Here is a 143,847-nt window from a genome sequence, read left to right as displayed (position 1 = left end):
GGTTCTCTGCCCGTGGGAGAATCTTGATTTCAGTGGCTCAAGAACAGGCAGAAGCAGGATTAAAGGATTTAAAAAAAAAAAAAAAAAACTTTTAGTTTATTTAGCTTCTAGGCAATCCAGAAATCTCCAAGGGGGCTTCTCATACAAAAGGAATTCTTGCTTATAAATGTGGAAACATCATTAATTTTGAGGGAAGCCCATTTCTGTACAACAGAAGATAGTATGAAAAAGAGGCAGACCCAGCCTCTCTTATTATAACTAAGTCACTTGGATGTACTCTGACAAATAAATTTAGCTCAGTTTTAAATTCTATTTTAAAATATTGGTTTTTGAAGGATTTACAATAAGCAGCCAGAACGGTTGTTTTAAGATTGGTGGTGAAATGGATTGTTTAGTTCTGCATTGGATATGTGCTGTCTTATCCTTCTAGAATTGCTAAAATTCTCATGATTACTGCTGCGTGAAGCAGGGTCACATCGTGGCTTCCAGTCCTTGGTCAGGGAACTAGATCCCATATGCCGCAACTAAGACCTGGCACAGCCAACTAAATAAATATTTTTAAAAAATAATATATAACATTTTAAAAATGTTAAAACATTTTCTTTAACCTTTAAAATTCATTCTTTTTCCTTCTGAAAAGAAGCCAAAACATTTTTGTGGACTCCCTTGTTAGTTTCCTACGGCTGCTATAACAAATGACCACAGATTTAGCAGCATCAAGTAACACAAATTTATTATCTTATGGTTCTGGAGGTGAGAAGTCCAGAGTCTGTCTCATTGGGCTGAAGTCAAGGCGTTGGCAGGTCTGGTTCCTCCTGGAACCTCTAGGAGAGAAAGTCGTGTTGAGATTCTAGAGGCTGTGTACAGCTCCTTGCTTGTGCCTCTTCTGTCTTCAAAGTCAGCAGATGACCATCTTCAAACCTCTCTCTGAGTCTCTGAACTCTGCTTCCATCATTCCATCTCCTTCGCTAACCCTTCCCCTCCTGCTTCCCTCTTATAAGAGCCTCTGTGATTATTTGGGGCCCACCCAGTTAATCCAGATCATCTCTCCATCGCAAGCTTCTTAGTGTAATCACGTCTGCGCAGTCCTTTTTGCCATGTCATGTCCATGGGTTCTGGGAATTAGGATGTGGTCCTCTTGGGGGAGGAGGACATTATTCAGCCTACCAGAGTCCCTAAAAGTGTTTGGGGGCCAAAGCACTATGCCTACAGTGTTTTTGTTCAGTCGCCTAAGTCGTGTCCGACTCTTCACGACCCCCTGGACTGCAGCACTAATGGTCCTGACTCAAAGCACAGATTTAAGAACTGTTTGCACCAGAATGTAAAATGCACTGCTTCCTTCATTGAGAAAGTCTTGCTCTGAAAGAATTGTGCTCAGTGACACAGTCTGTTTCTCTCTGTGCAAACTCCTCATCTCCTAGCAGCCCAGCAATGGACAGTGAGGGGACTAGCAGAACTGCAGTAAGTCGATGAGGTGTGCGTTAAATTGCTGCAGGAATCTTTCCATTATTTGACTTGTTCTCTGATTTATGTTGGCTCGGGCTATTCTTGGGTGCTCCTAGGAGCTTGGTCTGTCTTCTCCAAAGCGGATTGTGTTGGTGATAATTTAGAAGGCTGAGGAGCCAGCCTGATCTCTCGGCAGCACTGGGCACTCCGGTGGTGGGGGCATCTACAGGGGTTGGTCCAGTGGATGAATGGATGCATGAATTCATTCAGATGAACTGACTTCAAATATTGAATGACTCTGGCTCCAACAAGTAAGTGGTCTGTTTATAGGTTGGTCCACAATGGTCTTAGAAGAGAGTACACAAATAAAAAACTGGGAGCAAAGGCCGTAGGAGCCCTGTGTGGTGGGAGAGGGGGATCTTGGTGGTCTGGTGGTTCAGAGGCCTCCATGGGGTGGTGCCGAGGCCAGGATCCGAGCTCCTGGGTTGTTTCTCCATGTGCATGGAAGGGGCACCCCAGATTCTCTGAGGTGCGCGGTGGCGGCCAGGGAGCCAGCGGAGAGCCGGGAGCAGCTGGCTCTGCGGCGGTGGCGGCGGCAACACAGGGCTAAGGAAGGAACGCATGATTTTCTTCTCACTTCACTGATGCCTCTCCATCTGACGTGGCAGGTGTGCGGAGAAGGAACGGTGTGTGAATCGATTTGGAGAGGATCAGTGACACGGCAGCGAGCTGGGCTGCGCCCCTAGCCATCGATCGCCTCCGAATCAATTTGCACGCGGCTCCCCCGTAGGTCACCTGCCAGTTCAGACGGGAAAGGGAACAGTGAAGTGAGAAGGAAATTATGCTGGCAAGTCTGGGGACCCTCTCTCAAGAACGTAGGGGTCAGCCTTCAGCTGCCTTGCATCTGCAGCCTTCGGAGGGGTCTCAACTCCCAGCCCAGCCCAGCCCAGGACCCTGTCTGTCTCGCTCACCTTCAGGGAGGCTGAGCAAAATGGGGCCACTCAAAAATCTATCAGCCTTGAGCTCACCTCTGGGGTTTGGGCTGCCACAGTCATAATCCTAAGAGCTATTTCAGAAAACCCAAATTGCCAACAGTAATAATCTCTCCGCCGCGGGACTGGTTTTCATTTGTGCCTCTCAATGCACTTTACAATTAATTCTCACCAACCTTGGCCTCCCACGAGCCAGGAGCCCAGGGGGAGCCCAGAGGAAGCCTTTGAAGGTTCCTGGCTCCCCCATGGAGAGGACAAAGGGCTTCCCCACCTGGAAGACAGGCACTGGGGCCCACGTCTTCCTCAAGGAGCCAACAGCAACAGTCTTCTCTCCTGAGAGCAGACAGGAAGGCTGCATGGAGTGCTTAGGTGCTGGAGGACGTCTCTGACTCCTGACATGGTCCATCAGCTTCGATTCAGGCAAGAGGCATCTTAAGCACTTACCAAGACAGAAAACATGACTAGTGAGTGGTTTCCCAAGATTGTGTCCATCCAAACACTGATGGCGCTGTGGAAATGCTGTCTTCTCTGGAGCTGTGGAGAGAGTGGGGTCCACTGCCACCCTCCTTAGGTCACAGTGAAAGTGTCAGTTGCTCAGTTTTCTGTCCATGGGGTTCTCCAGGCAAGAATACTGGAGTGGGTTGCCATTTCCTTCTCCAAGGGATCTGACCGACCCAGGGATTGAACCGGGGTTTCCTGTGTTGCAGGCAGATTCTTTACTGTCTGAGCCACCGGGGAAGCCCCTAGGTCACAAGAGATCCCAACAAAACAAACGAAAGAGCACGCCTGCCGGCAGTGGGTGCTCAGAACGTGGATCTGGCTCAGAAGCCCCTGTGTGTGGAACTGGCCCTTTTCCCAAGGGAAGGGTTTTTATTATAAGTGCATTCCAGTTTGTTGGGCAGATTTTCTAAGCAGTGGGCCCCTTACTGTTACTGATTTCTTTGGTCTACCCCACTGGAAGCAGGGCAAAGCAGACCTGGGAAGGACACACCCACCTTGAGTTCTAAAGAGAAAACAGGAAAACCAGCTTGTCCACCCCCCACCTTGTGCATTTCTTAGACACGCCCAGAACGCCCTCCCTCACTGTGGAGGAAATGCTGATCAAGTTCTTGCTGTCCTTTCAAGTTTCCCCTCCCCACCTCCCTCCCGTGTTTAAGAGATTTCTGAGTCCAGTGGCACTAGTGGTAAAGAATCTGCTTGTCAGTGTAGGAGACATAAGAGACACGAATTTGATCCCTGGGTCGGGAAGATCCCCTGGAGGAGGGCATGGCAACCCACACCAGTTATTCTGCCTGGAGAATCTCAAGGACTGTGGAGCCTGGCGGGCTACAGTCCATAGGACAGCAAAGAGTCGGCCATGACTGAAGCAACTTATACGCATGCATGCACGACAGTGAGTCAAGAAGTTCTTACTCACCTGCTCCTCAGATTAGCCCATCTGCTCCAAGCAGGCAGGCGTAGCAGGGCTCCTGAGTGCTCACTGTCCAGACCCAACCGCACACGTATGCCCATGCCCCCACACACGTGTACACATGTGTACACACATACCCCCCTCTACTATCCCTGGGAGAGTACACACATACTCTCCCTGGGAGAGCTGGATTCTCTCCCAGGTGAGGTCCTCCTGGCCCTGCTCTCCCTGCTCTCAGGACTCTAGCTGTCCCCATTTACCATGCAGTTTAAGTCTTCCTTATGATCTTTCAGGCTCTAAAGCCAGTCCTGTTGCCCACACTTCTTCCATCCCAACTGCAAGGATGACAATTAGTTTGCCTCATCATTTTCCGAGACCCCACAGAACACTTCCAGGTCAATAAAGAACCAGCTTAGAGTTTGGTTCAACAAAATTGAACCTGACCCTGATTCACCAAGAGGGTAATGATGTGGTTCTTGCCTGGGGGAGTTCCAGGCCTGGTGCACATGTGGAGTTCCTTGGCTGGATTTAATGCTCTCAGGAGCCCATTAAGTGACTGGGGCCATCTCCTAAGGCCCACGTCTGCAAGTATGTCACAGAATCAAGGCTTCGGAGAGTGGAAGGAGCTTAAGTATAACCAGTTCTAACTTGATGTGTGTGTGTGTGTGCTCAGTTGTGTCCAATTCTTTTGGCCCCCATGGACTCTAGCCCACCAGGCTCCTCTGTCCATTGGATTTCCCAAGCAAGAATATTGGAGTGGGTTGCCATTTCCTCCTCCAGTGAATCTTCCTGACCCAGGGATCGATCCCACATCTCTTGGGTCTCCTGCATTGGCAGATGGATTCTTTACCACCACGCTACCTGGGAAGCTCTCTAACTTGTTAAGTGGCCTCATAGGTTAAATTTGTTGGAATCCATGCTGGAAAGTGGGGTTAGATGGTTAGAAGATTGGGTTGGAGGGAGATACACTATCATTTCTGAGAGCTTCAACTCTACTCCAGCCTTCTAAAATAAGTCAGTGGGGTGGTCTGTGGTTAGGGTTCCAAACTTAGGCCCTGGGATTTAATCCCTTGGTCAGGAACTAAGATCCCCCAAGCCATGTGGTGTCACCAAAACGAAAACAAAAAACAAATTAAAAACATAAAATAAGCCAGAGGGTAACTACTCCTTTTCTGCTAATCTCCCCCAGTGAGCCTTTTCTGAGACAAAAGCTATGTGAGAGGAGTTTAGTCAATAAAGAGACAAGACACATTTTGCATCCCCACTAAGACTACAAGAGACTCACATGTTGAACAGGGTCATTCAAGATGAGAAAACCTGTACTTGACCACACTTCATAGAAAATGATGGTTAATTCCATTTCTGGCACTTGATGAGTTGTCCCTGGAGACCCAGGGTCCCCAGAGAGCAGTACCTGGAATGTTTAATGACTGTATTTACTTCTCTTTGGCTCCGCATTTGCACATGGTACACACCACAGACACATGCTATCCACCATATCTTTATATTATTAAATGCTTTAGTTTCATACAGGAAATACATGCACATCCTATAAAAGTCCAGAGAATCAGGAACCACCCTCTCATAATCATCCCCTAGACACACGAGTCCCTTCGGTCACCAGGGCAAAGTACTGTAACCATTTCTTTTGTGATATTCCGGAGATATTCCATTCCATGCATATGCAAGCAACTATATTAACAAATATTAGTGATCATAGCTATTGGGTATTTTTAATCGTTGTACATAGACAACTGTGTCCACTTTCCTCTACCTTTTCTGCTGGCAATGGGTCAGCTACCTTTATCAAGAGTGGTCATGTGTTCCCTAACACACAGCATGTCTAATAGAACGCGTCATAGCGGGTCTAGCAGTCGCCTCCGCGATCACACCGCGGTCCTCACGAGGATTCCGGCCAAGCTTGGTGGTTCCAGCCGTGCGAGGGTCGCGCCGCGCCTCCGGGGGCGCAGTGCCAGACTCCGGCCGCACGATGGCGCGCGCTTCCTGCGGACCCGGCCCTCGGCGCGGCGCAGACAAAGGCGGGCGTCCGGCCTCCCTCGCGGGGCCGCGGAGGCGGCGGGCGCCCCGGGTGGCCGCGGCCGCCCCTGCGCGCCGAACCTGGCAGCTGCCGCCTGCCTGAGCCTTTGTCCTGCGCTGCCCGCCCTCGTGCTAAAGGACACGGCGGGAGGCTGCTGGGCGCATGCGGCGCCAGCCGGGCATCCACCCGCGTCCTGGGCCCTCACAGCCCCCACAGCTCGGCCCCACCTGAGCTTGGGTCATGGTCAAGAAGCTGGAAGCGCGGGAGTGTGAACCGCCCCCGAATGCCTGCCCAGGAAGCTTCTTTTCCCTTCCACCCGTTAGCAAAGAATTTGCCCCAGAATTCTGTACCGTGGAGGTTTTTCACCACTGCGCTAACCTCCACTTCCCACTTCCCATTGAAATTCTATAGGGCCTGGGTGTCACGTCTGCAGAGGAGATGCTGGCATTTAGATTTGAGTGGATTTGAGTGAAAACCACGAGCTCGAGCATGGGGCCTGGCTTCCCCAAGCTCGTCTCTGCAGGCTCCGAGAAAACTTCCCTCTCCTGTCCTCACATCCTCTAGTCCCACAGTCCAGTAGAAGTTTCCGTGATGTTGGAAGTGTTCGGCCACTTCCCTGTCCAGTATTTGGTAGCTGTTCGGAGAAGGCAATGGTACCCCACTCCAGTACTCTTGCCTGGAAAATCCCATGGAGGAGCCTGGTAGGCTGCAGTCCATGGGGTCGCGAAGAGTCAGACACGACTGAGCGACTTCACTTTCACTTTTCACTTTTATGCATTGGAGAAAGAAATGGCAACCCACTCCGGTGTTCTTGCCTGGAGAATCCCAGGGATGGGGTCGCACAGAGTCGGACACGACTGAAGTGACTTAGTAGCAGCAGCCACATGTAACGATTGCGTGCCTGAAGTGTGGCTGAAGAACTGAATTTTTCATTGTATTTAATCTTAATGAACCTATATTTCCAAAGCCACCTGTGCTCATGTGTATGTAGGTCCATTACTAGCCTCTTGGACATGCAGCTTTAAGAGCTCAAGTGGATCCGGGCAGTTGAATATGCAGTTATGTTGTTAAGAACACAATTTTATAAAAATTCAAATGAAGCATGGAGTGTATGCCTGTTGCACCTGAAAAGATGCCTGGGAGTAGCTGATGGAGAGACAGTGGTGTCAGCTGAGTTTGTTTTGGCAGCTTAGGGAGATGCCTAGAGGATGCACTGTCTGTGGAAGGTGACATGGGAAAGAAGGCAAAGAGGAAATGGGTCCTTTAATATCTTGCTACTGTTGCAAATGGGACAAGGTGGTCTCAGCCTTGGGCTATGTTTACAGAAAACTGGGGGTCATAATCACCATCCTGTATTAAATGGCTAAGTATACACATCCTACACTCTGGGCTTCCTGGGACAAGATGATCAGATGCAGAAGTAACCTTGACAGAGTTTGGGTTCTGCGGTCCTGTCTGCTTGTGAGGAGGTACAGAGGAGGGCCTGCATCTGCTTCACCAGCCAGTGACGGCTGGGGCGATGGTGCTGCCGTCTTCCTTGGATATGTGATGACTATGGAGCAAAGACAGTGCCTTGTGGGTCCCCAGAGCATGTATCCGTGGGATGCAGGACAATCCCACAGGAAAACTGGAGGGTTAGAAGTGCTTTTTCATGAGCAGGATGTCTTGGGTTGCATACCATCTTCTCACTCATCATCAGAGCATAGTTCAGTGTAAAACTCACACGTTTACCTGCAGCAGCAATCAGAAGGGTTCTGGTACCTTGAGACTGCCTAACCACCTGTGTTCTCCAAGAGTGTTAACCAACCAACAACTTCATTTATTTTTACTGAACATAAACATTTACACCTGTGTAGGTGCCTTGGTCTAGTTCCTTGAATGTTTCCAATAAGCAATCCAGTTAGATGACTATTTTTTCTAAAATCTGAGGTGGTTCGGGATTGGGAATACATGTAAATCCATGGCTGATTCATATCAATGTATGACAAAACCCACTGGAAAAAAAAAATAATAATAAAAAAAATAAAATAAAATAAAATCTGAGGTGGAAGCTCCCTTTGAATTTTTTTTTTTTTTTTTGCTGCACTGGGTCTTTGTTGCTCTTCGCAGACTTTCTCTAGTTGTGGTGAGCGGGGGCTACTCTTCATTGCGGTGTGCAGGCTTCACATTGCTGTGGCTTCCTTTGTTGCAGAGCATGAGCTCTAGAGCATGTGGGCTTCAGTAGTTGTGACTTGCAGGCTCTAGAGCGGGCTCAGTAGCTGTGGCGCACTGGCTTAGTTGCCCCATGGCTTGTGGGATCTTTTTGGACCAGGGTTCGAATCTGTGTCTGTTGCTTTGGCAGGCAGATTCTTAACCATTGGACCACTGGGGAAGCCCTTAATCTTCTAAATATTTTCATGTGTGTGCATATGTCTGTGTGTATGTGTGTGGGTGGGTGGGGAATGGAGACAAATGGAGGGAAGGGGGCAAAAATCGATCAATAAATTGTGTATTATCTTTTGAGGATTCAGTGTGCTCTTTCACCTATGGTATCCAGAAATAGACCCGTGAACACTGACGTTTTGTTTGAACTAAAGCTGACGGAGGTGTCCTGGCAGAGCTCCTTACCCACAGTAGGCACAGAATAAATATTTGGTGAATTTTTAGTGAGAAGGGAAAATGGGTCATAATTCCATATCCAAATGATCTTTGTGGGTTGTCCATCCCTTTTTATTTTGTTCTGGTTTTTTTTCTCCTGGAGATGTTCCCGACCACAAATAAAGGACAAGGGGAAAATAGTTAAGCACACCTAGAGCTGCGTCCAAACAAAAGAGGAAAGAGACTAAACAAACCCAAGGTTTTCTATTTCTCCCTGAGCCAAGTAATCCCTTTGATTACATCTAATACCTGCCAAAACCCAGATGGTGTGCCCACCCATCTCCCGTGTGATAATGCCACATTGTAAAATCTACCCATTAATATTAATTGTCAGCTAGAGAATCTGTCTGAACTACTAAAGCTTGAGATTGCCTAGAGAAAGCAGGCCCTGCTTTAGCAGGGATTTTAAGATAATTCTCATTCTTTCATTCTGGATCTCACATATGTAGAATGTTAAATAATGGCCCGAGAATGCTCGTCTAATTTCGGCACATGTCTGCCTCTCACAATCCAGGTCTTAAACCACTGCTCATTTGGGGTCTACACCTGCTGACCAAAATATTGCCTTAAACTGCTGTGGGCTTGCCAGCGGCGCATAGGCACCCACTGTTCACCCTGAAAGAGAATTGTAACTCCCCAGGAGCTGTTTGAATTGAATGTCCCCTAGCATGTGACGCTCAACTCTTTCCCTTTTATTTTTCTCCTTCTCAGTAATTGACTTGGTGATCCTTGAAAAGTCTTTCAAAATCTCGGTTTTTCAATGACTGTGCAGGCCTTCCTGAGCAAGGAAGGCAGAGGCAGAAGAGAAGGCCTGGGAAGAGAACCTGAGGTCCAGGTAGGTCTGGGGGCATTGCTCCTGCCTTATAATCCCATGGGCATTTGATTTGAGCCCTGATCATGAACAGACATCCAGGTCAGCTCCACAACTCTATCTTTGCTTCTACATCTCCACATTGAAATGTCTCCGCATTGCAGCCTCCACTGTGTTCACTGAACTTTTATTATTTTTTTTCTTAAGCCACAAAATTTTAGAATCCATTTATGCCTGAAATAGATATGAAAATTTAGTAGGTGTGAGATTGAGTTTTTCCTCTGGAGTCGCCCCCCCTTATCCTCACGGGTTATGGTACCATCGCCTTCTGACAGTTTTTCTTAAAGCCAACACCTTAAACTTTATGGGTAAATGCAGAATCCAGCCCACGCCTTGTTTTTGTTTTTGCGGGGAGCATACAGAGCTGGTAAAAACGAATGAATTCAATATTTTATGTCCCGTATTTCAGGAGGGCGCTCTCTGTCACCCTGAGCTTGATGTCCAACTCCGGCCAGACCTGTGGCCACACAGGGTGGCTGACTGGGGCAGAGGGATACCACACAAATGAAAATTGGAAAGTCTGTTCTTTTGGGTACATGAATGTTTACTTCACAGTCCTGACAGTTCTTTTATTAGCAAATATTAATTTCAACTGAACAAAACTGGAAGACCTTCCTGGAGCAGCATGTCTAAATAGGCATTGAGATAATTTTAAAAACACCTATTGGTATGTAAAGCAACCTTCCTCATGAAAAGAAGTAACTACACAAGTGGCAGAAGCCAGTTTACACAGCTAAATATTTTGATTATTTAATTTATTACCATTATTTTACAAAATGGAAAAAAAAGCCATTGAATTGCAATTTTGTTCCCATTTCTGGCCAACTTTGCAATTCTGTTATGTGAATGCTGCTTTTGGGAAGAGATGAGGAATGAGACAGCAAATGGCTTTTTCCCCCGAACGAGTCCTCTCCTCTTCTTAGCCGGTGTGTAGAGGGCTGGTGAAGGTGCGTTCAGGCCCCAGTGCGTGAGGAGACAGGCCATGCTGGGTGTTCCGTCAGAAGGGATTGTTGACCAGCAGTGCGTCTGCACTTCTGTGTCGCCTGCAGATTGTTCTTCTCTGCCTCCCTCTTGGACAGCGTCCGGGGAGAGGGGTGCTCACAGGGTGAGCCAAAGCTGCTTTCTGATGTCACAGATTGGGACAAGTTGTTATAAAGGCACCGAGAAGCAGAAATTAGTGCTTTTAAACTGAAGGTGAATCACAAGGCCTATTTCTGCCTTAGGCGCTTCTGTTCAGCCATTTAAAAGGACCAATATTAACTTTTAAACACATCCATTCTTTACACAAATAAAAGTGGGAGGTGTCTCCAGTCACTTTGTAAAACTGAAATGCTGTCTTGGAGAGTTTATTTCACATGCGTGTGTGTGTGTATATATATATATATTTATCTACATTTTATTTATTTATTTATTTTTAAATTGTTGGCTGTGCGGGGTCTTCACTGCTCTGCAGGCTTTTCTCTAGTGTGGTGTGCGGGCTCCTTGTTGTGGTGGTTTCTCTGTGGAGCATGGGCTCTAGGATGTGCAGGCTTCGGGAGTTGCAGCACATGGGCTCAGCAGTTGCAGCTCCTGGGCTCTAGGGCACAGGCTCAGTAGTTGTGGCTCATGGGCTTAGTTTCTCCAAGGCGTCTGGGATCCTAGGTCTCCTGCATTGGCCGGCGGATTCTTTACCACTGAGCTCCCAGGGAAGCCCTTATGTACATATTTCTAAATGACCAAAATTCAGGTTATTATGGTGTTTAAAAGAATTTGCTGGTAGGATCAGACCCGAACATTCCACGCTTAGCTCTGAGCAGATTTTTATGACCTGCTTAGAGACCTTTGAAAAATACACTTAATTATTACAAGGCAGCATTGTGCAAACATGCCTGCATGATGTTTACACTACCCTATTCTTATCAGTTAGAAGCAACACAACAAAAATATTAAAGAGCAAACAAACCAAAATCAATGAGAAGAGAGATGAAAGCATGCCTAATTGAAAAAGGGAATGTATATGAAAATACTATAAAAACTATGAAGTGTCACCACATATAAAGTAATATCCTATCAGCAGAACTCCAAGTCTTCAAAGGTGGTGCAGCCTTCCCAGTGTGCTGGGCTGTCTCATGGTCTGTATATTTAGGTATTTGAGTTGTGGTATGATGAGCCATTTCCACCTCTTTGTAAACCAGTTTGTACCTTCCTTTTATACTGTGCCTCTTCAGAGGAATTTCTAGAAACCTTAGAACATTTCAGATGTGCCTAAAGAGAACTCTGGATGGTAAACTCAAAATTGAAGCATAAGCAGTTCCAACTATATTTGCTATTTTTAGGAAACAGCACCTCTTGAGATGGGAAGGTCAGTTTGAAATGACTGAGTCTATGGAGATCATTTAAAACCCCCACATCACTCACAGACCAGTCCGATTTCTTTTCTGGTGGGCATTTACCAAGGGACTATGCTACACACTGCCTTTGCCAACTCACTGTCCAGAAGCCAGAGCCCAAAAGGCAAAATTCCAATGTCCTGGAGGCCTTGGGTCTTTATATGCGTGCAATTCCTACTCTAGAACAGAATCCACTGGAGGTCTTCTGAGTTGACCCTCTAGGACTTCCAGGGGCTCCTCCTCACTGGCATGGAGCTGCAGACATGGTCTTAGAAACACAAATGGAAAGGAACCTCTTTGGTGCGGAATCTGTAGTATCTAAAATCCAGTTTCCTTTTGCCTGAATAAATTGAGGGATAAAAACTTTGAAAAAACTTAACGTCCTCCCAAATCAGAAAAACAGACATGGAATAGACATCAATATCTCATTGCCCAGGACGTTGAAAATTTTAATTGGCTAGCAGAAAGTTATTTAAAAATAATGGGCAGGGCAAAATAAATATGTAATTTGATAGTCTGTTAGCAACTCCTTTTATCGCATATGGAGCATTTTCTAATTTTCTCTTTGATTGTAAATAGAAATCTAGTTTATTAAGCAGAAACATAGATTATTAATAAATAAACCACTTGATGCCCATAAAGCACTTTGAGGGTGAAAAGCCTCTACTAAGTGGCAAATATTATTATTTTTATTGCAAACTAACGGGAAGAAGCTAAGCTAATGAATGCTTACAGAGCTCCAAGTAGTCATCAGACCCAAATTGCCACACACTGTAAACTATTCAACTTGTTTCTTAGATAGAGATGCGTTTAAATTTTAAGCTGATACTTTTTAATTTTTGCCAATGATGAAAGGCAACGCTTATGGGTCTGTAATTTAAATAAGAATAACTCAAGGGATTAATCAGTTTTTACATTTAAATAGAAGTTGCCTAAAATATATAACACTTTTGAAAGTGCAGCTAGCAAAAAAGAAAAAGACAAGACCAAGACTAATTTTCTGAGTTAAATCGTTGCCAAGGGATGTAGCTTTTTATAAGTATCACTTCTTTTGAATGATGTCGTAGCCGTAACTGATCTACATTAAAATCATACCCTAAACAGATAGAGTGAAACCTGATGTTTTAGGGTTCAGGCTGAATGCTTTCTTATGCTATACTCTTCTGCATTTGGCCTTGACACTGTGGTATATATGATATGTAAGATGAATGAATTCTTTTACTATCTGATATTTGAAATGAAATATAAAAATAATGCCATGCCACAATGGAATAGTTAAAAATGAAATTATGGATGTAAGTCTGATTTTTCCAGGCATTTTTCTGAAGTCAGATCATAAGTGTTCACTTCTACTGTTAGTTAAAGTAGATGCACCGTACACTTCTATATATTATATTAAATTTGCTGATGTACATACAAATATGTGTTACATAACTGGGGTCGACACTTTTTGCTCGTTCTCAATGAGAGTAGATTTAATTTAAACTAAACAAATAGTTTAACAGACAAACAGATAATCACTGTAAATGTTACAATAGAAACTACCTTGTTTAAATCTCCAGTAAATATACATTTTGGCAAAATCCTGTCCGAAAAATCCATATGGGTTACTTGAGATTTTCGTCACTAAAAATGTCAAGGCAGTCCTCATTCTCAAGAGAACTAGGTTCTGATCTGGGATCAGAGCTAAGGTGTGCTGAAAGGAAAGCATTTAAAGACAATTTTCTTGTCGTTCCCCCTACCTCTGCGCGTGCACGCGTGCGCGCGCACACACACACACACACACACACACACACACTCCAGGCATTTTAAAATGACACCATTATGCTCCATGTCCAGGACTGGAAAACAAAGTCTCCTCCTGTTTGACAAGATTCAGCCTGCAGTGTTTTTAGCAGCCAAGATACGAGATTTTTAAATTAGGGCCTTCAGAATGGAATATTAGCAGACCCATATTAAAACAAGGCTGGCGGCCCTCATGATGATATGGGGTAATTTTCTAATTAGCAGAAGGCTATTTGAAATGCAGCATGGTGTCCCATTTTTCATACTGTTACTTTCTACTGGGTAGAGCTAGAGAAGTAAAACAAAAGCCATGAAACCTCATAGTCAGATTTCTATAAATTGGTCTCTCCAGCCCTGTAAAGACCGAATCTAATTTTAAAGGGTTTTTAATTTACAGAACTTAGCTTTGCTGCACTAGGAGCATTGTGCTAAAAACCAGATCACCATCCAACCAGTTAACAGAGCACAATTGCTACTCTTCAGTTATTTGATTTTAAGGTGGTTTTTTTTATTTTGAAATTTATTATAGTATATATTATTTATCCTTGTTTTCTTAATGTTTGGGTTTGGGTTCAGGTTTTTGAAAGAGGATTCAGCAAAGGTATGTGCATACAGCAGCTGCTGGATAATATGAGGTTTAAATATCTTCAAACATTTATTCTTAAGAGGTAGAAAAGAGGGGTTTCTTTCATGAGTTTGGGTCTTAACTTTTGGCATACTGGGTTAAGAGAAGAGGTAAGGGTTGGAGGTGAGAATGTTTGGAGCGCATCCAGGGAAAGACAAATTAGATTCTTAGACATAAAGCTTTCAAATATAGAAGCATTCAATGAAGATATTTATAGAAGCATTCAATGAAGACATTTTTTATATGTGAAGATTCCAAAAGTCAGTTATCCTGTGCATACAAATAGAAACCCTTGTTGGGAGCATGGTCTTCAGTTTTAGAGGTGGAAGAGATGAATATCGCATCCCTAGTAAGGTTCGAGTCACATCATTGTTTATACTGATCGCTTCTACAGATTGATGGACAGAAAAATCAGTTGATTGGCAGAGGACAACTTGCTTCAAGCCATCCTCCAAACTGTCTCCAGGATTCATTTTTCTGAAAAGTGTCACATGCCCTATCCAGAAACCTCAAATGGTTTTCCATGGCTTGCAGAATTTGGTCAGAACTCTGAAGCCTGACCTTGGAGGCCCTTCCCAAATCTACCCAACCTCTCTTTCCAGGGGCATCTTCCTGCCACTCCACTCTATGCTTTAGCTGCACCAGGACTTGTGGCCCCCAAGCCCCACAAGCCCGCTGATGTGCCAGGTCAGGTAATCCTTTCCACCCTGAGTGCTCCTCCTGCATCTTCCCACCCAGAAAAGCCCAGCGCATCCTTCTAAAGCAGTTGAGCAATCTCCTGCTTTGGAGGGGACTCCCTGATCTCTTCTTTTTTTCCTGTCCCCAGTCTGATTGGTAGCCAGGTGTGTGTAAGCTCCTCCTCTGGACTGTGAACTACTTGAGAACAAGGAGACATAGAACTTGATTTTTTTAAGTCCCTCCCATACCTGGTACAGGTCCCTGGGTATAGTAGACACTCAAAAGGACCCGGCATTACATTGACTCTAAATAAGACGCCTGTCACCTTCACATTATGCATGGCAGTCAATATTCTGTAAATCAGACTGGCTATGAGTCAAAAGCAAAACAAAAAAAAACAACAGCTACCATGTTCAAGGAACTACACTTGGAGTAGAAAAATAGTGAGAGAAGCTTATGTCTTGGATCATCTCGAGGAATTTTTCAGCCATTTCTTGTTTCCTTTCTGTCCCATTCCAACATGGTGAAAGCAATGTCCACATCCTTGCCAGGGCCTGGGGAGTCACTCTCTAAGTCTTACCTGCACTGGAATGGACAGGGAACGTGGTGGGCCTGAGAGCATGGCATGATTGGGCCCACTCGTCCCTTCCCCTGACATCTGCTCATCAATGCAGACGTGATCTGCGAAGATTCAGTTTTTTAATAAGGTTGTAAATGTTTCTCTACCAAAAAAAAAAAAGCAAGGCACTTCTTTCCTTGAAGTGATTAGGCATTTTAAAAAAAGAAAGAAAAAAAGGAAAGAACAAATGTGTTACATTACTTTATGGGATTTTTTTAATTCTCAAGATGATTAAAAAACAGCATACTTCTCTCTCATGTCTAAGCCTAAGGTATAGTTTATAAAGCAGTCTGTCCAACTCTGTATTGGATCTCTTGTTAGACTTCTTGCACTGATGACTCCTGGCTTATTCCGTTCCTTCCTTGAATGCCAACAAATTGGTACATCCTAGGTGACTTTTCACTGTTTCTGCTGGTGACATCATAAATTCCACTGGGTTCTGTTTGCCAGGCCATCAATAAGTGTTTTAAATAGCCATGGATGAAAGATTTGCCTACCCATTTTCTTTCCCACAAATGATAAGCTAAACTGTTTATCATATTTTTTGTACCTAGGTATCTATCTGATGGGTTGTGCTTTTTCCTCCAAATCTGGGTTCATAGGAATTGAAAAAAAAATTTTTTTCCCCACTCCCAGAGAATACTCTGAGTGTGAGTGTTCTCACAGGTCTCTGACATATGACCAGGTCAGAGTTATTGCACATTGCAGTCTACTTTTTCATATCAACCCAAGGGCTTATAGTCTAGTAGATAGAACTAAACAGATTTGCACAATCACAGGAAAAGCACTAGAACCTGCATCTTCTGATAGAACATGTGTAAGTAATTAAGAAAAAAAATAATTACACGTTTGAGAAGGTGGACTCACCAAGCAGTTGTTGAACTATAAAAATGCATTAAGTGTAGTCAGTTTCTTTTTTTAATTATTCAGGAATGTTGTTTATGTTATCATGAAAAAAAGAGGTGAGAAAATATATTCGGCAATTTTTGGTTTTCCCCCATTTGAGCAGATGGCGATTTGTAGTTCAAAATTTGTAACTCAAATTATTTCACATTTTTATTAATCAGTACAATATGTTTTTAAAACAACAAACTGCACTTAGAAATATCAGTGTAAGTTCCCCAATTTGCCTAGTTCCATCAGAGAGCAGTTTAAGAATTAGAGATTTTATTAGCAATATTGGGAAGCAGAGTATTCTAGTTCAGTATTTTGATTGTTATTATTTTTATTCCGGTGTTCAAAGTACCTCATGTGAGGGAGGGGGCAGTTGAAAATAGTACAGAAAATTGCAGTGGGGAGCTGTAAAAAGCTGGGGAGAATCTGTTTCAAGATGTTTGCTTTTTTGGTAGAACAAAAAGTGCATTTTGTTAGAGACAAATATTTTTTTGTGATAAAAAACATTTTATGTGAAATGTAGATTGGACTTTTAATATAAAAAAGAAATGTTAAGCCATTCTATTTTAGGAAGGTTTGGCGTCTTAGAATGAAAGCTGTTAGAACTGCATATATTGGAATGTTCTCACAACTGTTGTCATCCTATGTTCCTCTGCAAACCTGTTAAATTACATGAGTGTAGAAATAAGGGAGCTTTTTTATTATTATTAATTGACACTCATTTTTAGCTGGCATGTACTGGCAGGTCTTTCCAGACAAACCTCAGGCCGTACAAGGCAGCGCTTCAATCTGAAAGTTTGGGGAGTATTCTAAAGCTCTGTAATATGGAAGCTAGGAAGTGTAATATTAAAGTGATAAACATCTTATATTCAGTGTAATTCACAGTTTCTTTCATTCTTTTTACTATCTATAGATCTAAATCAAAACAAATTCCATAAAAGAGGGGGTTATTTTCAAGCACATTTTCCTTCAGAGAACTCTTGAATATTTTATCATATCTATTTCTATACATATGCTATACATTTCTAGATCCCTGTTGAACAAAATCCAAGGTGATGATAAAAAAAAAAAAAAACAACTATGACATTAGAATTCCTAGGAGATATAAAGTTAGCCCTCGTAAATGAAACGAACTTTGTTTTTGGCAATTAAAGAATTCACAGAGAGATTAAGTCAGAGAACATTATGTTTAAACTATTAAATTGTTTTTATCCAGTAGGTTATTAAAAATGTATTTCAAATCACCAGAGTGGCAGAAAAAATAAAAAATAATAACTTAAATAGGGTTACATTTTCCTATGCTCTTGTGAAGAAACATTGGATTTCATACGATGTGATTGCCAAGTAGAATTTTGCAGGCACCAAATATTCACTTTAGGACATGTGAGGTTCACCCCCCACCCCCATTCCCATAGTAAGACCTTTTGAGCTGTCACTGCAACAAACTGTGAATGGGTGGACACTTCGACTGTCATCTGGTAACAGGCATCTATGGATTTTCTGGGTGTCCCTCGATTTGTGCAGAACCCCGGGATTTAGACAAGCTCTTCACAAGGTCAAACAAAAAACCAGATCCGGATCACAGTGCCGCCCAGGATCAAAAGGGGCAGGAAGTATATTTAAGCTTATAGTGTGAGGTGGGAATCACTGGTGTCTGAACAGCCTCTGCGTCCTCAAATGGTTAATTCCCCCAGGCTGTCATATTGCATAAACAGATCCTCCTTTAATAAAATTAATTAGGTTCTGAGCTTTATAGGGTGATGCCCACTGACCCTTTACATGCCTATTGTTCCCAGATCCAAGCGAAAGAAAAAAGAGAGGCTGCCCAGTCGACAAGAGAGAGAGACCCAAGTTGGAAGATTAGAAATCTCAAGAAGGAGCAGGGAGAGGGGATGGAGGAAGCTAGGTGATGTTTGCGTCTGCACGGAACTTAAAAGCAAAAACAAAAATCCAGCCGCGCGGTGATCGGGTTTTGTTAATTTCGCTTTTTTGCACGCGCCACAAAATTCAGGCTGCGTGGGGCTCCTGAGAAACATCCAGAGTCTTTGCAGATTTCAGGGACGCGCGGCTTTAGTTTAAAAAAAGAAGAAGACCCGAGGCAAAGGAGCAGGTTTAGGGGGAGGATCTGCAAAAGAAAAACAAGACCCCTGGCAAACCCGTTTAGATGCCCACTACGTCCCTCCCTTTTCTCTGGCTATCCACCCAGCGCTGTCCCGGGCATTTCCTAACACGAGTTGCTTCTGATATTCTTTTAAGTTTGCTAAGCGAACTCCTCGAGGGTGGCAGCGGGAGCAGGGATGGGGAGAGGTGAAATGTGGACCGCAGTCTTTTTCTTTTTTCTTCATCAAAAGGGGCTTGAGTTCCTCGGTCCTGAGGATTAAGTGAGCGCATCTCCGCGCCTCTGGTCGGAGGAAATCCGAGGCACGACAGCAAACGCTGCCCGATTTTGTAAGAAAAAAAATTTAAAGGGAAAGAAAAGAAAAGAATCCCTCTCGACCGGATGTTTCCAATTACAGGGGAGCCAGAGAACAGAAAGGGGGGTGGCGTTTGACGAGGATGGGGCCAGATTTGGAGAGGGTGGGGGCTGGAGGTGGGAAGAGACGCAGCAGGGTAAAAGGCAAGAAATAAGGCTTCTGTAAGGAGAAGAGGAAAATAGGAAAATGAAGCAGAACTAGAAAAATGACAAAGTGTTGAGTGCTGATTTATTGCAGAAGCCTCTGGTCATTTCCATATATTGAAATGCGCCCAAGCGGCCAGTCAGTCAATTTCTTTTGAGCTGCTGCTGCCGCTGCCCACGGGCTGCCCACGTGACTCCCCCCTCAGTCAGCCTCTACCACTCAGCCCCAGAAACAGATAGAAGAGGAAAGAAAGAGTGTGAGGCAGAAAAGGCATCTGTGCACTGTAGTGGGTGATTTGGAGAAGGAGACATTTGTGTGGGTCTTTGGGAAAGAAGGAATGTGGCCTGGGGAGGGGAGAGGTAGGTTTCAAGCTCCATTCAAGTGTTACATCCAGTTACTCTCTCTGGCACCTTTCCATCTTCCCCTCCTCTCTCTCTCTTTTCCCCCACTCTCCTCTTTTCCTCTCTCTCTCTCCTCCTCTAAGCAGTTAAGAAAGGGGACAGAAGACAGAGATAGAAAAGTCTATCTATCTACAAATATATAATGGGGATGGTGTGGAGATATAGGAGATTCAAGTCAGATTTTATTTTGGTTTTATTTTGGTGTCCATTGCTTTGGTAGATTTTTCTTAAAGGAAGGCGCACACACACACACACACACACACACACACACATACATACACACACACACAAATCCTAGATAAAAGCCAGTGAGTTGTTAAAAATGAATTTGCAGCATTAGAGCTGTTAGCATCATTCAGCAAGCAGCAAGCTTGATAATTTCCAGGTGTTGGGGAAAGCCGTTGTCCGGGAGCTCTTACAGAGCTTATAAATCCCTGTTGGGAGAGAGAAAAAAATCTTTGGAGGTGAATGAAATATCAAATCACAAGACTCCTATGTAGATTTATGATTGCATAAGAAGCTTGATCATTTCCATATACTGAAATGTGCTGTCCTCCTGAGCCTGCCCAGCCCTTCCAGGAGACGAGGCGCTCCGTTCTGCCTTGATCAATGTTGACTATGAAGCAAGAAAGGGGGGGTTGGTGGTGGAAAGCAGGCTGGCACCAGATGGAGCGGGGTCTCGGGAAAGGTCAAGGTTAGCCCAGGCTGCTATTGAGCCGGTAGCAGCCTCACAGATAGATCTCTGCCTCGAAGGCACCCACTGGGGCTTCTCAAAATCAAATCTAATAGAAAAGGCAGTCACAGAATGAAATCGCTTCATCTGAATGCTAAAATTGTTATTAGGCTACATTAGAGAGATATCAGGCACGTGGTTACCAAAAAAGGGAGCATGCCTAGCAGTTTGTGTCTGAAAGAAAGGCTATGAATATGTTGATAACATCAGTAATGGGCAAGTAGAGGAGATGGATATCTTTTTTTTTTGTCTAAAGACCAGATTAACATATTAAATGAGCATATTTTTCTCTTTTTAGCAGGTCTACCTTATATTTTGATGTGCTTGGAATTCTTCTTTGGTGGGGGGAATGAAAAAAAAATCACTCAGTCCAGAAATAGGTGATCTTTATTGATCGAGAAGTTTGACTCACTTGAGGAATTTTGTTAGCATCTTTCACTAGGTATGTGCCTCTGGAAATTCATCCCTCAGGCGTTACATCGGGGGTTGACATTGCCTTGGAAATCAGTCTTTCTGGCTCTGGACCACTGGAAATCCATCAGAGGCCTTGCCTTCTTCCCTCTTTTCCCCCCTCCTCTTTTTCTTTTTGCATTCTTTTTAGACACAGAAGTGTTTTTGGGATAAATTTCATCCCACAGGCAAATGCCAGCCTAGGAGAGTGCCTGGGACCAGACATACATACATTGCCTGTTAGGGTAGTCACACTAGCATTTTTCAGGCAGTCTCCCCCCCAATTATCATAATGAAACCCACATTAGCTGTTTTTAACCTACAGCACTGCCATATCTTAAAGAAGGATTTAGTCTTGTAAAATAAATGCGGGCTACACTAGATTAAACATGATGACTGCACTCCAAGGGTTAATAAATTTAGAATTAACAGATCATCTCAGCTTGATACAGCTACTATAGATGATTTAATATGCAGCCTAAGCAGGTTGACAGTCAGCTCACAGATGCAGATAAGATCAAACAGTCTCTTGATTCAATAGATTGAATGATTGTGCTGAGTGTCTAGAAGGTGAGTGACAGAACATATATGGCAGGGGTTCTGGTAAAACGGAGCTTCAATTCCCAACTGCTGTTTTGTGTACCGGTTTTCTTTTTCTACCAGTTCACCTTCTGTGGCAAGAAAATCCAAAGTGGTGGTGGGGGTTAAAAATTCTCTTCATCGTATAGAGTAGTGGGAGCTTAAGTTTTGAGTAAGGAAAAGATGGATACCTTTAATATCAAGATCTATTTCTAATTAGTTCTCCCTGGTAACTAATACCCACCATTCCCCTTTCCTCTCTCTCCTCACAGGCTCTTAGGTCAGGGCTCTACAGACAGGATGCAAGATTCCTGGATGATGCAGATAAAGGCAGCCTCAATACTGAAATTATATAGGTAATTTCCTCAGTCCTCTGCTTTGCTCCAACTGCGAAGATCTGAATATGGAGATGAGGTGTGAAGAGGAGTTGAAATTCAAAATCTAGTATGTAGTCACTGTGAGGTGTTTATGCTGGGAGAGAGCTTACATTTCTATAACTGATGTTAAAAACTGGCAAAACTAGGGGGCTTGGGGAAGATTGGGGAGGGTCCAACAGAAAAAGTTAATAGTAGCTGTGTTATCAGGCCTTGCTTTTGGCGCCCTAACTGGAGTTTCTAATACCTAACTTAGCTATTTTTTAAAAAAGATTTAATTTCCTTTATCTATTCATACTCTAGTAGTATTTAAACAGGTAGACAAAAACAATTTTAATAGAAGTGTATGTGATCTGATATGATAGACAAGTTTATAACAGTTTTTATGATTTGATCAAGAACAAGGGCTTCTCCTAAACCCATTAGATTCTGTCATGTGAATATATATTCAGGCAATTTAAAAATGCATATTATGCATTCACTAGACCGGCACGGTCTGAATTGTATCATGTTATTCTGTCCTATTACCCCCCTCCCCAAGTCTGAATGTGGAAATCTATAATAGAGTGACTTTAGAGCTGCAGTAATCAGTTTTCCAATGTTTGTAACTTGGTGGTTTCATTTATTTATTTTATTTCATTTTCTTTTTTAATATCAAAATGTCCAGTCCACACCATGAACTAATGGCCCACAAAATTTTCCTTTATTAAATAAAGTCATTTAAAACTGAGTAATAGCCCTACATGCTGTTAACACTTTAACTTTTCCCTTCCTGCTCTAATGTCCTAGTGGGTAACTTGATATGCTTATAACTCAGATTTTATTATTGTTGGGTAACCTCTAAAAATGTCTTAGAATATTCAACTCTTTTAAAGTGCTATTCTGGGTCTTGATATGCTGTGTTTTGTTTTTTTGAGAAATAAAATTTATGTAACCTGCATATTTAAAGGTTTTGAGCTAAAAGCAGATCGTCCCAATTTTAGGCTGAGTAAAGTGTTTCAAGTGAAATCTGTGATGGGCAGGAGGAACTTTGAACTGGGTATGGCTGTTCCTGGGGCAGAGGTAGTGGGCATTTATTTCACATATTAACCATATCTAAATGCTTCCGAATTTTATTCTCCCTTTCTTGGACAACCTGTGATTGCAGCAGGGGGCACTCCAACATACGAATTACTTGGAAGTAGGAGGCCAGGCTCTCCTGTTTCCCCATCTACTTGGAGGCATAACCACTGAAAACAGTTATCTCTCAGAAATTTGCATATTTATGGTGCCTCCTGCAGGTTCCTGTGATTGCTTTACAGTCAGGAAAGGTAACAGAAAAATATATATCCTCCTTTAAAACGTGAAAAAGGATCATATAGGAACAGTGACTCTAATAGGAGACTAATCCTTGCAAAGTCGGTAGCATGAAATTTGTTTCTGGAGTATCTTTGTTTTGGTGTTGTTTTAGGATTTGAAGGGAATATTTTGGAAGTTGTAGCACTAAGTCTCTGATCCCTTGAAGATAGATATCAGAAAATACTTCACATTTTGAGAGAAAAAAAATTAGCCTAGACTTATTTATTGAGTGAATACCTCTAAAGAATAGAAAATTCCTTACAGACGTGGAAAAGCCACCCAATGGATCACTTAAAAGCCTAGTTCCATGGCACATATATTTTTTTAGTCCTAGTCATAAGCAATGAACAATTGTGCAGTGTAGCTTTGGATATAAAAGTTAATTAGGTCTCAGAAGAGAATAGTTTCATTTTTATTGGCTCTGAGTTCCAAGGATACCTTTGATACACCTTTCCTCTCAGCCCCTTTTGACCTTCTTTGTGGAAACGGTACAGGGGCTAGACACGCAGGCTTGTTTGGTTCTGGATGCCAGATTTTTGTTACTCTGCTCACTCTCTTGAAAAGCATTCTACCAGAGAAAGCATCATCATTGAAATTACACCCAGAAAAAATCTAATCTTATCTCCACTTCAGGACCAAGGTGTAGTTAATGTGATATTTTTCAGGGGTTTTAGTTCAGGGAGAGAGTTCATATACTCTGGCAACTGGCAGCACCTGAATGCAGAAATGGGGGTAGGGGGTGGGCTGAAGCTTTAATTCTAAGTGGTCCAGTTTCCTTGTGTCTTCGTCAGAACCTCACCCTTATTTTATCACAGGTCTGTCGTACTTCATTTCCTTCCCTCCTAAAAGGCCAGTATACAGGGCTCATAGAGCTGACATCAGTAATCATCAGCAAACATCCTGAGTAATGGTGGAATTCTGCAATACACAGCCTTTTCTGTATCCCATCTTTTCTATGGAAATGCCTATCAAAATCAAGGGGATGAAAATAATTTTTCCTGCAATTAGACTTTACATAATAAAGACACAGGGTAGTAAAAATAATATGTGCTATCAATAATACGTGGTGACATAAATGCCCAAACTGTGAGCAGAAGGATTCTCTTACCACACATTAGTCACCACAGCAGTATGTGTGCTGTGCACTACCTTTCAGTGTAACATTAGGCGATATATCTGTTTGTTATTCTGGCTAGGGAGATTCTCATTAAAATAATTACTGCCATCATCTGATTATTTCAGTGCAAGTTTATTCACAACGTTTAGGCCTTTGGTTTCATGCTGGAAAAAATATATACTTCAGGATTAATGTTTATTTCCTTGCTGCTGGTCAGTCCCTTGTCCCTAAAAGAAAATGAAGAAAAGATGCTACCTGAAATCAGGGGCTCTTTTGCTCCTTTCAACTCCCATAACGAGAAGCTTCTTCCTTCTAGAATGTTTAAAAATTGATAGTAATGAGTCACAACTTCTCAGCATTGTCAGAGATATATTAATTTTCAACTGTTCTACCAAAACCAGCTATTATGTTGGTCTTACTGAGGGTAACATCTGAAAACATAGGTCTGGGCTGAGCATTTCACATTAATTTTGAGAGATCCAAACCCTTAAATGTGAAGATCAGTGGAAATATAACAATGTAGCTCAGAATTCTAAAGATGTTACTAAAACTAAAGTCTTATCAATTGAAAAAGAAAACAAACTAGTTCCATTTTGGTTTGAGGTTGCTTTTCAGTTTGATTTATTTATGCTAAAGTAAAAGAAAAAAAATGAGAGTTGCAAGTTCCCATTAAGGGGAGTTTACTTCCTGTAAAACATATATTTTAAAATGAGCCTATTTTAAATTTTTTAGAATCTTTAAATCAACACATGCAAAACATCTATAATCTTAGCAAAACCCCTTTATATGTTTAATATTCAAATAATTAACATATTTGCCTTACCCCCCTCATATGTTTACTTTCAGAAACTGAATTTATTTTGAAAATCTACGAATCTTGTGTTTTCTCCTACTGACTAAGCTCGGAGTTCAAAATTCGATCTTTTGAGAAGAGAGGATCGGGATTCTCATTCTATCGTATCTGCTATTTCTCTTGTTTCCTGAGCAAGGCCACAGAAATCACCAAGTACAGATGGGTGGGAAAGTGGGTGCCATTATAAGGCTCTGTGGGACTTGCTTCTTTCAAATGAGAACCAGCTAGAATAGGCCTTGATATTTAAAGAAAGTAGTATCTGGAGAATCAGGCTCCAGAATTAATCTCTCAGAGTTATTCTGTGTTGCAATGTACTTGGATTTTGGTTGTTTGCATATTTTATTGCATTTCAAAATCTGAGAATTGAGAACAATAAAAAGAACATTTTACCTATGGTAGAAAGGATTTTGAAGTTCTCAGGAATCTAAGTGGTCTACTTCATCTTTTTTTCATGTACAAAACATTTCCTTAGGTCCTACTCTGTGCTGAGGGGTAAAAAGATGAAAAGGACAGAGGCTCCTATAAGTATGTGACAACCCAGGACTTGTCAGGTGATAGCTTTTATGACATAAGTTATTATATGAAATATACACAGACAGACATGCAATTGTTTCCTCCTGACACAAATGGGCTTGCCATTTATTCTGTGTAGGTTAGATAGCCATGCAAATGGCCCATACTTCTTAACTATTTAAAAAGTGAAATCATGTAATTTTCCACTATATGCATATTTAATGTATTATGGAGCAGACACGAATACTTGTATCTTTTTCACCTGCTGAAACAACAGAAAATGCATTTTTGCAATTCATTCCTTGATTTAGTGTGAGTTCAATGCCTACTATGTGTTACGGAAGTGAAACAATGTCATTAAAAAAAATGATACATTCACTAATGGTGTTAGAAATAGTCTCTGAAATTGCCTACAAAACAAATGTAATACAGAAAGCTTATTTCTCGAATATTTAAGCTATTTAATGTCATAAAAATGGAAAACGATAGATTATCATAGATATATTCATGACCAAACCTCATTATTTACCATTTTTATTTCTGAGAAACCAAGTTCTTTCTCCAACTAGTGTCAGAAGTAACCAGAGCTGTGTCCCCTCAAATTAGTCCTTGCTAAAGGCTTAGAATTCTTCAAATCAGCAATGTGAAACCAGGGCTACCCAAATCAAGGAAAATAGTATGTATCTGTATGGCTTTGGCATGTGTGACTTGTGAACTTTATATGATGTGCTTGTGCCTGTGTATGTGTATCTTAGTGCCTTAAAAATGAAAGCCATCCAAGAACAGAAACCACAACTCATGTCTGTTCAGGGCCGTACTACATAAAGAAAGAAAGAATAACAGTTCTTAGGACCAGATTCTTCATTTTATAGGAATCTGGAGGTTTAGATAACTGACCTTGTGCAAGAGATTTTTTTTTTTTTTAAGAAAAAAATGAAAACAGGCAAATTGTATACAACCAGGAATGGGAGACCAAAGAGATTTATCTTCACCAAGCTGACAAAAATGATGAAATAGGCTTTTTCTACCACAAAAGTTTCCTTTGCTGAATTTGGCAGGAAAAAGTAAAATATGGATGATTAACTACTGGGGGGAAAAAAAGATGTCTTAATTTCTAGAAAAGGGACCAGAAGAGCCAGAACTCTTCAGTAATCTCTGGGAATGATTGGTATACATCTGGAATGGTTGTGGGACTAGGCAGGCGTTTGTGGGGTTCATAAGAAGCTGACAGAAAAGGAACTTGAGCCTGGTAACATGTTTTGATAACTGCTTCTCTTTTAGCTAATTTGAGCGAAGACCAACTAAAGCTATTGTGAAATTAGAATGATCAAGGCCCTGTGGTCCTTGATGGCCTGATTTGGTGGTCTGATTTCAGTCAGAGAGAACAGAGAAAAGGAACTGCTCTTCTTCTGGAAGTGAAAAGGTTTCTAAATGCAGATATGGTGACTGTAGTTCTTGCTGGCTCTTTCTCTGTATGAGGTTAGTGAACTTAGGGCTTGCCCAAAACACCCACCCAGGGCTACTTCTTGGTGTGCAGGGGAGGGAAACAGAGCAGCATGCATTTGAAAACTTTCATTTGAACTCATCTACCACCTCATCTTTGTGCAATGGCTTTTCTGATGGAACAAGAGTTGGAGAAGCAAAAGTTGGAGCTTTTTAGCTACATCTTTCATCCTATTTCTACTGCCCTCTGATGGACACATTAACTAGGGAAACTACTCCCACTCTCTTCTCCAACCCCTTCCATCTCTACCACTGTGACCTTATCACCACTATTACCATCATCATGATCACCACCACCATCTTTGTTTTCCTTAGAATTAGCATCAACCACATCATCACTAACAAACGTTACATATTATGGTGATGGTGTACCAAGTTAATAGAACATATTTCAAAATTCTGGTCCATTAGATAATTCAAGATAAATTCTTCATCAATCTGTCAAGAACCAAAATCAAGTAGAGACATTTACAGTGTTTGTGTAGAGTCCTTGGATAGTCCACTGCTGACTATACAGTTCTGGTTGTTGCTTTCTGAACGAACCAAATGATATCAGGAAAGCTACAAAATTTTGAAATAAGATGGCAGTTCCTCTATTGTTTTTACTACATAGATAAGACAAAAACATTTCAGATACTTTATTTCTTCTCTTCAGTCAATTTATACTTTTTCATCAGAATGTAACATAGCATGTATACCTCTGTGTATGTGTATGAGGTTGCATTCCTTGACATAGCGTTGGTTTTTTTTAGTTTGTATGTGTGTGTGTTTCTCTGTATGTGTGTCCATGTTGTGTGTATGTACTCCAGAGTAATAAAATAGTAAAAAATTATAATAATGGCAAGCAGTACTTGTCCAGATAAAGGACTAACTGCCTATAAAATTTCCTTTTAGACAGTGAAGTCATAGCTAGAAGTTGGCAAGAAGACCATCTGAAACCAGTAAAAATCATTTCTGTAATGTTGTGTAAGGAACAGAGGGAAGAAGGGAAGGGGGGAGGGAGGGGGAAAGGTGGGGGGGTGGAGTGAGAGAGAGAGAATATTTTCAAAAGCTCTTCTTCCACTGAGTTATTCTTCTATAAAACAACTTCACATCTGGACTGATAGGTTGAATTCCACCCAGTGCCATTTAAATAGCCCAAGTTATAAACCTCTTAAACTTGGGGTTTATAATAGAAACACTGACAGACCCTTAACTATAGTGCCTCTATAGTAATGAAAGCACAACTATTTCATTATAGCAGTGTCTGGCAGGGCTGCTATAATTAAGAGTCTGTCAGCGTTTCCATTATAAACCCAAATTTTAAGAGGTTTTTAACTCACATTGTTTTAAATCACATTGGGCTGAAATTTGCTGTACAAAATGTCAGACCAGATGTGTGTGTGCGCTGTTTTGTTTTTCGTTCTATTTACCCACTTGGGCAAAAAAAAAAAAAGAGAGAGAGAGAGCAGGAGAATAGGTGAAGCTTGTTTTAAGACTGGGTGTGAAAAAACATGTATAGAAAAAATTATTCCTCTACTAAAAGCAAAAGATTTATTGGGGGATGGGTGGGCACACAGAAAATGAAGTTTAAGGTATCTTTCATTTTTGGTTTTTCTGATTGTATTGTTTTCTTTTAGAAGTGCTCTCATTTGGGAAACCAGATCTGAACATGTCCAAAAAGTAACATTAAAACAATGAATTTTCTGATAGTAGGTTCTTTTGTTGCTGTTGTTCAGTCGCTAAGTCATGTCCGACTCTTTGCGACCCCATGGACTGCAGCCCTGGGTTCTTGACACTGGTTTATTTGGAAGATATTTAATTATGTAGACTGTTGGAGGTGATGAAAATATCTTGCATTGTATTCTTGCAAGATTCAATTGTTCAGCTGTTCTGAGCTTTGGGATAATCCTTCTAAGCTCACCATCCTTGGTGGGAATCACTTTTAGGCTAAAATGTACTCTTACAAAAGAGTTATCTGATCAAAGCCTTACTGGTTCTGGGGGAAACTAATAGAATTTGAATGGTTATGTTGGTTTTATTTATGTGGTGATAGGATTTATTCACTTAATTCACTCAAAAACTATTTGTTGAGAAGCTACTGTGTGCTAAGTATTGTATTTGGACATCTGGACATTTCTAATGTGGTCCACTGAACTGGCTTCACTGCCCACCATCTATGGGTCTTTGATGTCAATGTTAGGGAGCTAAATTGGGTATTCTAGTGTTCCAGCCAGAACACCTTGCTGTCTTCACAGGAGCCTCTTACTTAACGTGGTGAGACTTACCACCAGCCTCAACACATTGTTGACTCGCACACAGCAACCCAGTCTAGAGGTAAGTGTAGGTTTATTTAGAGCAGATCCAGCTTTTTACTTCCTACTTTGCTCCCTTCCTTCTTTCCTTCCTTCTTTCTTTTCCTGGGGTGGTCCCGGGAGGTGGGGGGCGCAGGGTGGGGGCAGACAGAGCCATCCAGGTATGTGAAGTAGTCTGCCAGTCAGCTAAATGCTTTCATCCCATTTTTACTGCCCCCTGATGGAGGAGTTAACTAGGGAAAACAACCCTCACCCTCATCTCCAACCCCTACCATCTCTACTATCTCAGCTAAATGTCCAGGGAGCCTCTGGAGAAATGCCATACTGTTTCCCCAAGAGCCTCCCAGGGGAAGTCTGTCTCTTTGCAGGTGTAGACACTGCCCTCCAGGGGCCTCCTTAGGTCCCAGACTCTGAATCATGCTGGGAACAGAGAAGGAAGAAATGTTACAGTGGGTGGGGGCTGAGGGAGGCTTGGAAGAAGAGGTGACTGTGGCTCTAATGCTCACCTTTCAGTTTGCAGCGCCCACACAAAGCCCACCCCCTTCCTCAAGCACAACCTCTTTTCCTTTTTAACATTAATTTTACCTTTGTCTTAACACCCTAGCACTCCCACTCTTAGAACCCCAAAACCTATGCCAAGTGATGCATCCAAACCTAAGTTTTATTTTTTATTGAGATGACTGTCCATTCTCTATTTTCTGAACTTCCATTAGGAAGAAGGCAAAAACAAAACCAAAAACAAACCAGAAGTAAAACGCAAGGTGGGAGTGATTATATTAACCATTCATTCATTTATCTTTAAGTCTGTAAAGGTGTTCCCTGCTAAAGGCAGACAGTGACTATTTTATTTTAATCTTGTAGCTTCTAGCGAGACAGACCTTTTAACCCTTAGTTCTCCAGCTCAACCTGAGTCCCCCACACCAGGCGATCCTCCGCAAGAGGGCTGGGACCGTTTTAAGCCTCCCTCTTGGAGCTGTTTGTTGACCACATTCACGTTCAGAGCCCTGGAGCTAAAAGCACTTTACACCATAAAATAAAAGCACTGTCTTTTTTTCTAAAAGGTTACGTCTGGAGGCCACGCGGCTCATACTTCATACCGAAAACTACTGAAAGGACTATGAAATCCTCTATGATTTACACTCTCTCACTGCATTAGGGTATAGATCTACTCGACTCTAAAAATACGGTGGGTTTCTAACCGACGTGAATATATGTGCATTATTTCAGAAAGTCTGTTAGAAAACTTGTCAACACATTATAAAGCATAAACCAGGACTTGGCTATTAAGTACGGAGATCAGAGGCAGAATATATACTGCAGGAAGTCCTGGGGAGTCTCCTCCGCGGGCAAGATAGAGAGGGGGAGGAGGAGAGGGGAGGGGTAGCCTGTTGGCCTGGAGTTTACATGCAGTGTTGTCACCGAAGGTTTGGGATAGAGCCCACCGAGCGTAATTAGCCCTTCCGTGGAATCAGCAAAGGTTCTACAGCTCCACATGAAGTTAACTGAAACGCCAGAAAATAATTTTAACGTTGTCATAATTTATTACTTTCTAAAAGCTACTTTTGGAAAGTAAATATACTGACTGTGTATCCAAGTGTGAGCGTTTAAAGTGACCTTTCACCCCTCTACAAACCCACCTGCATCATTAATCAATACTTACGTAATATTTTCAAAGCTCTTAAAACAACACGTTTTTATTTCTTTAAACACACTGACACACCTTCCCCCTCCCCCACTTTTGGGCGCTTTAGCGAGCATCCTGCAGCAATGAGGGAGGGGGCGTCACTCGTAGAGGCAAGCAGGAGGGACCGGAGTGGGGGTCCGCGACCAGGAGGGAATCGAATGCCAACACTGAGCCCTGGTTTTCTGGACTGGGTGAAATCAGGCTGGGGGAGGGGCGGGAGTGGAGGGTAGTTCCTATTTCACTCTGGGCATTTTATGATGGTGAAATTAAATATATGTTAATGGTGGAAACGTCGCTACTTACCTCTCCACGGGCACCCAGGGAAGGCAGCTGCAAAATTGGGTTTTAAAGGTATGTTTTAAGATGTGGTTTCGGAAGGAACCCCCTGGAATCTGAAACAAGTGCAATAACATAGCAGACCTACTTGTAACTAAGTGCTTAATTTCCTATGATTTTTTTAAAAAGAAAATCAATAAAATGTTGCCAGTTATTTATTGGAAATAACCACAGATAGCGGCCCTGATAGGGTGCCGGTTTTAGAGAGCATACAATTGTGTAATGAATTGTAATTCAGAAGACTGTTAAATGTAAACCACAGAACCTTTCAGAGGTAATAAAGTCATTACTTTTTACACTACAGCCAACCCTGAAAAGCTTTATACACACCATTATATATAAATCATACATATATATTTCCACAACACACATTTGCTCATTTATATACCTTCTCTATATATGGACTTTTATGGATGGATGGGAAAAATATTTAAATTTGAAAAGCTCGGTTCCGGAAAGAATCGGACTCACTATTGTTACCTGAAGGGGCTTTTATTTTTTTTTTTTATTTTTCAAAGGCCTTCCAGTTGTACTTTTTTCTTCCCTCTCCTCACCTTCCCTCCAAACATTCTCCTCCACGTCCGGCTCCCCCCACCCCTCCCCTGCAATGATATTCTTTTGGTCGCTCTAAGGCTAGTTGAACAAGATTTAAAAAAAAAAAAAAAAAGACAGTAGTGGAAAAGAGATGCTGACCTGCTCTGAAGAACTCGTGAAAAGGGGGAAATGGTATAACGCACACGCTACAGAGCTTTACTGCAAGTGAATCTTCCTGCTTCTTAAACAGGATTTGAGTCCCCCCCCCCCCAACCCCCACCAAACTGGAGGGAAACAATAACAGCAAACCACGTTTACACAAACTCGGTCCAGCCCACATTTCTCCCACTGTTGAGCATCAAAACCTCCTTTTCTTCCTCAGAGGGGCCCGAAGCTTCGCCGAGCAAGGCAAACCAGTTATTTTCTAATGGGTTTGAAACTTTACTAAGAAAACACAGGAATAAACAGCCGCTGGCCGGCGCGGCTGGGAGATGGGTGCGCGCCTGCGAGCGGGGGGCCCTCGCTTAAGACAATAAAGCACCCCGCCCAGGAGGTGCATTTACGAAAGCGACGTCCCTCAGACTAAGGAGGGGGAAGAGAAGACACGAGGGTTCGTGGAGCCGCTTGGAGGAGAGGGAAAGAAGGCTCCTCGCTTGGCAGACCCACACTTGTACACGTCCACCTGCAGCTCGCAGTCTCGCGGGCCGCGGCCACCCGTACCCCCCGCTGCACCCTCCGCGCCTCCCTTGGACCTGAGTCCATTTTCTTCTCCCCCCTGCCCTTCCGGATTTGGAATCGCAGCGCGGTCTCTCGGCGGCGGCGTCGGCTGAGGCTACAGGGTGGCGCAGGCAGGCGGGGAGACTGGGAGGCGGGAGGCGCCGGGGGACTTTGCAGGCACGTTTCTGAATAAACTTTCCAATCGCAGGGGGTGCTGTTGCTGTACATTTTACGTAAAACAAAGTATCCCACGCCAGAGTGAAGCCCGCTTTTTGACAGCAGCAGCGCGCGCGCGCGCGCGCGTGTGTGTGCATTAAAGAGACAGGGGTTTATTTCCAACAGGTCTTCCCTAATTTCCCGGGAACGTCTGCAGAAAGGCCAGACCTGGGCTGCGGGCTCCGGCGGGTGCGGCTCCGCCCGGGGCGCCCAGGGAGCGTGGCGCTGACCCGGGGCGGTCACCCCACCACTGTGGCCTCCCCGCTGCTCCCGCGAGCCAGTCGCTCTTTCTTCATTCCCCATTTTCTTTCCCTGGGTAACAGCACTGGACTAGTTGTGCTCTTCCCGTAAGAAACATTTTCTTGCCGTTCCTCGGTGCTTTAGCAGTAGCTCTGGAGTGGGAGGGGGTGTGTCTTTCTCTGGGACCCAGCTTAGGGACCTCCCGCGGCGCCGGGAGCCCGTTCCCAGGGACTGGCACTCCCCGGGCTTTGTCCTCTGGCCGGCGGCGGCCCCGTGAGGTGGACGCCTCTGCGCCTCCCTCGCCCTGGGTCCGGGCACTCCACTCCTGGGGCCGGAACGTTCCCTGAGTCCCGCTCCCTGTTCTTTCTTCCTCCGCGACCGTTGAGAGCCTGACTCCTTGCTCCCAGTGGCATTCAGACCCGATCGTTTGGGCGTTCAGATCCCCGGCCCCCCAGCTCGGCCTGGGGGGCGCCCTCCCCGCCAGCCGGCCCGGGGCCTGCACCTCCTCTCTCGCCCTTGCCCTTTCTCTCTCTCTCTCCTGACCGCCCCGGCTCCCGGAGGCCCCCGCGCTGCCTTTCCGGACCCGCAAGCCTCCAAACTTGAGCTGGACTCTGCTTGGCCGGGCGCTCCTTCCCGCCTCCCCTCGCCCGCGGCGTAGCTGTAACTTGGAGGCTCAGCTCCCAACTTCGGGTGATTTTTCTTGGCTATCCTCTCCTCGAGCAAAGTTTCCCGAGCGCAGCCGCGGGCTCTGGGCTTTCGGCCCCCGGCGTCCGCACACGAGGCGCGAGCTCCGCGGCGGCGGCGAAGGGAAGTGGGTGTGCGCACGCAGGAGGGTGTCCGGGAGCAACTCTACCTGGCTTCCCTCCGCCCGCGCTTCCCCGGCCCCTGCAGCCTCCAGACACTCTTGTTTTTTTTTTTTTTTTTTTTATTTAAAATAATCTTTCATTTTAGGGTCCGCGTGCCGGGGTTGGGGGGAGCAGGGCGCACGTCTGGCTCTCCCCCTCCCCCGCCGCCCCTTCCCTCTCTCCCCGCCAAGCCGCTGCCTCGGCACTCGCTGCGGCCACTGGTGAGCCCGAGGCCCCAGCGCCCCCTCCCCTCCGCCCGCCCCTCCCACGGGGGCCGCGTCTGGCGTCTGCGGAGCCCCCAGCCCGGCACCTCCCCCGCCCCGCACTGGCCATTGGCTTGTCCTGGTCTCTTTTTCATGTCCAGCCCCTGATGTGTGTCCATTGGTGTGAGCTTCCCCTTCCCTCCTCCCCTTCTCTCCTGCTCGCCCTGCCCATGTTTTGTGTGTCTCTGTCCATCCAGACTCCTGACGTTCAAGTTCGCAGGGACGTCACGTCCGCACTTGAACTTGCAGCTCAGGGGGGCTTTTGCCATTTTTTTCATCTCTCTCTCTCTCTCTCCCCCTCTATCTCTCCTCTCTCTCTCTCTCTTTTTTTTTTTTTGGTTAAAAAAAAAAAAAAGCCATGACGGCTCTCCCACAATTCATCTTCCCTGCGCCATCTTTGTATTATTTCTAATTTATTTTGGATGTCAAAAGGCACTGATGAAGATATTTTCTCTGGAGTCTCCTTCTTTCTAACCCGGCTCTCCCGATGTGAACCGAGCCGTCGTCCGCCCGCCGCCGCCGCCGCCGCCTCCCGCCCGCCCCGCAGCCCACCATGTCTCGCCGCAAGCAAGGCAAACCCCAGCACTTAAGCAAACGGGAATTCTCGCGTAAGTAACCCAATAATAGTAATAATAATTATTAATAATCACGAGAGCGCGCAGGACGAGAAGCAAGAGAAAGGGGGAGAGAGGGGTGTGTGTATGCATTAAAAAAATTTTTTTTCCACGAGAAAAACCTCCGAGAGTCGGGATAAAAGAGATTAAAGGGGGGGGGGGGAACCAACCTCATCCCATCCCGAGTCGTAGCCGTATGTACACTTTTGGGATAGCACGAATCTTTTAATTTTATTTAATTTTTACAAAAATTTGACTCCTCCTCTTTCCTGCTTTCCTCTGCTTTATTTCGCTTTTCGGAAAGGAATGCAATGATTTCGCCTCCAGTTTTGCAAAATAATGAACAATGCTGTGGATGCTAACAACTCTCCTGCAAACCTAAGGGAGGGAACTGGAGGGGAAAAGGGGGTTACTTCCACTTACCGTAGGAAGAAAAACGGGGGGTGGGGAGCCCAAGTTAAAAAAAAAAAAAAAAACAATTCCCGGGGAGAAAAGAGGTGAGACTGGCCCTTGGACACCAGCGCGCTCACGGTCAAGTGTGCACTGGGAGGAAAGTAGTCATCTCCACAATAGTGAGAAAGTGGGATTGTGGGAGGGGGCCCCGGACGCTCTTGAGTCCGCCGAGTCTGGAGAGGGGCCGCGGCGGCCGGGAGAGCTTGGGCGGCCGGGAAGGACCGGAGCCGCGGCCGGCGCTGCAGCCTTTTGTTCCGGCCCGAGGTGGGTGTTTGCCCCGTTGCCTTTTGTGCCGGCTCCTCGCGCTTGCCCTCCCGCGCCGCCGCCGCCGAAGGGCAGGAGCGAGGGCCGGGGGCCAGTCGAAGAGGGAGGGAGGGCGCTGTGGCTGCTGCCGCCCGGGTTGCCGCTGCCCGCCCCTCCCGGCCGAACCTCAGCGGCGGCGAAAATAGGTGAAAAATAAAATAAAATACATAAAATAAAACAAGGCAACGTTTTCTTTTTGCCCCCAGACAGACGGCAAACGCTCCGCCAGCCGTTTTCAGCAACGCTCTCCTCTTTGACTCCCCCTCCGCCACCACCGCCCCCCCCCCGCTACAAAAATCTCACAATCTCTAATAGAGGGGAAAAATACAATTACCCCCTTCACCAAAACCTCTTTAGTTGCAAACTTAGAGCGCCGGCGGCACAGAGAGGGAGCGAGGAACTCCCTCCTCTTACTATTTTTTGGAAGATTTTCAAAAAAAGTGGAAGTGGATTTTGATTGGGAAAAATCTCGTGTCTGAATGTTTACAAGCACCGCGTGTGCGGGAGCCTCCTGCCAACAAACAGACAGAGGACCGAGCGCGGCGCGGCAGGCCGGGAGCGGGCGGCGGCTGCGGCCGGGCCTCGCCGGGGCCTCGCCCGGCCTCGCCGCGCCCCCGCCCCGCCCGGGATCGCCCACCCGGCGCCCGCCGCCCGCCCGCTGGCCCAGCGGCAGGCGGTGCAGCGACTCAGCGCCAGAGGGTCCAGGGTCCTCTCTGGCCCCCTAGTACAATGCTCAGACCTCCTCTTGGCCAGCCCCACTGCGAAATCGGCTGGGGAGAAACTCGTCTTTGCAAAGCATTTTTATTTTGCAAAGCAACCCTAAAAGCGAGTCCTGTCCGTCCCCTACCCGCGACGCCTCTTGCCCCCAGCTCGGGGCGGCGAGGAGATCACCACGTGCCTTCCCTGCCCCCCTTCCACAGGGACAAGCCTATAGCCCCCAGCTCCCGAGCTCGGCCAAGCAAGGTGGGGGTGGGGGTGGGGGGTGAGGGGTGGGTGGTAGGCGGTAGGGGAGTAGTTGCTTTTGGGGAGTATTCGACTCCGGGACTCCACGCATCCCTCCCTTGAATTCCTGCTCTCTACCTCGGGCCTGGCTCGGTCTGGGGGCCCTTCTGAGTCTGTATAAGGGAGGTGGGGTGGTTAAGTGGGTGGCTGTCTCCAGGCTAACAGAATGCGCCTGGAAAGGCAGGCGGTGGGCGCTTAGGAAAGTTTGGCTGCAAGGGAAAGAAAGGCATGAGAGAGCCCACTTCCCTCCCCCATCTCATATATGACCCTTATTTTAGTTTTTGCTGCAATTTTAAAGGACCACCCCATATCCAGTTCTGTATTTCTTAAAGGTGTGTGTGTGGGGTGCGCATAGGGAATTGAATTTTTCACTGGGCCCTGGAACTTGTCACACACTTCGAAAGCTCCCCCGCCCGGGCACGTTGCGGGGCCCTCCCTCTCCCCACCCCCGCGCATCCCTCCCTCACCGCTCTCCCCCGCCCCCACTCCCCCGGCCGCGCCGGATGCGGAGCAGACGCGGCGCGCGGCGGTGTGAAGTTACAGCCCGGCCAGGTACCGGCGGGAAGGAAGGGCAGTGTTCGCAGCACTCGGGAAAGCCGGGCCCTTCTTCGGAAGGATGCACTGGGGGCTCAAAGGACGGACTGTGGCTTGCAGTCCAGGCTGCTCCCCCGTCCCCCACTCTCTCGGGGCCCATCCCGAGACTCCAGGCTGGGTGGGTTAGCCCCTTGGAATCCCCGAGTCTCAGGGCGGGTTTTGGGTTAAGGGGCCAGTTTAAAGTGGGTGCGGTGGTCGCTCCTTTCTAATTTTCTGGGTGCGCAGAGGGGGCGGGAGCCATTCTCGTCTTCAGGACCCCTTTCCCTCCCCCCTGCCCCCATCCCCCGCTTCTAGGGCTGAATGAGCCGTTCGGTCGCTAGGAGGCAGAACAAGATCAAGAAAGCTCAGCGAACTTGAACCTGTACCAGGGCCTCCCCCACCCCCCTCTGCATTTCTCGACCCGGAGGGAAGAGCTTTGCGAGGATGGGGGTGGGGGAAACGGACGGTTAGGCAGAATTCCCTTTCTCTCCCCCCCCCCCCCCCACCCCATCACCCCTTCTGTCTTTGTTCTTCGTTTTGACTTTAAAAATGCTTCTGGCCAGGGCTGCGGAGAAGCGCCCGGGCGCGCGGCCGACTCCCCAGTGCACCGGGAGTGGAGCGGGGTGCAGTTTTCGTTCTTTCGGGCAGGCGTTTTTGGTTGGGAGGAAAGGGGAGTGCGCGCTCTACGGCTTTGGGGCAAGGCCGAAGGCGGGATCCGGCAAGTTTGCACTTAGTCTCCAGGTTCACTTCTCCCAGCCCCTCATCCCCGTGCAAAGCGCGGACCTAGGCAGCCGCGGCAGGCTTGCCGGGCGCCTCTGCAGCCCCGCCCCCCCCCCCCCCCCCGCCAGCTCCCCCGCCTCCTGCAGCTCTCGCCTCCGAGCCCGAAATCACAACAATAGTAATAGTTATCATCATAATGATGCGGGCAAACGGCGTCATTAATAATGAATAACCGCAGCCGCCGCCGCGCTGTGCACACCGGTGCCGGGGATTGCGGGAGAAACGTATTTGCAGAGATCCCTCAAAGTAAAAAGTGTGAGCCAGTGGACACAGAATGAGTTTCAGGACCCGCGCCTGAGGTGTGTGTGCGGTGATCCCCAGACAGCGCCAGGTTAACCTGCCGAGTTTTCCAAGCCTCACTTCCCGTGTCTCCACCTGGTGGGCCTGGGGAACCGTCGTCAGCCCGCGGCCGGGCAGGACGGGCGTGGAGGCAGCAGTCGGGGCCCGGGGCTGCCCGCCGCCTCCCGCCCCCAGCCCCCGACTCCCGGCTCCGGGCCCCGCGGCCGTCGCTGCACGTGTTCGCAGCGAGCGCGGCCGGAGCTTGCGGACCGCACGCTACTCGCTTTGTGCCCGAGTCCCGGCGCCCAACTTCACTTTCCGCGCAGCCCACCCCCGCCGGGCCCCCTGCCCCGGCCCTGTCGCCCCTGCCTTCGCTTTTGGTTTTTTGCTTTTTCTCTCCGCATTTCAGTCTCGATGTGCTTCCTTACTCCGTTAAGACAATCAAAGGGAAGGACTTGGAAAGCAAACTTGAAGACAGAGCGCCTTTCCCCCTCCCCCTCCCCAGCAGCCCTTGTTTCCCTTGCTCCTTCCCTACATTTCTTATAAGGCTTTTTTTTTTTTTTTTTAAATTTATTCCTTTGCAACTGCTGAGAGAGGAAAGAGATCCCAGTTCAGCGGCTGGGGCATTGAGACGTTTCAGTCAGTCTTGCTGTTTGAACGCAGAAGGATTTTATTTTGTATTTTTCCCCTTGTAGAGAATTCGCGGCTAATTATTATGATTATTTGCCCACTCCCTTCCACTTCAATCCTGGACTCCCTGCTTTGTAGCCAGCGCTTAGGCCGGAGCTTAGAAACGCCGGTTTTGTGGGGGTGAAGGAGGATGGAATTGAATTGAGGGAGGGGGTAAAATGGCTGAGGTTAGGAATGTTTTTAGGGAAAGGGGAATTTGCATTAAAATACAGAGAAATTATCAGAGCCCAGAAAGGAAATGTTGATTGCCACTGAGAAAAGATGTCAATGCAAATCAGTAGATTACACCAAGAGAATTGTATTTTCATATTTTCTTTGTGCCCCACTTCGTCTGATTTTTAATAATGTAGCAGCAACGATAAGAACACATTTTGGTATTTCTCTGAACATCACCAGCCAAATGTTTAGCAGAGAGCCTGATGTTAAAGGTATTTCATACATTAGGATATAATTCTTGTTAATTAGCAATAATTTACGTTAAGAGCATAGAAAATGTTGAGGTTATAGGTTTTATATCTGTACATTTGATCATCTTGTTATTTTCAAGAACTTTGCCTCCTATAAAATTAATTAGGTGAAATGTGGAGGTGTAATCAGCAACCTCTGAATTACCACTTCATTTCCTGGTTTTGATTGTAAATCAGTTCAGTCACTACATTTAGAAGACTTTAACCAAGTCTGTTTTGTACCGCGTTACCTTTAACTATTTGATACCTAGGAGAATATCTTCTTTTGCTCCCAAATAATATTTCCATTTTCAGAAATGTGTGTCAGGGCTTGGGGATAAAGAACAAATCCTAACGATGGAGTTTAAAAAAAATTTTTTTTTTTTTTGGCCAAGGTTCTATGTACTACTAACTTTTAAAAAATGAGGTATTTCCCCTCAGTCTTTCTTCAGTCTGTAAACCTCTGAACTTGTAGTTAATGCTGAACAACAACCAAAAAAGCCACTTTTGTTAATGTGTACTTAAAATCCTTAATTCAAATAGGAGGTATCTTGGTGAATAACTTCCTTATTCAGTTCCTCCCTTGTCACAATGAAAGCAAGCAGGGGAAAGATGACATAGACGCATAATGCAAAAGCACTTCTGTTTGTCTCCTTTTATTTGGAAAGTATGCATGTGTATCTATCTTTCGGTCAGTATGTTGGGCAAAGAATTGTAAGTGCTTACTTTTCTGTCTTTATTAGTAGGACTATAACCTTCATATTCCTGTGGTGACCTTATGTTAAATTAGGAGGAGTACCAGAGGCTAGAAATTATGACATGTCCTAGTTGAGCACAGGTGCAGCTAGACAGGGCTCTCTCAATATTATTTCACCCAGCACATCTGGGAGTTACTCCAGATCTTCCCCCTCAGTATTCAGCCTGGGTAGGGTTGAAATAAATTTAACCTGAGTTCACTGGATTTTTGCACTTTATCAAAATCTGTTCCAATATTCTACACTCAAATTAAAATCTATTTTTTGATTCTCTGTGGCTTTAAGTTCATTAAATGTGAAATTGGCAGCTTGCTAAAGAAGGTCAGACTGATTAACTGTTTAAGACTTGTACATTTTCTGCTTCAGTTTTATTAACTGGCAGCATCCTAGATGTATTTTGTGTTTTGTAAATTTTTTTTTTTGGTGATGGAGTAAGCGTAAGGTTTCAGGAGCAGAGACTTACTCTCATTTCCCCTTTGGAAGTTTAAAAAATGATAGAAGCTGTTCAAATACATGCTTGAGTATTTTGGTGCAAAGTTTTTTTTTTTTTTTTTTAAAGAAACAGGAATGAAAGACATATCTACCTTGTTATACCATCCACTGATGGTCATGTGTGCAGAAATAGTCCCATAATGAAGCATTTTGGAGCTCATTCAGAAAATTAGTCAACTTTGACAACATTAGGCAAAGTATTTCAAGTCTTAAGAAAGGACTTCTCAGCCTTGATCTGAAATGTGGCATTTGCTTGACCATTCTGATTTTTATGTGATGGGGGCCACCAAGTGCAAACATGTTTAGAATATTTTAGGCATTCCTTTCTTCAGAATGAAAAAATGACTAATTGGCTTATTTTCTTAAGTACTCAAAAGTATCCCATTTAGCTAATGTGTCTGAGAAGAATTGCCAGTGAATTTGGTATTTGTTTGATTTTGTGGCACTGCTGAGAGTGAGATCAGAAAGGTTTTTGGCAGTGTGGGTTACACTGCGTTATGATTATTTAGATTCGTTTCACAGGTGAATGCAGTCTTTTTCTTATTACAGCAGTGTAAATATGGCACGTTTTCTGTGTGATGTAGTAGCTTTCTAATTTAGGAAGCCATGTCTCTGTATATTTTGAGTGTATATGTTCACACACAAAGAGGGTGTGTGTGTGTGTTTATTCACCTCTCCTTTTATTCTTGGGCACAATAGACAACTTACTGTGCAGGAAAAAAGAAAGAAATTTGGTTTCAATCCATGTTTTTGCCAGTTCTTTGGGGGTGGTTATTACTGAAGCTTACGTTATGTTTCTGTGCTAACTATTTATTTAAATAACAGTCACATTCTTTCTAAACTCACAAACTGGACACTGGTGTGTGTGTGTGTGTGTGTTATGTATATATGTGTGTGTAGTAGTAATCCATGGAAGTATGCAAGTCAGGCAGTTTTCTTTATATGATGGTTTGCCTCTATGATAAATTTGCTTTCTTGTTGTCAGTTTCCACACCCGTGTATGTTTCAGGTGCTCACATGTTTTTCTGAGAATTAAATGGAGGAGCCTAGAAACCCTTTACATAATGTGCTGGGGTGGGATGGGGTTGAGAATGTATTTCCCCCTTTCCTCTCCTTTCTGGCCCTCTAATAATTGTGCTTTTGTTTCTTCAACCACAGCCGAGCCTCTTGAAGCCATTCTTACAGATGATGAACCGGACCACGGACCTTTGGGAGCCCCAGAAGGGGACCACGACCTCCTCACGTGTGGGCAGTGCCAGATGAACTTCCCGTTGGGGGACATTCTCATTTTTATCGAGCACAAACGGAAACAATGCAATGGCAGCCTCTGCTTAGAAAAAGCTGTGGATAAGCCACCTTCCCCTTCACCAATCGAGATGAAAAAAGCATCCAATCCCGTGGAGGTTGGCATCCAGGTCACGCCAGAGGATGACGATTGTTTATCAACGTCATCTAGAGGAATTTGCCCCAAACAGGAACACATAGCAGGTAAATGAGAAGCAAGGAGAAAAGCTGTTTGCATGTTTTCTTTTCATTTTCAGAGGCACTGTAGCCACGCATAAGGAGTGGTGAAGTGCTTTCTGTGTTTCTCCATGTGACTGTCCATGACAGCCCTGTAACGTTAAAGTAATCATTCCTATGGCTTATGTCCAGAACACACAAAAATAAATATTTTCTACTTCACTTGAGTCAGATGTAGGCAGGATAGGTTACACACACCTGATATCCTCTCTTTGCATCTACTGATTCTGAATTTCTTTCCTTTTCTCTCCCCTTCTCATTTTGAATTGTCGAGCCTTACTACACCTAGCCCAGTTTCCAAGGCCCATCTCCAGCCCTGGTGATAAGTCAGAGGCAGAGGGGCTGTATGGGCGTTTGTAGTTCGGCCAGTGACATGTTTGGGTCAGAATACCTGATCAGGCCTCCCCAGGGGTGCAGTTTGTTCTCGAGGCTTCCGTAACGTTGGGTGGGCTGGAGGGGCATTTTGGAGGGACTGGAAAGAGTTAACTGAGCTTCGGGGCTAGCCTTGGATCCATATTGGCTGTCAGCCCGTATGGGGCTGTAATTAAACACAGCCCCGTGGTGGGATGACACCGTGACCTTGACTTTAAGATGCCATTTTCGACTGGCCAGGCCAGAGTAGAGAGGGCAGTTGCTGAAGCGCACAGACATGCTTACTCGAAAAGTTTAAGGGCATGTTGGAAATTTCAAAAGGTTGGTTTGACAGGAACGGCTGCTCCCTGCAGCCTGCCTCCTCAGCTAAATGATAAATGCTTCTTTGTGCTCTCCCTTGTCTCTGATGTGGTTTTGACAGATGTATCTTGATTTTGTTTGTGGTTTACACAACCACATGTCACCCTTACAAATGTCCAGTCCAGACTTCACTGTTTCTGCTGTAACACAATGTTAAAATTCTCTTGGAAAAATACATACACACATTCAACAGCCCTGCTTCCTCTGGTTAATTTTAGCAGAAAGGTAACTAGAGGTATGGGTTTCTCAGCAGTGCAAGGGAAAGGAATTAACCTCTAACAGAGGGACTTAAATCCCTACTCTGAATGATGATCAACAACATTGTATAGTGACCCTTAAAACATTTAAAAAAATGAAACAACAGTGATTTAATGTACAAGATGAAGTGAATGCGGATTCTGTAGTGACAAAACCGGCATGTCCAAATCACTTTCCTCTATTTCCCTTGCCCCTGCCCCCCAAAAGCAGAAGGTTTGTTTAGATTTAGGAAGGGTAGTGCATAGAATCAGTTGATGCCCTGGAGCTTGTCCCTCCGACTGAGTTTGACCAGAGGGTTGAACTGTAGTGGGTCAGTGGTCCAGAGGGGATTAAATGTTGTATCATTTCTCCTCCCCTCTCTGGAATTTGCTCATTAAAATCAAATGTGGCATTTTCTTTCTTTTTTAACGCTTCCTGCAATAGCACCCAGATACTTTACCTTTAGTAAAAGGAGAAAGCTGCTGCCAGGGAAGCTGCGTTTACAAACTGTTTTCTTGAATCCATCCCATGTAGCTTATATGCCATGCAGATTACAATTTGATCTGTCCCCCCAGCCCCCCAGTAGGATATGGTGGTGACCATTTCCATGTGCTGTCTTGTGACTGGAAGGAAAATGAACAGAAGTGTAAGGCATGATTAATGAAGCTAGAGCAAGCGGAAGGAGATTTGGTCTTCGGAGATCCAAAGCCTTTCTAAATCGCCAAATATGGAGTAACACTTGCGTGATGTAACATCGTATTTACATATCGAGCTGCTCGTTTAAAAAGACAAAACACAGTGTCTGTCAAGCAAGAATTAAAACCACACTTCTTACTGAGGTCCCAAGTAGGTTATTCAGTCTCCGATTAACCAGCTTGAAAATTCTGTGCCTCTGTACTTAGAGGAGAAATCTAAAAGCTGGTGGGGGGAGGCCCTATAGTGAAGGCTTTCCACTGTCACAGTTGTAAATCTACATAGGGAAAGAAGAGATTTTCCTGAACTCTCTGATTGTCATAAAGATTCTTTTTTTTTTTTTTTTAAAGATGTAGTACTGTAAGAGAGCTCAAAGAAGGACCCCCTCCACATAAAAAAGCACATTTAAGATATGTTTTATAGGGCTAATGCTAAGCAATTTCGCTGAGATGAAAAGCTACCTAAGCTATCTAAGATATTCAATGGGTGCACCAGTGCTGCGACCCAGGTGAGGTAAACCTTTCATGCACGAATAATTACAAAGTCTTGATTCCTTTCATTGTGTTTAATCACCTGTTCCCACCCTGGAATTGGCTGAACATAAATAGCGTGGTCACATCTCAAGGCGAGATGTCAGTAACTAGAATCACGACTTCTCATAATTCACGGTAATGAATTAAGAGTTTCCTATGGTGAAATTAACATTCTGCCATTGCACGTAAATTAAGATGCCCTGGCTCTCAGGTGCCTCTGAAGTGAAGTTCTGGAAGACGGCTGTGTACTCGCAGCCCATTTCTCTCAAGCACATCTTCACGGTTCCAAGTCTGCTTTTCTTTTTATGGTGAGGAAGGAAACAATAAGAGTAATCATTCAGTAGATATTTGAATTGTGTCACACACAAAAAAGAGAAGCAATGCTCTGTATTAGGAAAGAGATATATTGATGAATCTCTAGAAGAATATATTTGGCAACTGTATAAAAGGTAGTTATTTAAATGTGCTGTGCAGGAAAGGCTTTATTAAAGTGGTGTAAGTTGGATATGAGCTTACTGTGTGTTTTCTGCCGTCTTTTAGTCAGGAAGCTGGAATCAAACAGCGACAGATCTTCTTCCTGAGATAAATAAAGCTTAGAATTTGGGCTTTCACACAGGAGGCTGAGTGGAGTTCTTTAAATCTTCAGTAAGATGCCATGCGTTTGGCTGTACATAGGCCTCTCAAAGCTGAGTATTTTTTAGTGAGGATAATTCTTACCAGGTTGAATGTACACATATATGTTGTTCAGGTTGTTTTTTTTTCATTTTATTCAAATATTCAAAATATTGTAGGATTACGATCCACTGAGACCCCTGAAGTCGTGTTGGTTTAACTGGCAACCAGCAGGTTGTAATCTGCAGGGCCCAGTTCTTCAGTGCGTGTGTCAAATATCCACAATTGGGTATCAGCAGTCTTTGACTGGCAGTCAGGGCTTTTAATTGGGGTTTTGTTTTGTTTCCTAGTCTCATGTCTTATGAGGGGGGCAAGTATTCATTGAAGATTAGTGACTGTGGAACTGCTGTTCCCTTATAGAAAAGGCCAAAAAATATTATCCTACAGTGTCAGCTTTGAGGTTTTGGCTTATTGCACATAGAAATCTTTAAATTAGGATTGAGCTGTCATAAAGTTAGCTTTTTGAGAGAGTGGCAGAAAATATGATGAGTCCTGTGAACTGTCAAGCAGTCTGTTGCTGTCTAACATTTTTTCTCTTTAAAATCAAGAACGTAGGCATTGATATCAGGGTATTTAAAAATTATTTGCCTGGAAAATACACCTCATACCTAGGTAATAATATGTAAGGCAGAAGCTCTGTGGAAGAAAAAGTACCAATTTAATCCAGAAATATATAAGCATGTTACTTAAAGGTAAATCAAGTATAACATACTCATGCTTTTTAGAATTTAAAAACTCAACTTGCCTTTTCTTTTTGTACCCATTTGAATTCTTTCCTATCTCAGACTGAACTGGAGGATGTACTTTATGATATAATTGTAAAGAAGGCTATAAATTATAGTATCCTATTATAACCTATTTTTCATTTCTCTTTATTTGTGTGATTCTGAATAAAAATCACTGACTTCTGAAGTGAATTTTTAGTGTGACAGCTACAAAAAATGACAAGCAAACAAAAAAATCCCCAGTATACTGGTGAACATTTTATTTAACCTTCACACCCAGAGAATAAAGAATATTGTTTCTTAATAAATACCTAGGATTTTCACTGGGAGCCCGTGTTTGCGAGGCCATTACCCAAAGCCTCATGTTCGTGAGACTGGGAGTCCTATATACAAGATGTATTTGTAAATAAGACAGAGAAAGGTTGTGAACTGGCAGCTTGGATGTTTTGTCAAAGTACAATGTCAGAGAAACTCTTTCTAAGACAAATTGTAAATAGAACTGTCACAGCGATTGCATGATTGAGCCGCAGAAGTGTCTTGCAATTGTTGGCATTGTCAGAGGACTTTTGAAAGCTTAATTAAACACAGTGGCCCGCATGGCTGCTAAATTTACTTGGGCAAGCCAAAAAGAAAAAAAATCTAAAATGTGGAAGATCCCAAAGATCCCAAAGTTCTTGTGACGTTACCCTTTTGGTGACACAGAAAAGATGCATTGTGCGTTTTCCTAGTTGTCTTTTATAAATACTAGTTTTGAGAACAGGGCCACGTGATATGAAGATCATCCTGTGTGTGATGTGGAGATTGTGTTAGTTTTTCTGTCTCCTGCTGTTACAGACAGTTAATGTAAAAATGGCCTTTTATTGGAAACACAAATATGTATTCACTTCAAGAACAGGAGCAGGGGGGAGGTTTCCCTCCCATTCTCCGTGTTTATTCTGTGAAGGCTTAAAAAAAAAAACAGTGCTGTAATTTCTCAAATCACCCCATTCCTAGTTTTGTTGCAAGTTGTGCCTTTTACTTTTAAAGGATCTGAAATCTATTTTGCACACCTTCCTCCTGGTGTATGTGGCATTTAATTGTGGAGCTGCTCATGAGTTGGAAAATGCAACTGGGTATAGACACGTGCAGGTAGAGTTAGAACAGAGTTAGAACAGCAAACCTCAGGGAAGAGGTGAGTTGGATGCATATTAATGGCACATTGTACAATCCTGGAAAATCATTATTTTCACACTGCTGTCTCAGCTTGGCTAATGTGGGGGACTGAATTGGAATATATAACAGATGTGCAAAACCTAAGCAGGCATTTTTCAGAATTTTGTGATTTCTTAGCGAAAGTGTTTCAAAAAGAAGAATAGGTGAGTGGTGGCCTTGCATACTAGTCAGTGAGAAAGGAGGAAAGTTTTGGCTTTCGTTTGGGAGAAAATGTGAAATTTAACTGAAGTAGCACAGTTAGGGCGATGCACCAAGATTGCGTCACTCGTTGTTAATTTAATCTACTCTGGTTGGTCTGTTCACACCCTTTATTGCACAAAGAAATCATTTGACAAAATTTACCCCAAGCCCAAGTCTGTTTTTACATACAGTAGTACCAGCTTTGTGCAATAAAAGGCACTTAGCATCAAATCGGACCCAGCCTGGCACCTTGCCACTTTTTTAGCAAGAGATTTAATCACCAAGGATCTTTAGTACCTTTCTGCTTGTTCAGATTTCATTTGGGTCATGGTTATGTCAGCAGTGTTATTATTACAAGGATTAAAAAAAAAAATTTAAACTTAGGGTCCATTTTTAACACTATCTCAAATCAAGCAGGTTTTTATTTTATGTGTCAATTTGGAAGACATTAATAAATTCATAAAGTATATTCAGACTATATAATTTAATGGATAATGACTAGTATTTTCATTTGTAATACCAATGGGAGATTGGCCATTGTCTCTCTCCCCTCTCTGTTGTCTCCTCCTACCCAGGTAAATAAGAGTTCTTAAAATGCTTTTCCCCTTTCCTTCCAGGGGATAGAACTCTGGCCAATATCAGTAAATTTACCTTTGTAATTTGTCGTGTAGGTTTTACAAAAATGACCTAATTAATTTGAGCATGGACCATATTACTGCTACTAGAGTATCATTTTGTGTCACAAACTTAATTTCTAGGAAATGTAACCTGGCGAATAAGAATGCTTTAGCTCTCCACATGTGCTCCTAGGAACCAAAGGCAGATTTAAAATAATAATAAAAAAAAATGCCAGCATTATGAAAGCCAGTATGCTTGATGCCAAACTCAATTTGAAGCCAGTAAACATCAGACTGGATTTCTAATCAGTTTTAGAATGTAACGTATTCCATATTGGGTTCACTGGAATTTGTCTCTCTGCTTTTTACTGGCCAGCTGCACTCCCTATGCATTTTTAAAACATTTCAGCAATGGCTTTTGCTGTTCTTAGCAGGGTTAGTAACTTAGGGTCTGTTTCTGAGCTCATTCGTCATTCTGCGATGGCATCGCGTTAGGTTGGCAAGGGAAGGATTTGAGGCTTGGGGGGTGGTGAGGTCACTTCTGACCCCAGCAGGGAATAGGTGAGCTTCATTTGCCTTTACAATAGGCGCACAGCTACTGCACCTTGGAAGATCTCTCAGGTGCCGCTCAGATGGGCGCATGTAAATGCCCTGTCAGTTGCGGAGCCGGAATATTAATGCTTCTTCCACCAGCGCACCATAATAAAGCTGTACACAGCAAGCTTAATATGCAGCCAGTCTGGGGAATTGTGTAAACTTAGATAGCCCAGTGTGAAAGACAGCGATGTAAAAATGCTGTCTCTGCCACAGTTTCCATTCTTGTTCTCCTTTGATCTAGAGCAAAATGAAAACATCATCCTTGCCTCCTCTTGGAGTTGTCTCCCCGACTCTGCCACCTCCCAATCCCCCACCCGAATTTCTTTGCATGTGCTGGTATGGAGAAAAGCGACATAATTTGTTTCATATGGTTAATTACAGGCGTTTGAATATTTAAAATTTTAAATAGCCACAGTTCCAGCTTTTCCTGTTAAAAGTATGTGATTTGAACAAAGGGAGTACAGTGTAAATATTTGTGGTGATTTGCAACACCCCTCTTTCCCCATTAAACACACGCACACACATGCACACATGCACACGTGCTTATACATTCAGTTTAAATCTAGCTCTGACTTAAAGGACTTCTGTACTTTCATTTGTACTTTTTTTTTTTTTTTAAACCAACTCTCAACTGGAACTCCATTAAAATATTTTACCATTATTTTTAAGTCCACTGTTGCTTGAGGTTTTAAAGAGGATTTTTATAATGTGTTCATTTAACAGAATCAACAGCTGTCAGAGCCAGTTGTGGGAAATCCACAAAACGTACAAAGAAAAATACACACGTTTCCTGAAACAAAACACTTGGAAAAATAAGCTGCCAAGAACTGGAGAATGAGGAGTTTGCAGACAGGGCACCAGAGTGTTTCACCTCTCCATTCACCTTGGAGACTGATGTGAGCCGGTCTGATGCAATGCCGCTGGAAGGCTTACCTGCACAGGTTACTGCTCTGAGCTAGAGCCCTGCTAGGGGCTAGGCCAGGCCACAGCTCGCTCTCTCTCTCTGCCTTCCTTTTTTCTTTTTGATCTCTTTAGATAGATAAAAGACCAAGTTCTTGCAGCTCTAGACAACAAATTATAGCCACTAAAGTTGAGATGATCAGGTTTAAACTTCCTGTAAAAGAGGCAAGAAGACGGTGTGCACACCCTTTTCCACTTTTCCAGATAGGGTTGGCAGCGTGTTTATTCCCAGTGGGGACCTGGAGCAGGCCTATTGATGAAGGGGATACCCGGGGACCTGTGGTCACTCACAATGAGTTTCTGTTTGTATCTTCGCTGTTGTTAGCATGGGTGATGAACAATTACACCTACAATTTGATCTCAGTTTTAGATAGAGGTGAATCCACTGGTTAAAAACTCCCATTAAAATGAAGAATGGAATTATTGTGAAATCTGCAGAGGTGCTTTCAGAAAGAACACAGGTGCTATGGTGTTCCTCCCCTTCTCTGCTTTCTAGTTTATTTTGGAACTTTCTTTAAAAAAATGGGGAAACTTCCTGCTAAGCATTGGGGCATTTACATTTATATTCATCAGTTGTTCATTTTCTTGATATGTAATGATGCATAAAGAAGTGCAGAAAAAAAAATCACATCTGTCAGTTTTTAGGAAAATAAAGTATAGCTTGGATTCCTGCCTTAGCTGGAGCATGAGGCACTATGTGCCATATCTGCTTTTTAGGTTTTAAATATGGAGTTTCTCTTTGGGTCACAAAAAATATCTGAAGCATTTCCTTCTACTGACTCAGGGGATACCATGATGTCATGATTTATTTACATTTAGGGGCAACTTGCAATAAGCCATTTACTGCCCATTTTGCCCCCACCCCTATCTTTGAGTTCATAGTTAAAACAATGCCTTAACCAGTGTTAAATTTTAAATCTCATGAGTTTTTCTCTCCTACTCAATCCCATCCTAAGATTTAAAAAACTTATTCTTTTACATTTAAAAGTGAACATTGGCTACTGAAGAGTGATTTAAAGGCTGAGAAAAATTTTAATAATAAATCTTAACCTTCTCATGTTATGTTTTTGTTATGTTAAGGAGAAAAAATCAATAAGGAAAAATTTAATTCTGATAAAGATACTCTTGGATCTTTGAAAACAACTGCTGTCCTTTTAACTAAAACATTTGAGCAGCTTCAAAGACTATGTATTTCTTCTGATCTTGGAGTTGTGTGACTGGTAGCAAGAAAGAAAAAAAAATCTTATTCTACATACAAGTGGATTGCTTAACAAGTCTGCACAGACACGTACTTGTTTGTACAATAGAGATAAAAATTCCTGTATAAAAATAATTCAGCTGCTGACAGCAGGCATTGTTGTTGGACCTGTCTTTTGTGCTTGTCCCAGCTCCAGGCCCCTCCCCCACTATCTGCTTGGGGCAGCTTGCTGCCTGCAGACTCCTGACCAGAAGTTAATTGCTATATATTAAATATATAGGTATTGTATCTAAAGAGGAATATCTCAGGCCTTCCTATATGCATTCCACTCTGCTTTCTGATGGGATTGTGGCACTACCAGCAGGGGGGTGGCGGGCAAACACGCTAATAGGGAAAATGACTTGAAGGCAGTTAGGGGAAATTTGGCCTTCAACTCCCATTTGCTCTGCAGTGTAGCATCGGTTTCTAAACTTTTGTTTTTAATCTAATTCTGATTTACTCTGTCACATCCCATATCAACCCTCATTGAACTCTGCTCATGTAGAGTAACATTAGTGTCAAACAGAATTGGTCAGGACTGCGGACCTGTGGTTCATACAGATGGTCGTGAATGCAGGTCCCATGAAGCTCTTGCCTCCTATTCTTTCTAATAAATGTTAAAATGTGGCGTGTTCCTGAGCAGGGCCCTGGGTTAGAGAGTCGAGGAAATCGGAGATAGTGCCTGAGGGTTTCTCCCTTCTCTCTCCACCTCTTTTCCCACTTCCTTGACATAACCTACATTCCAGGTAAGATCAACTTCAGGAAAGCATCTGCGGCTGGGGGTTGGGGGTGGGGAGGGGGAGAAGGGTGGCAGAGAGAAGCCACTGGAATATTTTCAGTAGGGGTTCAAAGACAATCACCAAAGCAGAGGGCCCTTTGGGTCTAGCTTTGGAGCGGTAAGCACAGGCACGTGGTCCTTTCAAAGCTGTTATTCCCAGTCTTACTTGTCCACCAGCTGAGGGAGGATTCTCAGACTTCTGTGCTTTTCACCTGGATGGAGTGTTTGGGATGGCAGTGGGGGAGGCCTGCAGTGGGAATTCTGTCGCTAGAATTTCTTAAATGTCATGAGGTTAGTTAGAGTGGGAGTCAGCATTCAAGGTGTGAGTTAGATTCTTCTGCGCACTGGTAATTGGGAAGCTTGAAAGTCCAAATTCCCACGATGCTCTCTAATAACTGGGGTGGGGTGGTGGTGGGTGGACACCCTAACTTTCTGAATGTCAGCCGATGTCAGCCTGGCCTGTTCCTCTTGGATTAAATGCTGCCATTGCGAGATGGGGCGGGGGGAACCCCCAGGAAGATAAATACCCAACGACAAGATTTTCACTCCTCAGAAGTAAACCAGATCACGCTCCTCTCTGCCTCTACCCTCTCCTTCCGTGCTCTGTTCCCTTTGGAAGCAGAAACTTCTAAAATGAATGCCACTCCAAGCCGATGAAAAAGCTGTTTTTATACCATAGTGGATGTTTACACAGGAGACTCAACTTGAGGGGAAAAAGGCTTTTTGGGAGGGTGGTGGGACTCCCGTTAATCTGTTTTGTTGGAGGACTGTGCAGTATTGCCTATGAGCAACTCTGGGCTGTTTTTGATAAATTACCATGTTTAGAGATAGGTTTGGCTCTTAAGGGCTTAGTTTTATGAACAAAGTCCGTAACGATGTTTGCAGCCTCCGTTTGTCTCTTAGCCCCTTGGCTTCACTTCTAGCTCAATGTTTAGTTTAAGCTCAGTCTGGAAGATATAACAATTTTGCATTAAAAAAATGAGGAAATCATAGGAAGAAAAACCCTTTGCTTTTTGGATGAATCTTACTGATAATTTGCTAAAGCTCATTTGAATTTTAAGCACTTCTTTAATCTTCAAAGGCTAAATTGCTTTATGAATATGCATGGTGTGGGCAGACTTCAGTTCATTACCTAGTTGTAAATTCTAATGACCATTAGGTCCTTCCAGTAATTGCGAATTGTTTTGCATTTTTGATTGGCCTATTAACATGTACATTCGGTGCACATCAGGCTGGCCTGTCAGCCTGCTGAAGGAGAAAAAAAAGGTGAAAATTGTTTATAGCACCAAGATTCTTAGATTTTCAATCTTGCAAAATTGATGATGTAAAAAAATTAAAGCCGTGTTTTTTCTTCTCAGGATTGAAAGTTCACCAAGAGATTTGACATATTTAATTTACATGATGACTTTGCACTCCTTCATTAATGCAATTTGCATATGAAGCTGTTGTTAATCACTTTTGATCATGTTTTGTGTATTAGCTGCCTCAGTGGCTCTCCTCCTCAGATGCCCCAGTAGAAAGGAGCAAAATGATGCATCTTCTTGCCAAGTTTCCTTTAGTGAATTGAGGAATTAGAAGTCTAACCTTGAGTAATTACATATGTTTTTATCCATTTTCTTTTAATGTTAAGTACAGTTTGTGGAACTGTTGGCTGGAAGTCGTTCTCATTTGGGGAGAAGAATAAAATTTAAGTGTATGATGGAGGCATATCCAGATACTCACAGAAACATGTTTGGCTTGTCCCTCTTCCCCTCCGAAAGTTGTTGGGCAGTTTCACTGTTAGCAGTTTGATGGTGGAGAGACTGTTTCAGTGTATTAAGACATCAGGTGCCTTTGGAAGAGAGACACCTACGAACGACAGACCTTTGTAACAATGCTTTGGGTCTCTGCTTTGAAAAGGTGACTTGCACCTCCATGTCTTGGGTCTGAGTTTGACTAACTTTTCTTTTAGCTCAAGTAAGTTTTCCTGGGGCCTTCTGCTCTCAGCCGTTCTGCTGTGTCCTCCCCTAGTCTCTAAAGTAAATCGTGGTCTCTGGGCTACCCGGTGCCTCTCTCAAGGTACATAAGTGCTCTGGTTGTGAAAACAAGGTGCTAACGAACGGTTTCCGATTTTTGAGAGCCTGTGATTTTGGTGTTTGCCTTTGCTGTTGAATAGCTTGTGCTGTATTATTGATGTTTGTCTTTGGTTTAGGAGTTTATCACTGGTTAACAAGCAGAATCAGAACATTGAAACTGATATTCTGATTAAAAGGAATGTTTAATGAAAGAAAATAAATTGTGATGGAGAATGAACAGTGTGTAAGAAATATAACTACAATTTTAACCTCCGAGGGACCCTCGCACTGCCCTACCGTGACTTCCATCCATACCATGCTAAAAGCATGCTTCAGTTCAAAGTTGTTAATATTCAGCTGGGAAACAGTATCCAGAACACAAATAAATTATTAAGTGCATGAACTTTTTAGGCAGTAAGATGAACTGATGGGGTCCATCTGTGAGATCCAGGGGCTTTTTATTTGTGTGTGTCGAGCGATTCTGCCCTCTCCGACTTCACAGCCTTTGGTCTCCGGCCAACTGCATGCATAATTGATTCCACACGCACTATCATTTTCTTGATGTAATTGCTTTACTAAGATATGATGAAATCTAATGGATAATTTGCTATTGGAAAATAGGCAAAAAAAGGTTCATATTTTTTATTGAGGGGAGGCTAGTAGACAAGGGGGGTATTCAGATGACCCAGTATTTAAGAACACAAAACACAAATCGAAAAGGGCAAAACTAACTTAGGCATTCTGCTTCCTTCTCGTTGGTTGTGGGTAGGAAGGTCTTTGTGGCATATGGAAGCCAGTGTGTAAATCTCTCACTTTCTATCTCATATCACCCCCACCCCCTTCATTCCTCCTCTCTCTGTCTCTCCCCAAAACTGTACAAGAAAGCGATCCTAACAAGGTAGAAAGTAAACAATTTAGTCATCACAAGCCTTATTATTCAGTCTATCCAGGAGTTTTGCCATGTCGGTTTATTTAACTTCCAGGAATGTAAACACTGACACAGCCCTAGAAGCAACAAGAAAGATTACAGTATTAGAGTTAAAAACCCTGAGCATGGAGTAGCCGTGCTTTATACTCAGCTATAATAACACTTTACATCGAAATGTAATGGTAAGTCAAAACGGACTGGAAACTTCTGCTTATATGGAGTACAAATTTCATTCTAATAGATTGGCATCATCTAGCGTACCCAGAGTAGATTGTTATATAATGGAGAGACTGTATAAATGTCAAGTACACGAATAATTCTACAGGAAGTAAATGAAAAGCATTAGAATTTCTTAAATCACCATTAAATTTTGTTGGTGGGACAGTCTTGTTAGCTCCCTCAAAATCATGTGTGGCTTTGCATACATCTTTTAAAATTGTATTTTCAGGGAATTTGTGGACATCGAAACGTTGTTTTAATCCAAACCAGTTCATGCATTAAACCTACCTTTAAAAAAGTGTACTGGTTTTCAAAGTCCTTAAAGGGAGTGGAGAGGTAGAAAGCATGTAAAGCGAATCCATCTCACTGTGGCAAACTGTTTTTCAAGTAAAGTCATAATAATGAACAACACATGATCTGAAATTTGATCAGCAAACATACACTTATGCCAAGGAATTTTCTTTCTTTTTTCCTTTCTTCTTTTTTTTGCCACTCACATACCAAGGGTCTGTAAATCAGTAAACCAGGCAGAGAGTAACTGTTGTAAGGGGGCGACCAAATCATAATATGCAGAATGGCACAACGAAGCTGTCTTTTGGAAGAAATATTAACATCATCACCACTAACAACAACAACAACAAAACACCCCTTTTGCAAAACTGGAAATGACAGAACAGTTTTAAAAGGAAAAAATTAAAAAATAAAAAAAAACCCACCCTACCTTCTGATGCTCAAAACTTCAAACTATTAATAGACCACCAATGAGATAGACTGTCTTTGTGCCTTGAAATTCAAAATGAGGGAAATAATTAGCAGAGGAACAAAATTCTCAAAATTTGAAGAACTTCTGTGATTACTGGGGGTACAGTGAAAAGAAAATGCAAATTTTTTCCCAATCTTAATTAGATTCGATTGTGTGGTGGGTGTGTTGGGTTGGGGAGGAAGGGAGGGGGGCAGGGAGTGCTGGGGTGAGCGAGGGCTGTGGGATGTGGAGATGGGTTAGCCAGGGGCCTGGTGGTGTGGCAGGAAAGCTGCTTTCAGCGCTGAAGCAGTGAAGGGTGCTCATGGGGCCTGAATTCTGAGCCCTTTACTTAGCTGGGCTTATTTCCCTCTGGGTCTAGAGGATTGTGTTTGTCCTTCCAGGGGAGGAGTGGGCACTGAAATAACAGCCCGGGCTGCCTTAGGAAGGGGAAGCGGCCTGTGGGTAGCTTTCCTCGACCACGTGGGAAAGCTGTGAAAGATGTTAAGGGCCCTGCATTGTGCACCATGGCCATCAATCAGCCTCTCAAGATGGTGTCTGCACAAAATCCCCAGCACTAGGGCACTTCTGTACCACCCCCCCACCACCTTCCCTGAAACATGCTCTGTAGAGTTCAGTGGTGGTTGGTTGGCCAGAGTCCTGCCAAAGTATGTGCAGCAAGTTTCACTGGCTGGATTTCCCCTTGTGTGAAATAATAAAAGCCCTGGCCAAGGCTTATGAATCTATTTTTGTTTCATTAATATTATTTATTATGTCTTTTATTAATATTTTTAGGAGGGACTATGCTCTCATTTGACCATTTGTAGTTATAATTAATACATTCCGTACTGGTTGTAAAAAGTGTACTTGCATTTAATTGCAAGTCAGGATAAATGAATGGATATGATTTAAAACAAAATTTACTCAAAATGTTCTTTCAGGGAGCGAAAGAGGGGGCAGTCCCTGCGTTTCATGTATTTTCTGGGTGAGTGTCTGTGGTGAGAGGGTCGAAAGAATTGTATGGATCTAAGGGTGTGTGTGTGTGTGTGTCCAAGGGATGAGGGGGCCACAGGGGGACAAGGAAAACCTGGGCAGGAGGAGGAGTGGCCAGGGCCTCCGTTCTTTTCTTTTAATTTCTGAGGTTACCGGGAGGGGCTTTAAGCAAAGTGGTCAAGTCCATCTGCTCCGGAGAAGGTGGTAAAGAAAAGAGGTTAGTGGCAAGAGGGACGGAGCACAAAGGGAAAATTGTACGTTGGGAGCCTTGCTCTCCCGGCTGTGGTGTAGCCAGACTGGTTTAGCAGACAGAATGATAGATTGTTTTGTCAAGGGTCCCAGGGTGTGCCCTGAACTTGAAGCACTTTGTTTATCTTGAATAGAAAGGGAAAAGCGCAGACATAATCGATGTCTAGTTTTTAGGAGCTCGAAAGAGGTAGAACAGAGAAGAGTCTGGGAGGTGGGGGAGGTGCAAGCCGTGGTTGTGGCTGTCCATTAACAGATGAACTTGGCCGAGGGCCAAGCTTTAGATGAGAGCGTGTCAGGGCCCCAGTGCAGCCAAGCCTTTTCAGTGGTGGGTTTTTTTTTTTTTTTCCTTCTTCTTTCTTTTCTTTCCTACTTTCTTTTTTTAAAAAATACCTGCCGACTGTACATCAAATGCTCCCAGGTCTTTGGCTAAAAGCAAGAAAAAAAAAAAATACACAGCTCAATTTTTTTCCCCTTCTGAACCAGTTGAGGCCAGTCTTTTGGCTACATACATAGTTCCTATCATCTTTCCTGGCTTGCCGTTGGGAAAAAAAGGAATTGTGATAACGCCAGTAACCCGAGGGCTGGGGATTGGAAGAGTTGATGTGTTCAGGAGACCAGCGTGTGTGAAAGTGTGCGTGGAGCCAGGGCGGGACATGGCGGGTGGGCCTGCATGTGCAGGTAGAAATCGGTGGGAATCAGTTTTTCTTTTTTTTTTTTTTAAATGGCTGAAGTTAAACTCTTTGATGAAAAGGACCTGTGAGCTAATCTCTTGGTGGCCGAGCAAGAGCATACACAAGCGAGGCCCAGGAGAGGCCACGGGTGGGGGGGAAGTGCCCTGTTGGAAGCACGGCATTTCCTGAGCGGGGCTGATGGCAATCCCATGTGTCTGGGCTTGTTTTGTTCTCGATTATCTTATCTTCTTTGGTCTGTTTCTGTGTTTTTTAGTTTACTGTGACATTATGTATTCACTTATGAGTGTTGGCAAGCAAGAGTCATCAGCCCAATAACTTCCTGACATTTTTGGCTCTTTTAATGTGCAGTCTTTGCCCTCTTGCCACAAGTGGCGAGGTAATTGAATTTCCCTGTTACTCACTGGCAGGAGGCATGTTCTGGCTCCCACCAGAGGGGCTGCTGAGGCTCATGCCGAGCCCAGAGAATTCCACGTAGGGGAGCCTGGGGTTTCCAAGTGGTCTGGAGGCCTGCAGTTCACACAATAAAAAATATATATATTTTTTCCCATCATGGACTAGAAAAGGCACTATCATGAACATCCAGGTAAAATATGATAAAATCATGTTTACTTCCCCAGACAGAAGCCTCAAAAGGGAGGTGAATTTTTCCCCATATTCATCCAGTAGCTAATAGAAACTGGGAAAATTTGGAGGCCTCTGTGCTCATCCTATAGATAATGCCCCAAACTCAGCCAAGCTCTTAGATGCTGTCTTCTCTCTCTCTGAGGTTATTTTGTAACCTGCATGGTAAGAAAATGAGAAGGGCCTGAAAGAGGGTAAATCAACTCTTAAAAATATGTGCATCTCCTTTTTTTTTTCTTTTCTTTTCAGCCTGTGTGAGTACATGGAATAAAATGACCAAAAGGTGCTGCCATTTCTGGTGTGTGAGTGTGGGCAGATTTCTTCATCTCTCCAAGCTCCAGTTTCCTCATGAGCAACATGGGTGGGGGGTGTCACAGGACCCACCTTATGGGCTGTTGGGAGCATTCTGTGAGGACGTTGCTTGTTTCCTCAAGTGTTTACTTGAAGCCAGTTACTATTATGATATGATTCATGGCTTAGGACTGTTTTCTCCTTTAAGGACTGGGATCTTTCTCCTTGAAAGACTGGGATCTCCATGTCATTTCTCCTGGTGTGGGGTGACCGGGTTGGGATGAGAGAACAGGACAGGGAGCCTCTTTCTGCCTCAGGGTGGGCTCCTGAGTCCTTGGGTGTAGAGAGCTCAGGAGCTCTCACTGACCTGATGTGGTGGAGCTATTGGTGAGGGGCTTCTCTCCACTGGCAGCCCCCTTAGTGCTTGGCTTCTCTCCATGGAGTCACATGCTGCCTCACCAGGAGAATGTGCCTGGTGTGTGATATAGCTGCTGTGGGTTCAGAGTACTGCTTCACCACTGACTGGATGGGAGGGTTTGGGTGGACCCTTGAACCTCTGTGAAATGGAGACCACCCAAAGAACCTCCCTTCCAGGGTCAATGCAAGGAGTAAATGAGAGAAAGCATAAATATACAGGATGCACCCCGAGAGCTGCCACTGCCATACTGTGGCTCCAACACACGGTTACTTCTCCCCACAGCAACACCAGAAGGGAAGTCCTATCAGCCCCACTTAGTGGAGGAGGAAATTGAGGCTCCCCAAGGGTTAAAGAACCTGCCTCCCTAAGGATTCACGGTTATTAAGGATTCTGTCCTTTGGCGTCCAGTCATGAGTGCCTGCCACCTCCTCACAAGGTCTTCAGTGGTGCTGGGGCACCAGCTGGGTGGGAAGCTTTTGGGCTGGAAGGTTGGTCCTCCTGTGGGTTTTGTGGTTGAGTTTTTCAATCTTCTGGGAAGGAGAGGAATGTTCCCATCCAGTCCCCGGGCGGCTGTCCTGGACATCTTGGAGCTGTTGGAAAGAGCAGCAATGTAAGGAATTCTGCTTTGCAAGTAGTCACTTCTCTGTCCAGCGTGAGCCAGAAGTGGGGCGAGGGTCCTGAGAAGATCAGGGAGGGGGTTTTACTACATGTGTGTGACTTGGTTCGGAGGCAGCAGAAGGCTGACCAAGGAACCCAGCTAGGGCTTTTGAGGAAGGGCTGGTGATGTCTGCCTGGCCGCAGTTCTGTTCTATTGTCTCTGTGACATTCCCTTCACTTACCACACTTTTAGAAGATCTGGAGAGTCGGAACTTCGCTGTGAGGGAAAGGTGAGGGAAAGGGCATAGCACCTGAATGAGTGAGTGAGTGAGTGTGTATGTGTGTGTGTGTCTGTGTGTGTGTCTTTGTGTGTGCAGGGGGTCCTGAGGGGTAATAATCTGCTTCAAGGAGGTTTTCATTTCTGGCCAAACAAGCGCTGTGGTAAGGCGAGTCTGGAAAGCATGCGAGGAGACTAAGGGAAGTTTTGAATGGAAACTACAGTCAACAACTCCATCTGACCCACATGTGGCTTTCCCCGAGGCTGGTTTTCAGTTGCATGGTGGCCTCCCCCAGTCACTCCGCAGTCCGCGCTGACACCATTAATATTTGCTGAAGCAAGACCTGAGGTTCGTTGCAGAGGGATTACATAATGTATTCCAAAACCAAATGGCAGGGTTTTCCTTTCATTACCCAACCTTTCAGACTGGCTGGGCCACTGTAGACCACCATTTATTTAATTTTAGAGTCTTTGGGTAGTATCAGGAAGCGCCTACTATATGCAGAGGTCCCTTGGGGAAGCTGAAGGATTGGCCTGGGCACCCACAAGTGTCAACTCAGAGCTCTGCTCACTTGGTAACCCTTCTCTTTGAACCCAGGGAGGTTGTTTCAATAGATCCTCCACCAAGGGGCTGTTATTGGTGTGGATGCAGGCGTGAGTTGGGGGATTGGGATGGAGGTGACTGCTGAGAATACATGTGGGTAGAGAACTCCAAACCTTCTATTTCAGTTCTTACATCTGCCCTGGAACTGGATTCATATTTCCTTCCTTTCTCCTCAGCTCTTCCCTTATCCCCCTACATCTCTCCATGCCTTGGGTTCAGGATGGATCACCCCAGAAGAGAGGCTCGGAGTTCTGTTTGCTGGGACCCCTAGGCAGAGAAGCAGAAATGATACAAAAAAAGAATACTATTGCTTTATAGCCTCTTTGCCTCCCCCAGCACCCCCCAGTTTTCTCTCCATTCTCTTGAAAATCAGGCCAGCTCTCTGATGCTGGCCTTTTGTTTCTTTTTCTTTTTTTGGTTCTGCTTTCTTTAAGGTAAGCACGAATTTAATGTCCCAAGAGGCAGGCCGGTGACCCTTCAGGCCAAGTGCCTGGATGTGGCAATGCTATAATAAATATTGAATGGTGAGAGCAATGGAAATTTAACAAAGCCATAACTGAGGAGACCGCAGAGGGGCAGCGGACTGGTTAAGAGGCTGTTGGATGAGCTGGGTAGTATTTCTGCTTCAACCTGATTGAAATGTCGACTAAAAATCAATGCTGTTGACTAGTGATAATTTACAGCTTTCCCTGTGCTAAGTAGTTCCCCGCTTAAGAATGCGTTGGCTGGGCAGAGATTAGTGCAGGGAGTTGTGTGTGTCACAATGAATCAGACGTATTATAGGTCAGCCCTTTATTTGTTTCATCATGACTTTTACACAGTTGTCATGTAATTTATGGCTGCTTTCACGTTGTCAAACATTTTCATTGCATCTTCTTCCTTAACACACTCCTGACACAGACGTGCTGTCTTGGAAGGCTTGGTATTATTTCCTAATCTGAGAGGAGGCCTATAAACCATCAAATTATGCTATCTTCTGGCTAATCTAAATGCACTGCAGATTAAAATCAGAGTTCATTTGTCCCTGATGCAAATTATTAAGTTCTAATTATAAATATCCATTTAATTACCCCATACATTTTTATTTTGTGGCCCCTTTTGAGCACTGCTGTCTGCAATGGGGGGGGAAGACGCATAGGAGACAATCTGTAATTAATGTACACTCCCCAAATGGTAAAGGATAAACATATGCTGCTTTGTTTGTCTTATTTATTGATTGATTAGATGTATAGAGATTTTGGCATCGGCACAATTCAAAGTTGAAAATCCTTTTAAAAATGAAAACTATTTAAAAATCTTCGGGGGGAGGAAAAGCACAATATAGCCAACCCAGAGCTTTCTGTTAGAACATATCGTCCTAAAATAACAGGATTTTAACCAGATTCTAAATTTGATCCAATCTAGATTTTGCGGAAGTTAAGGGTGAGAGAAACCATACACATCTTGCACCCAGAATGTGAAATCATTGTTACAGAAAAACTGTATCTTAAAAAAAAACCCCAATATCCCGGTTTCCAGCCCTGCTTCTATTCGCTGCTAAAAGTCTACAGTATCTGCCTGTAAGAGGAAGACAGTTCATTTGAGAGCATTATGATGAACTATTTTTAATTCCCAAACAATAAAGTACAAAAAAAAGAGAGATAAAATAAAAATGCGTAAAGGTGTATAACTAGACATTTACTTTTCCATGAAGGCAATGGAAAATTTACTGAGACTGGTTTGGGGTGAGGATTGAGGTCTTTTGGGATTTTTTGACTTTTAATGATAGTGGAAAGACATAGGTCTAAGAACCAGTATATGCCTGGGTTCTGACCCTGAGCTAGGTGATCTTGGGTTCCTTTCATCTCTTGGCATTTTAATTTCTTCATCTGTCAAATGGGTGGTCTGGACAGGGTGAGTTCTCTAGCCCCCATCATATACAGCATGTTCTGAATGCTGTAGGCAGATTCCCAACTTCCACTCCTTCCTGCTCTCTTTAGAATATAGTTGCTGAATGAGGCTAATCTGCAGAGAGGCCAGAATATTTTCTTGCTTTGCCTCAAAGATGGAGGCAACATTGGAGATGGAAGGCTTGAGCTCATGAGCTCTCAGCAAAAAGCTTAAGAGCAACTTTCCAATTGCTGGAAGCAGAATGGAATCATGGTATAATGGAATGGTAATAGTTCACAGAAGTTTCCAGCCTTATAAGATTTCTCCATCTTTTAATTGTAGCAAGCTGTTTTTTTCTTTGATAAACTCTAAAAATGTGTATTTTCTCCAACTTTGCTTTTTTGGGCAACTGTAGTTATGTCAAAATAGAAATACACTTGACAAAGAAATCAGTTGAATTCAAACAACCAGGTATTTTAAATTCAATTAACTGACTGAATTCAGTGATATTTTCCTTCTTCCTCCCCCCAAAGCTGGTTTTTCTGCATGGACATAGCCTACATATGCTGAGTTCTTGGAGTTACAAATTCTTGCTTGTTAAAGGCATCCGATGCAACATGTTTAGAAGAACTCTCCCTCTGTTAGTGTTGAAGACAGCATAAATTGAGGGGAAAATGTTCTTTTTTTATTCATCATGTAGGTAAAAGCATATGGCCGCTTCTGGGACATGTGATCTTTGCAATCCATTTTCTAAACTTAGTGGTTACCATTGACTTTTAGCATGGATGTTTCCGTTTTCTGTGCTGTCCAGCAAATACCACTGATAGGTGGCTATAAATTAGATATAAAATGATGTTTTTCAGAAGCATGCTGAAAAACAACACTCAAAGTTAGCCCTTGCAGAATGATTATCTGAAACTTTCTTTTATTATCTCATGTGATAAGAATAAGGGGGAAATTAACCAGTTGTGAAACATGTGTTTTTTTGTTGTTGTTGTTGTTGTTGGATATAGACATTCAAGATCTATATATAGCTTCAAATAAAACAATTTATTTAAATTATTGTCTCTTTAATTTATAATGTTTGGGGGCTTTTTTATTAGGAGTGCTCTATTAGGGCACTGATAATCAGCTATTGCAGATTTTGCGTGCTCTTCTGTCTCTGGCAAAAAAAAAAAAAAAAAAGTTGGAAAAAAAAGAAAACTAACAGGAAAAAGTTTAGTTCTAACTTAAGCCAAACAGAGATAACAGACAGACAGAATGAATGGCAGCCACCCAGAGGCACTATTTTCCCCGTCGGTTATTACCTGAAGAGAAAGCACGATAACATTCATGCCAAAGAGATAGGTGACAAAATATGTATTCAGATATGGAGTTTAGGATTTCATAGCCCGATAGTCACTCTCTCCTGCCTCCAATTGTATTGTGTAAATGTATCAGCTGCTGTATTGTTAATGTCTGATAGGATGCTGCTGCTAGGACAGTCTTCGCTCACTAATGGGGTCAGCTGTGTCACCATGTGATATATGGATTATGTTTACCATGGCATATTTTGTTTGCGAGCTGGGCTGTGAGATGGGAGCAGATGATAAATGAAGATACCCTACAGTTTTCACACTGGTTCCTGTGGTCTTGAGTCTCCAAGACAATCACGGCACTGCTGACAATGGAGAAGTATTTTGGGGGCATAATTAACTTCAAAGTTTTAGACCTTTGCCTGGAGTTTGAGATGGGATAGTCCATTACGTGAATATCTTTACTTAAAGATCCTATTTGACTTTAGAGTTTGTTGCTAAAACCATGGTAAATTCATGAACCTTTGGGTTAGTTAAATAACTTTCCAGTGGCTTTCTGTGTCTGGACGATTCATTTGCTTGGGCTCCTGTGTGTGTTTTTATGATTTCTAAATTTATTTCTCAAGTTTCACTGGCAATGAATGATTTTTCTTGCTGGAGTCTTGTGTGGTACACCTGTAAAAGACTTGTGATCTCTTAAAAAAAAAAAAATTCCCCAATAGAGCAATGCTATAAGACATAGCATATATGTACACATATATACACATGTATATATACATGCATACTACATGAATATACATATATACATTATACATATAAAGGCAGAGTGTATGTATAGTGTATATATATGTGTATTCATGTAATATGCATATATGTATACATATATACACACACATATTTTACATAAATGGAGAGAAAGATTGAGAAAGTAAGAAGATCTCTAGATTTACCATGATTCCATTAAGTTGGTATAAATTTTTAAAAAAAATCTTCATGTGAATACCTCTTTTCACCAGATTCTGACTTAGGCAAATAGCATCTTAATGCTATTTGTCTTTGAGGGTCTGTTATTCACATAGTCCTGGATTTAAGGGTGTTTTTAGGGACTAGAGTCTTAAGCTGAAATCCCACATGGCTGCTTGTACCTTTTGCCTTCACTGAGTCAAGAAGGCCAGGCTTTCTGTCGCTCTGTGGCTGTAACACTTGTTGCCTGCAAGTCCCTTTTTCAGAGTTCTGCCAGGAGTATATTTCCCATGACCCGCCTCTGCATCTGGTTAAATGGACTTCAGTAATCTGTACACAGTTACTTCTTACTTATTTTATATCCTGAAAGATATTAAGTCCAACAAGCTTTTACCCACTGAGTCTACAGAGAAAACGGCCAGGCAATTTTTGTTTCAATCTCCGTGTCTCTCTGGAGCAGTAGTTCCAGAGGCTGATCAATAGGTTTTATTGTAGACCTCACTGTCTCTAAAAGCACTGTGACCTTATCCTGTCTAAAAATAGTATTTGCTCTTGCCTGCAGAACCTTGACCTGTGAAAACCCATTTGGAACATAACTGACACTTCTAGTCAGCTGTATATCCAAGACATGCTCTGTGAATGAATTCTGTACAGAACCTTCCAGGAGAACACTTTCATCAAAGAAAAATAAATACCAGTTGTGAACACTGGGAGTTCACCTGCCTGCCCACTGCGGTGATGGGCCACCTGATGGGGAGTCAGGAGGACTCAGGGGCTGGAGGGGGTTGAGAGGGGTGAGGACCCTCATGGAGGACTTCTGGAGGATGCATTTGGCTCCAAGAGGGTAGGGGACCGTGCAGGGCAGGAGTTCGGGCTGAAGTGCAAGGTAGCTTTAAACAAAGTCTGAAACCCTTTCTAGAGGGTGTGATTCTTCCCAAGCTGTCCTTGGCAGTCTCAGTCTCAAACCTTGGTGATAGGGATTCTCTGAAGCATAACCTAGATGGAAAGAAGTATTGATATTTTGGAGTCTAAAGTAACTCCCCTATTTAATGATAAGAAATTACTTTGGCTTTATTTATTTTTTGGTGTGATAATGGTTTTGTGTTTTTTTATAAAGAATCTTTATCTTTTAAAAATACATACTGAAGTATTTACTGATGAAATGATAGGACGTGTGCAATCAATGTAAATAATCAGTGGGCAGGGTTGGCAATAGATAAAACAAGCTTAGCTTTGTGTTACTAGTGGTTGAAGTTTCATCATGTGTACTGCTGAGCTAATTTATACCGTTCTCTCTACTTTGGGGTAAATTGCAACTTTCCTGAAAATAAAGGTGCTGCTTGAGAGCAAAATGGCCTTATTCTGTGGGTGTTGTTTCTTCGCTAAGGGTTTGGCTCGGAGGCAGTGAAGAAGCAGATGTCCTGTGGCGAAGAAATGACCTGTGAGCCCAAGTCTTGGAAGTTCGCTGTTACGGGGTTCATCTTAGTGTCTGCAGTGTGCACCATGCTCCATCCTTCTGGAAGAAAAGAAAGCCCATGATTTTTTTGGTGCACAATAAAGAGTTGGATGTGGAGCTTGCCTGAGTTTCAGCATGGGGGCCTCTTTTCATCCTGGAGGGTGTTAGGAAGAAGCAGGTGGGTGGTGCCTGCTTCCCTGGTTATGTTGAGGAAGACAGGGCTCTTGGGCCTTCTTGTGGCCACTGGAGCCCTGGCTTGGAGAGAAAGATGGTCCTTCTGAGAAGTGGCTGACCACACTGTAAGGAAGAAGGGGACAAAATGCAGTTAAGGAAGGACTGGGGCCCAGCCCCTGACAGGTGACAGGCGGAGTGCCATGATTGCACCATCGTAAAGGGGCATCGCATTCTCTTGTTTAGCAACAGCTGGGACTCTCACCTTGAAAGCGAGGTCACCGGTGGTTTAGGCACAGCCCATCACATGGGAGCCAGGGTGGGCCTGCTCCCAGCCCTCTCTGCCGCCTGGAAGCTGAGCCCAGCCCCTCTGAGCTGTTCCTAGGCATGGGTCCCTCTGGTTTTACAAAATGTCTGCTCCTGCTTGCTTCTTGCGGAAGCTATTATTAGCAAGTGTCACTCAGTTATCTTGAGAGTGGCGCTTTTAGCTGCCATCTAAGTGCCTGACACTTGGGTTTACAGCAGACTGAATTAAATTTTAGGCTGGTTTGGCTTCACTGGTAGTAGACGATAGGAGCAGTTGTTGTAGAAATGTAACCTGGCACCCTCCAAGACCGGGTGTGTATGCATGCATGTGTTCATTGTGTGCATGCTCAGAGATGCACCTTTGGGAGTTCTGAGTGTGCAGGTGACTCTTGGGTGACAAGGGACCTCCTAGGCCACTGTTGAACCAATGGAGAAGGTACCATTGTTTGGGGGTCTGACTGGGGGGCTACACCTCCTTCCCACCCCCATTTCATTCCTTCTTCAAAATGTGTTCTGACAAATAGTTTCTCCAACTTGATTTGGTTGTGCTTGGTTGGCAAAGGAAGCACACGAAGCTGGAATAATCTTTCTACTGTTTGCACATCCATGTCAGTGTTTTCTTGCAATAGAAGGGGCTATGCTTGCATGTAAACAGTAGTGGAAATAAGCAGAAGAAGGCTATGGATGATTTCTGGCTTATTGCAACGTGGGGACCACGTTGATCTGATGGGTGTTGTGGGCAGAATATCTGGCTGACCCCTGTCCTGCTTTGTGTCTCGGATTCCTGTGGATACAGCAGGCAGACCCACAGCGGGCTGGGAGGAAGGTTTTTGCTCTCTTAGACTCAGATATCTTCTTCTCGCTGCTGTGTCTGGAGTGCTTGTGCCGGTGAATCTGTGCCTTGTATTGTTGAATCAGAGCAAAGCAGTGCACATCAACATCACTTTTTAAAAATGCTTCTGAAAACTCTGTGGGGATAATTTCTCTTTTGTATAAGCAGATTGCAAATGTGTACATTATTCTGCAGAACGGCAATGTTCTTTACTTTTATCATCTAGATTTTTAAAATTCCATGGCCCTTGATTTCAGTTCCTCAGACTCCAGAGTTTATACTCACTGATTAGTGATACATTATGCAAATAATTCAGTTTACATATCCAAATACTGTTTTGCATCATTCACACCTCATGTCTTGAAAAAAAAAAGTGAAATGTTTCCTCAAAATAAACAAAACCTGCAGAAGAGTTTATTGTGAGGGTGAAAATTAAAGAGGCGCCCATTTGCTTGGGAACTTTTGAGGAAAAATTTCATACTCTTGCATAGATAATTTTGCAAGTTTTTTTCCTTTTGGCTTTTGTCCATAGGCCGTGCCATTTAAGGTATAGATGTTATCTTTGGCTTTCTGAATTTTTCAATTTTTGGAAAAAAGAAGCTGTAACACTGAAAGTCACTCAGTCATGTCCGACTCTTTGCGACCCCATGGACTATACAGTCTATGGAATTCTCCAGGCCAGAGAACTGGAATGGGTAGCTGGTCCCTTCTCCAGGGTATCTTCCCAACCCAGGGATCAAACCCAGGTCTCTCACATTGCAGGCAGATTCTTTACCAGCCGAGCCACCAGAGAAGCCCATATCAGATACACATTGGTGAGTAAAGACTTCAGCCATAAGTGAAAATTCAAGCTGAGTTGTTTGAAGGAGGTACAATAATTGCTTACCAGTGACATGAATTTTCTACCAGAGAGGGGAGGGTAAGTAGACGCAAACTTTTATGCTCTGTGTTGAGAAGAGTTACATAAGTGTGGCTGCAAAGTCTTAAGTTATGTGTTGGCAAATGGCAGTACCCTTTGAAAGTGTCTTTTAGGGACGTCCCTGGCAGTGCAGTAGTTAAGACTCCACCTTCCAATGCAGGGGGTGCAGGTTCGAGCCCTGGTTGGAGAGCTCAGATCCCACATGTCTAGGGACTAAAAATCTGAAACATAAAACAGAAGCAGTATTGTAACAAATTCAATAAAGACTTTAAAAATGGTCCATATAAAAAAAAATTCTTTAAATAAAAAAAGTGTCTTTTAGCGTCCAGGGGTTTTTTATTGTCATTGGAGTCATTCAGGAGAACACAGGATGTGACCTGGAGCACTTGTCTGAATAAGCACGTTCCCATGCCCACGTGAATGTCTAAACCAGTGGCTTTGACCTCACGTGTTGGGACAGAATTGGCCTCAGACTTCTGCTCAGGATTCCAGCGGTTGCAACCTCACTCTCTGGAGCGGTTCACTGACTGCTGCTTTGAAGCATGTCAGATTTTGGGAGGAATTTCCCAGAGAAGGAAGGAAGGCAGGAAGGGAAGAAATCAAGGGGGGACTTTGTTTTCTTTTTGCTGTGTGAGTGCTGTCCTCTGGACGATGCTCCACACCCATCCCTCCTAACAGGTTATAGGCACGTTTCTGGCACCGTGTGAAGTTAAGTGTTCCAACATGTTTTTAATCTTTAACTTTCACATCATTAAGAGTCTGATGTACTGGCTTTCAGCTGCCTGGAGATAGTTCAGGGCACAGCACCTGACAGGTGTAATGTTTTGAGTTTTATGTCTCTTAATATGGAGGTTATAGCATCAAAAAGGCTGAAAAATGCCTTAAAGATGTTGATACCCATATTCTGAACATGCCTGGGCCTTTCTTGCCCCACTTTCACACCTGCTTTTTTTGGTAATGTGTATTTAGAAGGGTCCTTGGTGTACTTGGGAGACAAGAAGCTTCTGGGCTTGGCATGACCTCCTAGAGTGTCAAGTCTGGGAAATCCCACTGCTCCTCATCTTCATTCTCAGGTTGGGAGATGTCTACCATAGCTTGCATTTTGCTGTGGATCGTGCGGAGACACACGTACTGGATGCTGTGGCTTCAGGTCTCAAATTGAACCACAGAAGGTCAGCAACAAGCAGCCCTGTGAGCTGTGGCCTTGAAGGACTGTGCCTTGATTTTTGCCAAGAAGCAGGTTGTTGGAGTCCGTTTAGTTTGGCTGGAGCCTGAAGAGTAATTGTTGGGTCCCCAGGATGCCCTGTGGTACTCTTTCTTAAGTCTGGATATGGATGGGCTTTTATTTTTTTGCATAAATATCTGTGGTCTTTATTAAAAATTTTTTTGGAGTATAGTTGCTTTACTGTGTTGTGTAAGTTTCTACAGCACAGCAGAGTGAATCAGCTCTGTTGTCGTCATTGTTTAGTTGCCGAGTTGTCTCTTGACTCTTTGTGATCCCATGGACTGTAGCCCGCCAGGCTCCTCTGTCCATAAGATTTCCCAGGCAAGAATTCTGGAGTGGGTTGTCATTTCCTCCTGCAGGGGATCTTCCCCAACCCAGGGACTGAACCTTTGTCTCCTACTTGGTAGGAGGATTCTTTACCACTGAGTCACCTGGGAAGCCCTGAATCAGCTGTACGTATATGTATACTAGATGGACTTTTAAAGGAACTCCATAATGATGAGCAGCCTCTTACTATTTCCTCGGTATCCTCGGATGGGCTGAGTGTTGGCTCTCCCTGCTCTGCTGTGTGGTGATGCTCAGATGGTGCGCGATGCGTCTCACCTTGTCTCCCAGATCCATGCCTGTGAGAAACTGACATTCTCACGTGTGATGCCCTCCCAGGCTGGGCCCCACTCGAGCAAGTGTATTGAAATTCAGGTGAGTTGGAATGTCATTTTACAGACATAAGCTTGAGTCGATGCTAACGCAGACACTTACAAAGTAAATAAATTTTTTAGCCTTGTGTGCTGCGCTTAGTTGCTCAGTCATGTCTGACTTTTTGCGACCCCACGGACTGTAGCCCGCCCGGCTCCTTTGTTCATGGGAATTCTCCAGGCAAGAATACTGGAGTGGGTTGCCATGCTCTTCTCCAGGGGATCTTCCCAAACCAGGGACTGAACCCAGGTTTCCCGCATTTCTGGTGGATTCTTTACTGGTTGAGCCACTAGGGAAGTCCAAGCATACTGAAGTTTGTAGCCTATCCTTTCTCCAGGGGATCTTCCTGACCCAAGAATCGAACCAGGGTCTCCTGCATTGCAGGGGGATTCTTTATCAATTGAGCTACCAGGGAAGCCCTTATTAGCACTGAGTGGTAGCGATTCTTTGGACTCACTTCACTATGGGCTGTGGCGTGGCCATGCGGAACTGAAAGTCAGGTCTATGCCATCTTCACTTCCGGTGCCTTGTGCAGTGGGGGAGCCGCTGCTGGTGGAGGGAACCAGACAAGGTGAAGTCAAGCCCAGCCTTGTTGGAGAGAGTCTGTAAAGAAAACCTGGGCCTGATTTTGTCTTCTTAAATTAAGATAGCTAGATCTCAGTAATTTTAAAAGATTTTCCTCTTTCCCTCAAATAGACTTTTTAGGGCAAGGCTCTTGTTACTCTTCGACCAGAGTATCTGAAGAATCACAGTACAAGTCTTCGGGCCTGGACATTTTCCTCTATGCAAGGGGGAAGTAAATATTTACCGAGCATCTTCCGTGTAGATATTGAGTTATGAAGTCCTGTTGTTTCCTATATCGTTTTACAGATGAGGCAGATTGAGGCAGAGAGGGAAGCCAAGTTCCTCAGGCTACTCACCAGGCAGTGACAGAACTGACAGAGCCCAGGGCCTCACACTTTCATGCCTGGCTTCCTCTTTGACCCTCTGTCCCAAGTCTCCTGGCCCAGAAGGACCGAGCGTGGTCCTCCTGGCTTCTTCTCACAGGCCTGTGCTACTCCTAATGCCTTATGTGTGATGACTGCAGTGGTTTTCAGAACTGGAGCTCTGCCGGGGAGGATCCTGGAGCTCTCTGGGTGATGCTAACCTATGGATCCCTTAGTGACACCGAACAACAGACACCCAACCATCCAGGCCATTACAGGGGGTGGTCATGTTGCTTTGCCTCGTTCCTTCCCACGTCCTCTGCCCTTTTTTGTCTCTGATAGGATTTCCACGCTGTGAACAGTTCTGAAGTTTGCATCAGGTGCGCGTGGAACAGCCTGGTGTTTTAATGCAGATCATTGGACAGTCGATGGGGTGGATGGAGTTGGGGTGGTGGTGCCCCTTACAGTGCAGAGGGATCTTGAGGATTGGCTGGCACAACCTCTTCCTCCTCCGGGGTTCTGTTTCTAAAGGCATCTCCCATTAGCTGGAGGTAACTTTTGTCTATCCTAAATCCCTTATGCTTCAGTTTAAACCCGTTTCCTCTTCATTCCAGAGAAGACAGAGTATCTCATCGCCAGCTCTGGGCTGAAACCCCTGATATCTTAGAATTCTCTGCTCTGTTCCCTGCCATGGCTTTTGCCTGAGTTCTCTCTAATCCCTGAACTTGAACTCATAGATCTATTCTTTTTCAACCCATTTCTGATATTTGTACCTCTGTTAAGAACTTCCTGATTTTCCAGCCCTTTTACTCAAACATTAGTCTAATTACTGCTGAGTACGATGACAAGATACCTTAGTGTTTTCCACATTACTTACTGCTACATCTGCACTTGGGTATCTTTGCTTGTTTTTTTAAAGAAAGCAGTGCTTCAGTGATGACTCACACTCAGCTTGATGTCCACTAGGAACTCTAGACCTTCGTCAGGCATCTTTGAATACAGTTAATATTTCACTCCCAACCAACTATTGATGCCACACCTCTCTCTTCCCAGACCTTCTCTGTCCTTGTCCACCCTGAACTTAGTTCTCCCCTCCTGTCCCAAGTTCCCTGGCCACCCCTCTGCTTCACCAGGTGACGGAGAGTTATGATCCTGCCTCTGAAGGTGCCTCCGCCCTCTTGGCTCCTCTCCCAGTGACAAGTTCATGGAGGCTGAGAAACACAGTGAGTGGCCTTTCTCGCCTCACTTACTGCCGGGGAGAGGGCTGTTCATAACTTTCCGCTGACATCTGGAGAACGTAGGTTTTGGAGGAGCAGAGCCCAGACTCCCCGCGAGCCAGCAGAGCCAAGTCTTTTTTGGGTTTCCAGCACAACCCATGTTATAATAGGAGTTGGTCATTGTGTTTAACAGTGAAGCAAAGCCCAAGTGCATGTCACAAGCACATCTCTTCTGTGTGCCCGGGTGAGCAGAGGTGACCCTCCCTGAGTGTGTAGGATGATACAAAGAGCATTACAGACATGGGAAAGCATTTCAGAGCACCCAAATGTGGCATGCGTAATCACAGGCATAGAGCCACAAGGCTGCGTTTTCAGCCCCTGCCTCCTCTTTTCGTATTCCAGTTCAGTCAGTTAAGACAGAAATGAAGCAGTAAGAAGAGGGGCTGCCCGCTCTTCAGACTCCAAGTTGTTTGTAGCCCAGGACCCCTGCATGGGCGTGGGCCCAGCAGAGCCCAGAGAACATCCCCTGCTGGGATCTTTCTCAGACTGACTTGCTCACTTCCTGTTCAGCCCAGCCCGGAGGTGGCTCGGTAATCCCCACGGGGTGACCTCACAGTGGGCTAAGTGGCCTGGGAACTTATGCGTCCAGACTCAAGTCAGGAGCAGAAATGGGGCATCTGGGAAGTTGGGTGACCAGGAGTCAGTTGGAAAGCCCTGTGTCCACGTCAGACCCCTCAGTGCCATGTTCTCCCTGCCTGAAAGCACTTGGCGACATTTCATGGAAGAAGGATATAGCCTGCCCTCTACATCTATGCACTGAAGGCTGGTTTTCAGCTTGCCTTCCCTTGGGCTGCATCTCCGAGGCCCTTTCTGCAGGTAACTAAGAGTGTCTGAGTGTAGACCTGGCACCGCTCTGGCGGGTGCTGTCCTTGGGGAGGGTGTGGCTCTGGGATCAGTGAGCAGGTGTCTATGTATCCACGTGACTTTGTGCGAGGGGTTGGTGTCTTCTCCTCCTCAAACTACAATATAAGCTTTTTGAGAGCAGGGGTTGTTCTTTATTTTTTGTGTTTTCAAGCCCCACATCATTATGGTATTTAATTCGTATTCTGACTGATGGGAAATGGAAAGGCCAGGCTTTGAATCCATGCCTTGGCTTCCAGAAGTGGAAAGGTGCTGAGCGAGGCTGGGCAATTTTATCTGCCCTGTGTTGCCTGGGGAGAAGATGGGAAAGCTCGGGGTTGGGCTGGAGGGCGGCATCTTCACGTCCTTCACTCTGTGCCTGCCTTTTCTCTTGGCCAAGCAGTGAGGTCTCTGCTTATCGTTCCTGCCCCTTGTCATATGACAGTGGGTGCAGGGAGGCTCCTTGGGGCTGGGCAAATGCAGAGAGGGCAGCTAGGGGGTCTCTGAGGGTATGGGAAGCTGGGAGCTGCATCCTGCCAACAGGAGCATGCCAGGAGCAGGGCTGTGTTCAGAGGGCCTGAGTCCTGCCCTTCCTTCTTGCAGTGCTGGCTCACGCAGAGTCGGCTTTGAGGGTGATCCTGTCTTTTTGTTGTTGTTTTTGGTGTGAGTGTATGCAGGAACTTTGATGTTTGAGTAGGGAAATCCTCCCTTTGCGTCACCCTGTTCAGTGTGTTGGGAGGAGTCATCTAGACCAGCTGGATTTATGTGCACAGCTCTGATTTCTTTCGTAAGGAGAAGGAAGCTCAGTTGAATTCTGCATGCAGGTGGCTTGTTCTCCAGGCCCCAGGACTGTCCAGAAGTGGGCTGCTCAGCAGGAAGGACCAGGCAAGACTGCTGTCCTGCCGGGGGGCCAGGGCAACCCACAGCCTTCTAGTTGAGCTGTGATCTCTCTAAGGTTACCTCTTGGTGGGACCTGCACGCACCTGCACCCCTGGAGGTAGCCCGGCATCTTCCTCCTGGAGAGCATCAGAGCACTGCTGGCTGGAAGGGTGTTAGTGGAACTGGACCCCGTTGCAGGTGTTGATCCAGCTCTGCTCCGTTCCAGAGCTGGGTCTTGGTACTGTTTCCTGATACTGGAGTGATGGGGGTGTTGGTTGTGGTGGGCGACTTCTTCCCCTCCTGGCCAGGGATGGGTTGATTCTGCTGTGGGTGAGAATGGGTAGCCAGTCCTTGGAGAGTGAGGGGAATCAGAGAGAAAGGGCAGGACAGGGAAGCTTCTGGCAGCATTTAAAAATGTGCTCTAACAAGAGGGAGGAAGTAGGAGTTCTTGCCAGAGGTTGACCCAGCCCCCAGGCCTGCCAGAGCTGCTTCCAGGGATGTTGGCTTCGGGGCCTTGGCCAGTGGCTTGGGCTGCAGAGAAGCTGCAGGGGTGGGGAGGCATGGAAGCAGCATCTCTCTCACCCTCCGGCAGTGACCACCCCTGAGGAGTGGCCCTCCAGCGGCAGGAATTCCATCTAGTGCCCCTGCTAGGACCAAATTCCTGGTCCCCTTCTTCTCCCACATTCCCCTGCCTTGGAGTGGACACTGGGGCAGGATCGGGGTGTGCCTCAAACCTACTTAGCGCGTGAGCCCCTTACTCTGATTCTCCTCCCAGGCACGGGCCTTTTAGAGAGTAGTGCTGGATGAGAAAGAGAGTCATTCAGCACCCTTCAGAGACTCTACGTGGATTTTGGTGGGGGGTTGGGTTAGTCCTCAAAACTCTCCCTCAGGTGTTGCTGTTCTGTGGGCCATCCTTTCTCTGCCTCTCTCAGGGGTAGCCAGGGTGGTGGTGTGGTCAGATGTGACCATTGCCTTCGCTGGGTGTTGGTTTTGGGGTGAGATTCGTCTCTGCGAGGGCTCATGGGCAAAACTCCTTTCTGCTTGTGTGACTGAGTGGCTGCCACGTGGGTGGGCAGCGTGGTCAAGAGTATTCCTTCGCTGTGGATGTACATTGCAGTACAACCTGCCTGTTCTCCTACCCCTCATTAAAGGTGACTCATAGTTGAGAAATTGAAAGAAAATAAACTGACTTCACCAGATGGTGAGCGTCTCTAGGCTCCCAACCAACTTTATGTAACCTGGGGATGCTCTGGTATCTACCCCGTTGCAGCCTCCTCAATGAGACGAGCAACGTGAAGTTATTGGAGGCTTTCATTTCCGCAGGGTCAAAGAGTTAGAGTTGAGAGGAGAGGCAGATGCTGTCTTATTTCATATTTTAAAATTCAGCATGTGTTTATTGAGCACTTACTCTAATGCCCCGCACTGTATTGGATGCTAGAGAGGCAGAGGTGAGCGAGGCTAGGCAAGTACCTGCTCCTGAAGCTTTCTTATTTAGGAGATGGGTGTGTGTGTATATGTGTGTGTGGGGGGGGTGGGGGGTGGGTGGGTGGGATGAGGCTGGGGGCAAATCCTTTGTATCTGAGAGCCAGACATGCAGCCAGAAAATGTAAAGCACTCAGGCCAAGAGAGCTGAAGCGATTTGCCCAGGCCACCCAGCTACCTAGCCTTAACCTCTTCCAAATAGGTTTTTCTGAGTCTCAAACTCATGCTTTTCCTAACATGTCAGGCCACTGCCTTAAGCACCTCAACAGAAGTTATAACGTGGGGTCTGTGAATTTTGAATTGCCCCCCTTTAAAGCATCCTAGGTGAGCAGACTTCCTCTTCTGACAGCTCTTCAGGGAAGCTGCCCACAAAGCTCCCTTTGCAACTCCCAAAGCCAGTGCTTCTTATCCTTCCAAGTTGTTTTGGATCAAGTTGCCAGCCCAGATGGTTGCACACTTAGTCCTTTTGGAGTCGCTGAGATACTGTGTTTCTTGGGAAGAGTTCCTGTATCTTTGGCCCCATTAGCACTAAGTACGGTTCTTATGCCTTTGAACACTTATCCCATTACTGGAAGGACAACTTGGTGATTTGGGTGTAGCAGATGAAGCACCTCACATTCTTATTTATTTGTTTGTTCGGAAAGAAAAAATAAATTCCCACTTGCTTTACCATCCATTTTCTTCTTGGAGAGAGAGTATACAAAGCTTAGAGGAGAATTAGCGCTGCCCCCCCCCCATCCCATGTCTTACATTACAAGCTTCTTCTATGCCTACTGCATTTTCAACTTATTACAGCTTTTCTATGGCTTGGAAAATCCCTTGACTGAGTGATGACTGTTTTCATGAAACGGTGCAACATGTAAAGCAATGGTTGTCATTAATAGTGCAGTTATGTAGAGTGTAGGTCTTTAAGCCTTCAGTTTCAAATCAGATTAGCACTCTGTTAACTTAAAATAGCCCCCAAAAAGAAGAAAGAAAGAAAAAAAAAACTGTCGGAAATCAGAGGGAAATATTAGCATTATGAAACATGTTAACAAGTGGCCATTAGCACTTTATGTCTGCATGAATAGCATCTTTAAGTGTTTTATTGGTAACAGAATAGAGTGGAGTCACAGAGAATGGCATTACTTTTCAAATTGGCAAGTTCTTTAAATTCAGACTTCTTGTTATTGCCTACCGGGGAGCATTTATTCACCTGTCAAAATGTGTGCTGGGGTGGGAAAAGGCACTTTAGCTTTTCTGGCTGATCCCAGGCTCTCAGGTGTGAGGAATTTGTCCCTTCACTGTGGCCCCCTCCACTCCCTCCCACCAAGAGGAGGGAGCGCCTGAAAGCACAGATGGAGAACGAGTAACACCGTGCAGGAAGCTGGCTCCTCTGGCTTTGTGCCTGACCCAGGGCCCCTGCCCAGCGCTGGTGGGCATGCCTGTGTCTCAGTGAGCCTAGACGGGTGGCTGGCTGCAGGAAGTACGTAGGGACCACCAAGAAGGAGGGAGCACCTTCTAGGTTGGCACCTCCCCAGGCTCATAGCCTCTTCTCCTTCTAGTGGGTCCTCATAAGCCTTAGGGAAAAGACTAATTTGGTCTTGACCTGCTCGCTTAAGAGCCGCCCTCCCCATTCCTTTTTTCCCCAAGCCAGCTGACCCCCTCTATTTACATTCTAAGGCAAGATGCTGTTCCTCCTGGGCTTTAGGGCCTTTGGAGGGGGTGAAGAATAGCATTTGGCTCAAACTCAAATTCCAAAGCCCATGTTTGCCCAGTTACAGGCTGCCTAGTGGTTTTATAGATCCAGGGCTGAGTGGCCTCTTGGCAGGTTGGAATTCTGGAGTTTGACTCAGTCAATTTTCAGTAATTTTTTAAACACTTGCCATGTACCAGGATCTGTTCCTGGTGTTGGGCAGATAGTGATGATCAAAGCATTCAAATGTTCCAGCTCTTGTGGCTTGTATTCTTGTCGTGGAGACTGAAGATAAATGAATATAGGTGAGTTATAGAACTTGTCGGACTTCCCAGGTGGCTTGGCGGTAAAGAATTTGCCTGCCAATGCGGGGGATACAAGAGACACGGGTTTGATCCCTGAGTCAGGAAGATCCCCTGGAGTGGGAAATGGCAACCCACTCCAGTATTCTTGCCTGGAAAATTCCATGGACAGAGGAACTTGGCAGGCTACAACCCATTGGGTCACAGAGAGTTGGACTCTCCTGAGCACAGCACACAGAACATGTCAGAAGATGGCCAAACTACTTTAGAGAGAAAATAGGGACTGTGTGGTGGGCATGCTTTCAGCAGGTTGGTTAGGGACTGCTCTGAGAAGCAAAAGCTCCCAGGAAGTGAGGCAATCACCATGTGGGTGTCTGGGGGAAGAGGGCTCCCAGCTGAGTGAGCAGCAGATGTGAAGACCTGTGCATAGTCTGTCTGACTGTGGAGGAGGAGGGACCCGGTGGCCAGAGTGAAAGGAGACCAAAAGGCGCGTGGGAGCTGGAGCCTGAGGGGAGGAGACCAACCCCTGCCTGTGGGCCATTGTTTTGACCCCGTGGAAGATGGAAGCCACTGGAAGAGTGGCATCATGCCGTTTAGTTTCCACAAGGTCACTTTGGCTGCTTTTTAAGATTTCATTGTGGGGAAAGTGGAAGTGTTAGTCACTCAGTCCTGTACGACTCTTTGCGACCCCACGGGCCATAGCCCATCAGACTCTTCTGTCCATAGGATTCTCCAGGCAAGAATACTGGAGTGGGTTGCTGTTCCCTTCTCCAGGGGATCTTCCCAACCCAGGGATCGAACCCTGATCTCTCACATTGCAGGCAGATTCTTTACCATCTGAGCCACCAGGGGAGGTGAGGCTTAATCAGTCAGGAGACTGTCACCAAAATCCAGGCAAGATGACGGCAGCTGGGATAAGAGTGCCGGAGATAAGAGAAGGAGTAGGATTCTGGGCATATTTTGCGGGTAAAACCAATGGGATTTGCTGACAAATTGGACATGGATGAGAGCAGTTAAGTTGGACCCTGAGAGGTTTGGTGTGGTGGATGTTTTCTGGGCTGGGGAACGCATTGGGGGTGCTTGGGAGGATGGGGTGCTCAGTCCAAGCTCTGGGCGGCTCCTCCTCCCCCTCTTCCTCCTCCTTCCCCTTCCCTTCCTCCTCTTCTCCCTTGTCCTCCACTAGCTCAGGGCGGTGGGTTGGGGTCTGACTTCCCCTGCTTAGGAAGGATTGGGAGGGAAGGGAGAGTGGCTTTCATGGAGTGGTTAGGAGAGCTCCGGCAGACTGCTTGCAGCCAGGACGACTCACATCAAACTCTTAACTGTCGTTTTTTAGGGAAGGTGTTTTTCTGAACGTTCTACTTCCCAGTTCCCTTCTCTACTTTTCTTTAGCGGCCAGAGACGACTTCTGATTCAGAAATATGTGCTTTGCTTCTTGCATTTCTTTCCCTAGCTTGTTTGCTCAGAGTTCAGGTAAACCATTCAGGGCTGCTGAAGAACCATGGGATTTGGAAATGGGTATATAAGCTTTGGCTCCAGACACCACCCTTTCCAGATGCCTGAGGTTTTTTAGGAATCCACTGCCGGGTCCTGTATCTCCAAAGAGTGCTTTTCCGAAGATGTCTTTTGGCTCCACTGTGCTCAGATCTGCTGGTCAGCCTGGGGTTCAGAATTTCTTATGGACACCCGCTGTCCTCCTTTCCCCTGGTCCTCCTCCTCCTCCCTTTCCCCATTCCTGGAAAGAAGTTGGCTGGCAGATAGAGTGTTTTTCCTTGAAAGGAGAGTGGAGAGCCCTCTAATGGAAAACTAAAATAATTCTTGGAATCCTCGTAACACCCAAGCTGGCCAAAGCTGAGACAAAATAAATTATTGGGGGGTAATTTGTGAGGACCTGAATCAAACAAATTGTTTTCTTACCCTGGCCTCCACTTGAATCTTTAGTCCAGAACTGGAATAAAGCAGTCTGATGAGAAATGAGAGCCAGCTTTTCTGTCTGAGTCACCTTTATTTTGAGGGCATCTTTGAGGTTTTAGGGCTCACGGGTGAGCAACTTTTGTAGCAACAGGTTACTTATCGTAGGAGGAGCTCCTTGCTCTCAAATCTCATTAAAGATCTTAAATCACCTCCCAGAATATTGGAAATAAAAGCAAAACTAAACAAATGGGATCTAATGAAACTTAAAAGCTTTTGCACTACAAAGGAAACTATAAGTAAGGTGAAAAGACAGCCGTCAGATTGGGAGAAAATAATAGCAAATGAAGAAACAGACAAAGGATTAATCTCAAAAATATACAAGCAACTCCTGCAGCTCAATTCCAGAAAAATAAATGACCCAATCAAAAAATGGGCCAGAGAACTAAACAGACATTTCTCCTAAGAAGACATACAGATGGCTAACAAACACATGAAAAGGTGCTCAACATCACTCATTATTAGAGAAATGCAAATCAAAACCACAATGAGGTACCATTACACGCCAGTCAGGATGGCTGCTATCCAAAAGTCTACAAGCAATAAATGCTGGAGAGGGTGTGGAGAAAAGGGAACCCTCTTACACTGTTGGTGGGAATGCAAACTAGTACAGCCGCTATGGAAAACAGTGTGGAGATTTCCTTAAAAAACTGGAAATAGAACTGCCATATGACCCAGCAATCCCACTTCTGGGCATACACACTGAGGAAACCAGATCTGAAAGAGACACGTGCACCCCAATGTTCATCGCAGCACTGTTTATAATAGCCAGGACATGGAGCAACCTAGATGCCCATCAGCAGATGAATGGATAAGGAAGCTGTGGTACATATACACCATGGAATATTACTCAGCCGTCAAAAGAATTCATTTGAACCAGTCCTAATGAGATGGATGAAACTGGAGCCCCTTATACAGAGTGAAGTAAGCCAGAAAGATAAAGAACATTACAGCATACTAACACATATATATGGAATTTAGAAAGATGGTAACGTAACCCTATATGCAAAAACAGAAAAAGAGACACAGAAATACAGAACAGACTTTTGAACTCTGTGGGAGAAGGTGAGGGTGGGATGTTTCAAAAGAACAGCATGTATACTATCTATGGTGAAACAGATCACCAGCCCAGGTGGGATGCATGAGACAAGTGCTCGGGCCTGGTACACTGGGAAGACCCAGAGGAATCGGGTGGAGAGGGAGGTGGGAGGGGGGATCGGGATGGGGAATGCGTGTAAATCTATGGCTGATTCATATCAATGTATGACAAAACCCACTGAAATGTTGTGAAGTAATTAGCCTCCAACTAATAAAAAAATTAAAAAAAAAAAAAAAAAAAAGATCTTAAATGACGGCATGTAGAGCCTGAGTTTGGGCTCCTCAGGTGGCATTAGTGGTAAAGAATCTGCCTCCCAATGAAAGTGACATAAAAGACGCGGGTTCGATTCCTGGGTCAGGAAGATTCCCTGGAGGAGGGGATGGCAACCCACTCTAGTATTCTTACCTGGAAAATTCCATGGATAGACAAGCCTGGTGGGCTACAGTCCACAGGGTTGCAAAGAGTCAGACACGACTGAAGCGACTTAGCACACACGCCCAGAGCCCAACTTTAACACCCTGCAAGCCAGACCTTAGTTTTCCATCTCCCTTATGGTGCCGGCTTTGCCATATGTAGAACAAATTATTCTGGAATTGTAGGTGACCAAGGGAGAGCTCATAGAAGAGTCTAGGCTGCCAGCTCAAAGCTCCGCCGTCGAAGAGATTCTCAGGGACATCCCGGGGCCTCCAGCCACTCCCATGGTCCCAGGTAGAGGAGCCTCGTCCTGACCCTTCTCATAGCCATGCCCCCCTTGGATCAGGTGCCCAAGTGGAAGTTCCTGAGACTGTTTCTGTCCTTGCCCATCAATCCTATCCTTTCCATCCTGGAGGATAGCAAAGTCCACTTCAGAAAGGGAAGAGTCCAACACAGTGGCACACAGGCTGTTCCATACCTTATCACTGCATTCCTTTAGAAATGTGTCTTGAGATGTTTGTCTCCCAGCAGCTGACAGCCTCCTTGTTTTTGTAAACATCATGCTCAGTACCTGGGCTGCCTGTGGCCCCTTTCACCATTGCAGGGAGAGTGGCCTGGGCAGAATTCTGTGTCTCCAACAAGCTTTTCTCTTTCACATCAAGCCCTCTCTGCCACACTCTCAGGCAAGTGTGGCTGAGTTTGCGTTTCCTCCTATTCTTTATTTATATAATTCTTTTGTAGTTACGTCGAGGAGAGGATAGAGAACCCTGGGGCAGTCAGCCTCGTAGTTTGGCTCTTTGAGATGAATAACTACTTAGCTGTTGCTCAACTACTTTTGTTTGTGAAATAAAGGGCAGCAAGCACCATGACAGGAGAGAATTTCAGGTTTATTGTGACTTCTTTTTTGTGTTTGCATCTGTCCGGTTCCGTTAGGGCATTACCCTGTAACCCCCTAGGAACCAACACCGAAGACCATATGATTTTAAAGCTTTAGAAATCTGCGTGTGTAATATGTCTTTTGTGAATTTTTTTTTTGTTCTTTTGCTTTAGAAACTGTAATAATAATCCATAGTAATTATCCCGTAGTATGCTGTCCTTTGTTACAGGAGCACCGGATTAGTGTGAAAACGTGTCCTGTATACAGTTTCAACAGCTTGATTTTGCCTTTTCCTCCCCCTCCACCACCTCCCCCTACCCGCCCCGTTCCTGTCTTGTGCTATTTGGAAGACAGTTTCCACATTTTTGCCATATGTCTTAGAAAAGCTTGGGACTTACAGGCAGTAGCAGACTTAGGACAGAGAGCTTAGTTCAGGTGGGGAGGCGGCCCTGTGTAACAGAGACAATTATGCAGACAGCGAGCTGTTGAAACAGCTGCGTTTGGAAATAGTGCTTCCCCCTCGCCTGCCCTCTTTTCTTGAGAGACTCCAAAACATCTGAAAATGCAAAAGCACTTCACCAGGTTTTAACTTTTCTGGCTTGAACAGAAGTAGCTTCAGATCGACATGAGCATAGCAGTCTTTGTACGTTTTGTACACATTTTCCCAGCTTTTCACTTTTATTCTTTTTCATTTTCCCTGCCTCTCTCTCCTCCTTTTCTTTCTTCCTTCCTTCCTTCCTTTTTTCTTTCCTTCCTTCCTTTCTTCGTTTTCCTTCTTTGGCTTTCTGCTGAAGCTGGAAGACTGTTTAATCCTTGGCCTCCTGTCTGTTGAGATACTATGTTTTTTTAATAGTGCTTGTTTATGACTAAGGTCAAAGACAGTATTTCAGAACAAAAATTAGAGTTAGTTCATAATTGAGTACATATGTATGTAACTGTTTATTTTTATAGTTTGCTAATTTATTTTTAAACAGCTCAGTTTTGCCAACATGTTTATAGCTCTGTTCATCACAGGCCTTACCAGTCAGGGTGTTAAAAGGCACATGCTTTTCAATAGTGAGGATCCTAAGTTAAGTTAGATAATGCCATCAGGTAGAAATTTAATTACATTAATCAAATGTTTAGGTGGAAAGATAGTTTTGCAGAAGCTAGAATGAAATAACATTTAAGTATACATGTATAAATCACAGCATTATAGACATTGTTTGAAGTGGCTGATGGGAAAATGGATATATACCAGGAGCTTAGAAGGAAACCTAAGGGGGCCTTCTCCTGAGTGGTAGACACTGCTTCCGCAATTCAGGAGGCTGCCAGGCCTGGCCATGTCCTTCATGAGCTGTGTTCATTGTGAGTCCTCTGAGCAGAGACACACCAAGGCACTTGGGTCATTTTGTACAGCCAGGGCTTTCCTCGGAGGCAGCTGGCCAGCCCAGGCCTGCTCTCTGAGCCTGAAAAGGCGAGACACACTCTCGTGAGGTCTTTGTCACCTTGGATGGCCGAGACTTGGCATGCTTGGGTCTCTTTCCCTGGTGCTCCAAGCCAGCTCTGTCTAGAATCCAAGGAGGGCTGCCTCGGGGTTCCAAAGGATTTTACAGTCTAGGACAGAAGCTGCTGCCAGAGCCCTGGGGCATGAGATGTGGCGGGCTTGCCCACAGCTTTTGCCAGTGAAGGTGACTTTCTCTGCCACACAGGGACTTAAATGAGGGCCCAGAGCCCCAGACCCTGGCCAGCCACCTTCCCTCCATGCCCTTGGACAGAATGGGAGCACTGGCATTTGGCTAAGAGGACAGGCTGTTGGAGCCCAGGTGCTCTTTCCCACCTCCCTGTGAAGGAGTGTGTGCGCATGGTCAGTTGCTTCAGTGGTGTCTGACTCTTTGCGACTCTGTGCCAGACTCCTCTGTCCGTGGATTCCCCAGGCAAGAATACTGGAGTGGATTGCCATGCTCTTCCCCAGAGGATCTTCCCGACCCAGGGATCAAACCTGGGAAGCCCATGATGGAGTGTGGTGGATGTCAAATGAGCGCTAGCAAAAGGGGACTTTTAGGTGTGCTGACAACAGCTCTGCTGCCTTCTGACACCACCTGGCTTCACCCGGGTTGTGCAGCCTGGCGTGGTGTCCCGTACGTAGCCTGTAACACCCTACCTGGGTTATTCACCAAGTGTCCCTGTGACTCCTGGGTGTTAGTTTTCTGGATGCACGTTCTTCTGCCCGTTTGTTGATGTAGGGACATTGTCGCCCTCTCTCAGGTAGATTTGTTCCTGGGCATATCTGTAATTGCCTTGTTCCTGGTTGGGAGTCAACCACGAATGACTTGGTCTGAAATGAAATTACCATCCTCATCACAAAGCAGCTACCTTGTGTAGGCGGGGCAGGCGGAGAGGTCCTGATTTCACATTCTTGCCTCTGTGGCCCTAAGGTCTCCGTCCCTTGCAGAAGAGCTGAGGGAGCTGGCAGGGAGGGTGAGAGGTGTGTCTTCGTGCTGGTTGAGACAAGAAGGGAAAGGCGGGTGGGTTTGGCCCCCAAGGGCAGGACAGGAAGGCTCTCATTCCCATGGTAGATGCAGTGTTTGTCCAGCTGAAAGCTGCCCTACTCGGCTGACTACCTGATGAGTGATTTCCCCCAAGTTGACAGCTGCTCCAACACATTTCACTACAAGTCCTGACAAAGCAGGGTGTTCTTGTGGGGCTGCTGTTGCTGCAGCAGGCATTTGGAGGAATCTGGAAGGATGGGGCTGCATAGGATGACCTTGAAGCAATCTCCCAGTGTCTTGATCCTCCCCTTCTTGCCAACCCTCCAGCTTTCTGGGTTTATGAGAAATTGGGCCCATCCCTTTCAAATACCCATTGTGCTCTTAATAGTGGGACTAGAAGTAAAATCGTGGTGTGTATTTACGGTTCTGGAATAAGCCCTTGGGTGAGCATCAGCATATGTGAGTCTTCCCTCATGAGTAACCTTGTGAAGAGGCAGGGAGGGTGGTTTCTAAGCCTGAGAGGTTCGTCCGGTCTCACACAGCTTCAGGGTCAACTTAGGACCTGGACTGAGGCCTCCGCAGTTCCTGCTCCCATGCACAGCCCGCCCACAGGGCAGACAGCGGGCCCTGGAGCACTTTGGGGCAGGGAAGCTGTGGGGAGGCAGGTGACAGGGGTTAGTCTGCAGGGACCGAAATGTACCTGACATTCTGCTTTTCTATATAATTTCAAGAATTTATTGCCACGATCCGAAAGCACCAGGGGCAATGTTAACCTGGAGGAGCTTCTCAGTAAATACCTCAGGTGTATTTTCCTGGGGAGCAGTGGCACCTGATTCTGGGGCTTACCCTCGACCTGCTGCAATGCTGAGCCAAGGCTCTGAGGAGGCGGGTTGGGGGGGGGGGTGGAGACAAGTGGGCAACCCCCTTGACTTTCGATTTGCCTTTTGCTTCTACTTTTCCTGGGTTCCAGGATGCTGAGCTGCCATTCCAAGAAGAGCATTAGTGTAAGTGTGAAACCCCAGGGCTCGAGGGTGACTTCTTTGTTCTGTCCTACCTCCCTCTCTGGGAGAGTGGGCAGGCAGGATGGAAGGTTCAGACGTGTGTAATAAGCTGGCATTCAGGTTGGTGGCCTCCTTTACCTTTGCAGTGGGTGGCTGGGCTGGGTGAGCCCCGGGGAGGCTTAGAAAGGGAAGGGTGGACCCGACAGACCTTTGGGAAGACCGTGCAGCTTCATCGTTGCTCCCGCAGCTGTGCGTGGATGGCCGGGGAGAAGCCGTGCAATGTGAGCCCCGGGCCCTGGTTCTCTTTGTGCGCAGGCTCAGTGGGCCCCTCTCTTGTTCGGGGGAATCCTGCCAGGCAAGTATGAGTCAAAAAGGAGACCAGGACGCTGCGGCACAGAGGTGGCAAAGGCCCAGTGATACTTTCAGAGTTATCAGAATATGCCTCCCAAAGTGGAGAATGCTTCCAGCAGGCGGTGAAAAATGTGAAGTCTGGTAGGGCCCTGATGCTCAGTGTCCTTCGTTTCCTTCCTCCCTCCGCCCCCCTTCTCTTCCTTCCTTCCTGTTTTGGTTTGGTTGAGCCTCAACACTCAATGTCTTTCATCCCCTTGCTCCTTCCCTTTTTTTTTTCTTTTTAAAAAAATTGATAAAAGTCAGTTTTCAGAAGGTTTAGATACATGCACATTACTGTCTAATTTTTAAAAGTTTGCAAAAAAGAATTGAATTCTGACAAAAGAGCCAAAACACTGTCCCTGTCAGTGGGCACTGGGTTTATATCTTGTCTTTCAGCTCTTTGGCGTGGATTAAATTAGCCCTCACAGGAGGCCACACTCTCCTGTCGGGGCCATCTGGGTATTTGCTGAAGGCTGTCCAGGGCTGGGTGAGAACTGCTGGGTGTGGAAACCACAGCGTGGATGTAGGACAGGCCCTGGTGTTGGACAGCATTCAGGCCTGAGCGCCGCAGATTCCTTCCTGGAATCTTGGGTAGTAAGGGAGTGGGAAGTCCAGGGGGTACATAGGTACAGTGCCCTGCCCTGGGGGTTGTGGAGGAGACGGTGGAGAGGAAACTGTGGCGTTGTGCAAAGGGAGCATGAGCCGCTGTCTCATAGGGCGAAGTCTGCATCCTGGAACATCTGCCCCGTTGGTAGTGGGTGGCATGGATGAGGGTGTTATCAAGAACCTCGAGAAATGAGGTTCCTTTGCAGCTACCCCTCTTTTCTCCCTTGGGTCTCCCGGTTGGACCTCAGTCTGTCCTTCACTTGCTTGGAGACGGCGCGGGCTTCAGATTGGGGCCTTTCCCTTCTGGCATTGCGGGGGGACCCAGTTTGCAGGAGGTGGCTTCCTTCTCTACTCCCACCCCTAAGGCAGATGCAGTGAGTGGGTCTGGATCTGCTCCCTTCCCCACAGATACCTTCCTGCCTGGCTTTGATCCTTATTTAAACACATTCCATGCATATTAAGATGACAGACACATTGATTTTGCTCCAAGCAAGTAGCCATCCACCCTAGTTGGGCTGTGGGCCCCAAGCAGGTTGATGTTTGGAAGAGAGTAAGGGACAAGCTCCGGATGGACGGTGTTCTCTCTGTCTCACTCACCCCTCCCCCATCTCATTTTACCCATGAGAAACTTTGTTCTCTTAGAGATGAAGTGCCTCCTCCAGGTCACGCAGCTTCTTAGTGACAAGATTAGAATTTATGTCTTTCTTAAAAAGCTAATTTTAATTTTTTTTTTAACCATTTGGCCCATACTGTGCAGCATGTGGGGTCTTAGTTCCCTGACCAGGGATCAAACCCATGACCCCTGCATTGGCAGCCCAGAGTCTTAACCACTGGACCACCAGGGAAATCTATAGAATTTATGTCTACTGATTAGCAGTCAAGTGCTTTTTCTGCTGTACTATATTACCATGATCAGAGACAAATTTATTTTCTTTGGTATTGTTTAAATGCACATTTTACTATTAGAAAGCATGGAATTGGGTATGAATAATACGTTTTGATGTAGGAGGGAGATGAAGAGACGAAGCCAACTGGGACCATTCTGGGGCGATACCTGGGAGCCGGGAGTTGGGATCATGACAGAGCACAGATATGTGCTAGCAAAGACCCACCGCGCTACCCTTCTGGATTTCACGAAGAAGTCATTCTGTCTGTGTAATTTTATTAGGCTGAGACTTTTTCCGATGGTTTATTTTTCCGTTTGCTCACAGCCCATAGAAGTGAGCCAGGGAGGGAAGCCAACACGTTTGCACTATTTACCTACTCTCTGACTTTGGAACTTAGCAAATCTGCTGTGTGTGGCTTTGTTTTGCCGACTTTTACAAATCAAGACCATAAGCTGTAAAGCACATCAGCTCACTTTGAGGGACCTGATAGCTGATTGTTGCCTTGATAAGTGTCTGTACAAATATTTATATGTTGCTGATAGTCTTGAGTTGCGTTGTTGCAACATGCAAAGCTGTCAGCTTTCCAGGACTTGTGGTGGCAAGGCTTCTCCATGGAGTGAGGCTTATTTTCGATCTGCTCTTCCTCCCTGAAACCTTGTTAGCCTGCGATTGCATGTAATCCAACGCACGTTGTGGAGAAAGAAACATAATATTAGCCCGTGCCATCATTCACTAGTAAAATAACTAGAAGAAGAGGCCATTCTGGAATGCGGGGAGGCTGGTATAACTTCTCGGTGTAGCTTCTTCTGACCCCCCTCCTTCAGTGTTCATGTGAGATGAGCACACTGCTGTGATTAAGCAGGCAGTGCGGTACTTCAGAAAGACCATCTCTTGCCACTCAGGTGAGCACCTGAAAAAGAACCTATAAACCATCTGGAAGCGAGTAATCCTGTTACGAAGGTGTCCTTCATTTCCCTGAAGGACCCACAGCTTCCTGAGACACTTCCATGTCTGTTAACAGATCAATAAGGGTTAGAGCTGCTAGACTGTGAGCTCCTTGAAGCCAAGCAATGAGGCTCATTTCATTTTATTCTCCCCACATTAACAGTTCATGTTTGGAACAAATGAATGAAATTGGGTGCCATTACATATCAGGTGGAATGAAGGTAGCATTTCTGGAATGAGGATATAAATAAGTGTAAAATTGGATATTCACTGACACTTTCCCAGGAACAGGTCTCTGAGCATGAGAGCTGAGAGCTGAGCATGTGGTGGTTGGAGGCCTCTGTGGCTGATTTACTTGACCATGATTGGGACCAACAGTTAAGTCTTCTCCCATGTTACAGATGAGGACTCGGAGATTGAGGAGTGCTGTGAGCCCACAGGGCAAGGTGACTGAGTTCTAGCAGGGCCTGAGTTCCTGCTCTGGGCTGAGTGTTTCGCAGACACTATTTTAATCAGTTTCCACAGCAACCCCAGCAGACTAGCAATACACCATTGTCATGTACATTTTACTGATGAACAAACTGAGGTTCAGAGAAAGAGCTGCAGTGGGTCACACAGCCAGGAAGTCCTGCAGATGAAGATTCCAGAATCTAATTCAGGGAGCCTGAGTGCCCACTCTGCTGACACACCTGGGCTGGAGCTCACGTGGCCCACTCAGGTCTGGGTTTGCAGTTCCAGGCCCACCAACGTAATACCTGGCCTGCTGGCAGGTGCTGTCTCTAGGGGTGGCAGCCTCCAGCCTGGGCCTGGACTTGGTCCCTAGGGGTTGGGAGAAGCGGAGCGCCCTTAGTACACCTTCTCCTTTCCACTCTTCCCCCATCTTTCTCAGGGCCTCCCCTTCCTTCCTTACCGGCGTCACTGTCTGCCTGCTCCAGTGTGCGTTCCTGCTGGGGATTGATGCCCTGGCCAGGCCACCGCTGCTCCCGTCTTCCCATAATCTGGAGGCATGTCTGTCAGCCGGCAGGGGTGTGGTTTGGGGGTGGAGCAGTCAGAGGTGGCTCAGCCTGAGGAAACTGGCCCTGGGACTCTGACCTGTCCCTTCTCTGCTCCCCAGAGTGGCACTGTCAGGATTGCCTCTCTAAACACAGCCCCTCTGTGGCCCCAGGGGCTCCCCCCAGACCTTTCCAGGCCTCTGGGTGAGCCATCCTGGCCAGAGAAACAGGACTGTGGGAGTCCCAAACCTCAGTGCCCTGGGCAGAGCCCTGACATGCAATCATTCTGGCAAGCAGCCTTAGGCAGGCCTGGGCAGAGGGCTGAAAGGAGGAGAAGGAGCGGGGAGAGCTGCAGTAGATGATGAGAGACAAAAGACAGCTCGAGAGCTGGCGGCCGGGCGGTGGGGTGGGCGCACCCGTGGAGGCCCGGGCTGGCCTGCGGGGAGGAGCAAGGTTGGCGCCTTCTCCCTAGGAGTCTCGGTCCTGCTGGAGGCCAGCCAGCTGCTGGAGCTGGGTGTGGGGCAGTAAACACAGGGTCTCGGAGTCTTGAAGGTTATGAGCTGGGAGGCCGAGAGGAGGGAGGACTGAGAAGTCGGAACGCCAGACAGCATCGGCCTCTGTACCCCCTCTCTCCAATGCACACTGTGGCCCAGGTGTTGACCCCCAGACCTGTTTCATGACAGCCTCTCCCCTCAAGGCTGAGTAAGTTTTTTCACTGTGGTCCACCCTTTGGTCCTGCATGGTCCCTGGGGCTGATGGGTATGTGTAGGGAGATTGGCAAACATTGTCTTGAGAAGTCAGCCCCTCCATAAAGCCACGTACATCTGAGTTCCTTCAGCCGTTGGCCAGGTGGCCTGAAACAAGCTCACCAACCCCACGGAGCCTCAGGCTCCTCACCTGTAAAATGGAGTGAATTACCTTTCCTGTCCACTGGGAGGAAATGTTCCGCTTGACTCTAGGTCTCTCAGAGGTGTTGCAGGATATGTGTTTTGTCACAGAGGCATGGCTCTGGAAGCACGGGCGTGGTGGTCTTTTGACTTGTCAGCTCTGTGGGCTGAAACTGCGGCAGGGGAAGAGGTACGTCTGAGCCCCCGGTGGCCTACTGGAGGATGCTGTCTGCTGACCTTGCCTGGCATGTGTGGCTGGCCTGAGCTCCCCCCCACCCCCAACCCAGCCTCCCTCGGCTCTGTGGGCAGACATTGTCCTCCAGCTTGGCATGGGCCCAAAGATGGGAGAAGGTGACCACAGCCCGGGGAGCCTGAGTTCCAGGGGACCTGCCTGGGGTAGGCTCCCATGTGAGTCGCCCCCGTGGCATCCTTCCCTTCCCATGCGGTGTGCAGAGAGAGTTGGGGGAAGGGAAAATGGGAGGAGCTGCTGCCCCTGCTGCACTCCTGCACCCTGCTCACCTCCTGTTCTGTTAGAGAAATGCGGTTTCTTCAGGAGGTGGCCAGTCATCTGAGGTTGATCAAGTTTACGGGTGATTCAAACGTGTGTGCAGGGTACATATGGCTTACGACACAAACCCGAGTGATTTCCCTTGGCAGCCCAGTCTCCATGCTTCTCAGAGAATCAGCAGCCTGGCAAATGACGGGGCGAATCTGGGCTGACCTTGGACCTGCAGGTGACCTCAGCAGCCCCGCTGGCTTCTGGCTTCCTTTTCCCTCTCCCCTCATCAGCCTGCTTCCCTCTTGCCTGATCATACGTGTTGGTGAGTAGATGGGTGGATCAGCTCACCCCTGCTCACATCTCTCCAGCACACTAAACCTATTTGCCATTAAAAGTTAGAAAACAGGCCCAGGTGGTGCTAGCGGTAAAGAAGTTGCCTGCCAGTGCAAGAGACATAAGAGACATGGGTGTGATCCCTGGGTTGGGAAGATCTCCTGGAGGAGGAAATGGCAACCCACTCCAGTATCCTTGCTTGGAAAATCCCATGGATAGAGTAGCCTGGGAGGCTATGGTTCATAGGTTAACAAAGAGTCAGGCAGGACTGAAGCAACTTAGCATGCATTATCATTTGGAAAACGTGCCCAAGTGCCAGAGGTGGCTATGTTATGGAATGTCCCAGACCACTTCTAGGAAGGAAAGTGGGTCTGGGGCAGCCCAGTGCTTCAGGGTGCCTCCCTGGTACACGCACGATGCGCTGTCACCGCCCCACCTCCCAAGTGCACACCCTGCAACCTTGCGGACACCCCGTGTCCAGCCCAGCCTGGGTGTACATCTTGCGTGCTTGGTCGGCACTGATAGGGGTCACCGGTGGGGAGGAGTTCTCCGAGCATGCTGCCACTTGTCCCATGAGCTGTCTCCGAGGCCTTGCCCAGCCTGCAGTGTCCAGGGCCTCTTCTGCCAGGGCCCTGCTGATTATCACTGTGGGCATTATCTCCACTCACCACCTCTGTGCCCAGGGCTGTGGTGTCCCCTTGAAGAACCCCACACCCATCTCCCAGAGGCCCTTCTTGCTTAGAGTCTGACCCAATCCAGCCCTACCCGCCCCCCCCCCCCCCCCCCCGCAACACCTTCCAAGGACTTTGAACTCACCCCAGCCTTGCTCGAAGCAATGTCCTTCCCCAGAGGACCAGACCTGCCTGTCTAGGGGCCGCCCTGGGGGTCCCTGCCATCTCAGCAGTGCTTGAACCTTGCAGGTTCTTGTGGTGGCCCTGGGCTGATGTGGTTTCATTTAGAACCAAGCACAGAACCCTTTGGAGCATTTCTCTACTAGAGCGTTGTCCTCTCACTGGCAAAGAGAGAAATGGGACAAAAGAGGTCACGGAGCTCTCTGGGGGGAGTGTGTGCTGAAGGTAAGGTGGTAACACAGAGGAAGAGGGAGTGCGAGACTGGTCTAGAAGACCTTCCAAGGAAGGACAGTTTGTTAAACTGCTCTGTCAGCTGCACAGCGCTCTTCAGAGGCAGCTATTGTTATTACTATCATGGCCATTATCATCACCATGAAAGGATATGGTCATGAGGTAGGTGCTAACTGGAAGTGCTGATTGAGTTTCCAGCTGATTTCCTGATTTTAGAGGCCACAGATGTGTCTACCTGGAACATTCCAATTCAGTTCAGGAGCTGAGGTCTGAGTCTAGACTTCATAGCTCTCCGATAGTTTGCTGACTGGTTTCTAGGTGTTGACTTGAAGACAGCTTATACATCCTTGGATATTTGTCCATATTGTGAAAAATCTGAATTTATCAAACAGAGCGGTAAAAAGGTGATGCTTCATTTTACAAAAGTTTTTTTTTTTTTTTTTTTTACTTTACCTAAGGATCCTCAGTGGTATTTCTTTTTGATGGAATGTTTGTCTACCTCAGAAAGTGTTTACAGGTCATTAACTACTCTGGCAAAGGACCTCGGTAGAGAAAAGGAAGCCTGCAAGCAAATAGACTCATAGCTCTAGCTTAGAGGGTGCTAGTTAAAGAGAATTAGACTCCTTGGCCGACAGGTGTGTGCTAAGCACTCTGTGTATCCAACCCTGAGAAAGAAGTAGGGAGCATGCTTCCTTCCTTGGAGAACTGGTAGTCTCTTTGGAAACAAGACTTCTCATGAAATAATTGGGAAGACAGTATAGTGAAGACAGAAATCAGGTGCTAAGTTGTGTTCAGTCATCTCTTACAATTTATTGATGGAAGAATGAATGGGCCTTGCTTTACCGAAATTCAGTTCATGTACTGCTTTTCAGGAACACTGCAGTGGTGCAGAGTGAGGGAGGTCTGAGGAAGGAAGGAGTTGGCTAAGACTCCTCTTGGGAGCACAGAGAGAGCTTATGATGGAATGCAGAGGGCTGGCTGTCCTAGAATTAAATTCTGTGTGATCAGAGTTTGCCTTCCAGAAATGGCCCAGGCCCCTGAGAGATGCTGGGACGGAGACATCGGTTAGGCAAGAGGGCTGTACAAAAGGGAGAGATGGACTCATTGTCCGTGTCTCGAATCCTTGTCTCCAACTAGTGGCCAAGTGGAAGATGACGTCACTTTTCCTCTCGCCCTTCGCGCCTGCTGACTGCTGCTCTGAGCCCACTTTGGCCGTGTGTCAGAGCTGACCAGAGGACAAGGATGACTTGTCATCAGATGGTCAGCACCAGGTCTGTCTCTGCTGGGAAATGGTTTCAAAAGTTTCCAGTTCTGCCTCAGAGAGCTCAGCACTTGCCCCTTTACTGAAATCTTTGGGATGGTCAGCTCTCACCCTTTCCCAGTCGGTGGCAGCCTGCCCCACCTCGCCAGGGAAGGCATTCTGTAAATGTTTTTTTTTTTTTCCAACTTCTACTTTATGGGTCCTAGTTTGTTTTTCCAGTTTCCAGGGACCCTTCCTGGTACTAGAATTCTGGGATTTCATGAGCAAATCCATGTTCTCCTAACCCATTTCCTCTGTATATGCATAGCTTTCTTTCATCCCCCCTCTTGTTATCCTAAAAGCCTTAATCATAAATTGAGTTTTCACATGAGAGTGGCCCTGGTCCCCTTCTATTTAGTTTGTGCTCCCCTTTCCTGGCAATCTTTCCAGGATTTATAGATTATGTCTTAGGTGTTTTAAAAAACATTCTAAGAAGATTGAAAATATCCTTGAAATTTTAGATTCACAGAAACAACAGTGCTATTTAGAATCTGGAGTTGCTGTTTGCCCCAAGTTATCTCTGCCCCCAGGCTCCCACTGTGACAGGGGATTGTGTTGGAGAGAAGCAATGAAGTCTCTGTTTCTGAGCAGGAAGGGAGTTTGCCAAACGTCTTTTATGTATATGTACTGCAAACTCTCAAAGCACAGGGACCATAATAATTTCTGCACCCCAACCTGGGATACAAACTGACTGCCTCCACTGGCCAGACTGGACTCCTTTCTAAGGGGTTCCACCCTGATTTACTGATGAACCCTGCCTGCCATCCCTGTGATAAGAAAGGAAGATAGGCAGGACTTGGGAGTTATCCAAAGAGATACAGCTGAGGAGATAACAGCTGGTCAGTGTCCAGGTGTGCACAAATACGAGCAGGTTGCTGATTCTAGTACAGAGTCCCAAGCTGGCCAGGAAGGAGCTGTGGCATCTACTCTTAGCCAAAACCCACCAGGGTCAACACAAATGTGTTGGTCTGGAGCAGGCCAACAGTTGCTTTTATCAAAGGCCCCCTGGAAGGGTTTGGCCTCTGATTGGGGTGGGCATGAGGGTGGGGTGGAAGAGGAGTGGCCGATCTCTGGGTCTGTGACTACGCTCAGGTGGCTTCTCTCAAAAGGTTCTCTTGTCGGTGGAGAATTGGATTTTGTTACTCAATAGGAATAAAATTATTTGTATGCCATGGCAGGTGGACTACTAGGTCGTCCCTCCCCAAATTGTAAAGGAGGTGAAGGCTCCCTTGAACGCACTCTTCCCACCTCATCACTGTCTGTCTGTTTTCATCTGTCCATCTCTCTATCCACTGGTCATATATGGATGCCTATGAGCACGGTAGCTTGGAAACTGCATTCCCAATTGCCCCCTCCCTCCAACCTTGAACTTCTTGATCTATTCTCCCCCTCTTCCCTTTTCCCCTGATCCCAACTTCCTCTTGGGAAAGGAACTGATGACCTCATTTATGCTGAGGTGTAACAAATACCAGGAGGCATGTGTTTTATTTCATAATAAAATGTATGTACTTTCTCGTTTCTAAGTACTTTACAAATATTAACTCATTTTACTTTCATAACAACTCCTTTTATGCAGATACTATTATTATTCCCATTTTACAGATGAATCAATTTTTAAACTCCAGCTAAAGCAATAGAGTTTGGTGGTGAAACATTAGGAGTGAGCCAGGAGTGTTTGTCATCACAGGACCGGTGTGTATCTCCCCTGGTCTGGCTCTACCAGTTGGAGATTAGGTAGTTGGAATGTATACTCTTCTTCCCCTTCGATATTTTATCCTAGCCAGCTCTGGGCCATTTCTACCCTTCTCTCCCTGTACTCCCATCTCTGCAAAAATGACACAAGATGTATAAGACATTAGAGAATTAGAGGTCATTTATTCCAACTTCCTTGTTTACTGTGGGGCAACTGAAGTCCGCAGAGGTGACGAGATGCGGCATGGTCACCAGACCAGAGGGTGGCAATGCACAGATGAGCTTCGCTTTCCCTTTCTCAGTTTATTGTCCGTAGCAGTCTCTGTTTTGTTTTCTTGGGACTTCCCCGGTGACTCTGACGGTAAAGAGTCTGCCCGCAACGTGAGAGACCAGGGTTCGATCCCTGGGTTGGGAAGATCCCCGGGAGAAGAAAATGGCAACCCACTCCAGTATTCTTGCCTGGAAAATCCCATGGATGGAGAAGCCATGTAATTGCATATCTGGGACAAGCAAAGTCTTACATTTGGAAACAGTGTTATAACTCAGTAAGTTGTGTCAAGCCTCACTTGGCTCATTCTCAACTTGTTTGGGCTTCCCTGATAGCTCAGCTGGTAAAGAATCTGCCTGCAATGCAGGAGACCCTTGTTCGATTCCTTGGTTGGGAAGATGCCCTGGAGAAGGGAAAGGCTACCCACTCCAGTATTCTGGCCTGGAGAATTCCGTGGACTGTATAGTCCATGGGGCCGCAAAGAGTCGGACACGGCTGAGTGACTTCCCTTCACTTCCCCTTGAGTTGTTGTCTTTCTATTTAAGGTGGCTGCCCCGCTTTTGTCCGCTCTCCCTCCACTTCCTGTGTCTTCTCTCGGCTTGCCTCTGCCACTGCTGGGGGCCACTGCAGCTGCAGTTTCAAGGCTGCAGCTCCTTCAAGGAGCTTTCTGCTTCCTGGTCACCTGTTGTCTCCTAGCCCTACCCTGTCACAGCCAGTGAGGGCGGGGGAGAGGGGAGGGGGAATCCTCACATCTTCGGTGATTCTCTGTGTCCACAGCACTGGGCAGCAGCTGGGGGCCCTTCCGAGGGAGGCCTTGATGTTGTCTTCCTTCCCAAGGCCTTTTGGCAAGGTAGACATTATCTTCAGGACCCTTGGCTGCCGTTCAACTACACAGCTAGTGGGAGAGGTCAGTCACCCCCCATTCTGACCTGGAGAGGGGGAGGCTCTTAGGGCTCTCAGCACCACATTTAATAGTTACTCCTGACTCAGAAGGGGGTCTCAGTCCTAATGAATGGCCAATATAAAAATGTTTTGGGGTCATTTCCCATCACTCCATTAGAGTAGAGGAGAGGTTTCTGCTTGGAATGAGGTGACATTTGCTAATTGAGCCAGGCTTTGGAGTTGAATTCCTTGAGGACTAGGAGGATAGAGATGGGACAGGCTGTAGGGTGACAAAATGGGGATTCCCTGGACTCTCAAACTCAAAACCTTTTTTGTGTTCTATTCTCGAAACTTGAGTTGCTCTAGATATTATTTATCTAAGAGAAGTGAAGACATGCATTCATACAAACACATATACGCAAAAGGTCATTGGAACATTATTCCTAATAGTCAAAAAGTGGTAACAACTCAAATGTCAGTCAATAGGTGAATGGATAAACAAATTGCAGTACTGCCATACAATGGAATATTCAATTTAAGAATGAAATAGTAACACATCTAACAACATGGATGAATCTCAAAATCATTCTGTTCAGTGGAAGAAATTAAAAGGTTTAATGCAGTTTGATTCTATTTACATGAGATTTTAGAAAAATCAAAACTAAAATGATGGGAAGTAGATCAATGTTTAAAAGGGGTCAGGGGACTAGGAGAGAGGATTGACTGCAAAGAGGCATGAGAAGACTTTTTAAAGCGATGGAAATGTTCTCTGTCTGATTTTGGTGGAGGTTCTCCAACTGTATACAATTAGCAGGATTCATCAAACTGTACACTTAAAGTAAGTGACTGTTGTATGTAAATTATGCCCCAATAAAGCTAAAAAATAAAAACCAACCATTTGAATTGGACTGTCATGGAAGGCTGTCTGTCTATCCCTAGCTTTTAACTGTTTGCATCATCTCAAGACTCTAGCCATCTCTCAGCGGGGTTGGGCACTAAAGTACATCTCAGGGAACTTTGGATTTGGAGATTTCATGGAAGTCAGTAATGATTGGAGAGAGGCAGAAGAGACTGAGATGATGCTTTCCACCATGAGCAGAGCACATATGAGAAATTCATGAGCACTTGTGAGTGTGTGAGGTGAGGGACAGTAAGGGGAGGGGGTTTATTTCATAAACCAGAGTGCTTTAAAATTTTAAAGGGGAGAATATGCCTGAGTCAGTCTTACTCACTGATATATCTTCTCTTTGGGTAGAGGGAGATCCCAACCGTGTGACTGTCTGGTGAATTCCTGTAAAGTGAGAATTTTTGTTTGTTTTTAACATCCATCTTCCTCTGCAAGTCGTCTCTCATGCAAAGCTTAAGGTCGTCAGCATACATGTGATATCTAGACTTTCCTCATTCATTTGGTAGACTTGAGGGGACTGCCTTTTCTGAACCTAGCTTATGCTAAGGCCATGTAGATTTGAATCCTTACATGGAAAACCTCCGTGTGTGTGGTGTTGGGTTGCACCTGGGTACATGGCCTGATTCCGGGACTTGGCTGTCAAGAAGGAGAAGGGATGCCCTGGGTGCCTTGATAAGAACATTCAGCCCAGCCTGTGCCTTGAGGGCAACATTACAAATAATAGTTACATTAGTTGTTGCTTCATTTTTCTAGGGAGTTTCCTTTACAAACTAGGATAGATAAAGTGGCCAAGAACTTCCAGGTTTCCTTCTCTCTGGCCTCAGAGTGAAGTCCTTTTTGATGGTGCTGGATTCAAGAGAATATTAAAAATATGGTTTTAGAGCTTAGCATTTTGCCTTCAGTGTGTGCTTCAGCTGAACCTAACGTCTTTGCAGCTGACCAAGGTTGACATTGAGCTAGAGGGCTGTGCAGACTTAAAGATGGGTTTCCTGTAAAGATGTTAGTTTTTGGTAACTGACAACCAGACTCAATCAACCTGGCACACGCTCTGGTTGGTGCATGGACTTCACTTCTGCTCTTCTCTAGGGTGTGGAGTGGCTGTTTAAAGAGGGTTGATATTACTGCTAATCTTTGTGTAGCATAACAGGTTACTGCCACTTGCCTTTTTTTTATCTGGAAATACAAGCAGATATCAGAAGGGAACTGTTTGTGGCTACAGAGATGGTTAAAATTGTCTATCAACAGAAATGATACTTGGAAAAATAACTTTCCTTTTAGGAAGGCAAATCAGTCATTTAACCACTATTTGTTGAATTTCTAAGATATATGTATATCATATATCACATGCTGTAATGGGTCCTTTGAAATGAAATAAAAATAAATAGAAGACAGAGTCCCTGCACTTCAGGAGCACATTGGGAAGACACAGAATTAAGGAGGGGCATCGAGAGGTAGCGAACGATGGAAGGACTGGTTATGTGTCCAGGGTGGTGCAGGGAATGAGCACTCCTTAAGGTCAGGAAAGGCAGAGATTGATTCTTTATAACAAGGTGACCAGCAGACTTTTAGCTGGGCCTTCAGTATGAACAGGAAGTCAGAGAGGAGGAAGAAAAGGCTGAAAGGATTTTAAACTAACCTGAACCCAAATGAACTTTTCTGGATGATGTAAGAGAAAAGTTTATACAAGGAGTATGAGATAGACATTTGAGAGGGGAAGGAAGGTCTAGGAGCCCAGGAGATTAGCCAGGGATGCATGGAGAGTCAAAAGGAAAGCAGAGACCCTAGTGAACCCAGAATGTTCTAGAGGAAGACTAGTTTCTATTAGGATTTGAAGTGGTCAGAACATCTTTGTAGCTTCCATCATGGTACTCCTCCCCGTGGCCAGAATTTTCTTTTGAGACAGATGTTGGCCAAACAAGCTTTTTTTTGTCTGTGGTTGATCACTTGGCGTACAGCATGGCTCCTTGTTCTGGATGATGAGGAGGTCATTTTAGCAGCAGGCAGGGTAGATGTGTGTTCACTGCAAAAGGAATGTAAGCTTCTAGGAGACTTGGCTGCTTTGGGGAAAGTCTCACAGTGGCAGAAATGAATTAGGAAGTAGAGTAGAACTGACTTCCAAGAGCTGGTATTATGTGGATGTGCTATGGGCCACATGACAAAAAGGAAATGGGATGAGAAAGGGTGTAAATGACTAACAGGGACATGTTGGCAGGTGGACTGCTGTTGACCCGCTCCCCAGAGTGAAGGTCTGTTAGGTGTTTCCACTTTGTCTTCCCCAAACTCTCTAAAGCAACTGTTCCACTGGGGTCAAAGACATTCTTCAGGAACCTCTTGGTTTCCTATTGTTTATGACCAACAGCAACATTTTCTTCCTTTCTTTGAAGATAAATTCATTTGGGGTGGTAGTGACTTCAGGCTAATTTTGATTCTTTGGTCACTGATTTGAAATTTTTATTGTTATTATTTTCACATCAACCAAAACTAGAAAAGTTTCCCTGAATCCCCTGAAATGTGTTTCCTTTCATTGGGAAAGCCAACTCTCTATAGCTATAACAGGGTTTACACCGAATTGTGTAAGTGATACTGACTTCTGTGTCAGCAAAAAATGAACCTAAAACTGATCATAGATGACATTACCTAAATGACAGTACCCACGTGTGTCCTTCCTTTCACATTTGCTGTAATCCTGTTATGGCATTGTCCTGTTACCTCAAGTACTGTCATCTTTAAATGCTGTCAGATCGTAACTGGATTGCCAAGGACAGAGGAGAGGAATCAGGGAACAGTCAATGGCATTTCCCAACACACCGCAGGGATTGGCTTCTTCACTGTCTCGTGGTTGAATTCTTGGAGAAATTGTTCAGTTAAAACTGAAGTTTTAAGTTAAGACTCAGGTGTCTTATAGGCTTTGATGAAATAGCCAACTTCACTCCTTGTGTTCCTAGAAGGAAAGAAACAGTCTGTTTCAACAGCCAATGAGACAGACTCTTCCAGGATAACGTTCATGATTCTGCAGAACGAGAGTGCATTATATGTATTATTCTTGTGTTTTTCTAAACCATCTCAAAACTAATAACAAAGAGAAGGTTCTTTGTGAGAATTTAACATCCAATTGTTCTTTTTTTTAAGTTTATTTTTAATTGAAGGATAATTGCTTCACAATATTGTATTGGTTTCTACCAAGCATCAAAATCCAATTGTTTTTTAATAATGTTTCCTCACATTTGGTTAGGGGATTCCATTTTAGAGATGGGAAAACTGAGTCATAAGATGCTTAGAGGTAGAGGTTCCCAGAACATTTGTATCTTATGTTTATGCCATATGCCGAGGTTCTTCTCATATATTTAGACTAAATTTCTAATCCAGGTTTCTTACAAAGTGTTCATAAATTTCCAGTCTTCACTTTTCTGCAGCTTCCTTAGTTAGAATAGCTGATAGTGAAATGACTGCATTGAAATTAAGCCTCTCACTTTTTGCATTCCATTGCTTATAAATAAGGGAGTGAGAAATAGTATCTCTGAACACCCTTATTAAGTCAGGTTTGGCTGCCAGAGAGTAGGGCTAACCAAAGGGGATGGGCTAAGACACCTTTTTCATGCTTCTTTTTTTTTTAACTTTGTATTTTATAACGGTATAATTTAGTTTTTCCTTAATCTGATTCTGTGTTCATTTTTAAAATATATAGTGTTGTTTAGTATGTTCTATTATTTGTAGCTCTCCAGAAGGATCCGAAGGGAAGGTAGTCTCCATTTGAGAAGATGATTTCCCAATTTCCATACAGATGATGAAAAAGTCACTGCCCACTGCATGCCACCCACCGCCTGCCCGCGGTTGAGTTTTCTTCTCCCGATCTTGGTGTGGGGTGCTATGGGCTGCACCCGAAAGCCTGATGGGAGATGCAGTATGTGATGTGCTTACACTAACGCAAAAGGACTGCCTAATGGACTTGGAAAATATAGGTTAGAGAGTTGTATGGGATATCAAATTATCTTATTCTTTCTCTGATTAAAGACAAAACACTATATTAAGTAGATCATTACATGGGTAAAAGGTTAGAGCTTCACGGACTTAGAGGGGTACCCTGGCATTCCCCCTCTTGCCTGTGGCAGAGGCCCCTGGCGAGTAACAGATTGAAGGCAGGCAGACGCCCTGTTTGTAGGACTCTGAGATGTCTGAATAGTCAAGTTAGATTCACAGGAGGGACGTTTTGCTTTAGCTTTGAATTTCCTGAGTCCTTTTCATTCTGATAGAACAGCAGTCTTAAAATGAAAGTTTAATTTGTCCTGATTCTATTTTGTTTAGCAGGGAAAGGTGTGAAAACATGAAAGGGGGAATGCAGGGCAAGAGAAGTGGCCGTGTGTGAGAGACAAGTGGCTTCACAGGCTGTTGGGCAGAAATGCCGCTCCATGAAGAGGTGTGGTCATTTTGAGACTATGGGCTGCTTCTCTGTCATACCATGATGTGTTGGTGTTATCACCTAATGCTTTAATGCTGCCTTGGTCAACTGTCTAATACATAAAAGTCTTCCTGGAAGACATTCCAGATCCAGTCCTCGTGTGGAGTTGGAGCTCCTGTGGGTTTTATAATAGTCTACCAGCTAATCTATCATGCCTCCCACTTCTGTGCAAAATGTGTTTGTGTGAACATGCATATGCGTGTGCATGTGCAGTTTACGCAGAGCTTTCTTGAATTTCTCACTTCAGTACTTAACTATACATACGTCCATAAAGTGGACTCTCAGCATTTGGCCACTGTGTTGTCTCATTGTTTGGGAAGAAGGCATGAGTGCCCAGTTGGAGGTGGGGCAAGGTAGGCTGGTAGAACTGTGGCTGGTGTCTCCATCTGATGTGCGGGGGAGAGAATGAGTCACAAGGCGTTCTCTGCGAATGAGCCATGGTCCACCTTGGTCCATGAGCCATGGTCCACTGTATCGTCAGTGCAGTGATGGTGAAAGTTTGAGGACCAACCTCCCCAGGAGGTCTTGACCCTTCAGCAGCCTTTCAGTCAAATCCATTTCAGAATGGAGAAGAGCTTGCTGCTGTCCCTCTATTTTTGACCAAAGCAGTGACTTAAATTTGTACAGATCTATATCTTTGGGTAGATACAGAAATAGATCCCTATATATACTAAACAGATTTTGTGTGTGTGTGCTTGTGCGTATGTGTGCACCTATGGGGTGTGTGAAAGGAGAGAGCCAGAGCAGAGGGTTGGAGAAAGAAAGTTGGGAAAGAAACACTAAAATGTGCGGCCTCATTCCCCAGCCCTCCTTTTGAAAATGGGAATCTGGTAAGCAATATATATTTCTGAGAGAAGACAAAGCCATCTCTTGGGCAAAGGGGTTTTTCTGGGGAGACGTGGAATTGCTGTGTGACCTTAGGGAAATACTTGGCTTCTCTGGGTTGAGCTCAGCCCAATGTTCACAAAGAGCAATGCTGATATTTATAGACTACGTTTGACTATCCCAAGTGAAAGACAGTCCTCTCACCTCAGAATAGCAAGCTTTGTTTCTCATATCTAGGTTGCTGGGACAGTTTCCTAGGAACCTAATATTCAGCAGCTTTATGACGTTGGATGGAGGGTTTTTCTTTTTAAATGACTCAATTGGGTTTCACTACTTTTATTTCCCAGGTTTAGGTTTTTTTCTTATATTTTCCTCACAGGCAGAATCTTAAATGATCCTGATTTTTTTTCCAGTTAACTCAAAGGCACCAAGGCTCAAGGCTTTCCTAGGACTGGTGTCTGGAGGCCAATGACCAAGCTGAAGCCACAGGATGTCTGTAGAGGCCTGGGTGCCCACCGGGGTCAGCTGCCCACCGTGGCTGTTGAGGATCCTGGCTTTGGGATTCTTGCTGGGGTTTTCTTGCTCTACCCTTCCTGGTTGCTGTGACTTGAGCTCCTTCTGGGTTTGTGTGAATTCATCAGTCCAGCCTCTGGCACCCCCTACCCCACTGGATCCTGCTGGCGTTCTTAAAGCAATTCCGAGGCCAGGGTTCCATTCCCCTCAGCTTCCTTCAGTCATGTGAGATCTGCTTAGGGAATTGGGCTTTGGCCTTGAGACTAGTCCGCTTGGGAACTGTGGTGGCAAAGGATAGTTGTTCTTCCAGGGCTGTCCCTTGTTGGTGGGGGTGGATATGTGCAAATAATTTTTATGTTTCCTATTTTGATTTACATGCTGGCCACTTTTTTTTGGCCAAGTCTTGGGCAAATGCCACAGAGGGTTTTTTTCTTTTTTTTCTTTTTGCTTGAACTTGATGAAATTTAGATGATCTCGATGAAATAAACTCAAATTTACACACACATGGTCATCACATCACCAGCACCCCCACTTATCCACCCCCTGACCAGCACATAATGGATTACTCCTAAATAAGGCTTCCTAAATTTTGAGGTCTTACTTTGCACGGTGATAAGGGCAGAAGACCTCAGCCCCATATGCCTTTTGGCTTGAGTTATTAACCTTTCCTTCCTTCCTCCTTCTTTTTTCTCCCCGTTCAAGGTCTTCCTTCTCTTAAGAAAAAAATGTGAGCCATGCTGGGAGTGTAGACTTGACCTCCACCTCACCAGGTGCATATGCTGACCAGCACACACAAAAAAATAGGAAATAGTTTTTTGAAAGGGGAGGGGGTAGTTTCTGTTCCACAATCACTGCTATTTCAATGAAAAGCAACCTGGTTTATCTGTAAAACCTACTTCCCTTTCTGGTGAGTTGTGACTGTTTTGAACTCCTCTGCTGGGAGAGTTAAGAGAGGGGAGGTGAGAGAAGGGAGGTGTGGAAAGGGGATGGAAAGGAGAGACAGAGGTGGAAAGGAGAAGAGAAAAGAAAAGAGGGAGTGAGAAAGAGAGGAGTGACATTTGGGCTATTTTTAGCTGGACTTGAATGCAGATTTCATCAGGCTCTTTGGCTATGCAGAAACAGACTGTGTGGACAGTCACCTTGCCTGGAACTTCCTGTGAAGCGGCCGTGGTGACTGAATTTTCTGACACTGTCAGAGTTTGGACAACCCTGCCAGCTCCTGGGAGGGGAGCATCACCGCTGTCACGGGCGCATGAAGCCTCGAAAGCACGCGCTGTCGATAGTGACCTGCATTTGCGGAAACTCTAAGGGCTTTCTAATTACCGGAGGAGATCCAAATTAGAGGAAAGCTGTTCGACAAGCCCCCTCGCATGAGCTAAGTGTCACAGCGCAGATAATCATTACATCTAACAAGCTCCTGGTTTTTAACAGAAGCTATGAGGTGAACTCGTTTATAATGGTTCTGTTTCGAAGGGGAAAAAATTAAAAAAAACACCCTGGCCTGAAAAAGAAGAAAGAAAGAAGGAAGGGAATAAAGAAAGAACAAGAAGGGGAAAAGAAAACAGGGGGTAATAAATAGGAAAACCAGGAGGAAAAAAAAAGAAAAGAGACTCTCATGCTAGTGCTTAGACTCCACGCCTGGTTCTTGCCTTTGTTGCTGCCTGGAGCAATCAGATACATCTTCTGTTTTAGATTTTCCTTACTGTAATCTATTTCTGTGAATATGCCAGCTCGTTCATTTGATGTTTCCCGGAGACAAGCCTCCTCTGTGAGTTATTTCTGACCATTGCAGCATTCCACAGGGTCTGAATTGTTGAAAGCAGTGACCCAAACCATAACAACTTGAATATTACAATCGAAACACGTGATGTAGACAGTGGTTGATTTGGGGCTGTATCTTGGATGGACCTCATCTGTCCCCAGGCACTTGCCTGAGATCCCTTGGGGTCTGTCTGAGCCCAGACCTCCTGACCCTGTCCAGAGCTCAGTGCTCAGGGCAGTGGAATTTAAGTCCTGGTTTGAGGCGATTTAAACCAGCTTTCAAAGGCCTGAGTGGAGCTGATCATTTGTGGACCTTCCTTTCTGGGTGTTCCCCCTGTCAAAACCGTTTCTCCACACGGGACACACATCAGAGGGGGAAAGGGCTGTAAACCTTGAGGGTTGGCCAGCAAGGTTCAGGAAGCACAGTATTAAGAGCCGTACTTCTCTTATTCCTGTTGATTCTCCTCAAACTCCTCACACTATCCTTGCAGTTATTCATGGGAAATAAAATAATATAAATCACACTGCCTGATTCTTTTCCAGCCGCTCACAGAGTAATCACAGGCTGAAGTGCAGGTTTTCTTGCCGTGCGTTGATCAGTAAATCAGATTTTGAGCATTTATCAGCAAAAGTTAGATTTAAGCATCGTTCCTGTAATGTTTGAAAGAAAGAAGATTTGTTCCGGTGGGGACTCTGCCAATCAGTGATCTTCCAGCTTGACTCTGCTATCAATTATTGTTGCAATTATTTGTCTAGTTGGATATTTAAAATGTCATCAGAAAGAGATGATTACATATTCCAGAAAGCAAGGCATGTATAATCAGATGAACTGAATCCAGTTAAATGTAGTGCGGTACCAACCTGTCCTTCAAAGTGGAATTCTTGAGCTACCACCGAAGGCAGCAGCCTTCTGCCCGGTTTTCAGGAAGCGGATCTTAACCTTGGGACGCAGCGTGCTGCTGGGGTTGGGTGATACTCAATTATGGGAAACTTTCCAAGTCTGAAAATGGAATTGCTCCTTCAGATACACGAGAAGTGCATTTTGGGTTATCTCATTCAATTCATCTGCAAATCTATAAATAAGAAGTCCCTCTATTCTTCTTGCTTCCTGTGGATTTAAATGCCAAATCCTGATTTGTGGCAAAGTTGTCACATGTCCCTTTTCCCACTCTCTCTCTGCCTGGTGCCCAGGATCTAAGCGGTGGCAGTAGAAATTACAACTGTTTGGAAGCCAAGAAAAAGCTCCATTTCTCACTCTTCTCCAATTCCGGATATTCTCGGCCCTGCTCCATCCATCAGCCATCTCCCCACACACCTCCTCCACCACACACCCGCCTTCTGTCCACACCACCAACAGGAAACAAATACAGCTCCAATTTTTTTTTTTTTTAATGGAGGAAAAGAAACCACAACTTGAACAAATAACAAAAAAACTCCCACCAAACTGTCTACATAGAACGATCACAAATGTTCTAAATGTGTAGAAATCGACCCTTTACCAGGCCTGCCCCTTCTCTGGGCATAGAGAGTGCCCCTGAAGAATGAGATGCTAGATCCGAGAGTGTTATCCAAGCTGTCAGCCAGGAAATGTTAGTCCATCCCCATTATTAGAACCGAGTGTAGGTTCCGGAGATGTTTTCACTATCTAGGTAGGTTTCATGAATTTGAGAACTCTTGCAGGACTTTTCCTAGTTCACGTCCCAGAGAGCATGCTGAACTCTTATGATTCCAGAACCCCGTGGTGGTCAAAAGACTTTCCCACCATAATATAAAATTTTGGGGTGAGGAATCTGCTAGAAAATTCATCTCATCTGTGAGGTGGGAGTGGGGATGGGGAGAGACCTTGCAAAACACAAGAGCCCTGGGTTGTGTGTGCTGGAGCATGTGGGAGAGAGAAAGAGGTAGGGAGTGGAGCATCTAGAAAAATGACTTTTAAAAAATTACATTTCATTGAAATGGAGAAAAGATATTGTCCCTGTTGCCATCACCTCCTGTCACCTCTGTCCCTCTCCTTCTTCACCACCTGTGCTCTGGCACCTTCCTCTTGCCTGGGTTTCCCTGCCAGGCCTTGCAGCTTGGGGTGATCGGGGTCAGCTGACCACGCTGCCCTACCAGGGTGGGTAGAACTTGCTTTGAGCCTGGAAAGCAGGTCATATGCTTGTGGTGGGGGTGAGGTGGATGTGTGAAGACCACAAAGCAAGGATGCCAAGGGCCGAGTTTAGCTCTTGGGAGCTATAGAGGAGGCCTGGGGGTCTGAATGGTTTTGCTTTTCCTGGGATCCCTGCCTCATTTTTGTTTTCAGGGTGTACGTGTTTCTCTCTTGTTCTCCGGCACATCTCATAGGCAGGGGTTGGGCTTGGGCCTGGGGCTCCGGCTGGGCAGGGACATGCCAGTCATTTGGCTGGGAAGCCCCGGCCCTGCTGAGCACTCCAGGGCTTTGCACTGTCTTCCCTGCCCTCCACGGAGTGGTGCCAGGATCGAGGACAGTCGGGGGATGAGGCGTGGGCTGCTGCAGGCAGCCTCCTGCATCTGAGGCAGGGAGGCAGATGAGGTCATCCACACAGCCTTCCATGTACTTTCCAGGGCTAGCCTTATTTACCCTTTCAGTGGAGCAAAACTATGTGATCTAAAGAGGATTCCTTGAACTGAAGGACTTCGCACTGTTCCCTCTCTCTGGGCAGAAAGATGGGGCTGTAGGTAGGGGATGAGAATAGAGGAAAGTGTAGGAGATTACTAAAAAAAAAATTGAGATGATGAAGGAGAGGAAAGGCAGCCAGACTAGGTAATTGGGACCAATTCATCAGAAGGCTTAAGGAAATTTGACATCTATTGTAACTCTTCTAACTGTATAATTACGCAGCATTTGGAAAGTGAATTATTAACTTGATTGTCCATAATGACCATTGAGTAAATATACAGTCACAGGTTGTCAACATTGTACAGTGAACTGATGGGCCAGCAGCCACTTTCAACTGGTTGTAATCATCTCCTGGGTCAAGGCTGACCTGGAGGCTCCGGGGTTAGTGAATCATTTACGGGAGAGACCTCAGCGACTCCAGGAAGGCAAGGTCCCCCTGGTCACTGCTGGGTCCTGGGCATCTCCTTTCAGCCCAGGTCATTTAGAATCGCCCTTCAGGAAGAAAAGTCCCCTGAACAGCATGCAATTTAAGAGTATTGATTGAAGGGCTCTTTTTTGCCCAGAATGCTGCTGGGTGAGGAGAGGGTGGACAGTGTGTGAGTGGTTCTCAGAAGGCTGGACTTTAGTTGGGACCAGAAGCGGTGGACACATGAGCATCACCTGAAGCCCTGGATCCATAGTGTAAGGCGGGAGATCCTTTGCCGGCCCTGCCTTTGTCTAACCGGGGGCCTTGGTGCCCCCCGCCCCCTGAGCTCAAGTGCCCCGGCCCTAGGTACAGGGTGGGGTGGGGGCTGGGGGTGTAATCTCAGTGGGGCCTCCTCCTGGGGAAGTCCGCAGCTCGCTCCACACAGGAGGAGCAGCCGTGTCAGCCAAGAGCCGCAGGCCATAAATGCAAAGTATGGTTTAACAAAAGCAGCTTTTGAGTGAGAAAGCTGAGTGGAGTTGTCCCAACCTGTCAACTTCAGATTTCTTTCCTCCTCCCCCATAAATCAAAAAACGGTTGGTGGGAGGGAGGGACAGAAGCGTTTCATTTTCAGATTTTGTAAGAAAATAAAATCAAATCAAAAGAACCTGTCCCACGCTGATACCTTACATGCCAGGTTTGAGCCCGAGGCAAATTTTTGTGGCCATGTAATAAGCCTCTTTAAAATGGTGACAGACCCTTGACTCTTTGCCTTGAATTACACTGATAAAAGACATTTTATTGCGTTAGAGCCGGGGCAGAAGTACAGGATGGTTCTTGCCTGGTCGGCCTCTTTGAAACCGCGTCAGCCCTGCTGGCCACATTCCCCACCGCCTGACAGGGCTGGAGTGTGATGGTGGCGGAGATCTGTGGGCTGGTGACAGAGGGGGCTTTTAGCCTGAGGGGCTTGTTAGGGAGAGGGGAGCGACTCCGTTCCTAGTGGACCTGGGAGACCTTGACGTGGGTGGCTCCGGGTCGGTCTCACGTCTGGCACTGCATAGAAAAGAGCGTAGCTGGGGCCTCATTTGCCAGGCAATCTTGGACTCAAAACAAGAAATGATCCTGGGGACTCCATTCTCATGTGGGGCCCCCTTGATGTCTATGGAAACAGGAGAGGGGGTTGTGGCCGCAATGCCCGGAGAGGCCAGGTGTCACAAACTCAGTTCTCAAGCGGACCTGTCCAGTGGGTGGAGAGGGTGGTGTGTTCTTGGCCTGGGGAGCTTGGAGGAGTCTGATAACTTCGTGTGTTCCCTCGTTGAATCATCAGAATCAGCAAGCCCGAGAACAGCCAGTGGTACCTCCCGAGTGACTGCAGATCATACACGTGGGCATCTTTTTTTATTCAGGAAATTCTTTCCAGGTTGGTCAGTGGGATAAATACAGGATTTGAAATTGGGTAAAAAGCCAGGAAAATGAACTCTGAGGCCAAGAAAACAGGCCTCCAGTCGATAGGCTGTGTCTGCCTCTCCTTTGTTCTGTGGGGCTGTCAGAGAGGTTAGGACTGAGGCCAGGGCTTGGAGGAGGAAGGTGCTGAGCGACTGAGCCCGTGGGAGCAGAAGTCGGAGGAGCCTGTGGGCGGGCAGAGGCCTGTTTCTGAAACAAGGACTTGCTGCCGTGGGACGAGGCCTGGCCTCGAAGCCCCAGAACCCTCCTTGAGTCAATCTCACCTCAGGCGAGAGGGCAGCCTAGTTTTGTTCCTGAAGAAATGTCAGAGCCTGACCTGCTAGACCATTTTTTTTTTTTAAGTTTGTAGAGCTTTGAAGCCTTAAATTAGTTCTCATAATTTCCGAGCAGTTCTGTATTAACCATCGGACATAATAGGTTTTAATTCTGGAGAATGGCCAATTCTGGTGCTAAGGATCTCTTGGCCAGAGTTGTCACAGAGCATTAGGCCCTTAGAGTGTGCCTTCCCCCCACTTCACTGGATGTTCACACCCCATTTTACCATCCCAGGAAGGCAAGGCACTGCCTGCAAATGGCTTTAAGACGAGCGCCCAGACACTCAGCTGGCCTGAAGGGCTCTGAGGTGAGTGGTGAACGGGGGGCACAGATTGGTCCCCAGGTCGGTGGGCAGGACTCTGAGTTCCAACCCTGCCCTCACTACCTGAAGCAGGATGCCTGAGAGAACTTCCATCACCCGGGGAGGTGAGGATAACAGCTTCCTTCACCCCACAGGAGTCCTGTGAGGTCAGAATGTGAGGAAGAAGGCTTTGGGGAAAAGATAAAGCCCTGCACAGAGGCTGCAGCATACTTCCTTCTTTATTTTAGCCACACCTTGCGACATGCAGAACTTCTCCAACAAGGGATCAAACCCACACCTCCTCTGTGGACACGTGGAGTCTGAACCCCTGGACTACCAGGGAAGTCCCATGATATGCTTTATTAAGAAGGACCAGGCTTGGAGGCTTGACAAGGCCTTCCTGGGGGCACCTGTGCTTCTTTGCCCTTTTTCTTTGAAGGTTGCACACATCAGTCCTGGAAGATGAGACCAGAAAATCCTCCAGCTCTCTGGGCCTGCTCATATCCACCAACCATGCTTCTTTGCTCCAGCAGCATCGCCACCCACATCCCGCCCACATCCTCCTCCACAAGGCCCGAGACCACCTGAAAATATCTGGGGCATTCCTATAAGTGCCAAGCTTGGTTTTCTTCAGCTTATTCTGGCATTTTCTTGAGACTGATGAAAATGGTGATGTGGAGGCATAAATTCTGTTTGTTGCGAGTTGACATAGATAAAAAAAGGCTCGGGGTGGCCCCTTCAGAGGAGTTTGGGAGTTGCATGTTCTGCTTGCTTTGATAGAGAAGTCCTTCTCTGCCCTGGCTGGTGTTATCAGAATTAAACGTTTGCTGAGCAAATGGTCAGTCTCATTGGATCCACCTTTACAGCCCAAATGCCTTCCTTCCCTCAAGGGCTTCCCAGGTGGCGCTAGTGGTAAAGAACCCGCCTGCCAATGCAGGAGACTTAGAGACTGCTTCAACCCTTGGGTTGGGAAGATCCCCTGGCGGAGGGCATGGCAACCCACTCCAGTATTTTTGCCTGGAGAATCCCATGCACAGAGGAGCCTGGTGGGCTACAGTCCATCATGTCGCAAAGAGTCGGACACGACTGAAATGACAGCACAGCACCTCATGTGAAAATGCTCGTTCCTCCAGGCATCAAATCCTGGAGAGATGCGGCTTTCCAGGTGCTGGGGCCATGATTTTCCGGCCTTTTCTTCTTTTCTCTGTGGGGTGAGTGGGGTCTGTGAATACACGTGCGTGAGGCTGGATGATTAGGGCAAAAGAAATGTGTCTGGGACTTCAGCTTCTTCATTCCTCACCCCTTCTTCTAACCACAAAGGTACTGTGGTTGAGTCCCACTTTAAGAAAGTCCAATACACACCAAATCTCATCAATGGAAACCAATAAATTAGAGGGTGATTTTTCACATTACAGAAAGATTGTTAACTTTTCAAAAGGTTTCGCCACAGGGTTCCTTTAAATAGTGAGCTCCCCCACTGAATTTAAAGTGTTTGTTTACAGATCATTAACTACTTGACAGAGAGGTTGGGGAGGGGGTGGAGGAAGAAGCACTTAAAAGGTAAAAGTGTTAGAAGCCCTGCCAATTTTCGATGAGCCTGGAAGGGTGATGAAACATCCCTGAAATTATGTCCGTTAGCAAATGTGATTCAGTTTACAGAAATTCAGTTTACACTCGGCTTTCCAGGAACCCTGCAAGTTGGCCGAGGCAGGGACCACAGGGTGCTGGGGCCTGTCTTCTCTGGTTGGGGTGGCTGGGAGAGGACTCTGGCTTCTCTCAGAGTCCTGTGTGTGCCCTCATGTACAGTGGGTGCCAGGCTCTGGCATGAGGCCGATCTTTGCCACTGGCCTTCTGGCACGGGCAACAGAGACCTTTCCCCTTGACATTTAGCCTGCATTTGTGGGAAATTTCTTCCTGGTTCTCTCTGACCTTCAGTCTCTTTGGCTCAGGACCCACCTAGGTTTCCTGCTTGAAACTCAAGACAGGTGAGCTTTGCGAGACTGTGCCCCAGGAGATTGGAAACCACCACCATCAGGCCTACACTCTGAGTCTTAAGAATTAGCCTGGGGGCCAGACCCAGCCCACACTGGCCGCATCCTGCCGGGTCATAACAGGGCATAGTTCCATCCTGGCCACCTTCTAGGATGGGCCGTAGTAGGTGTCTTACCTGTGCCCTTGATCTGGTCCCAAGGAGACTCAAGGCTCGCTTGGGATAAAAAACTCATTCATCTACTCCAGTCCTCTTTTTCTAAAGATGAGAAAACTTAGGCCCAGTAAGGGGAAGTGCTTTACTCAAAGTCACATAGCTGGTGAATGGCAGAGTTAGGATTGAAGAGCTTAAATTCCTGATTTTATTCTAGCGGTCTCTATAGAGGAATGAGCCCCTAACATCCTACAGGAAGAAAGGAATCTGGAGAGAGATTCAGGGTACCCATGAAGGAACCCATTGGGCAAGGCCTCTTTAAAAGTTGTTTCCCAATTCCCCCAAATAACCTGAAAAATAATCTCGGGTAGAGGCAAGTGCACACACACACATGCATGCACATGTGCGCGCGTGTATACACACACACACGCACACACACACACACTCTCCCTCACATCCCACCACACACAAACAGATTCCTCCATATAAGGACTCAGAGCGGGAATAGGGTTACCCCCGCCCTCCCCAGGGCTTTGAAGAGAAGAAAGCAGGGAAATTTGGGGGAAGGTCAAGCTGATGATTGAAGAGACACAGCAGTATAGGAAAATCTCGCATTTCTTGCACAGTCGTTTGTTGAAAATGTGTCAGCAAGTACAAGCCCATCTGAAACTAGCAATGATACATCTGAAATAGATTATTTAAGCCGGGGAGGTGGTATTGCGAGGAAGAACATGGCCATCAGCACTTGTTTGGCTGACTCAGAGGAATAAAACACAGTGAATTCTGCCTTGGCAGACCACCCACCATTCATCAGGGGGAAAAACAATCAAGGTGAGGGGGGTGGGGCAGGAACAAAACAGGACAGATGAACTTTCATAGATTCACCAGCATCCACATGGCTGCAACCATTATTGTAAGAAAATGTGATGTTTGAAAATAAGTTGTGAAAGCTGAATCCTTCACAAAAGTCCCGAGAGTTTATTTATTTAGATGCCCATATCCTCTTTTGTCAACTGAGTGGGTTTGTCCATAATATGTTGATTTAAATATACTACCTGTTGAGCCCTGTTTGCTCTGTGTATACCTTGAGCTTTGCTTCTCTCTGGGCATTCACACTTGCCTTTTCTTTTACCTAGAAAGTCCTTCCTCTTGACTCTCCAGGTCTAGTCCCTAAGTTACCTCTTCCCCAGAGCCACTGTCCCATCTTCCAAAATTGCTTTGAATTTCCATTGCAGTTGATCTGTACCTGTCTTGTGACACACATTCTACTTTGGAGCGTAGCGATTCGTTTCCAGGTCTATCTTCTCTACTAGACGCAGTTTCCTGTAGGGAAGTCTGTGTCTGAGTTGTCTTTGCTTTGCCCACAGAGGTAGCCCATTGCTTTGTGCATTATAGGCACTCAGTAAATAGTTGTTGAATGAATGTGTCAAAGAATGAATGAATGGAATTTAGACTGGGTACACACATTTTGCATAGTGAGGTATACAGTTAAACAAAGGAAAAAAAAAAACTGTCGTATAAGATGATTTGTCTTTTTATGCAGCTGCCCTTCCAGTCTCCTCAAGAAGTTCCACGATTCTAAGGGAAGAGCTTAAAATGTAATAAAAATTTATCTAATTCACGATCAAGTGAAAATACTTTGGGCCTAGAGCCAAAGAATATTATTGGAATGAACTTTTTTCAACACCCTAAATTTAACCAGCTGGAATTCTTTTTTTAAGTACCATCCTATTCAACCTTTTGAAATGAAGGATTTGCCTTTTAGTGGGAAATCTGCATTTCAACACAAAGATGGAACAACACAATGTCTTTGGCTTACTTATTCTTCTGAAAAGCAAGCTCATTTTTTTTTTTTTATGAATTATATGCTTTGCTTATGTTAAAGACACAGATTGCAGAAAATTCTGTTTAGGCCTGACAGATTGGTGGCTTGCATTTTTTGCATTTTTATAGATAAAGGGGCATGAAAGATGTCATCTCTTCTCCCCACTGATAGAGTGGATGCCTAGGGTGAGAACTCTTAACAGGTGAAATTAGTAACATGTTGTTTAGATAATCAAGGCTCTGAGATGAAAGAATTGGTTTAAAAAAGGGTGGGGGAAAGAGTTTTTAAGTGAGTGATTGATGAGATTAAAGTCACCGGTGAAGTATCTAGGAATACAAGGACCATGAACAAGCTTCAGCAAAGAAATTCTATCAAGTGATGTCTGTTGAATTCTTGTTTGCTTTTGATTGTACAGAGCGTCACGAGTTGGTAAAATCTTAGCTAGTGAAAAAGCATAGTGATGGGAGACGCGCTCACATAAATGCTCATTTCTAGAACAAAAGGGAATGCAATTTTGACAATATCAGAAGGTTAATTAAGAAGTCTGTGAGCAGTGATAAAGCTGGCACATTTTCAGTCAGACTGACACAACTCAAGACACAGGTATTGCTAATGTTGGCTCTATAATATTATATTATACAAACTATAACATACATACTCTAGTAAGTCACAGGATCTGAGAGATGAGGGCGGGCATCTGTCTTAAACAGAGTCAGGAGATAGAAGGACATTCAGTGGATTTGCTTTCAGTTAGATAAAGAAGCCTCTATCCTAGACTAGCTGCACTGTAGTTATTTTTGTGATTTAGATGCAGTAATATTACTAGAACTAGAATGAGTTCATTCATGGAACTTTACAAACTTTCAGGATGCATTTTTAGTGTAGTCTGTAATTTGGCTATTGGCTGGGGGTGGAGAAGAGACTTGAGAATGCTGGAGCTGGAAGGGACAGGTAGGGTCCTTTATTTTGGCCTGTCACCAGTAGAGAGATTCTTCCCCATCATAGTGGACTGTCATCCATTCTTTTCATGAAGACCCAAGGTGAGTGGGAGGTCATATTTCACAGGGTGGCCCTTCCTCTTGGGGATAGCTCTACTCCCGTGCTTCATCTTGTTAGGAAAACAGGGAAATTATCTAGAAATGTGTGTTTAAGAAAAGAAGTACATAGATGCACATATACATTTTAGCGAACAGCAAACATCCATACATGTATGTACTTCTCTAGAGAGGCCTGGGTTTTCAAATCTTGATAAAAGTTGGCACCTGGAGCAGTCATGCAGTGCTTTGGAAATGTTGCCTTGTGCTCGGCTGTTTCCACCCATTTGTACATCAGCAGAATTACTTGTTGATTGGTAGACAGTGATGTGGCTATATGACATACCCAGGGATTCGTTTTAGAAACCAATAGCAGGTCAATAGTAAAGGAATCTTTGAGATGTTCTTGAGGAAACCTAGAACTTGATTTAATGATCTTCAATTCCAGGGATGTCCCAACTGGCTTATAGCACTTTCTGTCAAAAGTTGGTCCCGATGCACATAGAAATGTAAAGTGACCCATGCATAACACTCAGTCAAAACCATTCCCAATTCAGTGCAGATTTTTAATGAGACCTGAAAAAAATAAGATTCATTATTTGTTATTTAGCCATAAGGAACCATTGCAACCTAATGATGCATAAGGTCCCTGGGGAAGGAAACAGCAACCCACACCAGTATTCTTGCCTGGGAAATCCCGCGGACAGAGGAACCCAGCGGGCTACATTCCATGGAGTTCCAAAGAGTCAGATATGACTTAGTAACTAAACAATAACAACAACCCAATGTTTAAGGCATTTCTGAGGCTCTAAATGGAAATGCTGGGTCTGAAGAGATTTTATGCAACAGAACAGGTTAAAGTGCCTTTCACCAGAGGGGTACAAGGCATATGAAAAGATTGATTCAGAAGAGGGCCACATATTTGCAAGTCCAGAAAGGGAAACAGGAGTCCAGTGCTGGCTGCATTACACCATGCAGAGTGCCACAGCTGCACTCACAAACATTTCCACTTTTGTGGAAGCAGTGAGGACATCATCTGCCTGACAAAAGCTGGTTTGGAAGTTACACAAAGAGTGTTCCCTGTTTGAGTCTGGGCCTGTTCCTGATCAGTGAGGGAGGCTGGAACCTTGGACTCCACATGGAGGGACCCTTAGGAATTTCCCCAGCTTGCTCTGGTCCTAAAAGAGGTGAGTTCCAGACAACCTCATAGCCAGTGGATCTCTGCCAGGAGAACATCAAAGCTTCCAGCTTCCATACCTCCCCTTACCCTAAGACAGTGCTTATGAAACTGGATTGTACATATTAATCCCTGGGAGTGCTTACTAAACATAGGTCTTTGTATTCCACTCCCCCTCTCCCCATTAACCCAGTTTTTGATTTAGTAAGTCTAAGGGCCTGTGACTTCGCATTTCTAAACAAGTTCCCAGGTGATGCTGATGCTGGGCTTGGCCCTGCACTTTGAGAACCACTGCCCTGAGAGGACCACTGAAGAAATAAAGGGAGCAACAGGTAAACTGCCCACTTCTCTGCCAGCCAGCTGAGCCCACCTCCCCCTGGGGAGAATGAAAATGTGGGTGGGAGGAGAAGAGGCCTGGGGGGGCAGAGCTGCTGGTTGAAGGTGATGCTGAGACGCATTAATTGTGAGACTCCACTCTGCCTAAACCATGATGAAATAATTGAAAGCATCATAGCAAAAAGTTAAGCCCTAGGGAGTCTATTAACAATTTAGCATTTCCAGTTCCTGTGGGGATGTTGATTCTGCTTACCAAGGAGAATGTGTTTAGAGACGTGTTTGGTGGGAGAGGCTGCACAATCAGCTGGGGCTGCCAGTTGCCTTTCGTTCGTCACTCTTCGTGGGGGAAGAGAAATGCAAATATGAGTCTCTCTCACGAAGTCAGAAGCTTGTTTGGCTCATAGGAATGGTTTTGTTTCTCTTCTATTGGCTGATTCTCAGGGGAAGCAGAGGTAGAGGATGACAACAGTGGGGGTGAGCCAAGAGGCGCAGGAAGCAGATCAGGTGTTGTTTTCTAATTTTGAAACCAAGTTAGTTCATTCAGACTGTTCGAAAGGCCCACTCAACACCTCTGGGCTGGACTCTCCTCCAAGAGCGGTTATTCTTCCCAGTGGCTCAAAAGAAAGAGATCCCTCCTCACTGGTACTTCTTGGGCAGTGCAGAACATGATGGGAACCACAAGAGGGAAGGAGAGAGATGGATATCCCAGAAAAGAGCCCTGGATGGACAGTCGGGAGACTAATTCTGATCTTCACTTTGTGGTTAACCATCAGTCTAGCTATGGGCCAGTCACTTCATTTCTCAAGGCCTCAGTTTCCCCATCTACAAAATGAAGGCATTAGACTTGATGATATCTAAGGTTTTTTACAATTCAGAAACCAAAACCAAATCATGGTGCCAGGTACTCAGAGACTTTCCTTGGTGAGGCCTCACTTCGCGCTGTGGCCTAGTGTTATGGGGAACTGGGCCAGAAGCTTGGTTTGCTCTAGGCCAGTGGGTTAGTAGAGGAGTTTGCCAACAAGAGATGCATGCAATTGGTTAGGCCTGGACAAGGTTAACGGTTCTCCGGTTTCTTACTGGAGGTCTAGTCGAGGCACCAAATGGTTGCTTCCCAGAGTCAGGGGCGGGGAATATGAAATGAGATTCTATCCCCATGTGAACATCCAAGTACCTTGTTGTTCTCATGTTGGGGTCATAGTACCCAGATGTCTGGGTCTCCTAAGAAACGGATTTCAGTCTTGGTGACAAACAAATTTATTCAATAGCTGAGGCAAGAACAAGTGCATAAATGCATTCTCAGATTTCTCATTGAAAAACGCTATGACTAAATCTGTAGTTAATTTCACCCTCACCTCTCAATTCATGGAATGTAAGCAGTTGGATGAAGACATGCTTGTTTTCTAAGTCCAGTCTTCTGCTCTTGCTGGTTCATTTTGTGGTATTTGTGTTTTTTGGGGGGGTCAGAGAGGAGGACTTGCCTCTGTAGGTGGTCCTAGGCAGCCTCCCTGGGCAGGCCAGGTACCAACAGATTTAAGAGCTTCCACGAGCACCACGCCATTGTTACCCACCAGGCTCCTCAGGAAAGGAAACCTTGTGCTGCTTGCCCTGGCTGTTCTTGGCAGTGGGATCTATAGGAGAACAGGATGTATTTTACACTTGAGACCTGCTATCCTAGAGTATAACAACAACTCTTCTAAGTGCTCTTCATATTAAGCTAATGGAAAACATACTCTGTTTACTCACCATCCAAGTCTGTTTTTCTTCTCTGCTGCCTCCCCCAATCACCTCAAACTCCAAGCCTCTAGAGCCCATGGAGTGCCCCTGCTCCGCCCCTCTCCTCCACTCTGTCTCAAGATTGACCTGTCCATGCTCGGTTAAGCTCAAGGTGGGCTTGCAAAAGCTAGGAACTCACCATATAAACCATACAATCCCCAGGTTGCGCAAACCCAATATTTTTCTCACAAAAATCTCAGTGCTAGAAATGCTTCGTTTATGGCTAGATTTATGTTTATTAGTGTGAGCAGTCATTTTTCCTCACCAGCCTCCTCACCACTCCACTGCAGCCCAGTGCAGTGGAATAGAGAAGGTGGGCCACTCTTTCTGGGTGCTGCTGTCTTTGGAATGCTGGTTGTCTCCTAGTCACTGAGTGGCAGGATTCCTTATCCTTAAGGTGAGGATTTGGCCAAATTACCTTAACCTCAGAAGTCTAGTCTTTACGTTGCTTTGTGCTATAAGAAGACATGCCCATATGAGATACTCCATGGATAGAATTCCAAGTCCTGAGATGCCCACGGTTTCCCTATCATTGAAGGTGCTAAATACAGCAGGGGAAGTGTAGGACAGGGAAGGCAGAGTGGAACTCTATTCCAGAAGGAAAGAGTCACAAATCCACTCATTTTCTGTTACCATATTGTTTTTTGCTTGAGCTTGTCTATAAGTAAAGTAAATGTATGCATGTAAACCAGCCTTGCAGATAACCTCCCCATGTTACCAGCCTGCCAATCATACTAGCAATTTCCTTTTGCTGTTCACATATCTCTTTTAAGACAATAATCAGACTACCAAATGAACCAAGGAACACTCCCTCTCCTACCCCTTACCTAAAACATCAACTCCCTTCCCTTTTGTCAAAAAGACCAAAATTAAAAACAGAACTGTGGGAAAGAAGTCACCACTGTTCATTTGATACAGGCCTTGGGCCTGTTCACTATCTGCAAGGCTGTTGTAATGATGTTAATCTATTTTAATGGAACTGAAATGTGATATCCTGTGGTTTACAATGCACATTGTTTATAGCTTTCATGCTTGATTTTGGGTTTCTTTCACAGATAAACTTCTGCACTGGAGGGGCCTCTCCTCCCCTCGTTCTGCACACGGAGCTCTAATCCCCACGCCTGGGATGAGTGCAGAATATGCCCCGCAGGGTATTTGTAAGTTGAGCATTATTTTCTTCTACAAATGTCCATGTGTGTAGAGATGAGAGTTGCTGGAAATTACCCTTATGTTTTAAGTACTGAACGGAGTTACTTCCAAAATACCTTGGCATCTGCATATGTGTATCCCATTTCTCACTTGGCACCTGGCTCCCCCAGGTCATTCAGCCCCAGTGACTTTTTTCCTTCCCCCTTTTCTTTTCCTCCTTACTGAGGGCATGAGGCTGACAGCAGCTCCTCCCTATCGGTCTCCTCCCCAGGGTCTTGTGTGGCTCCATGACTGGTGACTGCATAGGTCTGTTCAGGGCCCATTTTATTGCTGGGCATTCACCCTCATGGCCTCATTTAGAGGACTTTGAATTTACTCCATGACATGTGTCTGTAGCAGAGCCCATTACCAGAAAGAACTCAGTTCAGAGTTACTGTAGAGGTATCCTCATGCATATTATATATGCGTGTGTTTTTAAACATGGTATACTTTTATATATGCATGGTACATTACATATGTAATTTCTACTTGTTTTTCTCCTAGTTTCAGAGAAAAATGCCCAGCATTGTTGCTAAAATTCAAAGATACCACCCCGCACCCCCACCATCACTATCACTATCACTGTCCAGTTATTGGTTCAAGCCAACTTTTATAGTGGGGACCTTCTTGTGAAATTTAGATTTGTATGTTTATAAAGATGTTTCTGAAAGATGTTGTTTTAAAAGGTAATACAGTTTGCTTCCCTCTGTTGGAATACATGGTATGAGTCATGCATGGCTAAAAAGTCTGATGGGGAGAGGGTGAGGGCCTGGGGCTTGATTCTACCCCAAACACAAAAAAGTAGGCTCAAGAAGAAAAGAAATGTGCCGTCTAATTTGTATTTAAGGCAACCATTGTTATTTTGAAAGTAAATGAAAAAAATAAAGAGCCAGGAGTTGGGGCCTTCAAGGTGGCTGGTTTTCAGATAGGAGGTCAGCTAGACCCAGTCTTCTTGTGAATGGTGTTTGCAGGGCAGGGCCTACAGCCTGAGAACAAACTGGAAGCTGGTTGTTTATTTTTATTAACTCCTAGGTAATTCTAGCTAACAAAGAGTTATTGTATGAAATTTCACAAGCCCTGAGGTCCTGAGGGCTGGGTGGTGCAGGGGTTAAAAGCACCTCCTCCCCCACACCGCCCCAACCTAGCTAGGCTGAAGCCTGGGTTAGGTCACTGGTTGCAGAGAACTCGGGGGGTTGGACTCAAGGTGTCAAGTGCCTCCTTGCTGACGGGGTGGGGAGAGCTGTCCTCGTTCTGCTGGGGGTGCCTGCCTGGGGCCTGTCGTTGGCTGTGGGAACAGAGTCCTGGGAGTGAAGGGAGGAGAAGAGAGTGGGGCATGGAGGGGAGGGTGGAGTGCGGGCCCAGGGGCTGCTGCCTGGGAAACAGGCGCCTTCTCTCTCTCCGGCTTCATCCTCCTAAAGGCAGGGAGTTTGATCTGAGGGGATGGGAAACTAGGAATCTTCTAGTTTGCTGGTGCCCACGCTGGCGGGGCCAGTTTACAAGTGACCAGAATGAGGTATGTGGGAGTGGGTGGTAGGGATCCAGGAAGTCCTAGGGCAGAACTGATCCGCACCCCACTCGGCTGCCTTAACCATCTGCCCTAGGCTTTCAGAGCATTTAGCACTTATGCTGTGGCCTCCTGGCTGTGTGGACCATGGTCCAGGGCCTTAAAATCACCTGCTTTTGCTTTCCTCTAACCGGGGTCTCCCCTTGGCCTGAGAAGGCCCGGATCCTGGATTCCAGTCTTTCCTCCAAAAGCCCTTGTGGGTGTGTAATGTGCAGTTAGTCATCGTGTTAGGTAACTAGTCAAGCCTAGGAATAAAGAAGACTCACATTCATGTTGGACATGATAGTTTACAGAGAGCTTTTATATACATTTGGCATTTGAGCCTCACAATTCTTTAAGGTACTGTTTTTACACTCATTTTACAGACAGGGGCTTCCCTGGTGATCAGAGGGTAAAGGAATCTGCCTGCAATGCAGGAGACCCAGGTTCCATCCATGGGTTGGGAAGATCCCCTGGAGAAGGGAATGCCAACCCACTCCAGTATTCTTGCCTGGGAAATCCCGTGGACAGAGGAGCCTGGCGGGCTACAGTCCATAGTCACAAAGAGTCAGACACGACTGAGCAACTAACACTACAGATAGGAAACCTAAGACTTGAAGAAATTAAATGACTGTCCTAGAGCCACCAGCCAGTAAATAGTAGAGCCAGAGTCCCTCATCAGAATTTGCTCTTCTAAATTATAACTGCTGAGCATTGGTAACAAACTGGAAATGGGGTCATTCCTTCCTATACAATAAAATGAAATAAAGTAAAAGCTGTAGGTGAGCTAATAGCTCATTTTAACCGTTGTGATACCTCAGAGTTCGTCTGCTCGAGGCCAGATCTCCATTTATTGCTCTAAATCAAAACAATCCCCCTGAATGCCCAATGAGGCTCTCAAATTGAGAAGTTGATTTTCATCAGAGTAAATGAAGAATATTATTATATTTTACACGTCAATAAATCAATGTAGCCCTAATTTTGCCACGCAGGAAATCAATTCTGGTCTTTCTAAACCATCAAAGATGTTATGAACAAAGTAATTTCACAAATTATGGCAAGTAACACATTTATTGATGACTGCAGTTTAGGAATTTAGAGTCTGTGAGCACTGTAATATAATATGGTGCACTGGCATGAGCCGAGTGAAATACAGATTATATGGTGAGCCTGTGATGCATCATTCGCTATTAGTGGACTGGTAATAATTACTAGTTTCAAAGCAGCTCTTTCCATGTAATCTTTAGTCTCAATCGTAACAGCCCTTCTCATTGACATTACGATTACACTAGCTGCCCTCATGATCTAGAATATCTAGTTGATGGGAATACTAAAATGTGGTAGTGAAAACTGTATGTTGTGTGCTCATTATAAGATAAAATGCCATTTTCTCTGACCTGATGTATGAGAGAGAGGGGAGGGTAAAAGCCCAGTGTTAACATACTGTAGCATGATCACACTGGCTCTGAAAACAAAATTTGAGAAAGCTCAGGGCAGCAAAATAAAATGGACTTTCCTCATTTAAGCCTTTTCAAAGAGACCCAGATGAGATCCTTAATGGAGTGCTATAGGTTTTGGAATTTATTCATGGTGCCTGCAAAACCAGCACTGCTAATTATAGGTCCAGTCCTGGGTTTCAATAGAATATTATAAGGTAAAATACTATTTAAAGGCATTGGTAGTGATGAAAGTGTTAAGGACTTGCTTCAGCTGACAAATCTCCTTTTTACTTACCCAATTCAGATTGTCAGGCTAAATGTATGATAATAACACAGAGTCCTAGAGAGGCAAAGGAGAAAGCCACAGAGGGTCACGGTAGTTGGAACCAGATAGTTTTTTTCCTGCCTATTTAGGACCCAAGTCATTGTTCAACAACAACAAAAAATTTATGAAAATACTCTCAATGATGCTTTTTATTTCTCTTTGAAGCGAGGAGGCAAACAAAAATAGACAGATAATGTGATACTAATGTCAGCGTTTTCTTTCAAAATCTTTCTGCCTTTTTTTTTTTTTTCCTCCTTCCACATTAGGCAAATGTTTGAAACCTAATTTTGGTATCTTATCATCTAATCTTGTTAAGGAGATTTACCCAGGAGTGGGATATATTGAGTGAGATTATAAATGCATTGTAAAGTAAATTACAAGGTCAGGGCCGGGAGTCCACTATTCAGACAAGTGCTTGAGTGAGGCTGGCTTGTTTTGGAATACGAGTGTTTGGGGCTTCTGAGAAGATGCTGCCAGCTTCTCTTTCTGACTGGCTAAATGGAGGAATCATAATTGATTAATTCCTCATTCCTACTCTTTTAACTCCATGGTGAATTTTTCCCCTTTTCAAAAGTTACTGACAATTACTATCTGTGATCCTGTCTGACTCTTTGTGACCCTATGGACTGTAGCCCGCCAGGCTCCTCTGTCCATGGGATTCTCCAGGCACGAATACTGGAGTGGGTTGCCGTGCTCTCCTCCAGGGGATCTTCCCAACTCTTAAAAGGGGGAACCTAAGAATATGTCCCGCTTGTGTTTTAAGTGTCTTTTCTTGAAATTCCTGGGAAGTTACTGATGTTTCTCATCCTAGTCCTTGGGCCACCAGCATCTGTGCCCTTCTAAACGCTGAGATGACTGGTAAACTGTTAGTGACTCCCTTGATTTATATGTTTTTTTAATTTAGCTAGCTCCAAAAAAGAATGATTGGGAAGTCAAGCTGGCCCCTTCTTTGCCACGGCGGCATTTCCCACTCTCGGGTTCTTTTCAGCGAGAGAGAAATAATGTGACTTAAGCAGGGCCCCTCTCCAGACGGCTTGGCGACTGGCCAGAGAGTTGACTAGCTGAACTGTATCTTTCTGTTTCTTTCTCAACTGGAGCTGAGGCTCAGCCGAGGGCGCAGGATGTTGTATAATTTGGTTCACGTTGTTAGCCTCTCAAAATAATGAGGAGGAGGCCAGAGTAGCATTTCTCAGCCTGCTGCCCGTCATGGTGCTGGCTGCTTTAACTGTTCTTCAGTTCGGATGCCGTGTCTGCTTAAGTTGGCACCAGACACTCCTCCTAACTTCTCTAGACTTGCATTTGTTTGACTTGGGGGGACAACTCCTGAAGATTTGATACGGCCCATTGGTTAAGTCTGAATTAAATTTCTCTTTTGAGATTTTTTTGCAGCATCCCTTGAGATAAACATGGGAATCCCCACGGGGTGTTATGGAACCAGAATTAGGACTCACTGCCCCTCACACAGGCTGGGATGTGAGATGTTACTAGTCTCTCTTCCACGTAATTATTTCACAAGGACCTTCTCATGTTTAACAATATCAACAACTAGTGTGTTTCAGGAGAAGATTAAAAGCATTTCTAGGGCCATAGAGAATTGTAATGAGTTAACCTTCTCTTTTTTGATATCTCCATGAAATGATTGCCTATTTACAAAGTTTACCTGCCACCCAGGGGGTTTTAGGAAGCAGGAGAGTTTCCCTTAGGTCACCTTGTCCAAGTTCCTCACTTCATGGAGGAGGAAACAGAAACACAGAGATGAAATGGCTTGCCCCAAAAAACACAGCTGGTGAACGATTGGAAAATTCAGAAGATAGTTGTTGAACTTCCCTAGAATGTAGGAATCCTCATCCTCGAGCTTGGATTGGTCTAGGTTTTTCTTCTTTAAAGACTGGATTTAAAATGCTTAGCACTGAGTCAAATGGCAGGAAGACTGCTTTGACAGTCCCAATTGACAGCACCAATCCCCAGATGTACCAGCCCAATCTAGGCACAGGGGATAGGATCAGTGAGGGCTTAGGCCTTGGGGTTGACAGCTGGGGGCAGGGAAGGCTGGAGGTGGAACATAAATAAGCAATTGCTGATGCCCTCCTCGGTGATTAAACATTGATGTTGGTGTTGTATTATTTTGCAGGTAAAGATGAGCCCAGCAGCTACACATGTACAACTTGCAAACAGCCATTCACCAGTGCATGGTTTCTCTTGCAACACGCACAGAACACTCATGGATTAAGAATCTACTTAGAAAGCGAACACGGAAGTCCCCTGACCCCGCGGGTTGGTATCCCTTCAGGACTAGGTGCAGAATGTCCTTCCCAGCCACCTCTCCATGGGATTCATATTGCAGACAATAACCCCTTTAACCTGCTAAGAATACCAGGATCAGTATCCAGAGAGGCTTCCGGCCTGGCAGAAGGGCGCTTTCCACCCACTCCCCCCCTGTTTAGTCCACCACCGAGACATCACTTGGACCCCCACCGCATAGAGCGCCTGGGGGCGGAAGAGATGGCCCTGGCCACCCATCACCCGAGTGCCTTTGACAGGGTGCTGCGGTTGAATCCAATGGCTATGGAGCCTCCCGCCATGGATTTCTCTAGGAGACTTAGAGAGCTGGCAGGGAACACGTCTAGCCCACCGCTGTCCCCCGGCCGGCCCAGCCCTATGCAAAGGTTACTGCAACCATTCCAGCCAGGTAGCAAGCCGCCCTTCCTGGCGACGCCCCCCCTCCCTCCTCTGCAATCCGCCCCTCCTCCCTCCCAGCCCCCGGTCAAGTCCAAGTCGTGTGAGTTCTGCGGCAAGACGTTCAAATTTCAGAGCAACCTGGTGGTGCACCGGCGCAGCCACACGGGCGAGAAGCCCTACAAGTGCAACCTGTGCGACCACGCATGCACGCAGGCCAGCAAGCTGAAGCGCCACATGAAGACGCACATGCACAAGTCGTCCCCCATGACGGTCAAGTCGGACGACGGCCTCTCCACCGCCAGCTCCCCGGAACCGGGCACCAGCGACCTGGTGGGCAGCGCCAGCAGCGCGCTCAAGTCCGTGGTGGCCAAGTTCAAGAGCGAGAACGACCCCAACCTGATCCCGGAGAACGGGGACGAGGAGGACGAGGAGGACGACGAGGAAGAGGAGGAAGAGGAGGAAGAGGAGGAGGAGGAGCTGACGGAGAGCGAGAGGGTGGACTACGGCTTCGGGCTGAGCCTGGAGGCGGCGCGCCACCACGAGAACAGCTCGCGGGGCGCGGTGGTGGGCGTGGGCGACGAGGGCCGCCCCCTGCCGGACGTCATGCAGGGCATGGTGCTCAGCTCCATGCAGCACTTCAGCGAGGCCTTCCACCAGGTCCTGGGCGAGAAGCATAAACGCGGCCACCTGGCCGAGGCCGAGGGCCACAGGGACACTTGCGACGAAGACTCGGTGGCCGGCGAGTCGGACCGCATAGACGATGGCACTGTTAACGGCCGCGGCTGCTCCCCGGGTGAGTCGGCCTCGGGGGGTCTGTCCAAAAAGCTGCTGCTGGGCAGCCCCAGCTCGCTGAGCCCCTTCTCCAAGCGCATCAAGCTCGAGAAGGAGTTCGACCTGCCTCCCGCCGCGATGCCCAACACGGAGAACGTGTACTCGCAGTGGCTCGCCGGCTACGCAGCCTCCAGGCAGCTCAAAGATCCCTTCCTGAGCTTCGGAGACTCCAGACAATCGCCTTTCGCCTCCTCGTCGGAGCACTCCTCGGAGAACGGGAGCTTGCGCTTCTCCACGCCGCCCGGGGAGCTGGACGGAGGGATCTCGGGGCGCAGCGGCACGGGAAGTGGAGGGAGCACGCCCCATATTAGTGGTCCGGGCCCGGGCAGGCCCAGCTCAAAAGAGGGCAGACGCAGCGACACTTGTGAGTACTGTGGGAAAGTCTTCAAGAACTGTAGCAATCTCACTGTCCACAGGAGAAGCCACACGGGCGAAAGGCCTTATAAGTGCGAGCTGTGCAACTATGCCTGCGCCCAGAGTAGCAAGCTCACCAGGCACATGAAAACGCATGGCCAGGTGGGGAAGGACGTTTACAAATGTGAAATTTGTAAGATGCCTTTTAGCGTGTACAGTACTCTGGAGAAACACATGAAAAAATGGCACAGTGATCGAGTGTTGAATAATGATATAAAAACTGAATAGAGGTATATGAACACCCCCTCCCTCACTCCCACCTGCCACCTCCTTTTTTCACCACTCCCCGCCCCCCCTTCCCCATCGCCCTCCAGCCCCACAACCTGTAGGATTTTTTTCTAGTCCCATGTGATTTAAACAAACAAACAAACAGAAGTAACGGAAGCTAAGAAAATGAGAGTGCTTGTCACCAGCACACCTGTTGTTTTTTTTTTTTTTTCTTTTTTTCTTTTTCTTTTTTTCCTTTATGTTCTCACCGTTTGAATGCATGATCTGTATGGGGCAATACTATTGCATTTTACGCAAACTTTGAGCCTTTCTCTTGTGCAATAATTTACATGTTGTGTATGTTTTTTTTTTTTTTTTCTTTTTTAAACTTAGACAGCATGTATGGTATGTTACGGCTATTTTAAATTGTCCCCGATTCGTTGCTGAGAAAACACCGTTGCTGTTTCCAGTTCCGTTCTGAGAGAAAAAGAGAGAGAGAGAGAAAAGACCATGCTGCATACATTCTGTAATACATATCATGTACAGTTTTCTTTTATAACGTGAGGAGGAAAAACAGTCTTTGGATTAACCCTCTATAGACAGAATAGATGGCACTGAAAGAAAATCTCTACACGGTAAATGTCTGTCTCTAAAGGGTTAAATATTATCAATTGGAGAGGAAGAAAAGGCCTTGAATTGACAAATTAACAGAAAAAAAGTTTATTCTCTCATTTGGTTTTAAAATATGAGTGCCTTGGATCTATTAAAACCACGTTGATGGTTCTTTCTACTTGTTATAAACTTGTAGCTTAAATCAGCATTGGGTGAGGTAATAAACCTTAGGACCTAGAGTATAATTCTATATTGTATTTCTCACAACAATGGCTACCTAAAAATATGACCCGTTGTCCTAGTTAATCATCATTTTCCCTTTCGTTTAATCTTGTAAGCAAAACTGATTATACCAGTATAAAAGCTATTTTGCTCCTGGTGAGAGCTTAAAAAAAAATGGGCTGTTTTGCCCAAAGTTTTATTTTTTTTAACTGATGATTAAATTGAATGTGCAACGTGCAAAGGCCCTGAAACATGATTAAATACATTAGTAAGGAATTCATTTTATGAAGATAACTTGTTTTAAATAATGTCTTTTGAAGAAAAGTTCTGGCATCAGAAGAAATAGATCCAGACCTACTTGGTTGTCAAATGGACAATCGAACAATAAACGTTAGGACCTCGAATAGCATGTTAAAAAGAAGAGACTGACAATAAGGTTTGACAGAGGGTAACAGAGGGGGAAAAATATGTGATTTATTAGCACAACATGGTACTCTTTGCCATTTTAAACTAGAACAGGTGTATAAGCTAATATTGATACAATGATGATTAACTATGAATTCTTAAGACTTGTGTTTAAATGTGACATTCTTAAAAAAGAAGAAAAAATTTTAAGAGTAGCAGGATATATGTCTGTGCTCCCTAAAAGTTGTACTTCATTTCTTTTCCATACACTGTGTGCTATTTGTGTTAACATGAAAGAGGATTCATTGTTTTTATTTTATTTTTTTAATTTTTTCTTTTCTTTTCTTTTCTTTTTTATTAAGCTAGCATCTGCCCGAGTTGGTGTTCAAATAGCACTTGACTCTGCCTGTAATATCTGTATCTTCTCTCTAATCAGAGATACAGAGGTTGAGTATAAAATAAACCTGCTCAGATAGGACAATTAAGTGCACTGTACAATTTTCCCAGTTTACAGGTCTATGCTTAAGGGAAAAGTTGCAAGAATGCTGAAAAAAATAATTTGAACACAATCTCATTGATGAGCATTTTTAAAAAAAAAAACTAAAAAAAAAAAAACTTTGCCAGCCATTTACTTGACTAATGAGCTTACTTACTCGGACTCAACATTGCAAGCGCTGTGAATGGAAAACAGAATACACTTACCATAGAGATGAATGATTGCTTTCGCTTCTACAGTGCAAGGATTTTTTGTACAAAACTTTTTTAAATATAAATGTTAAGAAAAAAATTTTTTAAAAAAACACTTCATTATGTTTAGGGGGGAACTGCATTTTAGGGTTCCATTGTCTTGGTGGTGTTACAAGACTTGTTATCCATTTAAAAATGGTAGTGGAAATTCTATGCCTTGGATACACACCGCTCTTCAGGTTGTAAAAAAAAAAAAAAACATACATTGGGGAAAGGTTTAAGATTATATAGTACTTAAATATAGGAAAATGCACACTCATGTTGATTCCTATGCTAAAACACATTTATGGTCTTTTTTCTGTATTTCTAGAATGGTATTTGAATTAAATGTTCATCTAGTGTTAGGCACTATAGTATTTATATTGAAGCTTGTATTTTTAACTGTTGCTTGTTCTCTTAAAAGGTATCAATGTACCTTTTTTGGTAGTGGAAAAAAAAAAGACAGGCTGCCACAGTATATTTTTTTAATTTGGCAGGATAATATAGTGCAAATTATTTGTATGCTTCAAAAAAAAGAGAGAGAAACAAAAAAGTGTGACATTGTACAGATGAAAAGCCATATAATGGCGGTCTGGGGGAGCCTGCTAGAATGTCACACGGATGGCTGTCATAGGGGTTGTACATATCCTTTTTGTTCCTTTTTCCTGCTGCCATACTGTATGCAGTACTGCAAGCTAATAACGTTGGTTTGTTATGTAGTGTGCTTTTTGTCCCTTTCCTTCTCTCACCCTACATTCCAGCATCTTACCTTCATATGCAGTAAAAGAAAGAAAGAAAAAAAAAAAAGGAAAAAAAAAACAAAACAATGTTTTGCAGTTTTTTTCATTGCCAAAAACTAAATGGTGCTTTATATTTAGATTGGAAAGAATTTCATATGCAAAGCATATTAAAGAGAAAGCCCGCTTTAGTCAATACTTTTTTGTAAATGGCAATGCAGAATATTTTGTTATTGGCCTTTTCTATTCCTGTAATGAAAGCTGTTTGTCGTAACTTGAAATTTTATCTTTTACTATGGGAGTCACTATTTATTATTGCTTATGTGCCCTGTTCAAAACAGAGGCACTTAATTTGATCTTTTATTTTTCTTTGTTTTTATTTTTTTTTTATTTGGATGACCAAAGGTCATTACAACCTGGCTTTTTATTGTATTTGTTTCTGGTCTTTGTTAAGTTCTATTGGAAAAACCACTGTCTGTGTTTTTTTGGCAGTTGTCTGCATTAACCTGTTCATACACCCATTTTGTCCCTTTATTGAAAAAAATAAAAAAATTAAAGTACACAATGTAAGCTTCTTGTGTCCTCATTTGACACACTCTGTAAATTACTTTCAAGAAAATAACAGGTTTTAAGAGAAGGCCAGTCAGTCTTTTTCAGGATTATTTCTATGGGCATTTTGATGCGTGTATTATACCATAAAGGAACATAAAGTACTTACTACATTAAAATAGACATATCTCAAGCCATGGAAATAGTTTTTAGACTTTATAGTTCTAGAATAATTTTCAAGAAATGGAAAGTGTTTTCAGTCTGATGTTAAAAACTCCCTCCATCTCTTAGCCGTAATCCATTCATATATAAATGAAAAACTTACTGGTAATAGCATCTTAAACTTTTATTCCCTCTGGATTTTTTTTGCTGTTCTTGTCTGAAAGTTCTTTTCTATTCTCCCAACCTGCCCTATGGTAGAATATAATGTAAAAAAGGTTTTTTATTTTTTTAAATTCAGCTCTTTTCTTTCCGAGTAAGAGTCTTTCCTCATACCCAGAATAACCCCACCCCTCAAATCTAAAAATCCAGAAATGAAAGCATCAGGTATAAAAAGAGAGAAAAAGAAAGCAGTAACTAGGAGTTTAGCCCACTTTGGCTAAATGTGTGGAATCAGCCACTGATTTCCTGAGATACCTGAAGGTTTGCTCTGTGATTCTAAGAGCCTAAGGGACCCTAGATGGGACAGATGTTTTAGCTGCTTTTACAGTCTTTTTGACTGATAGCAGATGAGAGTGGGAATACCCTTTAGTTATCTTTTGGCCTACCAACAGACTTATAAAATGAAGCAACATCTTTGAAAAGCAAGTTAGGTCTGTCTTAAAAGCCCCTCCTTAGAAATCTGTGTTGTCAGTTTTACAAATACTGCATGTTGCAGCATCTACACACACACCTCTGTGATACTGTCTCCCTGTTCCCAGTGTAGATGAATGGATACGACATTGTTCTTATTTTTGTAAAAACCAAAACAAAAGCCATTCTGTTGTCTTGTGGTAGCATTTCTGTTGCTCAACTCTTATGCCCTGGTGCCTTGTGAGGTGGCCTTTTCACGGAATACCTTTTGTCTGAGGCAAGAATAGTTTTATCTTTCTAAAATACAGGGAAAGTAGGTGTACTTTTTTTAAAAGTCTGATTGGGTGGAAAGCAGAGGGGCAGAGAGGAATCCGGTAAGAGATGATTTGGGAGAGTATAGTGGAGGAGCTGGGTGGCATGAGGGGGTACTTACAGAACGTGATAGTTGGCAGTGAAGTGAGGGGAGATGTATGTGTTTTAGATAAGTTTGCTTCACCAATGCAACCAGAATGCTGTTCAAGACATAGAGAAATAGTCTTCATTGCCATGCCAGCTTCAGATACGGTGACTTCTGCTTCACCATATTAAATGTCCATAAAACTGCTGTGTGTCCCTATCACTCCTTTATTAGGCGCTGTGAGTACAGCTGTGCAGGTTTTATATACAGTATTCATTTTAATTTCTCAGTATATGACGCTCTTAGTGTAATTAGGTTTTGCATCCTGACAGACAGAATTAATGGTGGATACTGTATGCTTGTATGCTCAAATTTCTTAAATCAAATGGGGACTGGGGAGGGGTGCAAACATCTGGTGATAAATCACAAATTGCGTTTGATTTACATAATCCCAAAGTTAAATAAATTTATTGGGAGACAGATTCTTCAGGGTTCTCAATCTCCTGACTTATTGAAACCCTCCTATAAAATATTATTCCTGAAGCTGTGTGAATAATAGAAGCCTGAAAACCTAGGCAACAGGAAGATAGCTTATAAATGACATCTTGCATCCGGAACACTAAAATTAAAAATCTTAATTTAAATAATAAAAAACATTTCCAACAGTAGATGAATTCATAATAAAGTTTTTTAAAACAAAGAAATAATAAGGATGAACACATTTCAGGATTCTCAAGTTAAATTTATGTGATACCCCTGATGTGTTGAATGCAGTGTTCTCTACATACTTGAATGCCTGGTGCTTAAAATGTTCTCTTTTATCTTCATTTTGAAAACAATAAACAGGAGTACAGTAAATAACTATGTCTCACAGATTTTAACTGAGACACTCTGCCTTACATGTAGTACCTTCATCCCAAAACCACGTACCGTTCTCTCTCTGTTTAGGATTTACAAAAAGAGTGAGACGGACCTATTTTAAAGGTTGCTAAGAAGTAAGATTGGTTCTTCATTTGTACCAGCACTGGCAGGAAGTGTGAAGTAGCTGAGTTTTTTCCCAGGGCATTCTGTGATAGAACTGTTTATTTAAATACCATTTCTGTATATGCAATAAGTTCATCCTGTATATATTCATAATGCTGGAAGTGAGAACTTGAAAGGAAGTAGCGGTGGGAGTTAGATATCATTTCATTTGGGGAAATAAGGAAATGAGATGGTTTGTTCACAGACACTAAAAGTTTGTTCAAAGGTATTGGGATATGTCAGGCCTTCCTGAAAAGGAGTTGAGAGGCCTCAGACCCCATGCTGTCCTTCTTCAAACACTTTACTCTCTGAGAGTGAGGGAGGAAATTCAGAATTTTCATTTTTTAAACCTCTCCCCTGCTCCATGATTTCCTATGACTGTGTTGTAATCGTGTGTTCTTCATTATGATTTGTTCCTCCATTGTCGCTGGGCCTGGTGTTTTCAAGAATGTTCACTTCTATACTCTTTTTTTTCTCCCCCCACCCCCCAGACTTCCCATTTAAAAAGAAAAAAAATTGTGGGACTTTTGCTGGTATAAGGATGGGATTGGCAGTGCTCTTTAAACCTTCTTGGAAAAATGTTTTTTAAAAGATTGTTAGCATTTAAAAGGCGTTAGTCACTTAGCAAATTTTCCTGTCTTCTAAGGCCCTGCCACCTTCCCAATTAAGAATAAATGAACCCCTTTTTAGAGACATGGACATCAGAACACAGATGGAATTGGGATGATGTACATTTATTCCAGGGCTGCTTTAGCTACAAATGGTAGACATGGGTTGTTGGGTCTGCACTTTTGCTTGCTGTCATCTTGTTATCCCATTAGGCCACTGTTTCATTTAGTAAAACACATGGCCAATAAATCAGCCTTTAGGGGGATGGGCCTGTTTCTCTCTCTCTCTCTATTTCCCAGTGTCATTCATGATCATGGGAGGTGATCAATTCCTCCCTTTCACGTGGGAAAGGAGACCAATACAGTTCACAGGGGTCACTGTACTCAAGAACCTAAACTTGGCGGAACGCAACTCAATGGTTGATCCAAATACTGTTTTTCCTTTCTGTGAAGTGATAAAGGGAGCATTTATCAGGTCTTTACAAGATGGCAGAATAGGCAATTTAAGCCAGTTCCTCAAGGTCTGTCCTCTAAAGCAGGGCCCCCAAATCCATGGGTTGCGGGGGGGAGGGGGGCTGTGTTTTTAAATAATGGTGGATGTGGTACATGCCCATACTAGCTATATACTTTGTCTGTTAGGATTTTAAATATCGGTAGCAGGCTGACAAAGTGGCTTGATGAGGGTATCAGCGAAAGGAGCTTCAACGACAGTGACTTAGGGCTGGGCCCGGAATGGGGATTCCCCAGAGCCCACCTGGATACAGCAGGCCCCTCAGCTCAGGTCTCCACGCTCAGGGGGGTTTTCGGAAAGCAGCCGAGCTCCAGACCCTGGGGCCTCCTGCGGCGCCAAGTCAGGGGAGAGGAGGCCCCAGGCCCCTGCTTCGGGTCGCCATGGCAACGAAGCCTGGAATGCCACAGTGGTAGCCCTCTTCCTCGGCACATCCCACATCCGGACTCCCAGTTCTGCTGCTTCAAGTCAATGTACACAGCAAGGGAGGAGCCCCGAAGGAAAATAACCACTCCCTTCTTCCCTCCATCACTGCCTTGCCCCCTTACAAAAAGAAAAAAAAGAAAAGAAAACTGCATGTTTGAAAGAAACTACAGGCAGTTTTTGGTGCCATTTGGGAGCAACTGTTTTGAGTTCTGGTTTCCTCTTCAGAAATTTGTTCGCCTCTTGTAAATCGTTGGCTGCTTTGACGTTGAACTTGATAACATTTCATGTTTTCGTTGTGCTGCTTTTACATCAATTTTTATTTTTTTGTTTCTTTATAATTTTATTATTATTTTAAGGAAATGTCCCCCTCCCTCCCCCCTCCCCTGTTCTCCTCAACCAAAGGACTGTTTCCTACTCAGTTTGCTCAGCCATAAGGGCAAGTGTTTCCTTCCAGGTGTGTCCCCAGCTTATTAGAACTATCCTGGGATGGGGAGGGGGTCTGGGTCCTTTGGGGGAGGAGGGGAGAGAGGTGTGGGAAAGAACTCAGAGGTCAGAGATGTGGGGGAGGTGGGGAGATTCAGGTTTAAATCATGCTTAAGATGCCGGTGGCTCAACCTGTGTTTAAGTTGTAATTTTTAAAAAGCTAGTTAGAGAACAGAAAATCACTGGGCCAAGTCACACCTGTATTTTTTTTTTTTTCCTCCCTCCTCTGTCTCCAACCTCCTTCTAGGTTCTTCACACACCCCCATTCGGCGTAGTGCCCAGAGAGCTCAAGATGTGTGGCAGTTTTCGGATGGAAGCTCGAGAACCCTTAAGTTCTGAGAAAATTTGAACCCCCAGGGGCGGGGTGGACGTGAGCCGCCCAGCCGACATCTGCGTGGTCTGTCATCCTGCTAGTTTGTGATGTTTTCTGACAGTAGCCTCCAAGAAGCCGTTGTGCGAAGACAGAGTCCTGCAGTGTCCTTCCTGCCCGGGCCTGCAGTGTCATTTTATTTATATTTTTTAATAAAAAGTAAAAACAAAAAAACAGACCCACATTGGAACAGTGAATCAGTCCCCTAGAGAGGGTCTGTGGACCACCGCTGCCCCTCCGAGACCAGCCAACCCAATTCCCTGTCTTGTGGAAATGAGCATGAGTTCCCCAAACCCCTTGTTTCTATACATTCTATGTTGTCTTTTAAGAAGTGTGCTTAACATTGACACAATAAATGTTGGAGCTTTAGGTGGTGTTTGTTTGTTCTTTAATTATTAATGCTTATGAGACAATGCAGCTGCTTTAGAACTGTGTTTCTGAACCCATGTCCTGCAGACACCCATCAGGTGGGAAGGAGGGACAGATCTGAGGGATGGGTAGGAGGTGTAGGAGGGGAAATAGGTTACTGCTTATCAAATGGCATAAATTTTCAAGGAGAATCAAAATGCAAAACCTGGGAATAAATCATAGCAATATCATAATTAATGTAGTAGTAGTGTTGCTGTTTATTAATGCTGAAGTGTAGTTTTCCTAACTGTCTGACTTACAATTTGCATACCATTAAATAATGCATAATTATGGCACGCTGAATTCTGTTTCTCAAATATATGCTTTTGGTGGCTACTATGCAGGATTTGAGTTTGTCTTTTAATTTAGTTCAAGAAAGATAATGTCACTGGGTTAGTGGTAAATCCCAAAGAAGGTGATGAATATCAGTAGTTGTTTATTAAATATTCTAATTTTAGGTTCCCAAACCTTCAGCAAATATATCTTAGCGCAGACAAACAAACAAAACATAAAACTTCTTTATTACTCACACCAGGAAATTTGGGGCAGATTTTATAAGGGGAAAAGATGATAGGAGGAAGGAGTTCCACATCAGAACACTCTATTATGATCATAATAGCACCCTATTCCTTAGAAATTAGTGTCACAAATAAGTTAGGTCTACAAATGAGTGATAAAAATTCCTTCTGGCTCAGTTAATTTGCAAAGAACTTTTCTCACTTTGGTGTTTTCTATTGCCTAGAGATCCAGACGAGAACTAGAGACAATATAGCATATTAAAATAGGTTTATAAATAATAGAACTCAGACACCTGTGTGTTGCAGATTTACATATTGGCTGTGAACGCAAGTGGGGAAAATCTTACCCACTCACCCTCTGGCTAGGTTACCTAGCCTAGTGAGAAGACAGCAAAATAATTGGCATCTGGATTCTTTCCTGCTTATTCATCATAAATAATGACTCCTCACAGTTGTGTGCTGCCTTATGTATGATATGGTGCTTTCATATTCATTGTTTCATCTGATCCTCAATGGAATAGATCTCAAGACTCCCACTTTGTGGATGAGAAGACTGAGGCTTACCAAAGTTAAGGGCTTGCCCAAAGCCATGTCATTGAGGAGAGTAGAGAAGCCAGTGTTCTGGTGTCTTGTCAGCTTAATTCCACGGAACTCTGTGACTGGTCAAAAGGGTTGTCTCTTACGATGTTAGCACACAAGCCGTAAATGTTCACCAACACACACACACGTATGTCTCTCACTCAGAGATTGAGGATGTCGACTATAAGGGCACACAGAGACGTCTTTTCCTACAACCACTGTGCACACTGCAGAGGGGAGCTTGGAGCAAGCATCCCTTCTTGCCATCTCCTTTCCCCAGTGACTTTTCCATGACAAATATCTCTGGTCGATAAGGTGGCCTAGATGGATTTTTGAGAGTTCCTCTCATCTAGGTGAGATGGGACCTCCAGACAAGGGTTATTTTTTGGAGGAACATTCCCTGCCCCACGTTCTGCCTCTGTTACTGAAACCTCAGACCATTAGGGATTCCGGGACGGCGTCTTCCCTGAACGTGCTAAGCCCCTTGCCAATACCTAGAAAATAACTCTGCTTCACAAAGGAGACCCGACTGAAATAGAACAAACAATCCTTGATTTGGGGACAACTTCAGCCTTGGTGCTTGCTACACTTTGATTTCTGATCTGTGTATTTCCACCTCTACCTCTTATTTCTTCTTGGAGTCAGTATGTAAATAAATGGTATCTCTAGAAGTAGGATGGGGGTATGGCTAGGGAGAGGAGAGGGAGTGGGTAAAGGATATATTTTTCTTAGTCCTCCTTTTGGAGAAGAAAGATCCCTCACTGAAGCAAACAAACAAAAAACAAACCAACCCCAAACTCCAAACTCCACATATCTTCCCCCATACCCTTTTTCACTGAAAGAAAATAAAAATTCATTTTTGAAATTAATTGTGAGATGATGGTGGTACACTAGGGCTAGAACTTTTGAAAGCCCATGCAAGATGGCTGATTTGCGAAGACATTTCCCTGTGTGATATGCCAAGGTCATGATTCTCCATGAATGGTGGAAGCAGCTGAAGGGAGTGACAAATCTGATCGGGGTGCTCACTCTGCCCTCGCCCCAGAGGGAAACTTCAAATTGCAGAGAGATTAATTGGTTGCCGGGCATGTGCCAAGCATGGACTGGAGGACACAGTCCCGGGTTCTCAGGAAGGTAGGGACCAAATTCTGGACATTGTTTTCACCCTCCCAAGCCTGGTCTATGAACATTAATTCTGTGGTCTGTCCAGATTGTCACACTAAACAAAAACTTCTGTTAGCTGTCTGGGTCCATGGTGGCGGATACTCCGTAGCTTCTATAGCATCCAGCACCAGGCCATTTGAATGTTGGTGGTGCTGGAGAGAAAAGTGATTATATCAAAACTGGTGATAAAAAAGAAACAAACAAAAACAAAAATGGTGGTAATGAAAAATCTTAGGGAAGAAGAGCAATCTTGGATCCTACTGAGGTCTAATTGAGTGCCCAAACCTCGGCTAAATGTATCCTGGGCATTTTTACTTGGAGTTTTCCAGAGTATTTGTATTAAAGTCCCATCTTTCAAGCAGTAAGAAATATCTTTCCAGTTTTTTTGTGTGCTGACATGATTTTCTTTTTTTTGAAAGCTAGATAGTGAGGTGAATGGTGAAGATGATTATTCATATTAACAGTTTTTTTCCCAGTGTTAATGTTTATTCCTATGAAGAATTCTTATTCTTATATAGATTAGTGTCCCCAGGGAGTAGAGGTGGAGAGGCTCAGAATGGAAGTGTTTCGTAGGTGTTGTTTCTCTTCTTACATGCCACACAACATTGGCTCCTTTTTGGGTGGAGTGAGAGGGAAGAGATTTGAGGAATTTGCATAGTGGTTGTGAAGATTTCATTGAGTTCAACTGGAAGTTCAGAAACCACATGTGTTCAAGCACACCTTTCTTCTTCAAGGACCAACCTGAGTTCTTCATCAACAGGGAAACAGTAAGGTGAGGCTTCTTTTCTCTGACTCCCTAGTGGAGATAACACTTTCCAGTTTGCACTTCTCTGGAGGGACATTAAGGTAAAAAATGTCTCAATTCCAGCAAAATCCAGAAGCAGTCATTCTTTCTCTTCCTATCTTAGTGTAAATTAAGATACCTATTGTTGGGACTTCCCTGCCTGGTGGTCCAGTGGCTAAGGCTCTGTGCTCCCCCTGCAGGGGGCCCACGTTTGATCCTTGGTCAGGGAACTGGATCCCACATGCTGCACCTAAAAAGATCCTGCATACCACAAGAAAGAGTCCAGGTGCTGCAACTAATACCCAGCTCAGTCAAATAAATAGATACATTAAGAAAATAAATATATTATATAGTTAAATCACATAACCTTTCTCCTTGCTTTATATTTAAAAAAAATGCTCCCTGGAAATACTTAAGATTTATAGAGCACTTTTGGGCTTCCCTGGAGGCTCAGATGGTAAAGGATCTGCCTGCAATGCAGGAGACCTGGGTTCGATCCCTGGGTCTGGAAGATCCCCTGGAGGAGGGCATGGCAACCCTCTCCAGTATTCTTGCCTGGAGAATCCCATGGACAGAGGAGCCTGGGGGGCTACAGTCCATGAGGTGGCAAAGAGTGGGACATGACTGAGCGACTAACACTTTCAGACTTTCATAGAGCACTTTTATAGACATGACAGTATCAATTTTACTAGTGATTCTAAAACTTTGGTAGGACAAGAATAGACTAAAGCTCGAAAGGAACCACAGCAATCATTCATCTTACAGCCCAGGGCAACAGAGGCCTAAAGATTAAGTGAGGGACCTAAGATCACACAGCTTGAAAAAAGTGAGAGCCAAGCTTGAAACCACACAGTTAGTGGCTGAGCCAGAATTGGAACCCAAGCCTGCAGCTCCTGTGCAAAGGAATTCAAGCTGCAAATCTTTCCCTTGTGACCTACTAAATTCAGAAGCAGGAATGGCAGAAAAAGTGTGCGTTACAGAAGGACTTAAGAATGAAATCAAAAGCTTGCTTTGGTGCCAGTCCTAGTGGTGAGTATGTAAGTGTGTCCCATATTTCAAGGGTTTCTAAACGGCATCCTGATGACAGGGCGCATTGAGGTCACTACCTGGAAAGACTCCTCCTTTAATCTACCCCTCTGATGGTAAAAATGAACTTAGGACCCACGAATTGCTGGGAGACAGCATTTAAAGTTTAAAGGGCATTAAAAAAAAAGCTACTCACCAAACCAAATTCATCTCAAATGTCTTAAATAGATCTCACAATCTGTTCCATTCTCTAGGCAAGATTTAAGGGAAACGCCCACCTAATTTGCATTTCATGGCCTCATCGCATCCAGTTAGAGAATTCAAATGGCCAATAGCATGACCTGAATTCTGTTACTAGGGATATTTAATTTTGAGTTCAAAGATGGTGGGATAGCAATGAACTAAATGGAGGGTTGACTGAAATGGTATACAGCTCTGAGTTGTGAAGTTTATTCCACTTACTAATATTATTTAGGCTGCACAGTCTTTTTCTGTGCAAAGTGAAAAATCCCCCTTTGATCAGGGGTTCGTGGCTCTTATTTTTGTTGTTTATTGCTAAGTCATGTCCGACTCTTTTGTGACCCCATGGACTATGGCCCGGGCTTCCCAGATGGCTCTAGTGGTAAAAGAACACACTTGCAGGAAACGTAAGAGATGCAGGTTTGATCCTTGGGTCAGGAAGATTCCCTGGAGGAGGTCATGGCAACCCACTTCAGTATTTGTGCCTGGAGAATCGCATGAACAGAGGAGCCTGGTGCGTTCTAGTCCATGGAGTCGCAAAGAGTCGGACACAACTGAAGTGACTTCTCATGGATGCATGGACTGTAGCCTGCCAGGCTCCTCTATTCATGGGGTTCTCCAGTCAAGAATACTGAAATGGGTTGCCATTTCCTTCGGCAGGGGATCTTTCCAACCCAGGGATCAAAACCACGTCTCCTGCATTGCAGGCAGATTCTTTCCCACTGAGCCACCTGGGAAACCCTCCTGGCTCTGTATGGAGATGTACAAATTCGGTCTCAACTTTTTATTAGATCTGCTGTATTCAGGTCTTCCACTGCCATTTCTTTTCTGGCCAGCCATCCTTTGATTCACGTTTACTTCTTTGAATGGACATGGGTTGACGTTGAATGTCTTGAGACCGATAGGACTGCAACTGCTGTGTGCAGCAGCTGTTTAGAGCCTGCATGGGCAGACAGAGCCATCCCTGAAATAGGAGCAGGAGGGCAGGAAGCCTCATGGAGCAACAGCAAATCAAATATCCCTGTTGAGGATGGTCTGAGAGGAAGTAATTTGCCGGATTTTTTTCCCGTGGTGATAGTTCCCTGAATTTCCTGAAATGGTAATGCACAAAGGGAACTTCTGTTGTCCCTTCTGCTCCTCTCTCCCTGCCGATTTGTCCTCTCTTCTCAGGCACACAGAAAGCAAGCCTAGGGAGATGTGCGTGAAAATTCTCTCCCTTTGGTGCTAAGGTGTGTTGCTCATGCTCTTTTTTCAGAGTGCCTGATTTTACCTGTTGCTGGCTTCCCTACACTAAGGGGGAAAATGAAAGTGGAAATGCTCCTCTTTGGAGCAATAGCTCACTCGCAGCTCAGAACCCAGAAACAGGAGTTTTCTTTTAAAGGGGTCACCTTTGTATGGATTTGCTGGTAGCCACTTTGCCTTATATGTGGAGTTCTTTTCATTTTCCAGCTTCTTCCAGTGTGTGTGTGTGTATGCTCAGTTGCTTCAGAGTGTCCAACTCTTTGTGACCCCATGGTAGCCCTCCAGGCTCCTCTGTTTATGGGATTCTCCAGGCAAGAATACTGGAGTGAGTTGCCATGACCTCCTCCAGGGGATCTTCCTGACCCAGGGATTGATTTTTTGCATTGCAGGTGGATTCTTTACCCCTAAGCCCCCAGGGAAGCCCTCGTCCAGAGTGCATTTTCTTTTTCCTCTGACATGGTGATGGATAGGGATGGACTCCTGGTAGTTTTGATCCAGGCTGATGAAAAGTGCTGGTCTCTGAGTTGGCAATTCTGGGCTGTAATCCTGGCTCTACTTTTGCCTTGCTCACCCAACTGGTGTCCTCTCTCTGTGCCTGACCCCATTCAAGGCCCATTTCTTCCTCTAAAGAAGGAAGGACACACCCTGCTCCCTACCTCCTTTCACCCAGCAGCACGGAACAGTCACAATAGTACGAATACTCTGGACTCCACATAGGATGAGGGGTATTGACAACCAGTCTTGATAACTTTCGGGATGTGGGGTTGCGGTCCATCTTGAGTCACTTTTCCTTTGCTTTTGGTTAGCAGACCCATTTTCTTTATAAGTTTATGTCACAGAAAAAAAAAGCTGTAATGATTTTTGTTTGAAATCTAAAGCTGTCGTGTTTTTAAAATGTTCAAATTTTGGAGATGGCTGCATTTGCAATGCTCAGGTGAGTTTTATCACTTCCGTGCATCTTAAAGTTGGAGGTCCCTCACTACCCTTCACTCTGCTGGAGGGTAGCTTTGGAGGACAGCCTTCTTCCACAGACCTTGTGCATCTCACCAAGGGTTGCAAAGCACCACATGTCTTCTGGTGCCTGGAGACTGAAGGCCAGGCCGTGTACAAAATGTGACGTTTGATGGAGCACCTAACTCTTATTATCCTCAGCTGTTTTGCCTGGTAAAGAGCAAAACATAGGTTAAAGTAGAAATAATAATACCAGTTAATGTTTATTGAGAATTTACTATGTTCTGGGAAAAACAGTGAGCGTTTTCTTTTTTTAATGAAAATATTTAATTTATTTATTTGGCTGCCTTGGGTATTAGTTACAGCACTTGAGCTCTCTAGTCATAGTGCACTGGCTTATTTGCCCTGCGACATGTGGGAACTTAGTTCCCCGATCAGGGACTGAACCAGCGTACCCTGCACTGCAAGATGGATTCTTAACCACTGCACAACCAGGGAGTCCCACAATAAGAGCTTCCCATGCATGTTCTTGTTCTTATGTCTTCTTTATAACCACCTTGTGGGGGCAGCTACTACTATTAGTCCTGTTTTACTGAAGCTTAGAGACACTAAAATGTCCTGTCTGAGGTTATACCATTGGTACTGCTGCTGTGAATCCTCACTCTGGATTTCTCTTAACCTCTACATATGGGCCTCCAGGGACTATCTCATTCTACAGTTTTGTCATCATATGTAATGCCATGGTTGGGGGTGTCATATGAAAATAATATGAAAACAATGCTAATTAAACTGATTAGGAAGTATACGCAAAGTGGCGTTGCTGACTGGGTTCTGGTTCTGTTAACTACTGAGCAAACTCAGTGTCAGTATTTCCCATGGTGCTTACATTTCTGTCTTTGGTGCTGGGAAGATGAGTTTGATTTTGTTAGGCATATCTGAAGAATTCACTCATGCATCTGCAGTAAGGCTCATTCATTTGTTCAATCAACAAATATTTATTAGGTCCCTGCTATAAGCAACCTACAGAGCTAAGTGCTGGGGAAGGAGGCAAAGAGGTAAAAGGCACAGTCATTGCCCGTCAGAAATGACCACCAGTGGAGAATTAAATTAATTAGAATCCTCCTAAATAACTAGTCTTAGTTGAGTTGATGTGGTGAGAACAGTGAGCCTGTTAAAATGCTAATATATAATTCACTTTGCCAGCGTAGACAGCAGTCCCAGGCAAGGGGCTTCAGAGCTCCCAAATGAATGGGAATATTCTTTATACCTTACCAGTAGGATGCACACTTAAAAGTTGCTTTCAAGTGGTGGAGATGAGTATACACTGATGTTTCTTCATCTGGCCCCGTCTTATTGGGAAAAAATAACAGCAGGTAATTTAGAAGGAGGGAGTAATAGAAACACAGTTCTTGTTCTGGGATCAAAGATAAATGACCTATAAAGGGATACGTCCAGGTATTCAGCCGTCTGAGCTGTCTGTAACTGATTATTTACATCTAATGTAATCTAAATGAAGCATGAAAAAGACATCTTTACTTCTCCTATATTCAGTCCTACAATCTCTCTCAGAACATCAGCATCAGCTAAGCTGGTTTTCTCTACCTACAATGTGCAAGGTGAAGTTCTAGGCACTGTGGATAACTAGAAAAACTGTAGAATTTCCCTGGTGGTACAGTGAGTAACAATCTGTCTTCCAGTGCAGGGTACACAAGTTCAATCCCTGGACTGGGAAGATCCGCGTGCCTTGGAACAACTAAGCCTGTGCGCTACAACTACTGAGCCCGCGTATCTAGAGCCTGTGCTCTGCCAACAAGAGACACCAACTCAATGAGAAGCCTGTGCACTGCCAGGAAGAGTAGCCCTGGCTCGCTGCATCGAGAGAAAGCCGCTCGCAGCAACAAAGGTGTAGCACAACCAAAAACAAACAGACAAATAAATAATTTAAAAAAGAAGCCCCCCCCAAAATTATAACACCCTACTCCTGGTCCTAATGTGAGGGATAAGACTATAAACATACAAGCAAATAATAAGCAATTAATAACTAAAATGCACAATAGGGTTAATTCAGAAGTGAGATATGAACTGTAGGAATGTAAAGGAAGATAATTTCTTTGGGACTCACAAAGATGTTGAGCTTTTGGTTGGTCATCAAAGGTAGGCTAGGATTTAGATGATGAAGAGAAAGGATGAGGGCAAGTCAGTTCAAGGTACTGTTGTGATGCTTGGAGGGCAATGGGTAGAACAGTGAGGCAGGGGAAAAAAAAGGTTTACTATGAAAATCATGGAAAATAAGGTTGGAAACTAATCTGGAGCCATTTTGTGGAGGGGCTTTAATGATAGTCTTAAGGGGTTTGCATTATAGTCAATAACAAGTCTTTCAAAAGTATGCCCATAGAAAAGTTTTAGGAAGAGTGTGACCAGGTATAGACTGGATTGACAGGGAACTCAGAGACCAAGAGACTAGTAGGACATGATCCTTGAAGTTGTTGGCAATTTCCTAGAGGAAGGACTCTGCTGTGAGTATAGTATTTGTGTCAGATTATGTAGTCATCCTTATCATATACAAGTGGGCAATGATCACATTGTTCAATGGTATATCTAAATTCCCCACTTGCCCTAGTCTAGAGCAGTTCGATACTGTGGAAGCCCACAAAAGGTCTTCCTTAAATGATGACTGTTGATAGAGGCCTACCCAATGAAGGGCATAAAGATGAAGACCTTGAAGCCAGGCAGGTCAGTTAGTTCCTAGAGATGGACCACGTTTATAATACAAACTGAAAATATCAGGTCTCATGGAGCGTTTAACACTTTACTATCATCTCAAGCACAATGACAAATTCAACTGAAAAAGAACAGAAAGCTACAAGAGGAGGCTCCAAGGACTTTCCTCTTTTGGGTGGAAGTTTTATGAAATTTTTCATTCTCTTGACTACTTGTATAAGTTATATTATGTTGCTTTTTTCCCTTGCAGCCTGCTTGTTGATACATGCTATGTCCCATAACAATAAGATTTAATTGCCACTTGGCCTCAAAATTAGATGAGTTTCATAATGAAGGTAGGAATTGAAAGTAAGCAAGCATGTTTACCTGGAATCAGTGAAATGTTCTCTGCATAAAGTAAGGCTGAGCAAGCTGGGG

The 143,847-nt window shown here is 44.9% G+C and overlaps 1 protein-coding gene across 6 annotated transcripts; it reads left to right on the top strand.

The window, feature by feature from the left end:
• The first annotated feature begins 33,995 nt into the window (after positions 1-33,995).
• BCL11A (BAF chromatin remodeling complex subunit BCL11A) lies at positions 33,996-134,166 on the top strand. 6 transcript variants are annotated; one of them, XM_043468629.1, is made up of 5 exons: positions 34,020-34,581; positions 41,519-41,848; positions 118,369-118,470; positions 123,940-125,682; positions 133,675-134,166. In XM_043468629.1, the coding sequence occupies exons 1-5, from the start codon at positions 34,527-34,529 to the stop codon at positions 133,764-133,766; spliced, it is 2,322 nt and encodes a 773-aa protein (XP_043324564.1). In that variant the 5' UTR covers positions 34,020-34,526; the 3' UTR covers positions 133,767-134,166. The 6 variants fall into 6 exon arrangements, with proteins under 6 accessions (XP_043324562.1, XP_043324563.1, XP_043324561.1 ...); XM_043468632.1 differs by having other exon boundaries at positions 34,056-34,581; positions 123,940-124,082; XM_043468631.1 differs by lacking the exon at positions 34,020-34,581 and adding an exon at positions 36,803-36,897.
• The last annotated feature ends 9,681 nt before the right edge of the window (positions 134,167-143,847 follow it).

The sequence above is a fragment of the Cervus canadensis genome, chromosome 5 (assembly GCF_019320065.1).
Source record: "Cervus canadensis isolate Bull #8, Minnesota chromosome 5, ASM1932006v1, whole genome shotgun sequence".
NCBI classification, from domain to species: Eukaryota; Metazoa; Chordata; class Mammalia; order Artiodactyla; family Cervidae; genus Cervus; species Cervus canadensis.
This window is presented reverse-complemented; position numbering and strand designations above follow the sequence as displayed.

Bases quoted from the DNA above. Each gene is read 5' to 3' on its own strand.
- BCL11A (XM_043468626.1), top strand. From the start codon at position 34,527: ATGTCTCGCCGCAAGCAAGGCAAACCCCAGCACTTAAGCAAACGGGAA. The intron at 34,582-41,518 runs GTAAGTAACCCA...CTTCAACCACAG, and splicing joins AAGCAAACGGGAATTCTCGC to CCGAGCCTCTTGAAGCCATT. The intron at 41,849-118,368 runs GTAAATGAGAAG...TTTCTTTCACAG, and splicing joins CAAACAGGAACACATAGCAG to ATAAACTTCTGCACTGGAGG.